We start from the raw sequence: 128391 nt of genomic DNA on the forward strand, positions 1-128391 counted from the left end.
TCTTCTTTTTCTTTTTCTTTTTTTTTTATTAAACCAATGTAATCTTGTGTGTAAATCCTGCCTCTGCAAGCCTTGTCGACAGAATTAATAAGTGTAAAAATCATAAGTCGCTCTGCAGCTGTGCGCGCATGTGTGATACAGAGTGTGTGAGTGTGCATTTGTTTACATGTGTGTGCGCGTGCTTAGCATGTGTAATAGGTGTGAAATCAATAAGTCCTGTCGCGGCGTGGAAAACGTTCTCCAAATTGCAACACATTTATTTAAAAACCTGCTCCGTCCTCGCTGCATGGAACGTTATTAATATCGCTCGTGGCGTTTTTGTCATCCTGAATGTGTTTGGGAGATGAAACCGATCCCAGACAGATGCATTTATGCCGCTCCTTGACACGGAAGCATATCTCAGCCGCTCACTGGAGATCGCAATTACAGATTAAGGAATCAAGAGATGCTTCCCCCTCCAGTAGAAATTAGCACCATTACTTCTATTTACACATATAGAGATGTTTGTATTCTAGTCTCCTTTTATTCCTTCACATTTCCTTTATATTGAAATTTTGGCTCAATAAACTTCCTTAATGGCCCCTAATGATGACTAGGCCCATGTCACCTGTAATGGTTTTTAATTTCCCTCCCCTGTTTTTGTTTTTCCCGCTGAAATCCCCTGTGCTTCCTCTTATTACACCCTTCCTTCCCTTTAGGGACCCAGTATGGTGTTATTACTGTGCAAAGGTGTGTGTGTGTGTGTGTGGTATACTGTGGGCGGAAGGTATCTATCGATTGTGGCCATCTTCCAGGATACTAAACTAGGCGTGGTGATGTCAGCGGTGATGTCATCCTGTCAGGGTAATCAGAGCGTGCCATTGGCTCAGAGGTCTGACAGATGAGATGGCATTGACCTCTGCGAGCCAGGACGGGACAAAGCCACGTCTCTCAGCTCCCCTCTGTCCCCCCCCCCCCCTTCTGAGGAGCTACCTGTCATTCTCACATCCGTTTGTTCTTACGTTTTCACCCTCGTTTCTTAAAAATTTCGCCTTGCGAACGAAGACTCCATCCTCTTTCTCCTCTGTTTACCGCATTTCTGCCTCCATCTCCCACTCACGCACACCGGTTTTCAATAACGTCAGATGTCAGTGAATAGGTCTTGCCGCTCCAGTGCACAGACTGAGAGTGATCCAGTGAAAACCTCTCCCCCTCCTCTTCTCTCCTCTTGTCTCCTCTTCTCTCCCCTCCGCTCCTTTCTCTCCTCTTCCCTCCTCTCCTCGAAGGGGAAATTGGATTCTGTCCATGTCCATAATGAGGAGATGTAGGAGAATAAATAGATAGCTCAATAAACACTTTGCCTCTTATTGCTTCTCCTCCCCTTTACTCCCCATCCCCTCCCTTCTTCTCACTGTGTTGCACTCCTCCTCCTCCTCCTCCTCCTCCCCCCGTCTCGTCGTTCTCCCTCTCTCCAATTCTCTCTCAGACACTCATGCAGTTTGCCCATGTCTGCGCAGCTCAGCGAAAATGTTGTAGGTGCACGTGTGTGTTCAGAATGTGTGTGTTATATTTGCATAGGTGTGTGTGTGTGTGTGTGTGTGTGTGTGTGTGTGTGTGTGTGTGTGTGTGTGTGTGTGTGTGTGTGTGTGTGTGTGTGTGTGTGTGTGTGTGTGGACCATCTCATGAATATTCGGTTTCATCTGCTGGTGCTGTGACGATGACAGAGTTAATGACAGTGACAGATGTAGAGATCATTCTCTACCGCTCCCCCTCCTGTGTGTGTGTGTGTGCGCGCGTGTGTGTGTGTGTGTGTGTGTGTGCGTGTGTGTGTGTACGATTAAGCACGAACACCAGTATACATCAAATAAACAACACCGCTAATATCATAAATATCGCCACTTTCCTAAGAGCGGTTTCGCCGTGACCAGAAATAAATCTGTGGAGCGTGCGGCGTGTTTGGGAACGCTGCGTCAGCCACTCTGTGATGTATCAATCTCAATCCAAACAATCCGTGTCCGTGCAGGTGAGGACATGCTGACCTTTGACCTCCACAGTCTGGCGACGCTGGCGGCCGCCCGTGCCCTGGAGATGGGGGGAGAGGTTGCGGGTGTGGACCAGCAGTGTCCAATCAGGAAGAGACTCAACCTGCGCAGGAAGTGCAGCTGGACGCCTCGCCACGAGCCGGTGAGGCTTTGCTGAAGGCATATTTTGTGTTTCTGCATGCAAACATAAATTATTCATGATGAATATGTTGAGCAGTGGACACAAAACTCATTTGTGTGTTTTTTTTTTTGCAACAAGCTTAACAAAGCAGTTAAAAAGCCAAATATGATACTGGGAGGTTGTCACTTTTATTAGAAGCAAATGAACAAGTGCCCAACGCTGTTCATCCTTAGTAATGCAAATACAGACATCAAAATCCCAAACTGCAAACACCGTCGTGTAGTGTATGCTCCTGTGTGTCAGACAAATATCATTACCTCAGTGATAATAAAATGAATAACTAAAAAATGTGATTTTAACGAGCCAGAAATATTGTGATTCCAAGTGAAATTGATGTGAGACGAGGAACACCTGCTGTTGGGTACAACAACATTTTTAATTTATTTAAACAGCACCAGAAATAAAGCTGGCAACCGAAATATATAACATATGTTGACTTAAAAAAAACAACATTTTCTGTAGAAATTATTCTACAATTCATTACATAGCTATTCCTAATAATCGTATTCCTTCTGTTAATGCTTGTTATCTATCATCATGTGTGCAAATATCACATGCAGTGCCAGGTCCATCTCTCAGAAATCCTCTCTTTTAAGGATAAATCGTCGTCATACACAAACTGCTGTCGTGACCAAACTTCTGCTTCGAGGGAAAATCCATTCAATCATCAAGCTGCCCAAACATAATCTGGCTACTTCACATATCCAATGACTGCTGAATTCAGTTTGTTCAGCATTGACATTCCCTTGCTCTCTGTGTGTGTGTGTGTGTGTGTCAGGTGTGCCCAGTGAAGGGCTCCATGGAGACGATGGGAGGGGAGGAGCTGGCCATGCGTGTCCAGCTGGCTGAGCTACAGCGCCGCTACAAAGAAAAACAGAGAGAACTGGCCAAGCTACAGAGGAAACACGACCACCAGTGAGCAGAGACAACACACACACACACACACACACACACACACACACACACACACACACACACACACTCACACACACACACACACACACACACACACACACACACACACACACACACACACACGCACACGTTTTGTCTCGATTGAGTCGTGCATTCCAACATTCACAATTCTGCTGTCATGTTGCACCCTCCTGATTTATCAGGACTTGCTGTCTGCTCATACCTAATGCAGTTTGACCTGTAGCCAATACAAGTTTCCTCCTGATTTCTTCTGCTGTCTGGACTGCATCTTTGATCTCTCCCTCTCTCTCTCCTCCTCCTCCTCCTCCTCCTCGTCTTCCTCCCCGCAGGAAAGAGGAGACGTCTCGTAGCCCTGCCCGCCGGGGACCCGGCCGCCCCCGCAAGCGCAAGTCCACCCCCGGCCCAGCTGCCGCCGAGGGCTCCAAAAGACTCAGGTCAGTCCGCTGATATTGCGTCAGTATAATCAGTGTGATTGGCAAGCCCCGCTCATTCAGTCTGATTTCTGTTTGTGTTCTTAGTGAAAGGCACGGTTGATTTTCAAGAAGTTCTTCTTCAGCTGAATTGATTCAAATGCTCTATAGCTGATGATTTGCTTGATTGGGCGCTGGAAGGAGCTGCACACACACACACACACACACACACACACACACACACACACACACACACACACACACACACACACACACACACACACACACACACACACACAGGGTTATGTGACGGGAGCTGGAAGCTGGGTGTGATTTTAAATGAGAGAAGGTAATGGAGATGAGACCTTCATTAATCATCATTAATCACTTTTAATCATTTTTATCACTTGCATTGATTATGTCCTGATTCCCTGTGAACCTCAAGCATATATTAATACAGCCGGACAAAGTCCTGATGTGCAGTTATTACAGTGATAAACGACTCAACGCCCCCCCCTCACCCACCGCAACACACAGCCAACACATTATTTAACACCTTGCACACTCTTTTGCGCGGACACACACACACACGTCGCTGGAGTCGCACACTCGCCCGCACGCCAGCGCTCAAGACTCATAATGATAAATGTGTTTTCCCATGCTGCCCCACCTCTGGTAGCGTGCGCACCCCTCGCCTTGATAAAATGATTTGAGAAACCCGGGGTTTGTCACAGGTGCCGTGATTAGAAAGCGCTAATGAAAGTGACGACGGAAGGCTTTAGTCATACATGCTGCTGCAAAACACACACGCGGAACCTGTTTAATTAGTTGCGCTGGTCGCGACGTGCCTGAGCAGCATTTCTGTTGTTATTAACGAGCGATGTATCATTTGTTTACGCTTTCATCTCAGAGAGAGAGAGTTGTGTGGTGAAATGAAGCGGTGAGATAAAGTACACACACGTCCAAAAGTGCACGAAAACCTCAGCATCTTTGATTGTTGAACATGTCATTCCCAAACATGGTTGTTCTTATTATTATTATTATACTGCCATAACAGCCTCCATTCCTTTTGTGTAGGCTTTTCATCAATAAGCTGGCTGCAGGGGTTTGCTCCCATTCAGCCACAGAAGCATCAGTGAGATCAGCCACTCCTGTCAGACAGGAGAGGCTCGAAACAAAGGAGTTTGCATGATGTCTCGTCCAATAACATCTTTAGGCAAAAGTGTTTATAGCCGTTCTGAAAAAGCACTCTCGGAGGGGCGAAAGGCCTGCCATCATAGAAAAGGGCCAAGACAGGATAATTGTTCAAACAGGGATAACAACGCACACTCAGAGTCATTAAAGGCGAGGCTGTAAACATGAAAAGTAACGGCAATAGTTGTGGGAAAAAGGAAAAAAATTCAGCCTGAGAGCTTACGTTCTCTGCAGTATTAAGATTTCTCTTAATTGTAACTCAAGGGCACGGATCTGAAACATGAAAAAAACATCCATACCTTTTGGCCGTATATTCTAGTATAGAGTCTGTGCATTCACACTAATCGTACCGTTCTTGAGGACTTGATGAACTTTGTTGTAAGGACTACCTTGAAGATTCTTTAGATAGATATTTTCCTTTGATTTCCTTCTCTCTCCTCTTGTCTCATCTCCTCTTCTTGTTTCTCCTTTCCTTTCCTCTCCTCTCCTTGTTTCTCCTTTACTTTACTTTACTTTACTCCTCTCCTTGTTGCTCCTCTCCTTTCCTCTCCTCCTCTCCTTTCCTCTCCTCTCCTCTCTTCTCCCCTCCCTCTCCTCTTCTTTCCTTTCCTCTCCTCTCTTCTCCCCTCCCCTTCTCTCCTCTGCTCTTCTTTCTTTTCCTTTCCTCTCCTCTCCTCTCCTCTTCTTTCCTTTCCTCTCCTCTCTTCTCCCCTCCCCATCCTCTCCTCTCCTCTTCTTTTCTTTCCTTTCCTCTCCTCTCCCCTCCCCTCCTCTCCCGTGAGTGGAGATGCTGAGAGCCAAACCTTCCCTCTGTGGGAATATAGGATTCACCTGCTTCAGACACCAGCTGCTAACAGAGTGTGTGAGCTGTGTGTGTGTGTGTGAGAGAGAGAGTGTGCTGGCTGCCTGTGGTGTGAGAGAGCATGCATACAATGAAGGAATGACAGAGAGAGAGAGAGAGAGAGAGAGAGAGAGAGAGAGAGAGAGAGAGAGAGGAAGGGAGGAGTAGTGTTCAATAGAGGTTAGTGTTTATCGATCGAGCCCTGAAGCTCCGGTCAACGGACAGACTCCCCCGAGACTGCTTCATCTCTCTCTCTGTCTCTTTCCCTTCCCCCTCAACTATTCTCCTCCTCCCCCGTCTCTCTCTCTCTCTCTCTCTCTCTCTCTCTCTCTCTCTCTCTCTCTCTCTCCACACCAGATAAGTCTTATCCTTTCATGTGGTGATTCAGCAGAGTTTCACATTCACACGGTCGCTGAATATTTCTGTGTTTGCCGTCAAACGGCAGAGTCCGTCTCTTACCCCGTCAAAAGTTATGAGACAGAGAAGGAGTCGGGCGAGGGCGAGACAATGAATGAACCTGGCAGAGAGGGAGGCGTAACGAGGAAGAGGAGAGCAGAGAGGCAGAGAAAATCCCCTTGAATGGGGAGAAATGTGTGATCAGATTGATTCCATGATCTGTTTGATATATAATAAATTCTCATTAAGTGCGCCTGTGCTGTCTTGCAGAGCCGGGTTGAATTTACTGGAGGAAAAAGCCAGGAAGAAAATGTCCAATCACAGCTTCAACAGCCTCAGCGCTGCACAGGTCGGTCTCTCGCCGAGGTCTCTCATGGCTCATCCACACACTCTGACAACCACTTCCTGCTGTTAATGTTTTTTTCCCTCTTTCCCGGATATTTCAATTAGCGGAAAGAAATTAGTCAATAACGAGCTGTTCCGCTCCTCGTCTACAGATGAAAGCTCGCTGTAAGCACAGAGGTCGGCCCAGCACCCTGAGCTCCCGGTTGGCCAGGCGGGTGACCCAGCTGAAGCACAAGGCTGCAGCCCAGCGAGGGGCACCGTCGGCAGGCATGCTACACTGCAGAGGGAGCCCTGGTGTGGAAGGTGCCTCCAAGAGTCACTGCAGACAAGGAAGAAAAGGTGGGTGCAGAGGGATCACATACTGTGTAACGAGAGACTTGTTTCCCGTTGGAAGCACACTAAAACTAAACCTCCCCCCCCTCCTGCTGTTGATCCATCAGACCTGCAGCTGGACTGGGCAGCTGGTGAGACTGGAAAGAGGAAGAGGGGTCGAAAGCCCAAAGTGGTGATGGCCGTCAACGCAAGCAGAGCTCACCACAAGGACGACCGGACCTCTGAGAAACAGGACGTTAGGGGAGAGAGGAGCGACAGCGAGAGCTCGGAACGCGGTGAGTTTGCAGTTCACAGGCGATTACACACGCGAGTCGAGCAGCGCTGATTTGGCTCAAAGAACATCAACCGGTCAATGTGAGACATCGCCGTGAGAGTGTGTGTGTGTGTGTCCATGAAGCGTCTGAGAGGTGGGACGTCTGCCTTCATCAGGGGGCCCTCCTCTCACTCCCAGCTCGTCTGTCACACCGTTAAAACCGTTAACGACTTGCCACAGGCATGCAACACAGCCACCCTTACCCCGAACGCCACACGGTAATGTGAGCCCACTCCGGTCCTGTTCAGAATCTCACACCCCCGGTCATCCACTCTCTCTTCTTTTCACCTCCCCGACCTCGTGAAAACACATTCCTCCTGGCTTTTAAATGCCAGGAGGAGCGAGGAACAAAAACTTGAGGGAAAACGCTGGAATCAGATTGACCTCGTGGCCTCGATGGCACAAAAAGTAGTCGTTGAATATCTGTGTGTGTGCGTCTGCGCTTAAGTATTTGTGTGTGACTGAGGCAAAGTGTTGACGAGAGCGCCGTGTAAGTGACAAGTGTGTCAGAGATGTGTCGACACCCGACACAACCCCCCGCAGTCGGCGAGGCACAGCTGCCAATAACAATCCGTGTGTGTGTCTGAGTCGCTGCCCGTGTGCATGCGTGTCAACATTTGCTTCCCGTCACCGCAGTTAAGGAACAAATCGTGCATTATTGTGCAGCTTGGAGTTATAAAATGTGATAAAATGTCCCACTTAAAAACCCCTCGGGGGGAAAAGACTTGACGGCGGTGTTTCTCTATTCGCTCGTCTGACTTTTGTGTTGACGATTATGCGCGTTTAGCCCGACTGTAGATGCCAGAGGAATATTGAAAGCTTGCTGTCAATACGTCTCATCAAGTGAGTCCGCGGCTTTAGTTAAGAGTGTGTCCATGTAGATCCCTTGAAGCTTTCTGACTGATCATATTGACGTTGCGATCCCACAGAGGAGGAGGAGGACGGCAGCTATGACAGCGAAGATGGAGCTGGTGACATCAAGATTCGCTCATCCTCTAAAGAAGCTCCTGCAAACCCTGCCGGGATTGTGCCTTTTTCATCGCAGTCCTCCAAGCTCCAAGCAAACCAGAAAGCCAGGAGTAAGACACAAGGGCATCCCGGTGAGACCTTCATCCATGCTGCTGTGCATGATAACATGATTTTATTGGAGTTTAGAGAAATCTACATTTGTTTTAGTTTTGAAAAGTTTCAGAAGGGATAAAGGATAAACTTGGAAATGTATGGCTGTTCAGGTCACCCAACATGTAACAGTATTAGCTTTAAATTTTATGAAATATTATGGATGGTTTGTGGTCAAATATTAAGTGTCTTTAATCGAAACTAAGATGTTGACATTCCTTACCTCCATAGTAAAGAAATTATCAGACTAAATCAAATCTTCTATCAGATATTGACGTTTCTGCGATTTGTCCACCAACTCTTAACTTCGAAGATGTCTCCTCCACCTTCAGGCTTAGGGAACGTGCTGAGCGACGATCAAAGGAGAAGGCCGAGTGTCGCCAACACAGAAAGGGGACATCATGACCACCAGGGGACTAGAAGAGCGTCCCTGTCCAGCTGGGGTGTATCGTCGGTGGGCTGCAGCTTCGGGAACGGTCAGGGGAACCATGGAGCTCTGACAGAAGCACACAGGGCCAGCAGGGAAGCCATGAGGAGGAGCTCACACGGCATTCTGGGAAAGGTGAGGACCAATGTGGCGTGGTGAACCTCACAGTGTCACAGCCGTATTTAACTTTTGCCAGTGACTATTCAACAAGTAGATTACTCCCTGTCAGCAGTGATTGTGACACATTTACACCCTTAAAATTGGCATTTGCATCTTGGGACGTCCCTCCTCAGCTGCTTCATCTGTGGATTCTGTGTAAAGATCAGGGGAACCAGCGCTTGCTAACAATGTTTCCGCCTCCCTTGAGCCATTTCTGAACTTGTACAACTTGCTCTGCATGATACCTTTTGTTTTTTTATACAGATTATAAAAAAAAACATGCACAAAGTTAAACTTTGACTACAAAAAAATGACAATATTCGGGCAGGAAGCTGTACAACTAAATGCTCTTCTCAGGTTCAACATTTAAGGGGACAGAATCTGTGTGCTTTGCTGGTATTTAGTTTTCCCCTGATCATCGAGAAGTGCATGGAACTGTCTATTATAGCGTGGACAGGTTATATAAAGAGTATAACAATAAATCACTGCAGTCACAAAGTTGCAAGGAATATAATTATTATTATTATTATTATTATTATTATTATGAATGAAGTTAATGAGCAAAAAGGGACATCCTGTTTTTCTCTGGTGGTCAGGACGGGTTAGGTTAGGTTCAGACAGGATATAAGAAGAAAGGTGACTCAGAGGAGGTCACGCCCCTTTTCCTTCTGATGCATGCAAATGAAGGCTGTGAAAGAGGAGAGGAGAGGAGGAACTCTCCGAAAAGCCCTCGCTTCAAGTTCACTCTCTTTCTTGTTGAAGTGAGCCGCATCCTTCCAGGCAATAAGAAAATCCTCGAGATTAAAACTGACAGAACCGACCAATGACTCCATAACTTTATATCTGTAAATCAGTCAACTTGCCGTCAGTTTGCATGCCTGCTCTAACACACCGCTGGCCCGTTGGCGAGACACCCACACTCATTTTAATGAGAGATAGCCCGAGGTTGCCTCAGTCTTTGACTCATTGGGAGGGAATGTCCAAAAACTCCAAACAAAACAGCAAAGTATAAAGCTAATCATTGGCCATAACCCTACACACACCCATGCATGCCTACACACACACACACACACACACACACACACACACACACACACACACACACCACTAGCACTAAAGAGAAATAATCACCCATGCCCTCTGGTGACGAAACCTCTGTCACTAAAATATATGGTCTCCTGATGTGGAAAACATCACAAGTGCACGCACACACACACACACACACACACACACACACACACACACACACACACACACACACACACACACACACACACAAAATCTCTCTTGCATTGTATATTATGGTCTTTTCTTTGGAAAGCCTAAATACAAGCAGTAACCTGTTGGGCAAGCTGACTTTCCATCATCACTCATCAGTCATCTTTGGATAGACTAGCCTAAACCGGTCTGGAGATGGATAGTATCTGGTGTGTGTGTGTGTGTGTGTGTGTGTGTTTGTGTGTGTGTGTGAGAATCTAAAGTTTCTAGATTAGTATGCGTCCACCTTGCTGAAGTGTCTCTGAGCAATACACTGAAGTCCTACAAGTTCAAAACTTGCAGTTATTGCTGACTGTGACCTCTGACCTTTGAGCGAACGGTGGCAAGTGAGAAAAAGAAAATCCTGCGCAGGCTTAATTAAAGTATCGCATTACAAGAAGCACCGGAGCCTGCGGCTGCTTTTCACTGACGAAACCATCACATCAGCCTGGAAAAAGACTTGGTTCAGTCACCTGCAGATCCTGTTTACTGTAGATTAATCTGAGCATATAGTGAAGTGATGCCATTTCCTGTTTCCTGTCCAGGCCAAGGGCCACGCAGTGAGCCGGCTCCTGCAGAGCTTCGCAGCCGACGATGGCTTTCGGTTGGACGAGGAAAGCAGCTTCTCTGAAGGCCAGGAGGAAGAGGAGGAGGAGGAGGAGGAGGAGGAGGAGGAGATAACGTTGATCCACCTCCCTCCCAACATGCCTTGCAGGATACCTGGTAGGCATCGCCAGTGACACATCAGATATAATTACACACACAGGTTTTAAAAGCATGTTGGATCCTTTTCACACACGCATACACACCTCTTTCTGCCTTTTTTTGTCCCTCCTTTTCACTTCGCATAGCAATTATTCAACACGCTTACAAATTATGTATATCGCACCCTTTATCTTTGACACCCATCCATCTTCCTACCACGCCCTCCCTCCGCAGCCCTGCCAAACTGTGTGCTGAGTAAAGAGATGTTGGTGGACGGCCTGAAGATACTGATCTCCAAGGAGGATGAGCTGCTGTACGCCGCCTGTGTCCAAACTCTGGACCTGCCTGACATGTAAGGCCCGTCTTCCTTGCTCTACACCCCCTCAGCTGGAAAAATGCATACTCCTTCACAAGATAAAACATCCAGCAACTGCCAAATATGACCATTTATTCAAATTCTATTGATACAAATATGAGAAGCATCAATATCTGAGTGGATAAGCAGCATGGCGTAAGATTTTCTTGGGAAAAATCCTGAACTAAGTACTAAGAAGACGTATTGCAACAAGACTCTGATTTACAAAACAGTTGAAAACGTTGCTTAGCTCCGATAGAAATGTCTGACAGCTGTGTGAATCTTGACAAACAAGAAGTCTAGCCATCTACAAAGCCAAGACACACAGTAGTGGCAACTAACACAGCTTCCAGTGAGGAGACAAAAAACATTGAGAAATCTTACAGTGGAAATTGTGCTTAAATTATAAGTTACAACGTTCCCTTTCCTGTTTTTTTCTCTCCTAGATTCAGTGTTGTCATCGAAGGGGAACGAGGGAATCGCCCTCGGATCTACTCGCTGGAACAACTACTGCAAGAAGCTGTGAGTTTCAGTCTTTTGTCGTTTTGTGGGTTAGTTGTAGAAACTCCACGTGCGTTATGCAGATGATGTTGTGTTATATTTCCAGGTGTTAGACGTGCGGCCCCAGAGCGAGGCTATCCTGACCGCCGGGACGAGAGTGTGTGCCTACTGGAGCGAACGCTCTCGCTGTCTTTACCCCGGATACGTCCATCGAGGTGAGTGAGACACGGGCATCCTCACCCTGCACACATACGCCAGAACAGCCCCGGGAACTCATGTCCTCCGTCCTCTGTGTTGTGGCTCAGGAGGTCCCGGTGAGGAGGAGAAGGAGGGCAGTGTGATGGTGGAGTTTGACGACGGCGACAGGGGAAGGATCTCCCTCGCAAACATCAGGCTTCTGCCTCCAGGATATCAAATCTGCTGTGAGTGTGTCTTTAAAAAGAGGGGTGGATGGAAGGAAATGCATGGTGAATGAACAAATGAAAAGCAAAGACTCCACCATTTGACGACTCTTCTCCGTCAGGTGCGGAACCCCCTCCAGCACTTCTGATCTCACCTGGTCACCGCGGGAGACGAAGCTCCACCCAGGAGAGGAAAGACACGCCCACAGAGAAAGCAGCCAATGAGGAGACAGCAGCGAGGCCCCAAGAGAAAAGACCAGGTGAGGGAGAAGGGAACACAGATATCCTCTATTCTTGTAATGAACCCCACCAACAACCACATAAAGGTTTTGGAAATAATGTAATAACTATACTATACTATAACTAAAACATGTCTTTAGTTTGATATGTGGGGGAAAGACTGGCTATCTATTTCATAAGACAGTCGGAGGAATGTACTCAGACACCCTGAGGCTTTAATATGTGTTGTCTGAGAAGTACTGGTCTAACTAGTGAATGCATTCACAGTTAGCCCTTCAGGCCATACTAAAATCCCCCAAACAAGGCCTCATTTGCAGTTCCAACTGTCACCAATTATGAGATGCCTCCGAGTCAGAGGAGTGCAGGTATATAGATCGGAACCTCGTAAATAAAAGAATTCTCGTTTGCCGCCTATCAATTAACCTCTATATGACCACATTAATCATGGTTTTTACGAGGCGTCATCCTTGTGTTTTGTGTAGATACCGGTATGTGTATGTAACTCATCACAAACTCGGGGCGATAACAAAGCTGGAGGGAGCGACAGGTTTACCAGGTTTGCTGTGGCATGCGTAATAGATATGTTGCAACCGACCTGACAACGTGGAGATCAAGGAGATAAAGATATTACGTTTCTCCAAAGCTCTTGGTTTCCACCATTATCTCAGTCTGCTCTGAAGCCCTGTCAGTTCATATTGATTGTAACTCCTCGCTGTTGCCGGCTCCTTTTTCAGTTGGCAGACCGAAGAAAGTCCACTCAGTGCCTAAGAATGCCAGCGCACCCACATCAGTAACGGACACTGTAACCAAAGGCAACACTTCCCTGCTGAACTGGTCCGCGCCCAGGAAAAGACCGCCAGTCGACTTCTTCCTCTTCAACGGGACGTCTCGGAAGACCCAGAGGAGGATACGAGAGCGAGACTTGGGGCTGTTTCATCGGCCCGCCTCCCATCTCCTCGCACCCCCGATGCCCATCAAAGGTATCTTTGGCTCCCCTTTTGAAGGTGACTCGTTCAGTAGCATCGCCAACAGCTACTCTACCTTCAGAAGCGGCGGAGGCTCTGGAGTGGGACGACCAGCTGCCACAGTAGCTTCCATGGGGCTCCGGGACTCCTCGTCCTCTGCTTGCCCCTCAGCTGTCACCATGGCGATGGCAGCTGGGGGCAGGAAGCCAGTGAGTGAACGCGACAGGAAACAGTTCCTGGTGAAGCTCGACCATGAAGGAGTAACCTCTCCTAAAACAAAGAACAGCAAAGCCCTGCTTCGACTCGGGGGGAGTGGAGGAAAGGGAGGCAAGGGTCCCTCGTCTGCAGGGGCGTCGCCGCGTTACATCCACCCTGCCGTGCTGGTGAAGGAGGGCAAGAAGGGAGGAGGGGAACGAGACGGTGCTGGGACCCGTCCTGAGCCTCTGGTAAAAGGTTCCCCGCCCCTGAGAAAGGATCTGCTGTCAGCAGGTCTTGGGGTCAAAGGTGGGGATTACAGCCTGGACTACCAGAGTGACGGCCCCAGCTCTTACTCTGAGCTGGATGAGGATGATGAGGATGATGGTCAGGATGCTGAAACACCTAGAAGCAATGCAGCAGAAACGAGCCACCGCGGCGGCCGTTTCCTCTCCCGCCTCTCCGCCTGCTTCTCCTCCTCTTCCTCCTCCTCTTCCTCGTCCGCCTCCGTCTCTTCCTCGTCCGTCTCCTCGTCGGACAACGACTCCTCCTACTCCTCTGATGAAGAGTCCTCCTCCGTGCTGCTGCGCCGCGCGCTGCTCCAGCAGGACAAACACAAGCACAGGCAGAACATGACCTCCGACCTCCTGAGCCCTGACCCCACCGCCTCCAGCTCGTCTCCCTCCGCCTCGGCCCCGGCGCACGGCTACGTGGCAAACGCCAGCACGAATGTCTCCGGGTCTAAGATGAGGAGCGACAGAACGGAAGACAGGAAGGAGTTTGTGACAAAAGGAAGTGTGTCGGGGAACAGTAGCACGGGGAAGAACCAGCTGAAGAGGAAAGAAGGGGTTTCTAGCAGCCACCATCCGAGGCAAAGCAGTCCCGTGAGCCAGCAGCCGAAACCTGCCTCCAAGGACCCGGCATCAGCGAAGAGGCAGAGGATGTCTTCACCCGAGTCACTGCCTAACATGACCCCCCGTCTGCCTGGACGCCAGCTCTGGAAATGGTCTGGCGACCCCACACAGGTAGGACAGTTTGATTTTTATATTCATATCTGTCAATTTGTGTAACTTTTTCACATTTTGTAGATAAAAATGTCATTTCTAAATCCATTTTCGGGGGTTTTATGGTTTTATGGTTTAAAAACTCTCTTTCGTTGTCCACATCGGCAACGCTATAAGACTTCCTCCATGAATTTATCATCCTGATTATTAAGTCCCGATCCCGAGATAACGTTTGAGCCACCGCTGCAGCTCTCAGCCTCCACCCCGCTGCGTTTGTTTGCTTCGTAAACACGTCTGCATCTGTCGCCTGAGACGTGCAGCTTAAAAAGACGCTGAAGGTGTGTAAATGTTCCAACAAATGACAAGACGGAGCTGAATTATAAGCGCGTTACCCATGTTATGGTTACTGTGATAGCAGTTTCAATAGCGCTGCTTTTATCAGGTTGACAGTGAGTTGTTGGTGTGCCAGCAAACATACTCCTGTAACTCAATAGGATCAGTGTGTTATGATTGGAGTTGGGTATTAGCGACTTCTTGGCTTGGAAAGCCATATTAAATCTTAGCACACTTTGGTAGACTGGGTTTTAGCAAAACAAATGAAATAAATTGATTTCTGAAATGAAGGCTGGTGGTGAAATAAACCCTCCACGCTGAATAAATTGACCGAGTGTGTTATTTTTACTCCCTTTCGCCGACAGAGGAGAGGTCTGAAGGGTAAAGCCCGCAAGCGTTTCTACAAGGCCATCGTGAGGGGCAAGGAGACGGTGCGTGTCGGGGACTGTGCTGTGTTCCTGTCACCTGGCCGGCCCCAGCTGCCCTACGTGGGCAGAGTGGAGAGCCTCTGGGAGTCGTGGAGCTCCAGCATGGTGGTCAGGGTCAAGTGGTTCTACCACCCGGAGGAGACGCGCCTGGGGAAGCGACACCGCGACGGCAAGGTAAAGGCCAGGGAGTGCAAGTAGAATTTCTAAAATGGAAATGGTCAAAGTAACAGTCCGTGACATTTCCATATACATTTATTACCTCTTTGCCTTTTATTCCCTGTTCCCATCTGGTATGAATGGTTGAACATCCACTTATTTCATGAGACCGTTAAATGCTCACTGTAAGCTGGGTCTTTCCCAGGAAAAAAAAAAACCCCAGCAACTGTACAGGAAGTCGTGTATTTTGCATTTCTGGCAACTGCAATGGTGGTTTGTTTGGAATAAATAGAAAAAGAGCTGGGTAGTTAGCATGATCAGCAACATTCACCACGGCTGAGCAAACATAAAAGATCACTGCTTGCAGAAACTCAGACTTTATCCTGAGAAAACCACGCTGACAAAGAAGGCATGTGTGGGAAGCGCAGAATGAAAGTGGCACCGAAGATATTGCCAAACAAAAACAACATTCTTGCCGCTGTTTTTTGTGAATACAACATTTTGATGGTTGAATACATTATCTTTTCTGATTTCTCAACCCTTCTTCCCGCCTCTCCCTCCCAGAATGCCTTGTACCAGTCGAGTCATGAGGATGAGAATGACGTGCAGACCATCTCCCACCGCTGCCAGGTGGTCAGCAGGGCCGAGTACGATCACCTGATGCGTGATCGTAAGCCCGGCAGCGTGGTAAACGACCTCTTCTACCAGGCTGGAAGCTACGAACCGACCACGGGCCAGCTGGTCAGCGCGGACGGCATGGCCATCGTGTCCTAGCACCGCCGGCTAGAGAGGAATCCAAATATTGAACCTGAACTCTGGAGACGACTGCTTCCAGGATGGTCCGTCAGAACGGAGCTGGGGACAGAAGGGAAACCAAGACAAAGAGTTCTGACTCTGCGTATCGATCCGTCCCTTGTAAGAGAAGGAGCTAGCCCCGCGCGATAAAGCCCGACAGTACTGGCACTTAAAGGAGCCTGGTTTGTTCTGGGGGAAAAGTCTGATCCGTGTCAGATTCGACCTCTTTATCAGATGTGGACTGAGGCTCCTTGTCGCAGCGAGAGTCTACAGCCTTCCCCGTGGCTGAAATAACAGAGGATCTCGTCACTGCGACAAGATTACGGCAACAAAAGACCAGGAACCAAGGACATGAGCACTTTGGAGTACGGCCCCTTGGATGTGCGATGGAGGGAGGGTGTCAGACTTGGCTTTCTGAATCAAAGATTGACTCAGAGAGCGGGAGAAACGGCATGGTAAGGAGAGACTTACTGTAAACCACACTGGTTTTGGAGGGTTTTAATGGTCTTATACTGGTAGTTTGACGATGACAACATGATTGGGAGAGGACAATCCAATCCACAGGACCAAAAAAACACTGTAGTTCGGACTTTGTGTATAAATGCATGTGTGTGAGTGTGTGTGTGTGTGTGTTTGCAGAGTGGCTGCGATGACCCTGTTGGCATTTAATGAGCTCTAAGTAAATAGTGCTTAACCGTGCGTGTGTGTTTGTACTGTGTGTGTGGTCATGCACGTGTTCGCCCCGCGCTCTCCAAGCGGGGAGGACCACATGACGCGCAGCCGGTTGGTCTCTAACACAATATGAATCTGTTCAGTACTTAACGCGCAGTTTTCAGCGGCGACTGAAACACGAAGCGATCTTTTTTTATTTGATTTTTTTTTTTCTCCTGTCAAGCCATACACGTCAATACCTCTCTCTCGCATCCTCCTATTCGGGTGCGGAGACACATGTACAGGTAGTTGGATTGTTTATTGGAAATGTGTGTGTGTGTTGGTGTGCTTGTGTACATGGGTGTGTGTGTGTGCGTGCGCTTTGTACAGCATCATGTATAATATATCATGTTGTAAATAGTATACATATATATTTGTTCTCGTTTTTTTTGTTGTTTTCTTTTGCAGAGAAGATTATTTTATTTAGTTTTTTTTAGGGTGTGTGTGGCCGGGGTTGGGGGAGGGTCTGACAGAGGGAGGAGGTCGGGTTAGCATCCTCCTCTCTTAATGCACTGAACAGGATTGGAGGTCGGGATTTGGGGTCAAACTGTACAACTGATGTGAAGACTTTGTGGTTGTAAGCCCTGCTTTAGGCAAAGGGTGAATATGTAGAAAGGGTGGTTGGGAAATGTTTTTATAAGAAAATCAGAAAAATGTGTCCAAATCCCTTTTTTTCCTCTTTATTTTTACTCTGTTGGGTTTAAAATGCGTATTTCCTGTTGGGACCTTTTTTTTTTTTTAACAAATACTGGAAAAGAAACCAAGTTTCTGCTGTTCTCTGATCCTAAAAGAATCTAGTTCTTCTTTATCTATTTTAGCCTGTATTCCTATATAAAATGTAGATATTTATCTGGCATCAAAAAGAAACATACCAAAGCACCTGTGAGTTTACGCTTCACCACATTAGAAGAAAAGTAATTTTTATGAAAAAGACATAAAAACCATTCAATCAAATCTGAATCCGGGACCCCTGCAATCGCCGAGGTATTTTAGGTAGAGTTCTTCTCGTTGTCTGCTCGTGTTCACCCAGCGTTGCTATGACAGCCTCCGAGAAACGTCGCAGCAACATTGTCTGCGCGCTGCCCAGCTGATGCACTTGAGGTAACTATGGCAACCAGAATGGCATCACGTGACTGTGAAGGACAATCAGAGCCAATCAATGGGACAATGTTGAGAGACAAAAAAAGAAAAGAAAAAAACAAGATAAGGATCAAATCACAAATTATGCTTCTTGTCACTTTTATTCCTGCTTTGCCAAAAATGTCTCCGTGTGTTTTATGTTCGCTTGTTTTCCTCGTTTACCATTGTCTTACTGTTTATGCAAGCCTGTGATGACTGTTTGTTGTCAGTGTATAGGATGTACAGGGGGAAGAACATGATTGCCTTTTTCTTTTCTTTTCTTTTTAGGACATTGACTGACTTTTAACAACAATGTTGCTGTTACACTGCAAAGCAAAAGCTTTAAAAGGAATCTAATGTGAAACTCAATTTTAAAATATTACTTTATGGGTCTTTAATTGATTTTTTTTTAAAGCTGTTTTTTTCTTTAAGAAACACTGGATTCAGTTCTAACCATCATGTTTTGACAGAAGCGACATCATTTTTTTAATTTTATTTTTTTTAAATGTTTTTTAGACCCACTGGAAAACTGCTTTGTATGGTTGAGATAGCCTACTAAAATATATTATCTAATTTCAGTCATTCTTTGGAAATATGACTTAAATATTTCCTCATGTACAAAAGGAAAAATTATTTATCTTAATTTTATTGCCTTTTTGTGTTTCATTAAAAAGAAGATTCTTACAAAAACAAAAAAAAGACACATCTTGATTGTTTTTTCTCTCCACCTTTTGCTTGTGCTCTGAATACCGCCTTGTGTTCATCAATGCCGATCATTTGTCTGCTGAAGGAAAATGGACCAGAGAAGAAAGCGTGGAAGAATGAGAAGGGGGGGAGGGAAAAAAAGGCAAAAATCCGAGAGGAGGAAGCCATGTGAAACTGTAGCTGTAGCCAATAGACGGGGAAGAATGGGCAGAGAAAGGGAAACTGTATCTACCGGTGTTTGGTGAGAGGCGGGCAGGATAACGTCTCCCCTGGCTGTACAGGTGGGTCAGGTATTCAGAATAATCAAAACGGAACAGGACCATTAAGAGAACAAAGCGAGGATATCGGCTTTCAGCCTGCCAAGATTTCAAATCCTCACTTTTGTGTGTGTGTGTGTGTGTGTGTGTGTGTGTGTGTGTGTGTGTGAATACAAAAATGCTGCCTGCATGTGCTCATCAAACAGAGCGTGTTAGTCTTGTGTACACACCAATATAAATCCACGCAGTCTGCATGCACTCCGGTACTTCCATGTGTTTTTGGCTTGCTTGCATGTGTGTGTGTGTGTGTGTGTGTGTGTGTAATGCAAGAGCTGGGGAGAACAGTAGAGATTATCCCCGTGCAGGGTGTGGAGTTTCTGGGACAAAGTGTGCGAATTACCGCGTTTTATTTGAGACTTCCTGTGAAATATTCACACCTTTTTATCGCACTGCAACTGGAGCCCTTTGTGACGCGGCTTATTGCAACAGTACAGTCTGCATGGAACATAGGCCTACATACCTTTGACCTCGGATTACGGTGCGGTTGCCTCATGGCGGCCGGCGACTTTTAGCACAGCGTTTCCTTGAACGTCACATATAAACTTTGTTTTACTGAGCTGTGTCTTTAACGTCTGCCCCTCCTTGGCCCTTTTTTCTTTTCAGACACCGTATCTCCCTCTGCTTTACTTGTCAATACAGGAAAGGTTGACTCATATTTTCTTTTCCTGAATAACTTTGCTAATGGTCCTTGGCCGTAGTTTGAAATCACACACGCATTCAGGCTCTTTGTCCAGCGTGTGTGTCTTTGCTTTCCTTTTGTGTTCTGCGTTTAGCTGTTTCTGCAGTTTAACTTGTTATTATAAAGATATGAAATGGTACGCTTGCCAGTGTCACCGCGCGCGCACACACACACACACACACACACACACACACACACACACACACACACACACACACACACACACACACACACAGATATTCTGCACACTGTTGGTCTTTTACATCCTCCTCATTGGCTCCTCAATCGCCCAACGCCTTCAAAACACACAGACATTAAGTGCAGCCTTTGACTGCTTATCAGCAGGTTTGCATTGGGCTTATCTGGTTGACATTGTTAAACTACTTTACCCAGAATGCTGCGGGAGATAGGGGCACAATGGGAGGCTGGGGGTGCCCTCTGAGTTAATGAGAGAGGGCTTTCACGTCGTAAGAGCAAACATGCCGCAAGTGGTGTGTGTGTGTGTGTGTATGTGTGTGTGCAAAGGGTCAAGGTGTCAGAGCAAGGTGTGGCCATTTAAACAAAAATAGTATGTCTTTAGTTTTTCACATGAGGGCAGGTAGCAAAGACACCACATCTGGAGCACAAGTCTAGATACATCTTGACGCTAGACACTGTCAGCTGCTCAATATGCATGTGTGTGTGTGTGTTCACCCTGGGTTAGTGTTCCAATCTGGAGAAAGCCTTTCATTTCGATATAGCCGGATCACTGAAGTGAATGAATGACCGTCAGCTGCGGTGGGATGCAATGTGTGTGTGTGTGTGTGTGTGTGTGTGTGTGTGTTGGGGTATATTCAGGTCACTTAGAGTGGGAGTAAGGAGATCAGCAGCACCTCATCCATTGTTCATATGAGCCCCTATGCGCTCGCCACCAGTATCCATCTTACTATCTCTGTGTGTGTGTGTGTGTGTGTGTGTGTGTGTGTGTGTGTGTGTGTGTGACATTGTAGATGTCTGACTCATTGGTAGTTGTGCAACTTCTTTTGTGGCAACAGATGGTAGGCTTACATAAATCATGGATTCTTGGCGGTGTGGAAGTCATGTCCATGTTCTCTGACATTACAACACCAACAAACCTCCACTGTCCTTTGTGTTTCCCCCAGTTTTATGACTTGTTTCACTTCCCTGGCCCGTTTCACAGAATAAAGAGAAAAAACATATGTTTGTGGTCTGCTATATTTCCCACAGATAAGTGGTCATATGTTAATGCAATATTTTCTGCTCCAAAAATGGAGCGGTCTCCAAAAATAAAGTAAATATGGAGCCTCGGTGTCCTCAAAGAGCTATTTGAACTCACTGTTTTACATCAGTGTCTATTGTGGAGTAAGAGTTATTGATATTAGATCTTACATGCGTAAAATAATCAGGAACAATTTTGTTATCCTAATATTTAATCTGAGACACCAACAGTTAATTTTGGCTGCAGGAGACACATTTTAAATCAGATGTTGTCTCTATAACAATTTTTACACTATCTGTATCTGGTGTATTGAGTACAACATTTGGAGAAAATTCAGAATTTTGGGAATCAATTTAGTTATTATTTTAAATTGATAATTGTTTTTTTGTCAACCACATTTCACAGGTTTTGTTTGGACACTATGATGTGTTTTTCTAATTGTACGGTATTTGTGTCTTTAATTTAATTAATTTACATTTAAAAAAAATAATATTCCGAATTTTTGTTGTGTATTTTCACTAAATATAAATGCTTTCTAGATAGTTACTTAAAAGAAAAATCCCTCTGTAAACTACCAAATTATTTAAATTGTCTTGTGACTGAAACAGGGAAATTGTGTTTTAAACCAATAATATACATTTAAATTACAATGTATATTAGCAAATATAAGAACATGTCAAAATAAAAGTCTTTGTAGTTCCAAACGCGATTTGGAAACAGATTATTCCCCCATTTTACTTTAAGTTATGAAGAGAGGAGCCAGAGCACAATGATAGGAAGAAGAGAATACAGGGACAAAGAGGAGGAGGAAGAGCCAACTCTGGGTCATCTAGGGTCAAACTCTCTCTGTGACCTCCGAATCCAAGACTTTAACGCAAAACCACCGTGATGATTTCCTCTGCTTAATGCAGACACACACACACACACACACACACACACACACACACACACACACACTGGTGGTTATCACCAATGCCGGTATTTGATATTTAGAATAGTAGAGGAGTCTTGGCCGGCTCGCGGCTGCCTGCCCCGACGGTCAGGATAGGTCAAACATCCTGTAAAGCCTTCGTGGACACAGCAACCCGAGACACGGAGACCAGATCGCTGCTGTGTGGGAATGTGTGTGTGTGATATTTACGATACGATCTGGATGCAGTGTGGAATTTATATGCGTGTGTGTGTGTGTGTGTGTGTGTGTGTGTGCGTGTGATGCTTGATTGCCAAGCTTGCTGACTCCACCCCAGCGACAGCAGGAGAGAAGATATACACACACACACACACACACACACACACACACACACACACGCCTCAAACAGCCCTGTATGTTCTTTCCTCCAGATGAGTTGTCAGCTACACTGCGGGGGTCATCAAAATACCTGTAACTGTACACCTGTCTGGATGTAAGACGTACAGTAAATTAACACGAAACCCGACCAGCGAGCCAGCGTTTGATGATTTATCTCCTCGCATGCTTCCGTCACCGCTTTAAACGGGAGCTGACGCAACGTTTGTGAACGGGGCCGACAGTCAGGTTGCATTTCTTTACATTTCATCAGATTTTCTCCAACATATTCCACGTTAAGTGAATACCGCGCCACAGAGCCACGGTAACCTTTCTACCCTGACTGGCTGATGAATAAGGCTGTTATCATGCTATCCTTTAAAGACGGAAATGATCCGCAGAGAATGTCTATTTGCTTTTTTTGTTGTTGCAGAGAGACGAGAGGATGGATACCACTCTCATATCTGTCCAGTAAATCATATACATATGTATCACATATACCTAATGTGTTAATTAGTGATCTTTACAGGTGCTAGTAGGTGGATCTTGTTACCTGTGGCCAGGCTGTTTCCCCTGGGCGTTATCTCCATGGACCACTTCAAAAAGTGTCACATGACTGATGTAGCTTAGTTAGCTCTCCCATTAGCAAACTAATCCGCTAGCATGCTCACCGCCACCTGACCATTTGCTGTGCAAACTTTTACAATTTTACTTAAAAGACCACACAAGCTGTCGCTTTGACAATGTTGTTTAAAGATTTTTCCTTTTCTTCTTCAAATGTTATATTTGCGACTGTTGCGCGACTTTTCAATAAAAGGTTGGAATAGATCCGGGCAGTCGGAGGACCAACTCCCAGGGTCCTGTTGACCCAGAGCAGCATCTGGCGGTCCCTCTGAAGTGAATTGTTAGCTATTTTATTTAGTTTCCTTTTAGGGAAATGCTCTGAGTGAATGTACCTCTGGTCAACACTTACACAATGTATATGTCCAGGGCTTTTATTGTGAAAGGCAAGAAGGAGTGGATCTGGTATGTTGCTTTTGTTGAAGTTGAAAGAAGTAACCATAATTTGTCCTTTTGGTTTGGACAATGGTGGGAAGACAAGAAGACTCTGGTGTGTAAAATGTTGAACTATTTCTGTAAACACTTCATTGTACATTTTGGGTGATCAAACATTTTTTTTTTACTAGTTTTTTCTTCCCATATATACACGAAAACCAAGTGTAGCCCTTCCCTCACTGCTCTATATTCACAAATAAACTTTGTCTGATTTGGGAGTTTACTGCCCATTATTTGGTGTTTTTGTGTTTCCTGCACAAAAACACAGACGTGGGGGGTAAATTCCTAATATTACTGATTTACAGTTGGCTTCTCTAAACGGCTCCCCGTGGTGAGAAGCTGGATGAGCTCCCTGCATTTTCACCCTAAATTCAATCTAAGCTCTCAATCACGTTTTCTGCTGCAGTCTGCGTTACTCAGCCCAAACAAGAAACAAGAAAAAAAACTAGAAGAGAAAATTCACCAAATCCTTTTTTTCTTCTAAAAATTCTAATTACTGAGACCAAATATTACCTGATGACCTATGTGTTCGGCGGAAGGTAATTTGCAATGTTTTTTTTTTTTTTTACTTTACACTTCACGCACACGGCAGATTCACAGCAATTAAGAAAACAGACGACCTCTGCAGTTATTTCAAATCACACGAGGAGCCCAGGCAATACTAGTCCCAGTTGAAAAGGGGCTAATGTCAAGACATAGTTACCATGGTAATAAATGGCAGAAAATTAATTAACAATTCAGAGAATAATTGGTAAACATAGCAATTTCTGCACTGAAAGTAGCCCCGGTAGAGCCGTTGCTCATCTTGAAAGCTCAGACTGATAATATGAGACCATGTAAGACACACAAAGAGTAAGTGGCAATATGCTGCAAAGACAACTGCCTTCATACAATGCCTATTTTACGTTTCCTGTCTAAACTTCACTGCCTATAGTCCCTAAAGCTGAAAGCCGCTCCGCTCGGTCTGTATGACTGACGATTCATCAACTGACAGCGATCCTAAGAGATTAAGACGCCACGCTGAGTGAGCAGAGCTGAACCAACACACCAGGAATGTACAGTTCAAAATCAATGGAACAGTTAAGCTTCCTATATATCACACAACAGAAATCAGGACAGGCGGGGGAAATCCTGGTTATATTTTGGTCTTTTGTTATCCACATTGACTCAGCAAAGTGTGTGTGTGTGTGTCTCTGTTTGTGTGTGTGTCTGTCTGTGTGTGTTTGCATGAGAAACGGAGACTGAGGACGAGGTGGAGGATTAGGTGTGGATTATGCGTGTGAGGATGCTGTGTGGAGAATTTGTGGCTATGTTCTTGTGGTCGTGGAAGCGCAGGATAGGTGTGTCAGCAAGGCTGTAGGTTTAAGATCAGAGTGTGTGTGTGTGTGTGCGTGTGTGTGTGTGTGTGTGTGATCCTTGCAGCTGTTTTCCCTGCCCAGAGAGGTCTGCAGTGTTCCTGTACTGTAACTGTACCCGCAAGTTGGCACAGTCTGGCACAGTAAGGACAGGTGCCAGGGTTCTGTGTGTGTGTGTGTGTGTGTGTGTGTGTGTCTTAGAGACAGCATGTATACAGTATAGTACTACAGCCTCGTCTGTGCTATTCATGTCACGTTTCTGTTGGCTCAAAGAAATCGTTTCATCTATAATCATCCCTTCATCTTCCACGGAGGTGTGTGTGTGTGCGCGTGTGTGTGTGTGTGTTTGCATAATGTGGCTTTTGGTTCTATAAGTTGATGTGTGTGTTCAAGAGCGCCTGCATGTGTGTTGCCTGCACACGCACATCAGAGGCCTTAGTCATGGGCTTCGTCTCAGTGTGTGTGTGTGTGTGTGTGTGTGTGTGTGTGTGTGTGAGTTGGCGTTTGCGTGCTGATGGCTCTTCACTCTTTCATCTCATCAAGCGTTCATCACTCTGTCCTTCATCAATCACACCATCCAGCAGATCAGTCATCAACAGAAGGTCCTGCTTTTAAATGATAAGATCTCTCGGTCCACAGACTCTCTCTGTCTGTAAAACACACACACACACACACACACACACACACACACACACACACACACACACACACACACACACGTGGAATGTGATCACAGTGAGTTTTGAAGGTATTCTTGCTAACACAGTTGGAGACCTACCGCGTAGCACCTACACATTATTCCCCCTCCCCATAACACACACACACACACACTCCAGCTCACTGTTGGTCGCCAGTGCACACACACACACACATACAGTTTCCATGGTGACGGATAGGCAGCCATGCAGAATGAGTGCATAGTCCCTTGGGACATCTCCTTTGTCCATCTTTCCATCGCTCGCCTTTAGTGATGACAAGATGTCTCCTCTCTGTCTCTCTTTCCCCTCGGCCTCTGTTCATTATGCATAATGCATGCGTTTCAATTCATAAACTAAATTTCAACTGGCCCATCCAGTGTGTTGCAGCACAGGCAGTCTTTGTTCCCGAACTCCTTCCTCCAGATTTGCCCACTGTATTGCTCTAAAGTCTGTTTCAACAAATGCAACTGAGACTTTAATCCCAGCTGAGCCGGCTCGTCCTGTAACCTCGACGGTGTTGCAATAAGTGCAGCTTGAAGCGGTTTGAGTGGCAGCTTCTCATTATGACAGAGTAATTGTGGTATGGGTGGAAGGGGGGGAGGGAGCAAGTTATTCTGCCAGAGATTGTGAAAAGAGGGCCTCGTCACACTACGGGTGAGATTAATGCTGAAGATGATCCCTTCATTTCCTGTGAGTCACCACCAGACGGCATGTTGGGGCTTCGCCAGGCTGACGGACAGCAACCCCAACCTGGACAACAGCTACCATCCTCTGTCTCTGCTTTTGTAAGAAACGCATGGATGTGGTATCCACACACCATTTTGGAGCCACATATCATGTGACCTCAACAGACCGGCTCTGAATTTTCTTCTTCTGTCAACTCTTTAATAAATGCATACAAATTAAAAGGCTTCTAGTTATTGATTTTGGGCCCAGAAGTTAAATCCTCCAGGCTCAAGTTCCTCCCAGTATACGTCGTCAGAAACGGATACCACAATCAAAAATGGCGCCCATTCAAATGAGTTAAAGGTGCAGTGTGTATTCTAGTGAGGTTGCAGATAGCTACCAACTGAATACCCCTTTGCTCACCCCTCCCTTTCCAAGCACGTCGGAGAACTATGGTGGCCTTCAGGTCACGTAAAAATGCTATAGACCCTCGCTAGCCAGTGTTTGGTTTGTCTGGGCTACCGTAGAAACATGGAAGAGGCCCTACGTAGATACGACGGGCTCTTTCTATGGTAATGAAAACCTGCTTATGAATACTATATTCCATTTCTGCTAAGAGATCCCCTGAAATGGTTTTTCCCTTCCTGTTTTGCCGCTGTAGCACACGTGCAGCATCCGTTATTCTGGCCTTACCTGCTCATCTCGTAGACCTCACATTGAGATAATGTCCCACCTAGAAAATAACTCCCTTTGGCTGTTGGAAAGTTTCAGAGATATTAACACACAATGATTTTAAGAATCAAAAATACAAAGAGTAAGATTTTGGTGTTTGAGGCATTCTCAAAACAATTTTACAGACATAGAGATAGGATAGAAGATATCTTTTATGGTGGCGGTTTATATGGAAAACACTAAACTCCTAATCTCCCCTTCACTGTTACTAAATGTAAATGTTGGTTACTGCTCAGGACAGGTAAATGAATGTGCATGTACTGTAGATCTGGAGGTTAATATCATAACATCTTTTATGTCCTCTGTTGATTTCATGACTGTCTTGACTGTCACTTATTGTTTCGCCTGTTTTCATGCAGGGATAAATTGGAGGTTGGAAGCTACACACTTAGTAAAACAAATTGCTGTGGGTTTTGCCATCTTCGTGGTCTGCATATTTATTTTTTATAGACCAAAAGAAGCAACATCGTTATACGTGCAAATTAATTAGTGTTGCTGTAGAGAGAGATTAGTCTCTGCTTCTTTTATTCTTAGACATTTGGCACCACATGCTTCTTATTTGAGTTAGCTGAGCCTGACTCACACCAGGGTGATTTTATAACTCTGGGACATTTCATATCTGTAGGACATATCTTTCATATATTTTAGACTTTTATTTTCAACAGAAAATTGCACCATTGTGTCCTGTATCAACTGGATACAAATCTAGATCATAGAGAAAAAAAAATAGCCAGTATGAAACTTTAATCATGACAAACACATGCAATGAGCAATATTTTTATCATCATGTGTCAAGGCCAATGGGGGATGGAATACAATCATTTAACCACTAAAATCATTTAAAAAATGTTTATGTAATCCTGGGGATTCAGGTTGTGATGTTGTCACATTAATTAATTAAGTGCTTAATGGGTAGGAGGAATGACGTAAAGGGCATTAAAATGACGTATGATGTATATGTAAAGTATGTATATAATGTATATTCAGGTATTTGCTTTATAGACGGTTGATTTCCCCTGTGTCAGTATTATCTTTTTTTTTTTTTTTCACCTATCACCGCGCACCCAACTTTTTCTATGAAGGTGCGCTGATGACGTGAGGCGGGCCGAAAAGTGCGTAAGAGAGCTGCGTGGGTGAGTGGCGCCACCATTTGAAAGCTGCGGCTGCTGTTTTGTTTAAAACATTCCTTGGATGGCGGAAATATTCGGCTTCTGGAGGAATTAGCAAATAAAGTCGTTACACCGGCACTGCATGGACTCTTTTAGGTGCGTCATCAAGGAGCGACGTGTCAATCCAAAACAGGGATACTCATCGGGATTATACCTCCGATACCAGTGAGACCAAACCATTTTATTGCTTTTTGGTGGGTGTACCCGGCCGGGTGCATCCGATCATTTTGTTTTTGTGGGATGTGGGATTATTCTGAGGCAGATGCCTCCTCCTTCGTTTCCGGATTATAGACTTGTTGCTTGATCCTGATGCCCTGTTTAGTTGGACTATTGGGTTAATTTGGTGGACTAAAGAGCTGGTGAAATTAATGTTTTTTTTTTTTTTCGTTTCTTAATCAGCCTTCAAAATAAATCAACGCTTTAGTTTATTTATTTCTATTGTTACTTTAATTGAAAAGAACCCCTTGTGAGTTTAATGTCAACACATGCCAAAGTTTAGGAGTGTTACAAGGTTGTCTCAAAATCTGAACGGGACAAGGATGTTGTATCAAGCTCACCAAGCAGACACGTCGAGGCCACCATGGCAGAAGACGTGAAGACGTTGGAAAGGCCTCCCTCCAAACCCTCTGGTCCTTTAACCGCTGTGAAGGGCCGTTTAAAACTCCTCACCCAGGTTTCTTGATTCCTTTTGCTTTTCAACACTGCATAGCAAGTCTCAAGCGGAAAACTACAGGGGTCTTCCCAAGTCTAGTCTCCTCCTATAAACTTGCATTAACGTGACCTAAGACCCCGTATCTGACAGTCCTCGCAGCTCAACTCCCTTAATGGTAACTCCTATTGTCGGATATTGCCCGATAAATACTTCAGTGGCCCTCGACTCATCTGGTGGATTAGTAATCCCTGCCCCTCGGATCGCAGCAGCCGGGTCGCCGTCGCTCCCTCCCAGGTTGTGCTGGGGACCATGGGGCAGCTGCGACTGGCTAAAGAAGTGGTTTGATTTCCTCTCATCCATTCCTATGTGAGTCCTGGCATTGCTAGATGGATGACATAACACTCTGATTCTTTGTCTGCCGTCTCTTGTCTTCCCATTCCTGTTCCCGTTGTCTCTCTCGTCTTCTCTCCTTATTCCACCTCCTCCACTTGCTTCCTGTCTTCGCGTCATCCTTCTTAAGTGGCTCCGCTCTACCTGCAAAGGCCCTCCTGCGTGAGAACCTCCCCTCCAGTCATGCCGTTGGGTTTCACAGCCAGCTAGGTTAACTGTCACGCAGTGCAGGTGCAGGAAATTAGAGATTATTACTTAATCTCTAAAATGTGTTTTCTTACAAATATATACTAAATCATGCCACATCAAATAATTACATGTACTAAAACCATGCAATAAAATACCAAAAAAATATGAAAATCCCACTCAAACTCAACCTGAAGCAAAAACAGTATTTTTCCCCTTGTGACATAAACTTCAGATAACCGTAAGCACAAGCAGCTCCCTGTGTGGGTGAGAATGGTGCTTCTCATGGGCGCATATCATTTTAAAACAAGACAATGAATATCTAGTCTCTCAGTCAAGGTTGAGAACGCTGGATTTATTCAAGATGGAAAGCAACGGATTGACACAGATTATGGATTACCTACTAGTAAAAATAGTATTTTGTGTTTAAAAATATATAAAGTTTAGCCTGAGCCAGTTTGAATAGGCTTGTTCCAGCTGATAAAATTAACAACAGTATTGTTAGACCTTCTTATAATTTACTGGGGTTGCATGCCATTTCCTTAAGATGCTATTTTGTTTACATTGAACAGCCCGAGCTAATTGTGTAATATAGTAAGGACTTGAATAATAACCCTCATCAACTCCTCTCCTCTTCAGGCCATGTTCCAGCATCCTTCAAGATTGCTAGAGTCAAGCCTCTACTTAACAAACCTACCCTTGACACCAGAACTACAGACCGGTATCTCTTCTCTCATTCCTTTCTTAAACCCTGGAACATGCCATCTCTAACCAACTGTCCTATCTTCCACAAAACAACCTGCTTGACTCCTGAATCAGTCAGGTTTCAAGACTGCACACTCCACTGACATGGCTGTCCTTGACATCTGAGTGAGTCCCTTCATGCCCCCAGAGCCTGGTCCCTCATTCTCCTCGACCCGTCTGCAGCGTTCGACACTGTGAACCACCAGATCACATCCTACCAGTCGAACCACACATACCAGGTCACATGGAATGGATCCTTGTCCGAACCTTGCTCCCTTGACACCGGCATCCCCCAAGGCTTGATATTAGGACATCTTTTGTTCTTTCTGTTCACTAGATCTTATGGTTCTTTAATTACTTCTCATGGTTTCTCCTATCACTGCTACACAGACGACACTCAACTCTTCCCATCTTTCCCCTCCTCTGATTGCAACATGCATCTCAGAATGTCTGGCAGACATCAGCGCTTGGATACTGGACGACCAACTGCGCTGCACAGCCAACACCACTGTGGTGACCCGATCCTACAGATTTGCCCTCTACAACATCTGCCGGATCCAGCCTTTTCTCACAGGGAAGCAGCACAGCTAGCACTTGTCATCTCCCTCCTTCACTGCTGCAACTCGCTCCTGGCTGGACTCCCGGCCTCCGCGATCAAACCTCTGCAGCGCATCCAGAACGCGGCAGCACGACTTGTGTTGTCCTATGTAACCCCTCTATTTTGCAAACTGAACTGGCTCCCTGCAGCAGCTCTCATCAGATTCAAGATGATGGTACTGACCTACAAGGCTGTCAACAGAACCGCCCTGACCTACCTCCAAGTGCCAGTCAGACCCCAAGCCCCAGCTAGACCACTCTGCTCAACCTCCTCGGCTGCCTATATATATTGATTGTACATTGATGAATTGATATTACACATTGATATTAATTATACATTGATTGTTTGTATGTACTGGCACTTACTTTATTATTTTGCACTTTGCATCTTAGCATTTATCTCTGTTGTATACCAGCTACCCCATCCACTGGACCTTTCCAGGGGCTCAGCTATTTCTCCTGTAATAACTTGAGTTGTCAAGCCGCAGTTTTAGTATTTGCACAGACCTTAACCTTTTTCTGCTCATTCAGACAAACGAAGAGTCCCGTATGTATGAAACCATCCACCAGCAACGCGACTGGCTGTTTCCATGGAGCCTTTGGTTCTGTTGCTCGATCACCCAACAAAATGCAACAAACACAGAATGTTGAAACATGCCAGGCTTGCTCGTTGAAGACTGTCATGTCGAGATTGGAATAGGAAGGAGAGGTCGGGTGTAGTGAAACGGAAAGTTTGTGCAATGTTGGCTGTAACGCGGCAGAATGACGTCACCTCTGCCGTGGTTCACTGGACTGAGCTGGATGTTTGTGGAATGAGGAGATGAATGTAATATGAATGGTGAAAGGCACGCAGAGCCAAGTTGAGAACGGGCATTTCCAGGACTTGAGGGCGTTCGGGGCTACATATGTTAAAAAATGAAGTGTGTACCATTAAAAACTCTGGTTTAGTCATGAGGTTGATTATCAGATCATGAAAGCAGTCATGTGAATTGTAGTGGTACATTTTCTCAATTACTGCATTTAAGTACAATGTTGAAGTAATTGTAAATATTGTACTTTATACTGTGGTACATTTATCAGACAGCTTTAGTTACTTTACAGATTCATATCATTAAAACAAAATATCGTCACCTAATAAATGATGATGGATTAATACAGCTTCAACTGAGATCTACCAGCTTCAACATTGAAGTGATGAATACATTATTGCATCAATAATTAGAATATAGTACATTATATATTATTCTGTAAAAGTTTACACTCAAACACTCGAGGCTTAAGCCCTTGAAAAATGACCTGGCGACGCCGCTGGGTCAGAAGCTGACAACCTGCTCCAAAGAAATTGTGCACATTTTATATTTGGACATAAATGGTATAAAAGAAGTGTGTGAAACTCCCTCATTTTGGAATTTCACCATTTAGTTCAAGTGCTTGTCTGCCATTATTTAAACAAGGACATTTCTCTTTCACTCTTTTTGCCGTGCCATTAGTCGCGGACAACTTAGAATACAGCCTGAACTCGCTCTTGATCTCATTAGCTGCACACAGAACTTTCACAAGAGCCAGTTGAGGCTATGTGTTCACAAGCAGGAGGGTTTTAACAGGCCGCCTCTACAGGGAAATACTGAAAATCTGATTACAGATGGGAGTTGTTGGAGGTAATCAGGGGAAATGTTAAGAAAACATCATCTGGTTTTAGCCCGCGCTGCCCTACCTCCCAGTGACTGTTCCCCCACACCACAGGATCCCTAATAAATAAGACTACAACTCTGCACTTCACTTTTATTGTGTGTGTGTGTGTGTGTGTGTGGGTGGGTGTCTGTGTGTGTGTGTGTGCATGTGTGACCTCCTCCCATCCTTTGGCACGTGGAACATTTTGTTCTGCTGTTTTTACAAGCTGGGCATTAAGCTGTCCGTCAAATGCCAGGAAAATACCCCGGATCCTTTTCCCACCATCATACGCACACATATCCACACACACACACACACACACACACACACACACACACACACACACACACACACACACACACACACACACACACACACACACACACACACACACACACACACACATCGATTCTCCAGAAACCACAGTCGCAGTAGTGGTAGCCGCTCCTCTGCCAAAGCTCTTAAACATGCTGAAACCAACCTCGCCGCTCTTTAAGGCCTCTCTTGTGCACGAGCCTTCTCTTTTTACATCCCTCCCTCTCTCATCCGTCCTCCCTTCCACCCATCATTCATCTCTGTCTAGTCTCTCTCTAAATATCCTTTCTGCTTAGATACAGGGCCATGTTATAAGGCCAGCAACTGCTGACTGGACGGACCGTGATGCAGCCAACCTCATCCGGCCTCACCCCCTAAGATTGGCCTGTTGGGTGATACATTTAAGATACAGTTGGACATGGTGTGGCTTTTGCAGTCAGAGGAGAGGGTGCAAAGGTTGTGTGTGTGTTTTATTACAGGAAAACCAATGTATCAAGCTGAAATTATCTTTGTTTAATATTGAATATTGCACAGTATGAAGGCAAGAAAGCCCAGAGTAACAAGACCATTACAGTCATGCTGTTGTCAAGAAGTTTTATCTTTGAGAGTCTGTGTCCCATGATGACCTGCAGTAAATCATGTTTCAGGAAAAAGAATGAATCTTGGGAAAAGCAGATGATACTACCAAAGATTGTGTCATGCATTTAGCCTTTAAAGGAAAGTGTATGATTTAGAGGAAGATGATGTGCAACAGTACTTGGACCAGTTTAAGGATTCAGCATCTATTCTGTAGGCGAGAGTGTCTCGTCCTTGTAGAAGTTGCCATTCATCTCTGACACTGTAGGGGGCGCAGTGGGCAAATCTAGAGCAACACGCAGGAAAACCGTTGTAGAAGAGGAACGTGATGGTTCTTTGTTGAAAATGATGCGCCATTGTACAATATTGTTGTTTTCGACTTGTTTTTATGTATTCCTCTAGCCTTTTATAAATATGTTGTTGATCTGGGTGCGTTTTGGAAGGAAGCAGAAAAGGAAGGGATCGGATCAACAAGCCAACCAAGTGAGGAGCATACGTCATGTTTGTGGAGCCTCACTCCAATCGCGATATTGCGATATTGTGCACTAGAATAGATGTATGTTCAGCGAATGGGTCGTGCCTGTTGTAGCATTTTAACAACGATAACACGGACTGTCTTAAATGCATTTAACAGGATTACTTGTATCGACAGGTTGAATAATAAGTCCTACAAATGAATTCAAACCCAAGTAGCCTAATCTTAAACCTAAACTTCATTGTCGAGTTTAGATTATTTTATTAATTTGTGGTCCTTCTTTTGACTTGCCAACATTTCTAAAAGCCAGTTGCATTTTATCAAGTCATCAAATGGCCTTAAAGGCTTTCTTGCTATACTGCTTATAGCATGTTTTTCTCCAACGCTAGCACGTCATATCTTTCATGGGGGGTGACATTTCTATAGTTCATTCGCTCAGCAGGGAAATTGTCACATTTTTATACATTCTGTACATTGACATATTTATTGTCCATCAACCATTTCAGAATAAAAACGGGTATTGGTCTTGGCCTTCAAAAACTCTGCCAAACCCCCGGTATATCTATGCATCTGTGTGCAGGAGGCAAAATATACCTGGGGAGAAAACACTGCAGAAAACCTTTGACAAATAAAAGGTGGGAGGCAAAGGGGGAGAACTAAAAGGAGGAAAAAGCATCACAGAGGCCATGATGGAGAGAAAAATATCAATACGGTGTGCATTTAGAGGAAGTGAGTGAGAAAGAGAGAGAAAAGACGGAGCCATGGGGGAGAGGCAGAGGCAGAGCGAGAGGAAGGCTTGAGAACCAAGAGGGGAAATCTAAATGAGATTATCTGAAAGAAGTCGAAGACAATGAGAGAAGCATTCAGAGAAACGGACAAAGGGAAGATCGGAAGGCTTTCAGCGGGAGGAAAAAAAAAAAAAACCTCCAGCATCATCAGTGCTGTGAATTTGGCTCAAGCAGATCTTCAGTTTTGCTTTCAGCATGGATAAAGACATCTAGTCTCCATTAATGTGTGAACATACAGTTATTAACATCATCATCATGAACATAAGGTATCCACGGTGATGGGCTGGGAGACCATACATTGAGATGGACTAGAAAAGAAGGAAACAGGAAAAATAGAGCCCTGCAATAGACATAAATCAAAGTGGAGTAACAGTAAAATCATACAGCTACTCCTGAATTCAGTGTTAAAGGACAAGCTCATGTTGCTCCATATTCATATAATGTATTTATTGTAATATGTTATGGTGGAGATGCATCAAATCCATTGACGTACATGTGAAATCGACCGATCCCATTCCTTTCGCTGCCGGTAGCAGGAGATCCGGCCGCGCATTGCATGATGGATATGGCTCGGCAACCATTCGCCATATCTGAATTTTGCATTAACATGAATGGACCTCACCTTGATGCAAATTAGGTCTGTCTGTCGCGAAACTCCAATCAAACTGTCAAACTAGGCGATTCTCATCAAATATGAATCAATATTGTGTTACTGCATTGCCGATTGTCGGCTGAATTTAGATTTTGTGTATTTCCACCATTAGTCTGTCTCCCAATATTTCAAGTTCCTTAATCATGCTTTGTGTAATTCTTGGACAGCAATGGAGGTCTGTTGGCACAGATGAAGACATTGTATCTGTGTTTGGATACACTGATAACATTTGTTAGTAGGATCAATTCTTTGTTGGTTTGGTCTTTTCAAGAGATTTCTTGACAATTACAAAACTATTGAATCATCATCAGCGCTGTCTTGTAAAAAGCTGAATGTATTCTGTTGAAACACTGGTTGACCAAGGACCTTACTAATACTGGGTCAACTCTGATCTCTACTTATGTTCTGATTTTATGAGCGCAGATCATTTCGATTTTTACTCTGATTTTTAGGACTCATATTGAGGATAGATCTTTGTGGGCTTTGGTTCCACACTTTGATTTGAGTTTGTGTATATATTTTACACTTAAAAGGTGCTTATATAATAGTGCAAATAACTCTGCTGGTTTAAATGTTTATGAGGGCGAATCTAAAAAAACATGTGACATGATGGGAATTTCCTCATGTCCCCATAATGTTCGTAAGGATGGGTCCGAGATGCCGTGTATGTGCACGTTGTCCCATCAAATTTGTTTTATAAATCACAAATTTTATAAATTAGACCTATGCTTAAATCCTACACCAGCATTCTTGCCATGGGTCCATCTGAACCAGCAGAACCAAACAGTCATTTCAGAAGTCTCCCTTTTGTTTCATGTCTCGTTGGTTCTGTGTTTTGTTTAAATGGTTTGTCCCACTCAGGTTGGGTTTGGCTGCAGCCTTTTGAATGATCTCTATGACTTGGAGTTATACTTGTTATATATAATATACTACTACAAATGTACACACAGAAGGGTTGTCATGGGTAACCATAGGTTACAGAGACTCACAGAGGAGCTAATGAGCAACCCAAACTCCTGGTCACGCTAAGGCATGGGATGTTGTGAAAATTTCATGTCACAATTATCCTGGCGAAAAATAATTGAGATTCACGATATTAGCTCGATATTCATCAATATGTGCTTAAAACTCTTAAAATGGCATAAAAATATACTTGAATCACTTGACATTTAGTTAAAAAACAAATATTTTTCATGCATCATTCTTTTTTGTGAAAAACAATACAATTTTAAATGAGACGATCATGAATCATATCATACTGTATCTTTGCACAAATAAGGAATAAATACATGTTTAAAAAAGTATTTTTGTATCTTGTATTATTTTTTTTTTAAATTCCCCCTGCATAATTGGTGGATCCAACAGAGGCTTCAAAAAGAAGCACCGGAACCGATATGCAAACCCGAAATTGAAACACATGAAACATAATAGTACTCCACAGTTTTAACATTGAAATTCTATAGATTATTTAAAGCCCAGGACCCCTAAACAGACTTTATGTAAAAATCACCAGAGTCCCCTTTAAATCACTAGATTAATATGTCAAATGTGCTTGAACTAAAATCCTAAGAAGAAGGAAGACATATATCACCCAAAAAATAATAATTATTGTCATGTGCTAGCCATCAGTTCAGCGAGCATCCACATTTTTAACCGCCTAAAATTGGGTCTCTGAAGGGTCGCCTTCCTGTCTGTGTGTGTGTGTTTGCGTATAGAGGGTTTTGGTGGGGCCACGTCAACAGACAGTCAGTGATATAATTGCACCTCATTAGTCGTACAGATTGGCGCCTTCCACTCCCTCTCTATTTTCCTCGCTCCGGACGACCCCATAGGACGGCTGCCACTCAGAACAGAGTCATTAACCAATCACAGCGTGCCGTTTGTCACTAAGGTAAAAATAATGATAATCGTAATCCTTAGGATCTCCCAGATAACTCATTTATTTCATTTAAAAGCCAAATTACAGTCCTCAGATGCAGCGGAGGCCACAGTGGCACTCAAAGCCGAGCGTCAGAGAGGGATGAGCGACGTGTCGTGTCTTCATTAACTGTGCGAGTGGGAACCAAAGACCGCACGCAATTAATGCAACATCACAGCGCTAACGTTCATCACTCGCCCCCATATACACACAAACACACACACACACACACACACACACACACACACACACACACACACACACACACACACACACACACACATCGTGATTGACATAGACACAACAGCACACTGCTCATTACTCTTGTGCAGTTCTGGTCTCCATGGTCTGGGTGATGTGATGGGGGCTGTGGGAGCAGCCTCCTGGTTGTCTGACACACGCACACACACACACACACACACACACACACACACACACACACACACACACACACACACACACACACCTAGCTTCACCTGCTATAGGGGATCAGGATGAGGGAAACCTCTGATTCATTGCCTTTTATCTCAGGCACACACAGACGCACACACACACTCTCTCTCTCTCTCTCTCTCTCTCTCTCTCTCTCTCTCTCTCTCTCTCTCTCTCTCTCTCTCTCTCTCTCTCTCTCTTTCTGTTTGTCTGTCTCTCTCTCTCTCACACACACACATGCGGTGGAGTCATATCTTGATTAGGCGGCTTAGGTGGTCCCAGGAAAATACACTCATCCCTGTCTGTCTCCCTGCCTCCCCCTCTCTGGCATGTTGTTATCTCCAGGGTCCAAATGTTTGGAGATATCTTCACACACACCTGATGGCAAATAGCCTCAGTTGTCTCCTCGGCCTGTCCTTCTTCTAACGGGCCCCTGCAGCCTTGACCGGACCCACAGCCTGTCTACAAAGGTCCAGCCCCAACACAGCTATTTAGCCCTGATAGTCAAAAGGCAGAAACAGAAAGGTAAAAAAAAAAAAAAGTGGCAGGCTTTTACACCTTTTTATACCAAAATTCTTCTCTGGAAAATTGGATTCCTGACCAACAGCCTAACTTAATTTGCATTTTGTCAAATAATTACATGTATTTTACTGACTCGTGGCCTACTGTTTGCCATGATATTACAGAATATGAAATAGCATTTCCTTTTTCCTAACAGAAGCCTGTTTTTATTAATTGAAAGTTTGATAATTGGTGAGACCGTAGACTTAGTCTCTTTGAGGTCTGTGTGACGCAGCAAAGTAGAGTCAGCAGCTAACGACCTGCGGCACCCACTAAAAGCTGCCACGCCTTTATTTGACATAACCAAACTGTATAGACCAACACATAAACGTGTAGATAACACCTAAACCCAAGGCCATTTTCTCATGGTAGAAGGCCTATTGTTTCATTTCTCGAGTTGTTCTTCTCCCAACGCAGGACAGAGTCTTAAAGTGTTTGAACCCACCACCTCTGGCGCTCTTGTCAAGAGGTGTATCATTGAGAAAGCAGTGAAGTTGTTGTGACTGAACATTGGCTACATATGTGCAATTTCATAGCACCTAGGAGTCAATAATAGTTATTATAGGCCAAGTCAATAAAATCAATCAATGAAAACCAAAATTCGAATTTCAATAAAATGTTCTCACATACTTAATTATAAGCTTGGACTGGGACACTGTAGTTGTAGTTGAATATTTTAATTATGACAATATAACCCCCTTGCTTACTGTTGATATGCCTGTCAAGCTTTCGCACATGGCATGTCAAAAAGTCATTTTCAATGATATCAGTGAGAGATATTCCAAGGGAAATAACTTAATTTACTAATTCACAATATAATTTGTCGGTGGAGTATTGTAAATAAAGAGCAAATTTAAATCGAGGGAAGGATGCAATGCAAAAGTCAGGCACCCCACGTCTTCACAAATCATGTTAAGGACAAACAAATACAGGAACACCAATGTTCTTGCACAGCACGGAAAGTAGATATATGGTTTGTTTTAAGCTAACGTTTAGTTATGACTCCCTGTAGCTTTCATTCTCCAATACACTGTATGTTTTTAGCCCTTTGCTAGCAAAACCAAATTAGCCCGCTAATTCCATTTGTTAAAAGCGCGCCTTATAAAGTTACTTATAATTAATATTAAACCATCTTTGCTTGGTATCGCGTTAGCTAGCTATCTGTCGCACTTGCAGGGTCCGTATACACGCGTATGGGCGTTGTTCCTCCCTGAAAGCGTGACAGGCCTCCCGTAGCTAGTTACGGTTGCTAACGTAGGATTGGATAGCGGCCGTTCTCGAGAGGGGCTAAGCGACGGGTCAATTTCATTGTTATTTAATACATTTGGCCGGTGCATTAGTAAATTAACAGGTTTAAACATTGTTGTCTATTAAAGCCTTTTTTAATGAATGTGGTTGATGATGGTGATAAAATAACCGGTGCACCTCACAAATTACTGCAAAAGCTTTCAGAGCTGTTGGGCCAACAATCTACATAGACACAGCTTCATAAAACTGTCAGAGCAGTGTGATCCTCCTCTCTTCTTTCCCCTCCTTTATGCTAACCAGAGACAGCAATTCAAACGTGGGCGCTCACATTGGTGAGCATGATGATCCTGGAAAGAAAAGAAACACAGCTAGACACAAAAAGAGTTTCTCGTCAGTTAGTAAAATTAGTTGAAACCTGCGCTGCGAGCAGAGCACCTGACGTTTGTTTTTATGGGTGTTTGTGAAGGGAGACGTCTCTTCATAATTAGCCGTATGTCAACTGTCCTCTAACTTTGACTTTTAAAGATCAGTCAATAGAAGTGTCGGCATGGCTTGTGATGTCTTCCTCCCCTCCGGCGACAGGTCATCCACAGGTACATTCAGATGAGTTTAACTTCAGCACATATGAGACCACACTTCTCCATGATGATGGTCAGTTATGCATAGACAAAAATAAAGGAAATGTGTGTAATATTATGAGCACTTAATATAAACGTTTTTTTATGTGAATTTTCCTCTCCTTTTCGTTCGTCATAAAGGCGTCATATAGAGTTTCAAACCGTAAATATTTCTGTATTTGATAATTATGATAAAACAAGTTCAAGTTTGAAAAGAAATTCCTCATGTATATCTAGACTTTAACAGTGAAAACCCTCAGGTTTGATTACCAGTGACGTCATCTTCATTTCCCTGTGCATCACATGCAGAAATGACTGCACTGCATTGTGAGCTTTTTCACTGCTACTACGCTACACATCACCATAAGAAATTACAGAACACAATAAACAGGAATATCTAAGGCTGTAGTGCATCGTGCATATCCAACTTTACACAGTTGCACACTTTTGTGTGACAGTAAGTAAACTGCTATGAGGAAATTCTTGCTGTTGACACGCAGCAACGAGACTGAAGGATGATGGACATGAGTACACACAAAACACACACAAACAAGATTTGCACACATTGTCTCTTTCTCTCTCTCTCTCACACACACACACTTCAATGATCTGGTTGAATGGTCTCTGTTCGGCACGCGATGACTGCGCTATGTGCTTTTTATTTTCCTTAGTCCCGTATAGTTGACTCATGCTCTGCTGCCTTGTGTGTGTGTGTGTGTGTGTGTGTGTGTGTGTGTGTGTGTGTGTGTGTGTGTGTGTGTGTGTGTGTGTGTGTGGAAACGCTAACAGAGTTCACTCCTCTCATATTCCCAAGAACTGATGATGTGATGTGATCGGTGACTGTAGCCAAAACTATTGCAGACAGGTTTCAAAATGAGTTAGAGGAGGAGCCGTTCAATTTTTCAACTGACTGGCTGTTGAAAGCCTGAGCTGCTTGTATAAATACAGTAGTGTGCGCTGACATACTCGCATGCGTGTTGCAGGCTCAAATATAGAGATGCACAAACACCCACAGTCTTGTAGCGAAGTGGAGGCATCATGAAAATAATTCATGCCTCATCTTCAATCTCTTGTTTTGCTGGCGAATCACACTAAATGGCGCACACAGGTAGGCCGTATCATGCATTCTGGGCCTCCAGTGCCGAGGCGCTCCAGTAATTGAAAACGGGGCTGAATAATCTGAGAGAATGACAGCGCTGAAAGATTATGTGAACTCAAACATTAACACAATTATGTGAGTGAGCACTGAAGTATGTCGCAGCATTAGACGCTGTCTTAATGGTCCCCCAGCAAAAAGACAGAGGATGCATGCATGACAACCCATATCACCATGGTGCCACGAGGAAAGACCAGAAGCAAAAAAGCTGTGGAAAGCACCAAATGTTGCAAAACAAAGAAATCTGCTGCCAATTTTTATTCATTTTTATATTTTCTGTAATCACTTTGATTACAAGACCAGAAATTTGACTAGCCTTCTCCAGAACCACGTGAAGGGGGAAAACCACAGTGAGAACAAATGGTGTTATTTTTTTTATAGCAGTGATCCGGTTGTTAAAGACAGACGCTTTATCAGACAGTGAGCAAATGATTCAATTGTCTCCCGGTGATTCCACGCCTTAGCAACAGCCGCTGGGTCGGCGTGGCGACGGCCCAGTTCTGATTTATCTCGCGGGCTACACTCAGGTGCTGTTTTGTTAACAGGATTGCAGCCATTTATAACTGTGTTTCATTACTGTACTAAGAGCCGATAAGATGATCACTCACGCACACATACACAAACATTCGCACACACAGAGGCGCTAATTCAATCCGCTGACAGGGAAACACGGCAAACAACATCCATTATGGCCTTAGAGCTAATTGGTAATGGGGAAGGGAGGGGAGGGGGAGGGGGAGGGGGAGGTGCTGGAAGGGATGCCGAGGTGGAGGTGGAGGGCTGGGTAAAGGGAGCAGGAGGAAGCCTGGGTTTGCTGGAGGATTTCTATGAGGTGAACCTTCGGGGGAATATTTCCTCTCTTCTTCACCACCTATTGTTTGCAATTATTCATCACATCTATCGCTGCACACCTCGAGACACGACGAGGCTCCTTCAGACACGAGACAAATCTCCTCTTCCCTGTTGAAGAGAAAGCTGTTGCCAGGAGGTAAAGTAAAAAATGAAAATACCTGCCAATAAGCCCAACACATCCACGTGACCAGCAGTAACATAAGCCCAAAACAAATATGGCATCTTGGCCCCAGGTGGTATCAAACTACTGGTGACATTTAATAATTCCCTCTCTTCCACTAACCCCCCCTCAATCACCTGACTCACTATTACAATTAAAGATACATCTCTTCCTATAGGCTACGCAGAAGGAACAGGGTGAGAGACAAGGTAGTGATGAATTACCGTCATTCATGCAAAGACAAGATCTTTTTAGGATTCCTGGCTAAGGCTCTGTTTATTTACTCCCTCCATCACACCACATCAGCAACAGACTGATGGTGGATGAATGGCTGAAAAGGCAGGCAGACATTCAGACGGATGGACTTGCGGGGACAAAATACATAATGTCAGTGGAGGTGTTTGAGAATAGTGGCGAAAAAATGTAAATACAGAGAGAGGAGAAGGAGAAGGAGAGAAAGGCTCACCGGGGGAAGGATTTGAATGCCCGGGGAAAGGCAGATAAACAGATAGAGGCGAGTAGAGACAGAAGAGGCAGGGAGCGATGGAGGAGCAGATTTAGAGGGCAGGAGATAAGAGGAGAGATAAAAGCGTGGAGGAACAGAAAGAGGGAGGGCTGCTGCGGCGTACAATGTTTACATGCACCAATACGCCGTTGAACATGTCTGCTTACTTATGTCATTAGCTGGAGCTACTGAGTACACACACACAGAGAGACACCACGGATGTTAGCAGGTACCAACACACACACACACACACGGAAACCGAGCGTACAGTGGTGACATGTTGGTAAAACAAAAGCACGCGTTTTAACAACTGGATACGCCCTTTTCATGTTGGCAGATCCTATCCTGTGCAAAGGTTTGTGTTTAAACAGGACTGCGATCATAAAACAACACACACAAAAAGACGTGTTGAGATAATTATGTTATGAATATGATACTTTCACAAGCCAACTTTCGTTGCAGTGAGGACATAATCCGACCCAAGTGCAGCAAATGACCCAAAATTCAGGGCGTTTGTTGCGATGGATGAAGGTGAATGACGGGCTGATATGAGTGGAAGAAGACTGACTTGAACGTCTGCAGAACAAACATCTTGTTTGAACTCTGGGCCGAAGGGGACGTAAGCAAATATGCTAATTACTGTCCACGTAAATAGTGACATTTAAAAAGTAAGAAGAAGTCCATGCACATATAGATCGGTGTCGAATTTGGTTAATTTGTTTTGATTTGAATTTGCTTTAATTTGTGTTCTGTGAAACCGAACCAGACTAAATAGAAAACCAAAAGTCTAATTTGGACTGTCAATGCATTTCTATTCAGGTTTCATTTTTTTCCCCTTCTATTTTCATGCAACGCACTCTCGCAAAACTTGTGTTTAGCAGAGTAAAACAGGCTTTAGTCATTTTTTAATCACGCTCGCAGCATGCCTCGAGGGTTGATTGGTCAGTCCACCACTTTGGTCCAGACTTAAATATCTCAACTATCGCATAAATTGCTGTGAACCTTTGTACAGACATGTCCCCCTCAGGATAAATCATTTTGGTGATACCTTTTTATTCTAGCACCTTCATCAAGGCTAATTTGTCTATTAGTGCAATACTGGGTTTTACCCAAATACATGCATAACTGACGACGTTCTCATCAGCCTCAGCTGAGTTTGTGTTTTGTACTAATTATTATGAATGAATTGTTTAGGGAAGCAAAATCTCTCAAATCTCTGCTTTTTGCCCCGCTTACTCCTTGTGTGACTGACAAGCGTGTACAAACAAACAAGCGCTTTCATGAATGAAGGAAGTAGCTGGCTGGAAATGTTTTAATGTCCGACAGCCGCCACTTATGAAACCCCTGTAGCATGGTTGTATATACAGTATATGTTTAAGGACCAAATCTATAGGATGCACTAGTGGAAACTGGAAATAATATGGAATATAAAACCTTTGTACATGGGATATAATATACAAAGCTTGTGGTGGGCTGCTGTCATCTCAGGGAGTTTCCAGGCTGGTGTATGTTCTCATAAACAGGGTCAACAGCCGAACAGCGTCTCATTGTGTCGAGCGTGTCATAGTCGGCACACTGGGATGTGATATCCAGAGTCATGTAGGCGTCACTGTTGGGGTCGGGAGGCTCAGTGAATGAACCAGCACATCTTCTCTTCTTCTTCTTCTTCTTCTTTACTTTGAGGACTAGAATAGCAACAATTATTGCAGTTGCCCATCCAACGCAAACACCAACTATGATCATTATCGAGAACGTAATGATGCTTTTGCTTGTGTGTGTCTGGTAATTGATGAAGATTTGGTCTGTGGAGTTTTGAGCATCGGGTGTCTGAGTCGGTAAACTGTCCTTCTTTGGTCCATCGTTGGTGATGATAGACACCACATCGTTGATGGGTCTTCTCTGGACGTTGAGATTGACAGCAGATGAGGGGAGGTCTTTGTAGCCAATCAGGGCGCAGACATAACTGCTCGTATCCTGCTCACTGATCGGGTCCAAAGACAGGACAGATGAGTTTGCTCTGTTCCCGTTTATTTGCAGTCCGTCCTTGTACCAGATGTAGTCTGGGTTGGAGTTCAGACTTGCAGGGCAGGTCAGAACACAAGTCAGCATTATCCTCTGACCCTCCATTATTGAATGGAGTCCACAAGGCACAGCCAGTCCACTAACAAGCCTCTTCATCAGGATTTTTACAGGAGACTCAAATATGTAGAGCCTTACACCAGGGAGACCTTCACACTCCACGTTATCACCGTTAACATTTCTAAAATGATACACAAAATAGTAACTGGATCCGTCAGTAAGTTTTAAGCCTGTCAGTTTCATCGTGCAGTCATCGCTTCCACGTTCAAGGTAGTTCATTCGAAAAGAATACTCTGGCATCTCTCTCAAGGGTTCGGGTTTCAAGTGGGATCCCAATTTTTTGGACCATCCTGATATCGAGTTGATCTGACTGTTATTGGGGTAGGAGCAGGGAAACTCTACGGATGAGCCCTTTATGCCACAGGCATCTCTGTGTTTGTAGGTCACACACCCGGGTGATGAGAGTTGAACTGTAATCAAAAAAACAAACAAGCACAACGTGTACAAATACAAAATGTTAAGTTGCTTGATTGACACTCTTGGTTGCCAAAAGCTTTGTAACAAAAACAACGATAATGTGATGGAGACCTGTACCTGCCACAGGAAACAACAGCAGAAGGACGTCCCAAAATACACTTCCTGCCACTTTCGACCCCATTGGTGCTCTGAACCACAATCAGCAAAGAAAAGGCACATGAAGGGAAAGATTTAAGTGTTTTAGGGTAAATGTCATGCAAAGAAATGATACAATTGTCATCCGCAAATTAGAAATACTACATATTCATGGATATTTATAATTTTCCCTCCGTGATACAAAGAAAACAGGGTTCACTTCAGATTCAAAGTTGTTTCCTTTAGCAATTTATCAAACTTTTTAAGGGTGAGCTGGATTGTGAAATGCTCTTCAAGTTTATGTCTTCAATGAGAGAAGGCTATAATGTTACAAGTGACCCCGTTGATAATAAACACAATAAACAACAAATCGTCACACTCACAGGTCGACAGTCGTGCAGTCCGGTCAGTGACCATTGATCCACTGTGGGTTTGAGGTTTGTAATGCTGTGAATTGGAAACTCCCCCCCCTCCCCATGAATTCAGAGTCCCCACCCCCAGCCTCAATCAGCATTACTCACTAGATTATTAAAAACGGCATCATCATCATTCTTTATTCGTGGTATATCTCTACCCAGCACCTGCTCAGAGGTGTGTCATCCCTCACAAGTTTCCGAGGTAGCGAGAATCGCCCAAAACTGACTTTGAATGCCTGTTCATTTATATTTTTTAGAATGTAAAAAAAAATGCACTTTTTACGTGGACCGTATTTTGGCGCTGGGAGACTGAATATGACCCTGTTGGGGCACAGCTTCTCTTCCAGTTAGTGGAAGTTAGACTAGCTTTGATGCAGAATCATCAAGTGTATCCAGTCTATCCTGTCGCTCTATTCACCCCCTGCTGATTAAGTCATTTTGGATCAAATCTCTTCTTGTAAATTTCATGTATAAATACCTAAAAGTAAAAATGTTAAAAAAAACAACAATAATTTTTTGATTATCATTTGAACACTTGAAGCTTGCTGCACTTACTAGCTGTGTACTAGTTACACTCATGTGGCTGTCATGCCTCTTTACCCACAACACACATGCCCAGACAAAACATCTAGAATGAGCCAGAATCTCTTGGCTGCTGCAGGACCAGTGAGATGTGAGTACGAGCTGCAACAGTATATTTTAATGACTCTGCCAGTTTGATTGTGCATTATTGCATGCATTATACATTTCTAATGGAAGAACTACACCTATGCAAAAGATAGATATAACAAAACCCCCAGCTATGAATAGTGACGCCAACATCCCAACACTTCCTGTGTTCTAGTTATTTTTACTTTACACTAAACGTCTTCCTGTTGATTAAATGCTATACCTTGGAACTCACACATGAACTAAAGTAGGGAAATGCTTTTGATTGAAGGATGTAATGAGAGACAAGAAATCTTATCCAATATAGTTTTGTTTCAAAAGATTTTGCACGACAGCGGCTCTGCTTCTTACTGGTCTACGTCGTTCCCAGTCCTGCTTCTTTGAGAGACGAGCGAGATGCACTTGCACTGAACCGATGGAAGGTGTTCAAATTCGTCCTGGACTTCTCACTGTGCATCATCATGTTGGAGGTGATGCCCTAAAATGGCCTCATATTCCTCGGCTGTTACGAAGCCATACAAAGGAAGCATTGGACCCGGCAGCCTCCCATGACACCTGTGAGAGAAGTATGAAGGCGGCAGCTCATTAGATCATCTCACTCCTGTCCAGGGCTCCGGGTTTTCTGGTCCTTACACACCAACTGCATCTTTGTGCGTTGGCCTTGGTAATGGGCTGTTTGTGAATGGCAACCCTGAATTGCCGCTTTGTGACGTTCACACTGTACGGCGTTAGTTGACACCGTGTCACAGGAGGTTTGAGAGGTTGATTAAAATCGGTGGTCAATTTTGACACTATTTCAGCAAATGTTAGCGGCTTTCCCATTACACTAAATGTTTGTCTATCTCTGTGGCTGAGCTTTGACTTGAAACCACTTTAACTGCTCGCCCTTTCGTCCGTTGAATATTTTTTTCTTCTGCTTTTGTGTGTTTTGGCAGATGTTGCTCAATGAACCACATACTGTTAAATTACTTTTATTCCCAAAATATCAACTTTTCAGACAATTTTGAAATTTGATTTTTAAGACTGAAAAACAGGTTGAAGGCTTATTTACGAAGGGTAGAAATCCATCCAGCCCTTTAATGAAAGCAGAAAAACACTTTGGGGGGGACACTACAACAGCAATACAGCTGTGATTTTCAGTTTTCATCGTGTTCAAGGACACTAACCCAGGTCACTCTCCAGTCCAAGCAAAGCAGTCACAAGAACTGACGTCTTCGTTTTGTTCAGAATCTCAGATGTTTCTATGATTTGTTCACTTTATTTTCCTTGTTAAGTGAATGCGTTGTCATTCTGCATCATAACTTTGTCCTTAATTCCGTAGTCTGTGGCTGATTCAACCTGTTCCATTCAGTTCAGAACGTTTACAGTGCTTTAGTACCTGTGAGCCAGCCTGGTCTCACCAAATGACGTATCAATAACACGCTAGTTACTTAGGATATTTTGCGTGCTATCACAACAGTGTTGTTGTTTTGTATTCAAAAAAGCGCGGGAATACATTTGGCGAGCGGGAAGGGAGGCAGATTGGGTCAAACATACACAGGATGTTCACCCAGGAGATTGGTGTTCATGTACTTTGTGAAAGCATGTTGTTGACCTATTTGTGACTTTGTAATGTGTTTTCCGTACTTATTGCGTATTTATCTTAAGCCAAACTATAACAAACTGCATAAAGCAGCTGATGGCATGTCATATAAAAAAGTGGCACGCTATTCATACTCTTCTCGTGAGATCACGTTGGCCACTTCCGCTGTGTGAGCGTGATGACGTAAAGGCGTAAAGGCCGGCTCCTGATGATGATGGCTTCCTGCCTTTTACAAGGCCTCCACCAAAATGATTTCAATTAATTATTGCATTACTGTCACACATTCGCCCACTGGCCAGAAAACAAATGTTCCTCTGCAAACAAAGGAAATCAAAAAAATAAACCAATGAATTAATTTGCTCTTGAGGCGATGGCGGAGTCAAGTCCATGAAAACGGAACCAAACACCAACCATTATTCAGAGCAGAAGCAATGCCATCTGGTTTGAGTTTATATCTCTATGTGCATGTAATTTGTGCTGTAGTTGATCCGAGCACTGTGTAAACACATTTTAATACACTGGAGGGTAAAGAGAGAGAAGAACATCAGGACGGAGACGAGCGACGGGCTCTCTCTGTATCACATGTCTTTCCCTCACTCCCTTTCGCCTCTCTCACACTTTTTGTTGGGTATGTTGACGGATACAGCACACTCAGCAATATTTCAAGGTATGATAGAGTTGCAAAAAAAAATAAAAAAAATATTTCATGGCAAAACAAACAGGCCTCCGAGCTGCTTAGGCTTGTGTTGACAAATGGGGAGGGAACATGAAGTACAGTCAGAAATGGCAATGTGAATCCCCTGAAGAATAGAAAGGAAAAGAAATCTTGACTGCTTGGTAAGACCATAACCATAAGGCTGGATAAATCTTACACACACACACACACACACACACACACACACACACACACACACACACAGAAACAGAGTCCCTTGATGAGCATTTTGCCTAGAGGGAATAATGGTTAGCAACCTGAAAAATGCCCTCATCACAAAAGGCCTCCGACGGTAATAAATGAAATAGTTGAGCCGAACACATTAATCCATTCTCTGTGTGTAACTCTGCGTGTGTGTTTTTGTCTTTTTGTCCCCATTTTGCTGCCGGTACCTGTGAGTGCTTTGTGTGTGTGTGTGTGTGTGTGTGTGTGTGTGTGTGTGTGTGTGTGTGTGTGCGTGTGTGTGTGTGTGTGTGTGTGAGACCCAGAGAGAGAAAGGGAGACAGCTGAAAAAACTCTGCGAGCGCTTTAGCGTTAAGAAATTGAGAGGTAGTAACACACTGTCAAAGCAAATAGTCCCGCCGTCACTCTCTCTCTCTCTCTGGCTGTGAGGCTTACGTGGAGAACACTGGTTACGTGTGAAAAACAATGCACGTCCAAACTAGCATTTGCAGCTAGTGGACACTTGAGTTGAATCGTCGGATTATTGTGAATTTGTCAGGTAATGTCAACACAAAACAGATTAATGACAACACCTGTATCAAGGCAAGTTCTCACAAGGAAGACGAAGGCATGGACTGTTCAAATACCTGAATGCATCTCATGTGTGTGTTCCTACCAGCAGTTACTGAGAACCATGACCATGATCTTTCCGTAACATTCAATATAAGGCTGCAGCTAGCAGCCGGTTAGCTTAGCATGACAGAATGCAGGGGGAAACCAATTTGCACTTGGTTTGGTGACGTTATTGGGTTGCATTATGGGCTTTTGAGGATCCGACATTTGTGGAGCTCTGCCCATACAAGTGACTAAACGCCAGACTCTCTCGCAGCCTCTGCTGCTTCCATTGTGACCGTTGTTTCTTTCATCTCTCATGTTGCAGGCTCCCTAACGTTATGGAAACCCTGACGTACACCCCTTATATTTGAAAACGGTTCCCAGTTTTCACATGTCAGCACAGAGAAAAATGAAATAAAGCCCAATCAGTGATGACATACTCTCTCCCACAACTCCTCTCGCACAACTTTGCATGTTTGGCCTCCCATTTCTTCTTCATTGCTACTACATTTTAAAACCGTGCACAGTTTCTCTCCCTCTCTCTCTTTGTGTCTAAACTGTGTATTTTTAGTTCCCCTCTCTCTCTCTCTCTCTCTCTCTCTCTCTCTCTCTCTCCAAACTGTGTATATTTGGGTCTGTCTATGGGGAGTCAGGGGTCATTATTAATCTTGCTAGCTCTCCTACCTTCAGGCATAACAGCAGGGCAGCGTGTGTGTGTGTGTGTGTGTGTGTGTATAAGTGAGTGGGAAAGGAGTGGTTGCGAATGAGTCAGTTACGCTGTTCGAGTAAAGGTGTGGGAGAACATGTTTTTGTGAGTGCACAGTCTGTATGCCGTTTAGGTGTGTGTGCGTGTGTGTGTGTGTGTGCGTGTGCGTGTGCGTGTGCGTGAAGGAGAGGGAAAGTGCATTTTGCCATGATGGATCATGAGAGACCCACATTCTTAATGCACACTCGCACAAGACAGGCACCCATGAGAAATGAAGGGGGGGTGGGGGGGCAGGGAGCAAGAGAGGGAGAGGTGATGAGGAAACGGAGAAAGGAAAGAGAGAGCAGGGAGAGTCCCTGTTCCTCCTGAACTCATTAACCGTTGTCCTCTCCGCCCTCCCTCCCGTACTCCCACAATGCCAAGCAGCGGCGTGCATCAATAATGCTGGTGACAGCATGAGGGGGACGGGTCAGACAAGCAACTGCCATCTCCCTGGCAACCACCACTACGGCCACCATCGCCACGACAACAATTGCCCGAGCGCACACGGGGGGTATCCCCCTTCCCCGCTGGCCCAGCTCCCCTCCTGCAGCCGCGACACAGCGAGGGCCGCCGCGCCTGCTGCTGCCGGATCAGAGGCAAGCTAAATCCGCAGCACGGCTCCGGCATAGGATGAGGCGAGAAAAAGCCGACTGATCTTGATTCTGGTGAACTGAATGGACAGGAGATTCAATCTGAGCCGAGTTTAGCCGCATTATTCGACAATTGAAGAGGAGGAGGAAGGGTGAAGTGTGTTCTGGAGGCAGAAATCCCAAAAAGAGTCACTGTCGCCGGTGTGAGGCTCACAAAGTAGTGCCAGCTGCAGGAAAGACACACATTCAGTCGCCTTTCATTCTAAAAAAAAAAGCAAATATGCGTTCAGGATGTAGTAAGAAAAGTTTTAACGTGCAGTAATAATAAGTGATTTATCTGCCTCTCAATTTTTCTTGATCATTAAACCAGCATTAGTTCTTTTTTTACATTAACAATGTATGAGATGGCTATTTAATGTGAAATGGGTCACTCATAACGCTAACATCATGAAGAAGTAATTCCCAACGCTGCAACTCTTTTTAGCCGCTCTTAGCTCATTTGTTTTTTTTTGGGGGGGGGGGGGGGGGGGGTTGCTGACCTCGTCAAAGAAGCTCTGATCAACCTGTGCACCACCTGTCAATCACCAAGCAGCAGGCAATGTTAGAGAGCTCTCAAATAAATAACAAATAATCATTTGGAAAGCTAAAGAGCGAAATGTTACTAAAGAGCTAAAGGCAGAGTGAATGTAGGTGTTTTTTTGGTTTCATTTTATCTCTGAATGGAAAGCCCCTAAAGTCCTGCCTCGCAGCGAGCATAGAATTTGAACATAAAATATTACAATACTCAAAGTATCAATTATTTAGTTTGCATTCAGCAGCTCCGAGCACAGCTCCCATTAGGTTGCACCAATGTCAACGCTTTTACCGCTGGGAGACAACACACCGTACGTTTCTGGTACCGACATTTAGATTTACTAATTCAACTAGTTTAAAGATTTTTATGAGCATCTTCTATGACCTGGGTGGTTTACTTTTTATACACTGACTATTTTTAAATTTTATTTTATTTTAAGAAACGTCCCAAACTGAACATGTGTTGAGGGGGGGGGAGTAAACACGCTTAGCCTACTAACAATTTACATTTTAATAAGTCCTTTAATAGATAGATATATATATATATAGTGTGTGTATGTGTGTGTGTGTGTGTGTGTGTGTGTGTGTGTGTGTGTGTGTGTTTGAGTGTGTGTGTGTGTGTGTGTGTGTTTGAGTGTGTGTGTGTGTGTGTGTGTGTTTGAGTGTGTGTGTGTGTTTGTTTGAGTGTGTGCGTGTGTGTGTGTGGAGGCAGAGCGGAGCGGCTGCTGCTTTATGAAGAGAAAATGAAGGAACAGAGACAGACATCTCGGAGAAATTGGAGTTAAAACGTAATAACGGGGAAATCCTCGCCACGCGGAGTTAAATATCATATCTAGTCATCTGTTTTCCCCGTATTTTCGGCCCGTTAAGAGGATCGGTGCGAAATGTCAGATCCGAGTTCGCGCGCCTCCTGATAGATGTGAAGCGACGGCGGCGGCGGAGGCGGCGGCGGCGGCGCGGCTACCCGCGCGAGCTCATGGCGCTCGCGAGAGGGATATTTCCTTTCCTCTCGGACGAAAAAACAAGGGGAGGAGGGGCGAAGGGGAGGTGAGGGAGGGGGAGGAGTTAATTACGGCGGCCTGGCCAATAGCGCAGTGAGATCCTCTATGGGCGGCTCTTGAACGTGGAGTCTCCGCCAATGGGAGCTCAATTGAGGGTCCGCGCCCCCACGTGGGTCCTGAGTCCCAAACAACAACGAGCAGGCTTTGGGCCAATCACGGCCACGCGAGGTGTTAATCTTGACGCGGATTGGCTCGCTGCGTTTCACAGAGTCCCCTCACTCATCACGTTCAGCCCGCTGTTATTAACTCTTTCCTCCCACACAGGAAGGCGCTGCTCTCCCCATAAAACACAAACCCGCACTGTAATAGCCAAATGTGAATTAATGAATGATTCAGAGGCGGTTTGTTTTTAGAAACGCGATACATCAGTTAATCCGGACTGTTTCAAAGCCTCATTTCAGACACATTTAAAGAAAAGCGAGGGTAATATAGTGAACCGTGGCGGAGCACATGGGGCGACCAGAGCCGCGCTGCAGCCTTTTCAAGCGTGCGCGTTGCCCCGATCATAATCAAATCAGCATGCAAGAAAACCCAATGGGATTAAAAGCACATGAGGAACGCATGCTTAGCAGTGAGGTATAACCCACATTCACAGATTCAGCCTCTAAAACTGTGGGTCAAGCCTGCCCCTGTTTTACCATGTAACGCCTGCATTACATGGCAGAGAAACAGACTGGTGACTGGAAATGATTGAAACATGGAGAAACAGCCCTCCTCCTCCTCCTCCTCCCCCCCGTCTCGTTTTAATTGCACTGATGTTTTACAGTTGATAACGCTGCACGTGTTGTCGAAGCCTTTCGGTTTCTGCAAAGTCCTTCCCCAAAAAAGGAGACATTAAAGCAGCCATTTTAAACAGCACTAAAGTCATTCCCTCCTACGCTACGCAGTCACACAGGCACCAACACTGACAAACTAAGCATCAATCTTCTCTCTCTTTTTTTCAACCTCCAAAAAATATATATAGGCAAGGTTCTCATAAAAGAGGCAACGTAGAAGGCTGACACCGCCTCTCAGCGGCGGCTTCGGGGATTACAACTGTCAGCATGCCAGTTCACCGTGTGTATACGAGGATGCAACCGTTTCAGCATAAATAAAAGGTTGAAAACAGCGGTTAAAACGCTTGCTTGTTCTTCAAATGGCACAAATGTCGACTGGAGGAAGAGGTGGAAGGGACAAGTCGACAGACAAAGGACAGGTTTCATTTGTAAAGACTTCTCCTGCGTTCACGTTGGGAACAGGTTGCATGCTTTTGGTGATTTGCATTGAAATATGTCTTGTATTTCAGTCAGATAGTGATTGCAGTTATTCACTGAAGCTCTTGTGGGTGGCAGCATCCTCAGACTTATTTTCACCTTATTTATGTATTAAAAAAAAAACACACAAAAAAAACCAGTTGTGTCTTGTTGTATATGAAAGAAGTAAGAGCCATTTAAGTATAGTCTTAAGCGTAGGATTAAAGTGTATATGTAAACATTTCTTTTACGCTTTTGACTCTGTTTCATCCTATTTTAGGTGCCTTAAATATGACAAAGCGGTTTAAAAGGACTCATAATATGCAGCAACTTTGTGTTTTCCCTTTTTCTTTCACGTTTCCCTTATGATCACCATTGTTGTACAAACTATGTCTAGCATAACCCAGACTTTAGATACAAATAGTACAAATTTAGGTCCTGATATGAGTTTTTACTGAAAAATATTCTTCTGTCAGGAAAGCGAGGAAGGAACGTGATGCAAAGAACCCTCACGGCTTTTTTCGGCATGCTTTTTGCAAAAAACAAGGACAACCAGTGGACTCAAAGATTGATCCAGGTGATCTCTCTTTCATTCAGTTCACAACCTCTGGAATTGAACTGAAGACGAGGGAGAGGAGGCAGGAGAGTGACTGAAAGTGGGAAGAGGATGACTGGAGGAAGAGTGTGGAAGGGAGTGTGTGTTTGTGGATGTGTGTGTGTGTGTCTAGGGAGGGGGCGTCTGTAAGAGTAAGGGGGCACGGTGGGGTATGAGGCAGCCCCCTGCAGTCCCAAGTAATGGCAGAATAGAACTTAATAGGGTAGAAAAAGGCTGGAGGCTGTTAACTCAGAACGGTCATTTTGAATTCCCCATTCTCTCCCTCAGTCACTCCCTTCCTCTCTCATCCCTTCTTCCATGCACCTTCTATATCTTTAACGTGGTTTCCCATCCCTGTCTGCCTGTGTAATTTGCAGATTCTCCCTCCGTCTCCCTACACCCTTAACCCGTCTCCCGCTGGTCACCTTTCGGCTATTCCCCCTCTCTTTCCCCTCTTCCAAATCCCTTCTCCTCGCTCTTCATCTTTTCTCCCACCGCCTCTTTCCCTCTCCTCCCAGCCTTCACCCATCCGTCCTTCCCTCTTCCTTTCCTTGCCTCACATCTCTCCCTTCTCACCTCCCTCCCTCCCTCCATCCTCCTCCTCCCTCAGTGTCTCCTTGGAGGAGGTGTAATGATAGCTATTTGAGTGTCATCAGAGGACCGTTGTAATGGCTTCTAAAGCACCATTCCGCGGTTGCCACGGTGAACCTTGCACAGCCGCCGTCCCAGAATAAGGAGTGGGGAGAAAAAAAAAAAAAACATCTGGTTGGCTATCGACAGGCGTCACTGTGCCAACGGCAGCAGGAGTGCCGGCACAACAGCAGACGATGACGCAGCCCCCGGGGGCCACGGAGAGCGAGCTAATGATGCGTAGGATAGGACACATATGAGGAGGAAGTACAGTAATAGTGATAATAGTGATAGTAATGAAAATAATAGTACTGACAACAATAACAGTATATGACTTTTTTATTTGTGTCTGCTCCTCCTGCCTCCCCTTTTTGTTCAACAATCTGCAGTGAGTTTTATATGATTGTGTGTGTGTGTGTGTGTGGGTGGGTGTGTGTGTGTGTGTGTGTGTGTGTGTGTGAGATCTTGCAACCATGTTTGTGTGTATATAGGATTTCAGGCATGGGGAGCGTGAGGATCTGATTTCCAATTTATTTGTGTCATTTTAAAGATAAGGAGTGTTGTTACACACACATGCATCACACACATCTCTCTCGCTCTCTCTGTGTGTGTGTGTGTGTGTGTGTGTAGCACCTTCCCAATAGGAGATCAGATGGCTTGTCCAAGTAGAGAAGCCGAGTGAGCGTTTGTAGTGATGTGATTTATCCACGTGTTTTTCATGTCCCGATGGCCGACCTTATTGTATCCTGCTGCCATTGATTGTGCCTTTAATGTCTTAGCTGGAATGGCACCGTGTCAAGTCAAATGAATTGTGCATCTTCAAATCTTGAAGATGAGTTTGCAGGTTTCAGACCTTACTGCTTGCAGAGCAGCGATGCCCTCTGAAGGTTACACGATAGAGTCAGGTTTGTGTTGTAAAGAACCTGTTTACTTGTGTCAGTCAGTCAATAAAAATAACATCCTCATCTTATACTTTTCAGTATTGCAATTTTAGTATTTTTAGGTGTTGTGTACAAGACGTTTAATAGCCATATCGTTACAGATGTAAGACTGAATAAAGCCTCATTGAATATTCTTGCTCTGCTCGATGTTAACAGTTGATATAAACAAGGAGGTGAAGAATCAGCATTTTAATGAACACGTTTCATTATCATATGGCCATTATTGCAAAGATATGACCCACATATGCGTGACAGTGTCAGCTTGAATCATCTCAGGCCTTCAAAATTCTCCAGAAAATAAAGCATTTTGTAATGAAAAACATCACTTCCAAATTGTTAGAGGCAAGTAACAAGTAGAAACCAAATTACCCAGTAAAATAGATAAAATTACTTTTGTATTAAAGAGTAACAAGAATAACTTCCTGTCTGGTTCCAGTGTTGGTTCTAGGACATTTTGAAGCAAGGTTCCTATTTAAATATTATGTGGGGTAAAATATATAATTTTCCTGATATTAAAACATTTTGATAGAAGACATCTTCATATCATTGTACTAAAAAAAACTAAAAAAGGTAAAGTTTCAGACTTTCAACAGGGAAGCTGATCTCAAGTCAGCTCAGAAATGTGGTATGCCGTCCGTTTGGTGTTCACACACTCAATTACAGCCCTCGAGTCCTTCAGTGTCCGTGTTTGTGTGTGACATGCATTGTTTATCGCGTTTTGCGTAAAGCACAGCAGTTCAAGTCTGGGTCAGCAGGAGTAAATCTTTGGGTGGGTGGTTGTTTCAATGAACCCTGGGACCCTTCTCTGACCTTTGTGTGTGTGTGTTTGTGTGTGTTGTGTGTGTGTGTGTGTGTGTGTGTGTGTGTGTGTGTGTGTGTGTGTGTGTGTGTGTGTGTGTGTGCGTGTGTGTGTGGTGATTCCACGCATGTTGCTGTGGGTCATTGAGTCTATGTGTATGTTTATAGCCATTGACAAGCAGAAGGGGGGGGGGGGGGTGTGTGTGTGTGTTTGTGCATGTGTTTGTGGGTGTGTGTGTGTGTATGTGCGTGTGTGTGTGTGTTTGTGTGTGTGTTTGTGTGTGTGTGTGTGTGTTCGTGTGTGTGTTTGTACGTGTGTGCTTGTGCGTGTGTGTGTGTGTGCATGTGTGTGTGTGTGTGTGTGTATGCAGTGGGGAGGGGTCGTGCCGGTAGATTAGCCAGGTTGGGATGATTGGGTTGAGGATTAGATGGATTCTGGGACAGACACGTCTGTTTACTCTGCAAAGAAGACTTATAATAGGCTGATTGGCAAGGTTGATTACTCACACACACACACACACACACACACACACACACACACACACACACACACACACACACACACACACACACACATGCACACACAGTCATTCAAAACCCCATATGTTGATTAGCTTATTACTGTTTCCTTTGCAGCACCCGCCATCTCCTTTCCCTTTGCTTGTCTCCCAAATTCGGATGTAAAGTGCGACTCCCTCAGCCTCTCAGACATGTTTCCCATTAGAACTGATCCAGAGAGCTTGCAATCAGAGAAGTGTGTAACGTAACCCCCAGCATAGGCAAGTAAGGGGAGCTGCACTCAGGCAACTACCCCAAAGGCACAGGGGGTGCTCTGGTTACCCGGCACTGTGTATGCATGTGTGTGTGTGTGTGTGCATTGTTTCTACTTACCTGTCTTTATGTGTCACAGAAAGAGGTGAAGTGCAGAGCTCAGAATAAAGCGCAGAGAAAGGCAGGATTATACACATGGCAGGTTAGAGAAAGGCAGAGAGAGAGAAGGAGAGGATGGGAGGAAAAAGCGACAGAGAGAGGCTTAAGACCACAGAAGCGAGCACCCTTTGTTGCTGAGTTCAGCTGTGATGGACGGCTTATGTTTAGGGGTAGAGTGAAGGAGTCCTTCAATGTACTACCATAAAATTTGCAGGACCGCTGAGGATGTTCTTCTCCACTGATCAAACTTTTGTGTGATAAACGAGGAACTGGGACTTCAAGGAAGGTGAAGAAGTAGGTCAGTGCATTTCGATGTGATCCAAAGATAGTCGGCAAAGGAGGGGCAAAAACAAAACCCCAGGGAAGGCTAGTCAGGGGGGACCAGGTGATTGAGCCTTCAGGGTGAATAGCAAGTCAAGCAAGAACAGGAGTGAGGCTGGGCGAGGGGATACTGTTCAACAAGAGAGAGAGGGGGGGGAGAGGATCGGCTGCAGTGGAGATACGCAGGCGAGAACAAAATGAGTCTACAGAGAAAGAGAGGTTGATGCCGAACTAAAGAGAGATCACGGTTGACTCAAGTCTTTGCTGCCTGATTAGGGTGAGAAGAGCCGGTGGCGGAGGGGAGCCGGGAGACCCGATCAACCGAACGTGAGAGCCAGCGAGCGAAGCAGAGGAGAGAAAGAGAATTACAAGAGGACGCTTGGTGAAAGAAGCCTCTTAAATCTGGGAGCTGGAATTAGAGCCGCAGAAACTGCAGAGGGGAAGCCACAAAACCACAGTAAGTAAATTAGGAGGCTGTAGCTGGAAAAATGTATAATGAAGCTATGAGCAGGGGAAGGAATTTGTGGTCTTGGGAGTGCTTTATATACTGTACCTTAATGAATTGATTTCCTGTCTTTAAGGCGTTCTCATTTCATCATTCTCCATGACTTCATCCCCTTCCTTATTCCTCACCTCGTTCAACAAGCCTTTCTACCCCACGTTTTATGCACACCCCCTCACTCCTGCACCCAGCCCTATTTGCCTTCTCTGTTTCTCTTCTCCCACTCATCTCTAACTGGTCTCACGTCTGTTCTTCCTTTCTCTCACATCCCCGGATCAACAGGTGAAGATGCCTGCTAATGGGAACCGTCCCCTGAAGTTGCAGTTTGGTCTAATCAACCACGAAGGGCGCTACCTCACTGCTGAGGCCTTTGGCTTCAAGGTACGAGCATCTAATCTAATGTGAGAGAAGAATTGTACCGTATTGCTGAGATTTTTGGTGTCCAGAGCTGTCGTCGTGAAGGCATGAACTTGTTGTACATAGAACATACGGCTGAGGATGAAAAGGCCTCATGCTCTGTGTGGGAACACATCCTTGTCTCTTAGGTTAATGCGTCAGCACCCAGCCTGATGAAGAAGCAGATATGGACTCTAGAGCAGGACTCTCAGGACACCCAGGTGATCTACTTGCGCAGCCACCTGGGACGCTACCTGGCCTCCGACAAGGACGGCAAAGTCACCTGCGAGGCCGATGGGCAAAATTCCAACTGCCGCTTCTTCATTGTGGCGCAGTCAGACGGTCGCTGGGCCCTGCAGTCTGAGCAGCACCTCCGCTTCTTCGGCGGCTCCCGGGACTACCTCTCCTGCTTTGCCCAGGTAATCACAGATGCCGAGCTGTGGGCAGTGCACCTGGCTCTACATCCGCAGGCCAACCTGCTGTCTGTGGCCCGCAAGCGTTATGCCCACCTCTCTGTGGAGGATGGGGAAATCGCTGTGGATATGAACTTCCCCTGGGGTGTGGGAGCGCTCCTGACCCTAGTCTACCTGAGTGGGAAGTACTGCCTTAAGACCTGCGACGGCCGCTTCCTCAGCAATGATGGGAAGCTCTTGACGCAGAGCGGGAGGGCCACAGCGTACACGCTGGAGCTGAAGTGTGGGAAGCTGGCCTTCAAAGACTGTGAGGGGAAGTATTTGTCTCCCATGGGGCCGACGGGCACCCTGAGGTCTGGACGGTGCTCCAAGCCGGGCAAAGATGAACTGTTTGATCTTGAGGAGAGCCACCCACAGGTGGTTCTGATGGCCGCCAATGGGCGATATGTCTCCATAAGACAAGGTAAGGAAAACATCGGCAGGAGATTTTGCCTTGAGGCCTGGCATGCATTTAAAATCTGCAACTCATTACACAGAATCCTGATTAAATGGCTAAAGGCTGACCTTATGTGACCCTGAGTGTGACATGAGCTGGCACATACTGACCTACTCACATACATAACGAAGCAGAGCAGCAAGCAAATACTACAACTACTACAGTTACCACTACTAGCCTACACAGTACATAGTGTGCACCGATACGCCCCCGGGAAACTGAGCTTACAAGGAAGTAACCCGTGGGTATGCTTGGCGTAAATGGCCACTCTCTAATGATTGACAACTGATGAGGGATGCATGGTAATTATGGGTAATGTAGTCTGCACATCAACATGCATCGGCGTCACATTGGATAGTTGCATTGTTCCAGGAAAACAAGATGGATGAGGCTGATATGGAAGACTACATGGGAGACATGAGACAAAGACAGATTTATTGTAGGGAATAAGGGCACAAATAGAGTTTTTCACAAATGAGTTTCAACGTTAAAAATGTTACAAATGAATGGTGTCAGAGAAGGACTATAATAAGGCAAATATAATAAGTCACCATGAATGGTAATCTTTTTGAAAATCCCCTTTCATTCCCTCTCACATGTACCTCCTGGCTTTGTTGTGTAATGGTGTTAACACTCTACACTTTTGCCCCTGGGCTTTCTGAAACAGCTGCATGTAACCTATACGCTGCAATGCTGCTCTGTTCATACTATATTATGTATTTACTCTACAGTCTTGTCATGCAGGCACGATACCGCACTACTATACTGATGGATTACACCTGCTCCACATCGGCTTCAAAGTCGTTTCTCCCCCCCAAAACAAGGTCTAATTTCTTTGATCGGTGTGAAACATAGAATAATTGTAATTGTGACGATCGCGTTTCATCTAACCAGAACTGCACCAGGTGAAAATGGTTTGCCGGTCTGATTTGAAACTAGATTTGGGGTGGATTAGCATACACCAACCGTGCTTGTCAGCATACTTGGCCATGACACCCATCCACAGGCTGCAGATTCTTGTCTGCAGGGTCGAGTTACTTCAGCCCCCGGTGCTGTAACTGAATCTCTCCCCGCTCATTGTTCCTGGGTAGCAGCGGGAGCTTCAGGCACAAACCAAACGACTGGGAGCACTGTAAACTGATTGGATGAAGCGAAGGGAAAGGCGCGTTGCAGTGCATACAGCGTACAGAGCAGCTACATGTATGAACATATGCACAGACAGAAAATCACATTTTTCTATTCCTTTCTGTCTCTCTCCCTCTTGTTCTGCACGAACAAAAGCTTTATCCTCCTCCGACACACTCGCCCCCCCACACACAACCATACCATCCTGCTGCGGCGAGTGGTGAGTTGAGGTGTGTTGAATTATTGATGATGTTGGCCCCTGTTCCTGGAAGGCGAGGGGGGGGGAGTCTGCTTTCAGAAACCCAAGCTGCCTCTCACCTGGGGCCAAAGCTTCTGCCCCTCCGAGTCCCACTCTAACCCGCTAATCTAACCCGGTTGCTCCCAGGACATCAGTCACTGCTGATGTGCTGCTGGAAATCAAACAAACTGTTAAAAGACAAAAATCTATAGTGGGTGAAAGGTTAAATTGTTGTGTTGGACTAAAATATTAACAAAAGTACAAAATGGAATATCTTCCATGCTAGTGTTTTAAAATCCTTTGTACTCGGGTAAATATACCTCGTTAGCCTTCCTTCTTTGGTTTCGACATGATGATTAAAGGAGATTAAGAGGAAAATGGAAAGCAGAGAAGGGGAGGATGCAACTCTCAAAGGACTCGAGGACAATGGGAGTATGTGTGGACACAGGTGGGCTCTTCATCCTCCCTTGTGTCTTTACACATATATTACTACATTTGTTTCTGCTCCATTTAGCACAGAGGAGTCACATTGGCTATCTATTTGAAAGTGAGTACGAAGGCAGTAAATGGGTTAGTAATAAAAGGGGTCACCTGATACGTGGTGGAGCATGAATTTATATAGGAAAGTGTTCAACAAACGGCAAAGGAATTCAGAACTTTCTGTCTGACCTGAGTAGAGAGAGTAGTGTGTGTGTGTGTGTGTGTGTATCATGTCATGTAGATCTGTCATCATCTCCATGTGGTCTGCTCTGCCCTGATGGTGAAAAAGACACAAACTTACATACATATACATGGACTACAATACAAAAAACACAACAGAAAATGCATTGGTGGAGAATGGATTGGGAGAATGACCAAAAAGATAGGGGACAGGGGGATAGTGGCATCAGCTTACCATTAATAATAGATGTCAGAGCCAGCCATCGCTGATGGATTAGTTAGGCCTGCTCCACTTGCAGCCTGCAGGTAGGACAACGGCAGAAAGTGGAGCTGGATCCGGGATCTGATCCAAACTGTGGCACTGCTGATGTGTGTTTTTGTGTTGGTGTAGATGCACCAGGGAGTGTCCTGATTAGGAGCGCTCCGTGCATAGTTTATCAGTGACCGCGGCTATGATGACAACACCTTATTTCATATGCTTGACCAACTGCTGTGTCAAAGATGGTCATCGACGCAGCTATTGATATCCTCGGATTGCTGGCTTGGATTTCAGCGTATCTAATCTCTCTCTCCCCTGTTCTCTGTGTCTCACTCTTCCTCCATCCTTCTCTCCTTCCTCTGTCCCCTCTCCTCTCATCTATCAGACAGCGGCTGCGAGGTCCCAGCTGAGCCCTGTCGGCGGATCATTTCTGGGTTGAATTAGTGTGAAATGGACACATGGAATAGGTAGACAAAGCATGACATTGAGTCGGGATGAGAGAGAATGAGAGTGATGGGCCCCCAGGCATAGGTGTGGAGTAGAGGGGCAGAAATGTATGCTTCAAATGCACTTAAGATCAATGATAATTTCGCCAGTTGTAAGACCTCATGATACCTAGTTTATTGGGTGTGAATAAGATGTGATTAAAGCGTCCCGGTAGCTCAGTAACCATGACATCTTTGTCGCACGTCAACCCCTTTCTCCCTCCTCCGGGCAGGCAGATATCAAATTTAAAGCAAAAATGCCCCCCAAAAAATCATCTTAAACCAGATGGGATTCACACTGAACCACACGGTGAGGGTTAAACCGTTTTAAGAAGAAATTGTTTTTTCAATCAAAAATCCAGGCAGGTAACCAGGCTCTTCAAACTGGCACGTGCATGTGCATCGATGTTGGATTATGCAGATGTAATTTATATGCATGCATCCCTCAGTAGCCTTAAACCACTCGATGCGGCGCAGCATAGTGAGCTCTGGTTTATTACTTGTGCGGCCCTCAGAGCACATCACCATAAAATATAGGAGGATGCTGCGTCGGCCTCGGCGATGGTGACGGTTGATCCGCCACTGTGGTTTCAGACTGAAATATCTCAACAACTAGTATTCTGGTGATCATGGCTTTCTGTAAAGACACTCAAAAGTCTAGCGCCATCAACAGGTGAAATGTTGAATTTGTTCAATACCTACATATCTAATGACATTACCATCTGTACTTTGTGTTTAGTGCACGGTGGTGCAGCACCTGGAGTGGCCATGCCTAGAGAAAGGGAAGGAGGTGTCATGACTTCCCAAAGCCAGTGGATGCTCCAAAAGTCTGAAACAGACGCGCTTCAGCTGAGCAACTCTTCTCAGTGATAATGTTGATTCACTACAGTCAGTTTAGTGGGGAATGGTTGCGTATAAATATGTCTTTGCCCATCTACTGAACCCTTTGAGGAAGTACGTTAGCATCAAAGCTGTGCTATGCCTAAATACAGCCTCACTGGACCTTTGTCTCTGTAAGGGCGTTTTTATAGAGTGCTGCGGTCATTTTAATCCTAAAATCCCTAAATGAGAGGATATTTTGTACGGTTCCCATTGTCCCAAAGTCAATAGGGTTTTATTCTCCTTTGGGTGCCTGAAATAAGGTCTGTGGTTAACTCAATTTAAGATTGTGGCGTCATGATATAAATAATGTCAGTAAATATCACTCTTACGTGTCTGTAAACAAGTGGCTAAATGACAAAAGTCTTCACGTCGACTAGTCCGCCTTTAGAGCCTCGTTGTGAAAACTCATGCAACTGTGATGTAGTTCGTTTAAAGCGTGATAACATTTCATTTTTCCTCCTATCACTTCAAAAATCATGAAAGTGGTGTTCATTTGTGAAGATGATCTGAACCAAATCAAAAATCACAATTAAAAAAAAAAAAAAATCAAGGGAACCAGTGTGACGCTTACTTTCAAAACCAAACAACTGGACTTTGTGATCAAGTGTACAGGGATCCAGGTCCCTAATGTGAAAGCTTAGACTATTTTCCCACACCGGCAGTTACCAATAACTTCTTATTTCTCAGGTTTCAGCCTTTAACTTTTAGGCACTGGCGTCAAATAGAGTTGATCTCTTGATTTGGAGATTTGAGTCCTTTAAGATGTGTGAAACAATATAATGCCGTTGTCTTTAATGCATGTTATCCATATGCTTGACCACTTCATTGCTCCGTTAGCTGGAGTGTTGAGAGGGATGAGTAATTATCTGTACATCCCGCTAAGTGTGGGCCATAAAATCCTCTGGTCTTTTCCTGTTTTTTCTTTATTCTTTTATTGAGGGGATTGAGGGATTGGACGGGTAGCACTTGAAAGCTGATTATATCAGCGCCCCGCTGTGAAGAGGGCAGATAGGCAGGGCCGGAGGTGGGGTGATGGTGGGAGGCGTAAGGAGGGAGAGATGGGGGAAGGGAGAAAGGTCGAGGAGGGTAACCAGAAAGGGGAGCAGGGAGAGATATCATGGGGGTGATGAGCACAGATTAGTGTTGTTAAAGGATTAAGAAAAATGTATTGGGATGCATCTAATTTGGGATTTAGTTCTCTGCAATCTGTCTCTTGGTGATGAACAATTGTTTTCTTTTCTGACAACATTTTTGATCATGCTGACAGTTGAAAATATTACAGTGGCCTGTTTAATAGAAAATAGGTTCATAGTAAAGCTGCCTTCTGAAATTGGAAACCAACTTTCTATTTGTTTTTTAAGCAGTCGATGTAATTGTGATCTCTGTTATCTCGGTGTAGCACATATTACTGTAAGAAGCATTCATTAGTGTGTGATCGCTTGTCTCTGGAAGGTTTCCCTGCATGGGCACAGTTAGTGCATTTACTTTATTTACATATATATTCTGTCCATAAATGCATCCAGAACCACAATCAGTGAAAATGGTTTTACCCCCAGGAAAGTGCATCCTTGGCAAGACGGATCAAGGGTGCAGTTTGAGACGGACTCGCTTAAAAATAACACAACAGGATCAAACGTGATTACCGGCTCTTTCATACTGGGCCAAACCAAACACAACAATACAACCTGATGAGCAAGCTGCTATGTAGCTGATTCCCAAATAACAAACGGTTGGTTCCGAAAACAGGAAAAAAAGAGATCTGTAGAGGAATGTGTTTATTTCATGCACAAATGACACATATTCAGGACAAGCAGATGTATTTTTGTGAGCACATGTATCGATACTTCAGCAGTAATCGCACATTTACAATAGACAACAATGCAATACAACTGAGAAATTACAAAGTTTTAATGACATCATGTGTTTGCTGTGCCTCTCCCAGGATTAACCCTCGCAGCCAATCAGGAAGACGAGACAGACATGGAGACGTTCCAGATGGAGATCGACAAGGAAACCAGGAAGTGCACGTTCCGCACCAGCCAAGGGAACTACTGGGATCTGGTGGCCCACGGAGGCATCCAGACCAACGCCACTGAAGTGTGGGTGAAGTCTCTTGTGTCACTTTACACTTCACATTAATACGCCATCAAATATGTTGTATTAGTTCCACATTTTACAGATATGGGCCTACAAAAGGAAGGTAAATGTTCCCATGTTCCCCCATGCAGCCTTACACACCTCCTCGTGACCTCTTAGCATGAAAATCATCATGAATCCTTTATAAGAAACACAAAGAAGTGTCATGAAATTTGAATCTGGATTTGAAAGACTGAGAATAACAGGGACAGTTCCTTGCGTGCATATAGTGATGAATCACTTGTTTGAGTGTTTGATGTCAACCCCCTAAATTAGAAAATGTGATTGTATAAAATCTTCAGTCCCTCTTAGTTGACCTGCTTTATCTTTTGAAGATCACAATACATCCAAGAGTATTTAAAAGCAAGCCAAGTCTAATTTTCTTCCCTGTAATGCCAAATTGCAGGACAGCCAACTCCATGTTTTCAGTGGAGTGGCTTGGCCACAAGGTGGCACTAAAGGCTAACAATGGAAAATACATCTGCACTAAGAAGAATGGCCAGCTCCTGGCTGTCAGTGATTCCATAGGTAAGACATGAGGTTGTGGTTCTCCTCCTCCCTCTGACTCCCCTTGTGTTCCCTCTGATGGTTCTTCATGGTTTCACCTTCTGTCAGGCATGGACGAACAGCTCACCTTGAAGCTGATCAACCGACCCATGCTGATCCTGAGAGGGGAGAACGGATTCATCTGCCACCACAAGAACTCCAACTTACTGGACGGCAGCAGATCGGTCTACGACATATTCACCCTGCAGTTCATTAATGGGGCGTACCACATTAAAGGTCAGGGTGTCCAACAGTCACACATGTTTTTGGCATCCCTACTCCGTAGTACACTACACTCTGAATCACTGACACACTGCTGCTGCTGCTGCTCTTGCAGGCGTGGACGGCCGGTTCTGGTACGTGAACAGCGCCGGGCTTGTGTGCTCAGACGGCGAGGTCCCTGAGGATTTCACTCTGGAGCTCCTGGAGCACGGTCGCCTCGCCATCCGTGGCAAGAACGGCAAATACCTACGCGGGGACCAGGGAGGCACACTGAAGGGAGACGGACTCAGCCTGAGCAGCTCGGCCCTCTGGGAGTATTGACCACCTCTGGCCCTTCTCCCCTCTCTATTCACCAATCAACGCTTCGTAAAAAGTTAAACTCTCGCATTTTGGTGTGAAAGACATCATTCTTTTGTTTCTTCTTCTCGAAACAAAATGCAACAGAGAACTCACAACAGATCGTTGCCTCACATCGCAGTAGAAGAAGAACTGACCGTATCCAGCCAAGAAAGGGTTTGAGTGACCAAGGTTTTGAGTCGGTGCTTGATCTCAAAACAACAAAACATTTATGATCATTAGAGTTTTGGTGTTGTTCTTTTAGAGTTCTTTTTGATGCGCATTCACTGTTAATTTTATTGTCTGAAGCTTCATTCCAGATTTGAAAAAAAAAAATCCTACTTTCAATAATGACAGCTAGATATGACAGATGTAGATTTCACAATGAACCACTGCAGATGAAAACTCGTATCTTTTCAGAACATCCTCTTTCTCCTCGTCTTCATCTTCCAAGCCTTCAACTCCTTACAGGTATGACATTATCCACAGCAAGGCACAAAGTGGTAATACGTGGGCGTGTAATGATGGCACCCGTCCAGCCGGAGAAGCACACGACGCATCGGGTGCCACTTGAGACAGACATAGTCAGCGTTACAAGTGAGGTCACCTTTTAGAAGTCGTTAGCAAAGGTGCTGCAGTCTGAGGATGTTTGTTAGCATCACTGGTTAGGTTTCTAGAAGTCTAGACTGTAATCAAGACTCGTGTTCATGGCAGCTGTACGAACAGGAAACGGGGATGTTGCATGTGTATCTGTTTTTGTTTTTTCTACATTCTTCTTTCTATAAACATAACGGGAAAATGCACTTGTATGGCTTGGTTATGTTTTGTCTTAGTAATGTCACATTTCTACAAGGATTATAGGAATTGGGTCCGGTTTGTGTGACACCACAGACAGTCCATAAAATATAATAATAATTAATTTTAATGTCATCCTGCACCGTCATCGCTACATGGACCCACACCAACCAGATCAGAACTAAAAGACAGCAATCTCTGCCCTGAACTGAACTACAGGACCCTAGACATCAATAATACTGAAGCATTTAAAAGCTTTACTGCAGGTAAATCACATACAACCAAACTCCTCATACCAGCATCACTACGATCAAAAGGATAAGAAAGAAGAAAGAAAATCTGAATTTTCTCAATTTGTTGCTTTCTTTTGAAACCTTTCGGTGCCCAGAAAAACCATTCAAACAGCAGCCTGAGAAGGAAAAGTGACTAATTGGTTGAACTGCTCACCATTGAGATCCATGTGACTCCAATCTGACACTCTCCAGGACTTCTCTCACCCACCACAAGCTTTTACTCTGCTCTGCAATCAGGGGTTTTAGAGAGGTTATCCATCATCAGAACGCTGCAGGTTCAAACCCTGAAATAGTATATGGTCTCTATCAAAAACACAAAAGGGCTGCAGGTTGCCCGTTTCCTGTTCAGGTACCTCACTCTCGTTTTAATCCCCAAGTCATTTGAAGGCTGCTAACAACACAAGGCATACAGAGCCCTCCTGAAGAGCTTTGTTCATTTCTGTTTATGGAAGCCTGAAGAACCTCAAAACTTAGTTCAAATAAATTGACTTTTTTAATTCTTCATCAGCAATGCATCATAAAGCCCCTGCAATGTACCAATCTTGTGTATGATAGCAAAAATAATGATGGAAAATGTCATAAATTCTTCTTTGTGTAAACTATAAAATGCTATCAGTCTTTTACCGTGATGCAAAACCACATTCACAACCACTATGGAAATTATGTCACATACGCTGCAAAGAGAGCTTACATAACGCCGGACAGAGCCACGGGCAGCTGCGTAGGATCAGCAGAGAAACACTGCTAAAGTATAAGGAGAGGGTTTTCTCTGAGTTGTCGGTAAACGCTGAGACGTGACCGTGTCATCTGCCCTGTGGACACGCCCACGTCAAAGGCGCCTGAGATTCGACTTTGCTGGATGTGCTGCAACAGGTGCTAATTAAAAAAAAAAAAGATAGAACATTTATGTAAATTAGAGTCAAACACAACCGCAGACAATGCAAACAGTAAATAGTCTTACCTCGGCCCGCTGCAGTGCCTGCCTTAAACCCAAACTCTGGACACTCTTTGTGGAAGCAGGCCGATGTGGAGCGGTCTGCAACAGAGTCTGTGTGGAGGAACCGAGCAGATAATGAACATGAAGGATTCCCGTCACTCTGATAGTCTTATATGATCCAAACCGCCACAACGAGCATGTTTGATTGTGTCATTTAGTCTTTCCATAATCCTGCAGTGTCTTCTGTAAAGACTGACATCGCAGCAGTTTTCTAACCAGTTACATCCTCCTCAAAACCCCACTATGTCCGTACGAAACATATATAAAAAAAAGTCAGATAAACGTCAGACAAAATGCACCTGACCCTAAGTTTCTCTGAAAGATAGAATGGCAGTGGGTGTGTACGTACCAGTATCCGGCTCAGCACAGCGTGATGCAGTCCACACACTGCTGCTATAGACGAGCTTTCCACATGAACCTCCACCGTGATCAGGGACTCCTCCTTCCCCGTGCTCCCCTCTCCAACAGTCACCTGCAGAACGAAGGAACAACACTCGTCTGGTTTGATTTCTCTCCGAATAATACAAGATAAAATACACTTTCATCAATACGTCTTTACCTCTTTGGCAGTCAGTTTGACTGTGTGTCCGTTTGGACCGCGAGCGTGGACCACTGAGCTGCTGAGTGCAATCTTGTTTCCTTGATGACCACTTATTACTCCTCCAGAAGCTCCGCAAAACAGCCATTCCAGCAGAGAATAGCCCATGTGAGGTGCCAACTTTGGCCCCACAGCATCCGAAGCTGTGCTATTTAATAACAGTGTCTCCCTCAATAACTCTGTGGACACTCGAACACTTGCTGAATACAGCTCTCGCTCTGGCTTTGAAGCACTTTCTCCCTCCCCTCTTCCACCGCAGCTAATCCGATGTGACCTTAAAAAAGCCTGGATGGTATCTGTTGCGGCGTTTGGTTGAGATGTGGCCTTTTTATGGGGAGCGACTGGACCGTGCACCTGCAGGGCGTGCAACCAATCCACCGTCAGCGTGTTCAAGGGTAAACTCACGCAACCGCTCTGCGTACCGAGGAGGTTTGCAGCCTCGTCTCTCAGGAGACTTGAGAGCGAGAAGATGAGCGAGCAGCTCACCGTCATGGGGACGGACGCTTCGTCCGCAGCCACAAGGGGGAGCGACACTTCCAGCGTCTCCCCTGGGTGGACATTGTGCAATGGGAATGAAAAATGTGTGGCGGAGCTTTCCCCTCCGGCACCGGGAGGATGGGACAGAGGAAACACGGCGATGCTCAGCGTCCAGCCTCGTTCCAAAACGTACGGACTTGAATTATCCAGGACACACGTCAGGGTCAGGGAGTCTTTTTGAAGTAATCTGCTCCAGCTGGTCATGGCACGGCACCTGATTGGCTTCTCCTGGGTGGGAAGATGCTCTTCAGTATTGGTACTGGCCATCAGCAGGAAGCTGATGTTAAGCACCTGATTCAGGTGCCTCAGAATCTGGTTTTTGGATTTGATGGCAGTTTTCAACGCCGATGCTCTGAAGGGAAAACAAGGAAAATAATATTTATATCAAAAGAAAACTAATTAAACTACAATAAACGTCTACTGGGTTGGGTATACCGTTCACAAACGTCCCCGATAGCGGACAAGAGGTCCCTGACGCTGCGGCCTACTTGTGTGGAAGGAACCTTGGACAGTCCTGCATTGTCTTTTCCCACAGGTAAAGTAATCCTCAGGAGCTGCCCTCTGGCAGAGAGTCCAAGCAGCTCAACTTCACCTTCATTAAGAAAAAAAATGTTTCGTCGATACAGAGTCACAAGCTGAATGGAAAGGAGGATCACTGCCTGCTGCAGACTCGATAAACATCTTGACTTGACCTTGGTGGGAAATTTAACAGCATAAAGATATCCGTCCAGACTTGAGATAGCAAATCAATCAATGTGAATAAATCACTCTTATTTCCACATTTATTTGGGTCACACAAAGGGGAAAGTGAATGTTGCTATTTTAAGCTGTGGAAAGGGGAGAGAGGGACTGACATGCAGCAAAGGGCCGTGGGTCAGACATGAACCTGGACTCAGCCTTGGTAATGTCTGGGAGTTAATATTTACACAGTAGTTGTGTGAACTAAAAGCCGTGGCTGCCAGAGGGAAACTGTTCGATGGTTGGCATTTACAAAGTCAACACTTCTATTCTAGGCATGCTTACCTGCAGCGTTGCACGTAGGCTCAACCAAGGTGACGACTCTACACACGTTTAAACTCATGGGGCTTTGGAGGGCAGCATCCGTCTTACCGGATGCCTCCTCACCCCTTTGTTTGCCTTCGCTCCCCGATGAGCCCTCTGATAGATCCAGCACCAGCAGGTCTGACCCTGTGCTGTAGTAAAGACGGTTTTTATCCACACAGCCACACATCACGGGCCCCGGTACGCACCCCTCAATAAAACCAGTTCTGTTGTCCACTCCCCCCTTCTCCGTCTTGATCAGCACCACTCTCCCCAGTTCACCCACTGCCACCAAACACTGTGCATGCCTCGGGCCCGTTCCCGTGACAGCAGATGCTCCGACAAACACGACTGGCTGCTCGAGGCTGTGCAGGACTCGGAGCCGCGATCCCGGAGCACGCAGAGGGAGAAAACACAGTCTCCCGTCTGGCAGGCCACAAAGGACGACGGGTGACTTGGCGAGGGCAGCGTCAATCCCAAACAGGAGTTTGAAGAGGACCGGCTCGAGACGCAACTGGCCGTCACTTGAAGTTGGCCCTGGTGAAGAAGCGGAGGGGGAAGATGGCGGCGTTGCATCACTCGAAAGGACACAAATCAGCAGAGGCCTCCTTCTCATTCTCGTCCTTCCCTCTGCGTCATTGTGTGCAACCCCCGAGATCAGTGGGAGACTGAATGACCTGAGCCTCTCGTAGTTTGAGGATTCGTACAGAGTCAACATCCAGGACACGTCTCTCTGGGAAAGAGTCAGGAGCACGGAGCCGACGAGGAGCAGCGACAACACTCCTTCTTCTGCAACAGCAAGAAACTCGGGGGACATTTTCAGCTCAGTCGGGCTGGACGACGCATCAGATGGGGAGCTTTGAGGTCTGCAGAGGTGAAAGGTCACATGAGGCATTGGCAGATTTTATAAAACACATTGGCAATCATTTGTGGACTTGGACTATATACGCACTAGAGGAACTAACCTACTACAGGAAGGCTCATACCTGGACAGCAGAAACTGTAAGCTGACTGCATAGACTCCGCTCGTACAGGCCACATAGAGGAGCTGCTTGTCGTGGCTTTCAACCAGGTCCGTTACAGCACCAGGACACTGGAGGACAGCCTGCACAACACAGACACAGTGATGTAGCTCCGTGGTGTCATTGGGATGCCTGGTTAGTGTACAATGCGAGTTATTTACCGTGAGTTTTCTCTCCTGGGTACTGAAGACGTAGACCTCGTCGCTGCCATTGCAGACGAACACATCCTTCCCAAAACCAACCCTGACCCTCGGTGAGCATGGTGTCGCTGAAAACCCGAGCTCTCCCCAAGTCTCAACGGTACATCGTCCTTCCATGGCCGCGACACCGGAGAAGAAGCCGACTAGTCTGCATTCGTAACGTCAGTGTTAGCACTGTTAGCCGAAATGTTCATGTGTGTGCCGAAATGTTCATCTAAGCCGGTTGTTGGCGGGGGGCGGGACGTTCTCTCAAAGTTCCGCGCGCGTCTCTTTGGTCGTTTCCGGACCAATAACAGCCGAGAACTACATTACCCGTGACGAATAACCCGATGTCGGATGCCAGTGGGTTTGGTGTATAAACAGCATATATATCAGTTCTCCCAAATACAATTTACTTCAAACATATTTGTAGAGTTGCCATTTCTTAAAGTTTCAGCTGCAGGAAATGTCTACGGTAAAAGTTCTGTGCCGCCGAAAACACTAGGTGGCGTAACAGTGGATTCTACATGACAGCGTCGCTCGGGAGATTCGACGAAGAAGAAAAAAGATACACACGTGATCTTCATTCACCAATCAGAACGGTCCAAGCGAACGTTCGCCCAAATTTGAAAATATCCTTTAGCTCGGTGGCTTTGACAAACTGGTTTTAGCTAAAGTAATTTACGCTACATACAATGGACCCCTTAAACGAAGATGATATCAAAATGTACTTTTACGAGAACAGACTGAAAACCTTCGGGGGATGGCCATTCGACGAAGACTGTTCGTGTACCCCGGAGAACGTGAGTGAACGTTTAAAAACAGCTCGACGTTTGCCACAAGGCGATCGCGAGCTAACAACAGTTAGCTTCGCTAAAGTGCTAAAAAAGAATGTGTCGTCTTCAAATAGCTCGTTTTGTTTAACAGTTCTTAAAACAAGGATACTCTATTTGCGACCGTATAGACCTAAAAGCAAACCCTCAAAGCTGAAATGAACTGGTATTTTAGAGCCTGCACAAAGTATTGTTTTCGTAACATTCATTTTGTAGCTCCTCCTTTTAATCATTTGGTCTATAAAATGTTAGAAAATAGGGAAATTATCACATTTACTCAAAGTTCAAGAATCTTCAAAGATGATTTTGCCTGACAGATGGTACAAAACATATTCATCACATTTGAAAAACTGTAACTAGACTTTGTTTCTTGAAAAACAAATTACTTGATTAATAGATTATCAAAATAGCTGACAATTAATTATCCATAGAGTTTCTGATGACTTATTCTTTAAGTTGGACATTTTTGCTTAGTAATAAAATATTTATTGCTTGTTGATTATTTTCCTGAACATTAACTCATGTTTTCAACCTATACAGCTACAAAGGATGTTGTCATGTGGTCTGTCTGTTCATTCGTATCCCCAGATGGCCCAAGCTGGCTTCATTCACACCCCTTCAGAGAACAGCCCAGATGTTGCCATTTGTTTCTTCTGCCTGAAAGAGCTGGAGGGCTGGGAGCCTGAGGATGACCCAATGTAAGATAATCACATCACAAGGCTCATGATTAACCAATGATAAGTAAAAGGACAGGAGATGTACGACGTTTAAATTCTTTCTCTAATCTTATTCTCTGGAGAAATATGTTGATTTGGTAACGAATGTAATATGACTCAGTGGAGTAAAAAGACGAAGCTCACAACAAGCAACGGCACAGTTATGAAAACTAATGGTGAAGTCAGTAAAATATCCAGAGATGTAATATTGCACTTCCATAAAGTTAGGGTGCTTATAAGAGAAATATATAACAAAAAATGGTCCAAGGCAAATACTTATATTTTTATTATTATTGGTCCAGAAAAATGCATCCCATAGTCATACTCAATCATCACAAAGGTCTTTTTTCCCCCTCAGACTTCAGAAATATTAAGAAGACATATATAACTGTTTTTCAGGCTGGGTTGTACACCGCACGATGAATACATGACCTTTTATGTAGATTAATGTGTGGAATGATATGTAAAGCATATGTCCCTTTTTAAGTGTCTTCCATTTGGCGTTTGTGTGAGTTTACTGTATTTCTCTGCTCTGCTTCCAGTCAAATATTTCACTGTATAATTCATAAGACTTCCCTCCCTGGTGTGTAACAATTTTTCAGTGTTTGTGAATGATTCACCAGCACTTCAGGCATCTGCAGCCTTTGTAACTGTTCATATTTACTTTATATTCATGGTCATAGAAATGGAAACATTACTGTGAAATTGCTGCTGTTGAACTTAACAATATTTGGTGTGTATTATTCATTGGTAGTGCTTACCGGCTGTTTTCACCACAGCAAGCGGACTTGTATCGGACACCAGACTGTTTATTTCTAAGCAGAAATCTTAAGGATGTGGTCGTTGAAATTAAATATTTGTGTCTTTATCATCATTATCTTGTTTTGTTGCCAGAAAGGAGCACACATCCCATTCACCATCCTGCCACTTCATCGCCCTGAAGAAGAAAGTAGAAGAGCTGAGTGTGGAGGAATTCTTCAAACTGCAGAAGGAGAGGCACAAGTTCATCATCGTACGTTCTTCAGAGAACTTAAAATCCCTACTTTGTAGCCACATTGTCGATTACTGTTTGTGAATGGAGAGAGGGGCCAGGGTTCATGAGAACAAAGCTGTGAATCCACACCTCCTCACAAAGCTGTGGGAAGGTGCCAGATTTTGAATGAATGCAGCTCAAGGCACTCTTCATCCTGCTGTGGCCTGTCTGCTCTCTCTGTCAGGCCTGTGATCCTCGGTACGCTGAGGGGGCCTGACAAAGCGGTGGGGTTTTACCTGGGAATTAGAACGGGGCTTCACACCCTGCTTATTGGCTGGAGGTTACACTCCCATGTGGGGTCCAAATGCGATTTGCTGACTCCCAGTTGAGTCCTGAATCCAGCAAAATCATAAGAAAAGAGAAAATACAGGCTGGATGGCTGGGCAAGATCTCTGCAGATCCTGACAACTCCACACTCTTCTAGTGGGTCATAATGATGGTTTAGAAGGATTATTTTGTTTTTAGGAAATTGCACATTATACCTTTTAAATCAATTGACAGTTTAATGTTGATTTAATGTTGCAGCCAACATCCTTTTCCAATCTATTCTTTCATCTTTTTGTTTTTTCCGTACACGTCTTAAACGTCAGCTAATTACACAGCTACGGTCAGTAAAATGGTAGAAATGTCTTGTGAAAACATTACGTCTGATCCCCGTTTCCATTTCCTCCACTCAGAACAAATCGTGTAACGAGGCCATCACCAAGTTTGAAGAGGCCGCCAAACTGAGAAGAGCGGGTATCATCAAGACAGCCATGGGCGAAGAGTGACACCATGACGGCTGCAGAAAGTGTGTGTGTGTGTGTGTGTGTGTGTGTGTGTGTGTGTGTGTGTGTGTGTGTGTGTGTGTGTGTGTGTGTGTGTGTGTGTGTGTGTGTGTGTGTGTGTGTGTGTGTGTGTGTGTGTGTGTGTGTGTGTGTGTGTGTGTGTGTGTGTGTGTGTGTCAGAGATAAACTAGCTGGTTTACTGCACTCTCTGTACTTTCCCCCCCCATTTTTCCTTTATTTCTTCAACTTTGAATGTTTTTTTTCTGTTGTGGTGTCATCTGTTTTTATTCATTAAACTCTAAACTTTCTACTTAACCTGTTCATTATTTGGGTGGGATGCACATGGGAAATATACTTATTGGGGTTGAGTCTGGAAATATGGGACTAGCGACAGGAAAGCTACTTTGGTGATGGTAATTTTGGCTTAATCTGTCCAGTGGTGCTCGTTTACCAACCCAGTGCAATTGTATTTTGTCTCTTATATGCTTTATTGCTTTCTCCCTCCATGTCTTGCGTCAACGTGTGCGTAAATCCAAGTCCCTCCCAGACGGAAGCTGCCGCTCAGCGAGGTTCCACTGGTGCAGCTGTGAGGCATGAGTCAACTGACCATCTCCATCCTGTAGATTAGAATTACAAAGCAGCGACTGTTAGACACTAGAATACTAGAATATTGTCGGGTTTTATTGCGCATCTCGTAATGATCGAGTCAACAGTTGAGAGAACGGGTCGACACTAGAAGATCCGCGTTACGCACGAGTTGGAGCCGTTCCGCGTTTAAACGCGCAGGATGAGGGTTACCTTCGGCTCTCTGGTGATCAAAGCCGGCGTCTGCGGGCTTCTGAGCTTCGCCTGTCTGGCCATTTCCCTGGGGACCGATTACTGGTTCATCATAGAGATGAATCCCATGAATATGAGCGACTTCGAGGACATGAGCTCCCACTCCGGACTGTGGCGCATCAATGAAGGTAAGCGACCTTTCCATAGGACGCTCTCTTAACGGTGGAGATATCAGGGCTGTGTTCCAAAGGAGTGCATGTGTGTATAACTCGGGCTTTTCATTGTGACATCCAGGTGGGAAGATGAACTCTATTGACTCTTTCACAGCTGACAACTCCAGGTACTCTGAGATGGAGCTGCACATGCTGAGTGAGTCTCATCATCGCTCTTCAACCCTGCTAATGAAGTTTAATATGCTAGACAGTCTAACTACAAGGTGTCCCATAATCCATCTGTGTTTTGTACAGACATGCACAGTGCAATCGTGGTGGTGCTTCCCCTCAGCATGGTCCTGTTGCTGTTGGGTGGTATCTGTGGACTGGTCAGCTCTCTGGCCCGGAGTCCTGTCCTCCTCACTGGCTCGGCCTCCTATTTCTTCATCTGCAGTAAGTTGATGTTCATTTCCTTCACTGAGGTCATAGTGGCTTCAAACATCCTCAAAAATCTACACTGTATGGATGCTCTCACAGCATGTGTTTCTATCCAGGCAACAATGCTGCTTTTGCCACATTTAAGATTCAACTGTGGTTGAAACATTATTGCCACAAAGTTGTAAGAAAGTCGTTAACAATGACATTTAAAAAATATATAAGAGTAATAGAGGGGTTTGCATTCAGGCAGTCCTGCTTTGGATCATTTACCTCAGTGTTAAATGAAAGCAGAGCCATCAGCGAGGGGCTTAGTGGAGCCAACTGTCGCAACACGTTATTGAAGATCATTTAATTAAAATGTGCACTGAGGAACAGGATACATCAGAAGTGATCTGACCCCTTATCAACACAGTGGTCTCTTTCACTATTCTTACCAGCATCTTATAGTCCATATTTTACTTCAAAATATGATTTGAACCCATTCATAAAAGAGAAGCCAACATTTCTCTTCGGAAGTAGAAACACACCTACTCTGAAGCTTTGTAAATATAATTTCTCCTAAAATGATGATGTGAGGGATGAAGACATAAGGAAAAAGACAACGAATCGTAATCTGAATATGCTAGACTGCATGTAAACGGGAAGATTCATGTATTATGTATTAATGTAAACGGCTTAGTAGGAATATTAAATAAACAGAAGATCACTGATCACAAATCAGATAAAGCAGGTACTCTTTTGGTTTGGATTATAAAATGGTCACAATCAATGTGGTGCTGATTTACGGGCGCACTCTCCAACCATACATAACATTTAATAACATTTAATGCCCTGATGGTAATATAGAAGAAAGTGGGACACTCTTAAAAGCTGGGGAGGGTTCGGTGAAATATATATGGCTGCATGTGGCAGTAAAGCAAGGCCATGTGGCCACCTGAGGCTGATCGGCTGTTTGATTTGGCCATATTCTAGTCTGAATGGGCAGGTGTGTGTGTTTTAGTGCGTGTCTGGACCAACTCTTGCTGTCGTTAAATCAGAAAGGCTTAATCCTGTACTCCATCTGATGGGATATGAGCTTTTATTGGTCATGCGGAGGCACCACAGTGAGCTAAATTTGCTTCTGAAATAATTGTAGCCCAAATTTGCATCTCTAACATTCTGTATTTCATCTTTCGTCTTCAATAACACAGAATAGGGGATATACTCAGTACCAATAAACAGACAAGAGATATGCCGATTATGTCTTTTAGAGGTTTTCTGTGAACGACGTTGTTAAAATCATAATCACTTTTTCATGCACCTTTAACTTCTAAATTATGTTCTAAATTATTTTCGACTTTCGTGCATCGTGCATGTCAAAAAATGGTGTAAAACAAAACATTTAAAAAAATTGATTTTATGTTGTAATTTGTTTGTAATTACTTAAATAAATATATAAACTTTTACTCCATTAAAACTTAATGATAATACTGAAGTTGCCTTAACCTAATAATATTCTTTATATGAATTAAATACCGTACCAAAATGAAGGGCATATGAAAAAAAAAAAATATATATATATTGCAGCAAGCTCAAAAACAGAAGTTTGGATTAGGAATATCAATGATTAGTTCAAATGGATAAATTCCTGACTCGGCACCACGATGACCTGCTTCCTGTGAAACCAGCATTCATGAAGACGTCTACAATTTGAAAGAGCTGACAGGAAATGCTGCTAACTGAAATAAAACAACCCCTAACAAGATTAAGACAACACTCCAAATATCGCCACAAAACGCCTTAACCCAGTTATCTGATCTTAGTGAAGAATATCGGAATAGGACGAATTAAATCAACATAACAGGATTACTCCTCGGTCTTTCAAATCAAACTTAATTCTTAGATTCACACCAGAGTTATTGTGGTGTGTTTTTTAGTCTGTGATCAAAGAATAAACATAGTTGGAAGTTAGATACAAAAGAAACTTGTTTTTGACCTATTTGTTCCTTTTAAGCTGCTGCCTGACGCTTGACGTGATCCTTATTTTACTTTCAAACCTATTGAGGGAGATAGATAGATTACTGTTAACCGTGTTACACTATTATGTTAATCTGGATATTTACAGTAATCAATTTATAGGTCTGCACTTAAACGTGGTGGCTGAGCATCTGGTAGAGCTGCTCTCCTGCCAGCTGACCTCTATAAAGACCATGTGATGGATAAACACTTATTCAAAAAGACCCCTTATGTCCTCCCTCTAACAAGCAGCACATGGCAATGTGTGGAATAGAAAAACAGCTTGAATTAGATTGTCAGCTATCTTGTGAACTTGTTGACTGTCCGACTTTTAAACCACCCTTTCATCCCCGGCCTATAAGCAAGGCATGTCTTTGTTCTGTTGTCTTTCTTCCGTTCTTAAAATGACGTAATTAAAATGCAATCTGTGGCGAGTATTCTGTGCATCCTCATCTGTGTTAATTAACCCCCACATACTAACAGGAAATGCAGGTTAACACCAAAAGTGAGGGTGAGAGTGAGATCATGCCTTATTACAAAGTTTGTGTGTATATATATACAGTATAAACATACACACCCATATGTATATATTAGTATAGAATATAGTATTTAGTATTAGTATTCTCTGTTAATTGCTTTGTTCTGTCTTGGTTTTAATGTCGCCACTTCTTTCCCCACCAACCATTAAAAAGCCTAATGGGGATTTGTCTGGCTTCCCTGCAGGGCCGTTCCATGCTTCCCTTGTATTTCATTTTTAGGGTAATTGCCATTCTGTCGAATGTTTCCTCTGAAATGAGGACATTTACAAAGTGCCTCCATGTTAACAAATAATCCACACTTATAATAAAAGCAGAAGTACACGGTGAGGCGTCATTAATATTGTGTCGCTGACCCACAAACATTAATGTTATTGCAATATAAAAGTACTGAAGAGCTGTAAAGCACAGTAACGGGACCAGGCGAACAAGCATGCTAACGTTTGCTAATTATAGCTCTATACAGTACATGGGACTGCCATTAGTTTTGCAGGTATTGATCATAAACACAGGTATTGGACCAATTGACATTTTGACCTGAATGCTTGTTTAATATTTCATGGCAATCCATCCGTAAATTGTGGATATTTTGTCTGGACCAAAGTAGTGGACAAGCCGACAGATACACCAAGCCACCCGAGATATAAATGCCCACCATCATGCCAGTTTGCTTAACTAAAAACAGCCCAAACCCCAATGATATACATTTTTCCATCACACATGATAACTAAGACTAAAATCTTCACATTTCAGAAGCCAGGAGCAGTAAATTTTATTTAATTTATGCTCAATTTAAACAATTTATTATCATAATTGTTGCTGAATACGTCCTGTCAGTCCACCCATCAATGTTCCAGCAGTAGTAGCACTAGTAGTGGTAAAAGTAGTCCTTTCTATATGCACAACAACACAACTAAACATGCAGTTTCCGGCCCCTCTGTTTGTGTTCCTCTGCATAAAAATGAGACCTCAGATGCTGCCTCCCGCCTTCTCTGAGCCTGTAGCACCTCTGGGTGTAATCGTGATAAAATGATTATTAGTTCCCGCCCTGGGCACTCAGCTTGCATCCCCTTAAAACCAGTAGCAAGCCATCAACATTTAAAAGGTTGCCAATAGCAACCCTATAAAACTTGCGAGGGTGGCGCGGGCTTGTGCGTGTCTCAGTGGTCTCCGAGGACTCCGACGTTGTGTAAGCAGAAGAGACATCAGTACATTTCCTGTCTCACAATATTTTGGGGAGCTAATGGCATGGTGTTATCGCCGGGGTGGTTGATGAGCTCTCAGCGTGGAACTCTGAGTGGTTCGCTCGTAATTGCTGGGGCGCAGCGCCATGAGTGTTTGAGCCTAAAAACATCAATATATCTAAAACGTTTTCCAATGAACAGATGGATGAGATAATGAGCAATGCACTGATTTCCGTCTGTTTTTCCTGAGTATTGTGTGTGCAATGCGTTTGTCTCCAGGTCTGCCGACCCTGTGCGGCGTGAGCCTCTACATGGTCTACTCGTACCAGGCCCTGGCTGAGACGGAGAGGCAGGTGGGGCCGGAGGACATGGCTCATTTCCGCACCTCCTTCGGCTGGTCTCTGGGTCTGGCCTGGCTCTCCTACGGCCTGGAGCTCCTCACCGGGGTCCTGCTGCTGGTGGCTGCACGGCTGGTCAAGCTGCAGCACAGCAGCCCCACCATGGCCTGACACCAGCCTCCACAGTGGATCCGATGCGTGTGTCTGCATGTGTTGCAGGAATGTGGTTCTGCCTTTAGAACAAGGTAACAAACAATAGCTGGATGCTATTAAGAGGCTTTCACCAAATACACGTGTTGAACTAAAGATGCTTTGGACCATTTTAAAAGAGTGTTTTAGACATTCAATGTGCTTAAATCTGCTTCAGGTTGCAGGGAGTAACGTGAAGTGGTGGACTTCTTGTGAGTTAAATTTGACCAAGTGTGCACTCTTGTGGTCAGAAATGAAGTGGCTGCTTGTATGCACCGCCGGTGCAGCTGACCATGCTTATTGTCATACAGTAGAAATGTAATCTGAGGAGCTCACAGTGAAAAATCATTTAATATTGTGCAAATTTCTAATCATGCCGATGAACTTGATATAAGCTGATGTTTGGTTCTTTGTTGCTTTTGAATGTTCAGTGTTACGGCACCATACGTTAAACCTTAACATTGTTGTATATAACATGTTTTTCGATTTAAAATGTGTAATAAATATTTGTTCCAAGTGACTGCAGCGTTAAAAAATGTTGATCCCATTGATCTTCCCGTTTAAATCTCCGAGTACAAACTGTTCCCATGTGCCTTTAGTACCAGAGCCAGTGTCCCTGTAGCCCTGTAAACGGCAACATTTAAACACAAAAATAACCTAAAAATAGACTATTTTAGCTAAAAATATGTTCAGGGCTTACAATAGCAGCTTTTATGACAGCGAGATTTTGTTTCTATTCTTGACTTGGCAGCAGTAGCTGGCAGAGTGGGTCCTGCTGCTGTCACCCATTCACTGCATCTCTTCAGAAAAACATATCACCAAATACGTTTTCTTTTTTTAGACGTTCCTATAGCAACCTAAACATCCTGTGTGTCCACGAGGGAGTGGGTGTGAAATTCTGTTCTGCTTCACTGCACAAGCAGCTACAGAAACATATATTTTCACCATCAGATGAACTTCATGTATCTCCAAAATGTAAGATTTGAACTAAATCAGGGAAATTGGGTGTTCACAACAGCAGCTATACTGTATGTCGGCATTCTAATACACTAAAAAAAAGCTCCTCTTCTTAGCGTTCCAGCTTGCATCTGGTCTTTACTCGCCGTACACTGTTCCAGATTGTAAATAATTACAGCAACATGGTCCTCTGAAAGAAAATGTTCAAACTAATTGAGACGATCAGTGTTCCAATGAGTCGCTTTTAATTGGATGAGATCTTCCATGCTCTTTCAGGAACATCACAGTGCTTCTAGAAAACGCCGCAGACTGGCTGTCTGTTTATTTACAGAAATGAAGTCTCAGATATATAAAAACCAACTATACTCATTTCTTGATACAGTGTTTAAACAACAGGAAACGCTCGAAAAAGGTGAAGAATACATTCACTATCACTAAAAGTAACAACGCTGTAACGTCGGCCAGGACGGGTTTGACCCGCTCACGGCTGGTCCGTCATGTTGAAGGTTGAACAACATCCTAGAGACCAGCTCGTATTCCTGCATCTTTACTTCACTCATTGTGGACAGATGCCTGATTGCCCATTTTACATTCCACTTCTAACATTTTCATGCTGAATCATTTCAAAACACCACTAAACCAACTGTGTAATTTGAATTTTTACAGATTTTTAAGGCAAAGTGAGCCACATCTAAATGGCAGGGAAACACCGGTCTATTAGGCCTTTTAAGAAGAACTGCCTTTACAAAAGGACACATGAAATAAATAAATAAAATGTTCCTGGGAAGTGGAACTTCATTGTGTACGTGACGGATTGTTTCCACGTGGTCGGGAAGGAGCCTCCTTCACAGTGGAGGTGACTGGGTCATATTTGGTGCTTTGGCCGGTCGCTGGAATGAGAAGGGTCATCTGTTTTCTTGTCCTTAAATCTGAAGATGACGTTTAATAACGCAGGGCTTCCTTGAAAGTCTGTACGTTTTAACCCATTTCCATCGTGTTTTTCTGTTCACCACTTCACAGCCGTCATTCAGGACGGAGCACGACGGAGGAGATATCAGAGCTCTCTGCTCGGCGTCGGAACAAACCGATGTGTGATTTCACCTCCGATGATAATTCGACACACGCAGGTGCTTCTCAGTTTTGTTCTACGTCCACAATTTTTTCCCCAATGCTGCCACAGAAAATGTGCTTCCAGTGGTGTTTCTCCAAAGATTCAAAAAATAAAAGCAGAAGAAGAAAGAAGAGGGAGACGTCAGCCAGGCAGGCACACCTTCCCAGCAAACAGCAGTCCCACAATGGTGAAGAATATGGACAGGACGAAGAGCACGTAGGAGGAGCCCACCACTGTGTTGTTGGGGAGTTTATACGGCTGCCCTCCAACCTCGTTGATGTAGAAGCCGATGGGGAATATGAGAGCAGCCATGCAGAACAGGACCACTGTGACAGAGAAGAAGAGAGAATGACGATTAAAGAGGGACCGCAGACGTTTTCATGAAAAAAACACCACTCAGCCTAAAATAATCACTTTTTCATGTCACCCCAAAACACTTCTTTACCACCTTTTTAAAGGCAGCTTTCAGAGATTAAAATGTGTGACTGATGGTCTACTCGTGAGAACCCGCTTCACATTATTCCATTTTTAGAGCCATGTGAAGTGCAGCTCCTTCCCGAGGCCTCTCTAATAGACCAGCTCTGTCTCTTCCCTGTAAAAATAGAAACCAGCCCATCAATTAGAGCTGATCCACAGTCACTTTGTCCACATTTTCATAATTACCAGACTAAAAGCTTTGCTGGAATTCTGATGTCGAGGTAAGCCCCATTTATTTCACAAGAGATTCACAAGTAGACATTTCAGAAACTACAGTGGGCAGTTAGGTTCTGACCCTGATCGGTACTTCAGCGCATGTTTTAGTGTATTAAAGCAAAATATGTGAATAAATCCTGTTACATAACAGCCGCAAACTGGACATAGAACTATTATGTTTATAGTTGCTGAGGCTGCCTGTGTTTTGCTCTCAACTTTAAGTTTGTCACTTCCTGTTGGCTTGTCCTTGGTCCTTAAATAAAGAGAGGAAAATCAATTCTGTCTATAGGTATATGATGGCAATGCATTAATATAATAACGTGTACACTGTTGATTCAAAGAGAGCTGGGTATGATGTAGGAGGATGACGGCGGACACCTACTCCCTGTGAAGGCGATCCAGCGGGCGTACCGGGCGGCCTCGCGGCGCCAGCGTGACATCACCAGCAGGCCGCAGGTGACGGTGAGGGAAATGATGCCCAGGATGATGAAGAAGAGGGTGGTGATCCACTCTGGGGGCAGCTGCGGGGGGATGCAGGTCCGGTCTCTGCCGTGGATGGTCTGGCACTGGCGGACCAGACCCACGGTCAGAGAGCCTGGATGGAGACAGAGAAACAGGACACAGCAGAAGGTAAACACGTGTGTTAGTCCGGTCAACCGTATACGTTAAAGGACCATGAACACAAATGGCAAAATTAGAACAGTTGTGCTCGTTTCACTGATGAGATTTCTCTCTTGTGTTTTTGCCTGTGTGGGTGGGGCTCGCTTGGAAAAACATCATGTCTGGATTTAGCAACATGTGAATGAAAATCAGATGAAAGTGGTGAGGTGGTTTGTTTCTGTTACCAGGCCAACATCAATCACGTGTGATCAAAGCACATCCTGATTTTTATTTTTTATTTTTACTGCTCCTAATGAAACAAAGGCCTCGGGATGTTTTTTTCTGAACTCTAAAGCTTCATTGTTGCTTATTTAGTCATTGGTCTTCAAAACTGCGCAACAGATTTCTTTGGCCACCAGGGGGCAGTGGAAACAAGTCGTGAATACAACATGGGAATGATGCAGGACCGGGTTTCTAACCATACAAAGCTTAATGAAAATGGGTGACGTATTGCTTCAAGCTTTTGACCAATCATATCTGTAATTGATTACATATTTCTTTCTCAGTAATTGTAAAATTTTTTCACTAGTTTGTTCATATGTTGACTGTAACTGTAAGACTGTGATGATGACCTCCCAGGAGTCCCTCTGATTCCCCACAGTGACCAGGGCTGAGGAACCTGCTGGTATGGAAACAGTCTGATGGGCATGGTGCCATCGTGCTCAGGTTCTGGCATGAACCCCCAAAGCATCAGCGAGAGAGAAAGCGTACGATGTAAGAAATGAAGAGATCAATGACCCAACATCAGATGGCAAGTCATCTGACGGCCTTCGGTCCCACAGAGCCCGGTGGGCGCTGTGATGTCAGGTAGGAGCAAATAAACACACACCAACAGAGACCGCATCTGCTCAACCCGGCATCCAGTCTGACTACATACAGCACATAAATGCAGAATTAAATCCTCCCACACCTTCATCTATTCTTTTGTCTCCCTCCTTTTTTCTTTCTTATTATCCTCAGTGAGCAGTTAACGGCTGCAGAGCAGACAGAAGAAAAAGGAGCTTTAAACTTTTTATGGATTTATTGAGGGCGATTTAAACCCATCGACTGTAGAATTAACAGAATTGTACAAGTAACCAATATCACAAAGAGTGCAGGAAAAACACAGGGAAGCACTGCTTCTGAATAAACACCTGGTACTCCATCAAGATCTCTCAATTTACTGTTCACTATTTTTAATATATATAATATGCAAAATGTGTACCATTCAAATTATGGACCTGAGAAAAATACACAACAAAAGGGACAACAGATTTTATGAACGCTCATAATGCCACTCCCATATCCATCAGCCCTTTAAATATTTATTATGAAATGGCTTGAGTTCCTGATCAGGGATAAAGTGCTGGGTGATGATACCAGGGCCAGGCTTTAGGGAACGTCAGACCTGAACCACATCCTCCTGCAGGCTGACCTATCCCCCAATACACAGGAGGATATCCTGTTCCCTTTCAACACATCCTTTCATACCGCAGGGTGGAGGACAACATACATAGTGCCTTCATTTCCCTGCATACTGGACTGTGGAAAGTGGCTTTTGTTTTTAAAGAAAATAGAGCCAGCATAGGAAAGCAGTATATTAATCATTTTACTGTACTTATACCACAACAACTGTATTTGTCTGGGTGCTTCAGGTATAAGGAAATGGCCTTTTATATTATGGAACATTGTATGGAACGCAATAAGCCAGAATAGAAATTTGCGATAGCTGACAACACCAATCTTTAGCTCAAAGATTAGTAATTTTTTACATGAAATGTCCATGATGGTCTTACAAAACCAAGTGTGAGCGTGTGCCTTATACAAGTGGCCAACCGAAGCCTGTACTTAACCAACGCTGCGTAAACTCTAACACTCTCCTTCAAATCTCTCAACACCAAACTTACACAAACGCACAAGGGCACACGCTGGCATGCGACCTTGTGGGAGGCGGAAAAGCACGAGGAATGTTGGCATGTTGGTGTCATCACAGCAGCTATAATGAGTGTAAGTGTTGCCATAACCCACGGCGTGATTCCAAATGACCGAGATGAATATGGAAGTGCACGTTCAGAGCGAGCGTGGTCTTTTTATATCATCGCTATTATGTTATTACAACAATTGTATTCAATATTTTGCTTGGTGTTAACTTAATGTAACGCAGCTGAGAGCAAAAAGACTTTCATTCTTACTACGTCTCCACTGAGCATTCAAAGTAAAACACGTCACGACTGAGCTCGAGGAACGCTATTCCTCCAGGTGGTACGCTCCCAGTAGGCCTAATTAAAAAGTCCCACTTCGTCATTTCCAGACAACACTTCCTGCCTTCAGGTAATTGCTATTCGGCTAATTTAACAAGAACAGAAAAGCTTTTTTGTACAGTAAGTACAGTCATTTCACACCATTGTTAACTAACGGGAGGTGAAACCTGGGAGTTGATTGGAACTACAGTCAATGTTGTGCTGTGATGAATTAGAGACAAAGATTTGGGGCATGGTTACTCATTTAATTATGCAACAAAAAACACTGCTTGTTATGTAGTCAACCTGCAGCAGCAGTCGGTATTTTTACAACAAATTAAATCCTGTAACAATCTGTTGGCATGGCGATTGCACGCTTATCTCTGCTCCACTGATGGAAGCTGAGGAAAACCTCGGCAGCTGTGCATATTATGTAGTGATGCTGTTTGTTGCATCAGTTTGAGTCAATGTTTAGCTTTTGGACTTTAGATCTGAATATTACTGTGTTGTAATAACCAGGGAGGCGGTGGGATTTGGTAAATGCCTGTATGCAGTGCATTAGTTCTAGGGACGACTGTACAATCATGACATTTGCCTTCCTTAAAATGATCATTATTGGCTTTAAAAGGATCATATAGGTGATAACAACAGTTGTTTTGTTATGCTTTAATAGAACAGCAATCGTGATCAAATCATCAGTAGACTTAAATGTAGGATTGCCCTTCAGACACACACTTTTGCCCCTGGCGGTGGATTATACATGTATTTAAACATAATCCTTTATAAGTCCCATTTCAAATCTCATCAAAGTATTAAATTTGATTTGTGCAAAGTTAAAGGGAACTCCGTCAATGTTACTCATCAAAGTCAATTTACAGGAGTTATGGGAGTTCTATTGTAAATGTGGAAAGAGAAAAACAAAGTTGTTTTGTGGCTCCAGAGGAAATCTGATAAATTGCCCATTGATATGTAATTATTATGGAGGTGTGGAGTTGGACAGAAGTGAGGATACCAGACCTCTGTAGCCTGCTCCTCATCTCTGTTTGAGGCTCGAAGCTACATTAGCAGCTATTTGCATAATAGGTAGGTTGCATCGTGGGTGATGTAGGCACAAGGAATAAAAGAGACATCTTTGCATAGATTTTGAACCCTTCAACTATACATTTTCATTCAAATATGGCAAAAATCTCGATTGGTCCCCACGACAACCATGTTGGAGCCTTCCTTCAGACCAGATACAAACACAGACCATCCCCGTGTCAAAATAACACAAACCAGTAAAGCAAGAAGCTGATAGAGAAAATTAGTTTTAGGATCTATAATGACTCAGCATATATCTACAGTATGTGTTGATAGACTGTATGTAAGACATCGTCATCGTGGCATCACCATCGGTTTCTGGACTACGGTTTTGAAGCCTTGAGATCGGCAATTTGGCTGTCGCCATCTTGGATCTTTGCAACCAGTGAACAGAAGTGACCATATTTGGGTTACGGAGGAGCGACGGGTGGATCTGACTTAAAGGCTTCAAAGCATTGGGTGATGTCACGTGATGACAACGTCCACTTCTGATATACAGTCTAGGGGATCAACCTGCACTAGATGGGACACAGGAGGGCAGTGTGCAGGACTCTGGTGGGACTACAGGATGTCTAGGACTCTAGTTTACATCAATGATGTGTGATGCACAAACATACTCGGGGATGATGAACAATGTTAACTGCTGTTTCAAATTTAAAGAAAATGCATGACAGGAATGCACTTCTGCTTTTGTTTAGTTTGTCATGTTTTCTTGTGTAGCAAATGAACATCCAACATGAGCATTTGAACAGAGAGGTGACACAGCTGGCACTTTTCTATTAAAACCTCCAGACTTCTGGTTCTTTTTTTACGTTTCTGTCCAATTCTCTCAAACTGGGATTCATAACCCGGGCTGGGGAATCTCCAACGGGTCCCAAAATGAATCTGGGTGACCACCAACTAAAACAAAAACCTGTGATCTAACATTCAGAGTCCACAAGACAACTGTTGCTTTTAAGTGTCTTATGAAAACTTTACTGACTTTACAGATTTGATGTTGTTTTACATTCAGGGTTTCCTCAGTGATATCCAACAAACTGGTCGCCCATTAGGGCGCAGCAGCGGGACAAAGTGCAACAACAACAACAACAACCACCTACCAGCTGATTCCCCGGTGCTGATCCAGTCCGGGTTGACGATGCTGGCGATGGCGAAGATGTCTGCAGCGAGGAAGAGGCATCCTGAAATCACGGTGAGTTTATCCATGTCGGTGGACCCGGGTGGAGGTCAGAGTGGTTTTGTGTCCCCTTAAAGGGAGGCGGGACATTCGGAAGTCACTATCCTAAAGCCAGCATTGGGGAACTTGATCGTGAAGAGGGGGTCTTGATCCACCAGTCGTCCGAACATCGTGTTAAGAGACCAAGGCGGTAAAACGAGCAGGACGTTCCCATCAAAAACACCCCCTTTCATTTAGTCCTCCAACAGGCGACGCCTGACCCGACCTGCTGGCCCTTCTCCAGCCCCGGAGGAGAGGGTCGCTGCCCGGGCTCATGGATCACTTAGCTCCGGATGCTCCACCACATCCCGGCGACAGCGTTGCAGAAAGCGAGTAAAACGTTAAATCTCCAGCGGTGCAAACGGATTCATGCATGCGGTCGACTTGTTTCCTGAGTGTGCGGAGTCCCGGAGCTCTCTCCCCCCATATGGAAGCTTTTTCTTCCCCCTGGACGCCCGCAGACGGAAATAGCCGCCCATGCTCACAGTCGGAGCGCGTTTATCTCGGCGCTGACGCTCATGTGCTAAATATAATCAGTTAACCCGTTAAAAAAAACACCCAATGAAACGCACAGCAAGGGTGTTTTCTGCAAGACGGCGCTGTCCTCTCAGCGATGAACAGGAACGTTCAGCCTGCTCGCATCTCCATGTCTGTAGTGAAGAATTCTCGCGAGAAAATGTGTAAAACGCTGACGCTCCTGGTACTTTTTTTTTTTTCCAACATCAACATAAATTATGCATCGGTGAAGATTTACATTATTTTCTAAAACATGTCATCTCGTGTTAAATCTAAAATGATAAAAAAAAAAAAATCTCAACTCGTGTCCACTTGTCTGCTGTCTGAGCTTTTGACTGTATTACATGGTCTTCATTCATAGTTTCCATATAACTGCAGACTGATTGGAGCGCTTCACTGGACTGATGAACTTTATTCAGTCTAGAACTCCAGAACAAGCAACAGATTCATGCATTCTTGGCATTACGAATACGAACACGTATTTCAGCAAAAAAGACTGAACTCATAACACCCAAAACACCAACACTTAAACTCTGTAGATAGAATTTATTCATTATTTTACATCAGCTATACAGATAATGTGGACAGATGAGTGAAGACGTTGTGATGCACCAGAGCAGCATCACCTGGAAATATACTGCTGCAGCACCTGGAAACACCCAGCCGTGTTACGACATTATGCCCCTCAGAACAGCATTGATGAACAAAAACAGGTTTAGGAAACTAGTGACACGGTAGGGGTTTAGATTTCATCCACAAAGGGAGTTTTTATGAGGTTGCCGCTGGATGCCATAGTCTTCTTGCCGGTCACAAATGTCTTGGCGGCCTGCAAACGAACAGCAAGAACGTTAGGGCATTAACTCCAAAACACAAATCTTATATTGTTATCTAACTGACATCACAACAACCAAGAACTAAACGTCTTACGTTGGCGACATCAGTCAGGGACACGTTGTCAATGTTTCGGGAGACTTCCTCGGCGGAGCAGTAGGATCCCTCGGCCAGAGCCTGAGTGCCCATGGCCTCCAGCAAACCCTCCGAAGTCTCCAGGGACATCAGGAACTGGCCCTTCAGCTGGGCCCTGCACAGAAAACAAAGTTCATCATCAGGTACAATAAAGGACAACTTTTTACTCTGTATTTTCTTGAGAATGCAATGCATGAGGATGAAATGAGACTTTTGTCCAGTCCTTTTTTCTTTTATGTGAATTTATCACATTTAACTGGAGGGAAACAGATATCACGGCTCTGTCCAAAGCAACAAACAATGTTAGGTTTACCTTTTATCCTGTTTTAGTTGTATGTCTATTTCTGTGTGTGTATATCCAGAGTGACATAAAGCCTTGTGTGTGTTTACACTTATAATAAAACCGATTCTGAAAATCTGACCAGCATCACTGAAGGTCTCTAAATATCACTATGAGTGCAGCCTGATTGGAGCAGGCCGACTGCCTGGCCCTCAGTGTCATGGCTGCTTGCACCCACAAAGTGTGATTTCCACTGGATGAACCATGATGCTGCAGCGCCACCAAATGGCAGCAAATGTGTCACGGCAAGATATGCTGAGAAAGACCCCGTTTCTTTAACCTATCTGAAAAACAATGTGTGATAGAAACAATTTGATTTTTTTAATGTGCCGTATTAATTCTTGTGCTCTTTGGACAGATCCTGGCTAGCTGCTTCCCGTCTTTACGCTGAGCTGCTCCAGCCACACATTTACCCTACAGGTAAGAGAGTGCTATTGGATCTCCTCATCTAACTCCAGGCAAGAAAGTGAATAAGCGAATTTGCCAAAATGTTGAACTATTCCTTTTACTGCTCACTGAAATTGACTTAAAGCATGTCAGATAGTGCAGAGGTAGAGACCCTAATTAAGTCCACTATTAAGTCAATTTTGTTGGTTTTAATTGTAAACTAGAAATAAACAACTTGATTTCCCAATTAAATCATAATTTAGAAAATATGCCTGACAGCGGCATCATATTATATTTGGTCTCTTCCAAAAGAGAGTCTTACATACTGTGGCACATTCTTCCAACAAATGTACATATTGTAAGTCTCTTTAGATAAAAGCGTCTGCTAAATGCTAAAAGGAGTGTCTGTATGTCGTACTTGGCCCGAGTGAGGTCAGCAGCTGTGACTCCACCATCAGCAACCGCCTTCACCTCAGCCAGAGCGGCCTTGATCACCTGAGGAGGACAGATATTACATCAAGAAACCGTCCTTTTTCCAGTTCCATTTATTAAAAACAAGGACTGCGGCTACTCTAGGCTGTGGGATACTCACATCACCAGCAGCTGCAGCCTGGGAAATGGTGTAGACTCCAAACAGACCAGAGTCAGAGTAGCCGGAGTTGAAAGCACTGACCTGTACAGAAAAAGAAAAAAATCAGGGGAAAAATGTTGATTCACGCCAATCAAGGCCCCGGTGTATGAACAGTTTTCAAAGTTTATATTAAAAACTGAAAATCACTCACATCAAAGGGGTCAGCTGTCACCTTGGCAACACCCTGGGTCAGTTTGCTGGAGACGCAGGAGCCTCTCTTGACATGCAGACCAGCTCCCAGTAAATGCTGCAGCACACTGAAGGCCAGAGACTCGCTGGAACCCGCTGCCGCCGCCTGGCTCACCACCGCCGAGTGGACCACGCTGCTGATGCCGGGCAGACGAATTTCACCTACAGAGAGGAGTTCAGCGAGTTACAATTTCTCAAAATAGTTGCGCTGTGCGGTTGCAGATTCTTTTCCAACATCTGTACAGTTCACCTCCACGATAGTGAGCCGTGGCCCCCGTCGTGCCTGCCCCGCTGCGGATGTTGAGGAATTGCTCCCCAACTTGCTTCAGCACCGTGTGGTCCACACCTGAAGGAAAGACCAACATCTTACACTTACTGATCTTCTGGTAATTTAGAAATTATTTGGTGACCACGATAACTTGATGCCATCAACACTCATCAAGTTAAAGCCTTACCGAGTCCAACAAGAGCCATTCTTGCGCTTGTGAAGTTGTTCTGGACAAACTGGTGCAGCTGGAGAAAAATACAATAATAGAAAGGTTTAAATGGGTGTATTAACACTACTAGAAACTACCACTAGAGAAATACTTACATGCCCAGACTGGATGTTGCCAACCATGTGGTTAGGACAGTACAGGGAGTTACAGAGAGCATTCTTGTAGGCAGCTTCATGCAGACTTTCAATCACGCCTGAAAAAAGAAAGCGGCATAATCAGGATGCAACACTAATGATGAAACCAATGTCTGTGATGTTCTTAATTGATAAATCAGCTGCCTGTTTGGGGAGACTCCCAGTAAACAGTGATAGGATTTGGTCTGCCTGTCTGATGTAATCTGCTTTTGTCACAGATTTTTTTGTTGCGAGGTGAAATTAACTTTATTTATCCCCTGGTACCTGCGGTCCAAACACAAATCATCAAAGGGTCCTTGTCCCAGGATTAAGTTCCTGCTGTCGAAAAGCGTCAATAATCAGTGTGTGCATTGCAAGGGAACCAAAAAGCCCACCTATTTGAGCGCTCTGTGCAGCTTGGGCCCTGTCCCTCTTCACTCTGGGTGTGAGGTCTGAAACCTCCCATGCCCGGAACTCTGGGGCTGTTGTCACATTGATCAAATACTCCATCACTGTGTCACTGCAGACAAATAATGAATAAGGGAGAAAAAACGGTTTAGCGATATCCTTCCCCTGTAACCTCGTCTGCCTCTTCCTGTGTACCAAACAGTCACTGTAGGAATATGCTATAAGAACTTTATGCTATCGTCGTCATAATTCAAGCTCAAAGTACGAGTGTTTATCCTCAAAACATGTCTACAAACATGGAAAATATCACAACATTGACATTATTCAAAGACTTACATGTCATCTCTCAAGCAGTCAACGGTGTAGAACATGTTCTCTCTGGATGAAGTCACGCTGCAGATAAACATGTCCAGATAAGAAAACTGATATAGGAAGAAACTTTCATGAATGAGTCTGGAATGACCTTTCTTGGCAGTTACTGACCTCAAGCTGCCTCCCACTGCCTCGACACCCCGGCATATCTTGAAAGCCGACGCTCCTTTGGTCGTCTGCAAAAGCAGGAAATGTGCGTCAACACCAAGCTGAGACGGAAGGCAAGTATGCTCGACAATAATATACGTTGGGTATGAATTATACATGAAAACCAATGAGGGAAGAACAACTGAATTCATTCTAAATGATCAACAGTTGTTTGAAACGGTGCGGTATCATACCAGGCTGGAGGCCAGTCGGAGGAGGTGGGTGACCCCCTGGTTGTCAGGGGTCTCATAACGACAACCGGCCTTGACAAACACTCCGATCTTGGAGGCTGGGGAATAGTTCTCTAGGGAGGCGATCACCAGTCCGCTGGGGAGTCTGGTTACCTGGACACAACGGCACATATGGAGATATTCTGTTGGTTAACCATTTCCATTAAATATAGAAAAGATAGACATTTCAACAAATAGGCCTGAATTCACACTTTTAAAATGCTTAAACAGCTTAAGCATTAAATATAAGTAATATGTATTTTCCTCTCTCTTCATTCTAAGACTTGAAACCACACCATGTGGACCCGGGCCATCCCATCCTCATCCCCAACATACGTGGATGTCCTGAAAGGAGTGGCCAGCCCCCGGAGAGAGCTTGAGGCCAGCCAGGGGCCGGACAAGTGACTGGCCTGTTCCGGCGCCCACATGGAACCGTCTCTGTTGGAGAAGAAACACAAGTCAACAACCACTGACCTGCACATCCTGCGGCTGAAACTTTACGTGCTCGGCAGCCCCAGTGAACTCCACCTTACGGGCAGCCTGGGCCGCGTAAAGCCTCTTCTGGGGAAAACAAGAACACGGGAAGGTGGGACATTAAATGTGTTGCTGACCCATGCAAGGGCAGTTTGAGGAGGAAGGAAATCACACCAAAATGATGTGACAAAATGATGCTTGAGCATTCGGATGATCTTCTTCAGCACATATTGTTTTTGTGATTAGGCCAACATGAATGAGAAGTGCTCAGAAACATCTAGAATTCCATGACAACTGGGTAACTCCAAAACAAACTTCATTGCAGACTTTTCACAAAAAATGGAAAATCAGCCACAAATCGTTTTAGATCTATTGGTTCTGTGCTCTAATGTCAATACACAGACAGACGTACACGTTCACTTGTTTTTATGTATTCATATATAAATTAATGTAGTGCAGGTTGTTGAGCTGGTTTATCACCACATAGGGTTAGTTTGGTTACAACAACCCAAGTCGCAGGTGTTAATTAAGTTTAATATATGTAGAATAGCGATGTACGATAGCCGCACGAGCCTGAGCTGACGTCAACATAGGTTGAGGAGCGGAAGATGAATCGAGTCCTCGAGAAGCCAGCGGTCACTTCTGAGACTCCGAGTTGAGTGACTTTGGGTTCAACAGTACGTTTAATGTCTCATGACCCGTTTATTGTGTATGTTAGGTTATAAGCACATAGTCACGACGAGCTGCTTCCTCGTCTCCTCTTCATCACACCTCGTCCGGACACGACCCTGACTGTTTTTATACACAACCGACAATCACACAAAGAACGTAACGGACTAGTGCAGCTTCTCCGACACACAAATATACAGGATACGTTAACGGAATCCTCACCGAGAGCTGACTAATTCCCCGAATCCCCTTCATCGCCCCGACTCTCCTTCAGTCAGGACGTTAGAGCAATATGGCTGGCCTGAAAGTGCCCTACCCACAATCCCCAGCGCGTTCTTTGCTCGCAAAAGTACCGCCGAGCCAATGTGCGTGCGCCCTCTGTTGCCACGGAGGCGAATAGCACACAACCCCAAACTGTACAATAACTAAATACATGAATACATTATGTTGTTTCTCTACAACCTGTTGCCACTTTTGCTTTGGCATTGTACTAAAAGTTTATGGTAAGATAATTCCAGGCTTACAAGCAGTAATCTTCAATCATCAACAAAGCTCTAAATACTGCAAATTATTAATTACTTTAATCAATTGCAATATGTTTTTATTTATTCATATAATTTTTTGTCATTCATTATGGTCGTTCTTGCTATTTCTCCTGCACTGCGCTGTTTACTCCCCCTGGGATTGTTTTAACATCCATGTCTCATGACACACAAAAGTACATATAAAAAAAAAAATACTGGGCATAAAAAAATACAGGAAACGAAATAAAATACTTAATGTACAAATATTTTTTAGTAAGTACAGTAAATATTGAGACATGTTCACATAGGCCTCGATAAAATACAGAAGTATGTATGTATGTATATATGTTTGTTTTAATTTACTTGAAATATAAAATAAGCTACTTCTAATAATCATTATATTTTATAGAATCTGATGTTTTTGTTATAATTCTTACTTCTATCATTATCGTGCTGTGTTGATATAACTGATTAGGTTTGCTGATACTGTGGAAGTCTTTACAGGGCACCTTAAGACCCATTTATTTAAGCTGACTTTTGGGTAGACCTCTGTCTCTGTCTTTAATTTCATGTTTTGTGTGTATATCTGTGTATATGTGTCATACTTCTGTATGTTTTGCTTTGTTTTTATTATAATATTGATAATGTTTGGTTTTACCTGCACTTTGTTTATTGTGACGCACTTATTAAGCGCTATATGAATCGGATTTATTCACTTTTTTGCTATTTGCTGTTCTTATAATATTGGTATAATCAATATTTATGTATTGGGTACAGCTTAAAATGTTTTCACATCATCGATTATTTTAACACCCATCCATTGGCTATACCTATAATATAAAACGTAAACAGGGGACAAGCACTTCCTGTCGTTTTGAGCTGATGCCTTCATTGCGCATGCGCGTTCTTCCACACGTGCGGTGAACGTTTAGGACTGGCTGCATGCAACAGAGCTCAGAGAGTTTATAGCGCCACAGATCTGTAACTATTAGAAAACACATCTTGTGTCATTGTTGGCCTTTCTAACACAGGTTGAAAGAACAATCCTCCGTGAAGCATTTCGCCGAGAGGGCCGAAATACGAGAAACGACTGTTTACGATGGTGAGTGTTGCTGTTCTGAGTTAGGCTAACAGGCTAGCTAACTATTAGCTAACGTTAGCTGAAGTGACTAGCCTGCCCAGAGAGCTGTGTTTCACTCGCAACATACTCGTGTTCGTTTACTTTATACGCAGCGTTCCCGTTTTGAGTGTGTTTTTATTTTGTTTTTGTAATTTGACCAGACTGAACCCCAAGTGAACCCGAAGGCCTACCCGCTGGCCGACGCCACGCTGTCCAAAACCATCCTGGACCTGGTGCAGCAAGCCTCAAACTACAAGCAGCTGAGAAAGGGGGCTAACGAAGGTGAGGAAGCCTTCATCTTTGGACTAAATCTAACTATAATCATTGGTTTCACGTACAAGCAGGTCGTTTATTTATCCACCACTTGTAGATTAATGTGACGTCAGAACAGTGTGTGAAACGTGGTCTCTGGTAAACAAGCACACATACAAATACGAGGATTGTCTGTCGATTGCCAAGTAATTTAGTGATGTTGCTTTGTTTTCTTGGAAGTTGCAATCAAATATTTAGTTATAAAAAACAGACTATCAGTTAACGTCTGCCAAAATGTGAGTACAATTAATAATACTGTTGACGCATACACTGTACCAACTCTGATCTTTTTTTTCTGCAGCCACTAAAACCCTGAACAGAGGCATCTCTGAGTTTATTGTGATGGCTGCTGATGCCGAACCACTGGAGATCATCCTCCACCTGCCGCTGCTCTGCGAGGACAAGAACGTCCCGTACGTGTTTGTCCGCTCCAAGCAGGCCCTTGGCCGGGCCTGCGGGGTGTCTCGCCCCGTCATTGCTACCTCGGTCACCATAAAGGAGGGTTCTCAGCTGAAGCCGCAGATTCAGTCTGTTCAGCTGTCTATCGAGAGACTGCTCGTCTGATTTCTCTTGCACTGTTGTGACAAAGTCTCCTTGGAAAATAGGGGGAACCAAAATTCCAGATTGGGAATATTCTTCAGTTTGATTTAAAAAAAAGTCATGCATGACAAGAATTGTTTTTCTTTTTATACTTCTTAGGACAGTGTATGAACTTAAGTGTGTGTCAGTTTGCCAAGGCATCACCTGATTCATAATAAAATCCTTTTTTATTTAAACCTGATGTGGTGTTTTTTTCACTTCAATGATTCATCTTTTCCTTAACTTTTAACAATATCTTTAACATCCGGAGTCATTTATAATATAAGAATCTATGTATTGGGGAATTAATATGAATTTCAGCCACAAGTGGTGCTGCAGAGGTCATTTGTATGTACATGCTTAAGTAGCATTTTCAGGTGTCTGTACTTCACTTATTTTCTGACAACTTTTTACTTTTACTCCCTATATCTTAAAACAAAAAGCTACTGTACACCTTACATTAAAAACAGGCTCAATACCTTTTCTTATTTATGTGTATGTGAAAACAGTCAGTAGAAAGTGATCATTTTTACTTTGAGTACTTTTGATTACCCTGTTCTCTAGGGTAGAAGTCGTCCTTCAGTAGTGCTGTATATTATATTATTATATATTATATTTATATTATATTATATTTAGAGGGAAGTTCTACCCCGAACTTGGCCTCAGCGCCACTTGGTCACGCAGTGGTCTACTGCGCATGTGTGGAACGCTTACTCCAACAAACCCGCTGCCAGTTGTGTGACCGGCCGCAGCTCAGTTTGCATTTGGATAGACTATCTAGAGACGCCATGGCCGGGCCTCCTGCTGTCATATGGAAGAGTGAGGTGGAGCGGCTGTTGCTTTACCGGGAGCTGCTCCCCCGTCTGGAGGAAGCTTTGGGGAAGTTCTCCAGGCGAGAAAGCGCAGAGGTGATCCAGCCAGTGCGCACCACGCTGCCCCTGCAGAAACACCACGGGTAGGCTCCGCTCTGTACTTCCAGTTTAGTGATGCACATTAAACATTAACACACTGTCGCCCGTACAGCTTCATGGGATTAATGCCTACATACATGGAGAACGACGGAGTCCTGTGCACGAAGTGCGTGTGTTTCTACAAGCGGGAGGACGGTTCCACTTTGCCCGCCACGCAAGCCACGGTGTTGCTGCTGGACCCGGAGTATGGGAATGTGATGGCTGTGGGTAAAACTAACGCATGACTCTTTATGAAGAAGCTGTAATCAATGAACCAGCATGAAAACGCTCTAAACTAACGAATATGTTTCCAACCTGCAGGTCATGGATGGAGAGGTCATCACAGCCATGAGGACAGCGGCGGCTTCGGCCATCTCTGCCAAGGTACTTAGATTTTCCCAACATTAATTAATGCCTATGTATAATGTTGCAGCGTTGTTCTAACTTTGACACCGTCCTGCTGTATTTGTGTCCCACAGCTGCTGATGCGCCCTGACGCGGAGGTGTTGGCCATCCTGGGGACTGGCAAACAGGCCTTGAGTCATTACAACGTCTTCACAGAAACGTTTGCATTCAAAGAGGTAAGCATAACGACTGGTGAGTGGAAGAACAACACATCTAAACAGAAGTCTGTTTATCCAAGAGGGCAATGTAAGCACAAGTGGGATACTGGTCTCATGTTGGTACTAATCTCATATTAGGGACCTAAAGGAGGCCAAAACCACCAACACTGCATGGTGATATAAAGTGCATCACCTTTTAAAAGCCCATGACTTTAGTTTATTAACAACTAATGGAATGATGTCATGGTTGTTGTAATAAACTCTCACACGTCCCTGATGGCCTCCTCACCACAGTTGCGTGTGTGGAGCCACACAAGACAGGGAGCAGAGAGGTTTTGCCGCTCCGTCAGCGGTGCGGTGACGCCGTACGTGTCCGTAGAGGAGGCGGTGAGAGGAGCAGACGTCGTAGTGACGGTAACCAGAAATACAGAGCCAGTGCTGTTTGGTCAGTGGGTCAAACCAGGAGCCCACGTGGCAGGTGAGAAGAAACAACCCACACACACAACACGATATTAAAGAGGAAATCGTTTTTCCCCCCTGCTGTGATTTCCATCCTGTTGCTGAGCAGCGGTGGGAGCTTGCAGGCCGGACTGGCGGGAGCTGGACGACGTGTTGATGAAGGAGGCGGTGGTGTACACCGACAGCAGGGAGGGAGCAAAGTGCGAGTCTGGTGACGTCATCCTCTCCGGGGTCAGTTAGTCATTCTGCTTTCTAATCGCCTCAATGAGTTCAATGAAATGTCTCTTATTGGCCGACTTTGCAGAGTGTGTGTAGAAGCAAATGTGATTGTAGATCCCTCGTTTCAGGCCGAGGTGTTTGCAGAGCTGGGAGATGTTATTAATGGGACAAAACCTGCCCACAGAGAGAAGACAACCGTGTTCAAATCCCTTGGTAAGCCTTGGCGGTATGCATGCCAAGTCCATATTTAGGGAATGTAGTTAATGTCTTCCAATTCAGTACATTTAGACTTGTTTTGTTTGTTGTCCAACAGGAATGGGAGTTGAAGATGCAGTGTCTGCTAAGCTGGTATTTGACAAATGGAAAGCCAAATCCAGCCAAGTCTGAAGTGGCCATGTATTTCAATCCTGACCTCTTTGTTTGACCTTCATGGCACACAAGGTGATCGAGATCAAGACAACAGAAGACATGAAAGGAAATAATATATTTTAATACCAATGAAGCTGCTTGATACACAAATAATAGTTGTTATTGTAAGCTAACACGATTAATCAATATTGAGTTAATGAACTGTGTTACATGTGCTTGCTGATGCTAGAAGAAGAAATGTTTAGATTTTTTCAAATGATATGGAAGCCTATGGGGGACTTTATTAATGTAAACTTGAAAATGAAAATGTCATTCCACAATATCATCATTTTACATGTATGTTATATAATGTAATATGTAATCCAATCTGCATCAATATTTTCACATACTTGTATGGCTATATTAAAGTGGGAAAGGCACTCTGACATTTCATTTTTAGTTTCCATTTTGTGAGCATTCTTTAAGCCACAATTTCAAATGCACTCAGTGAATCAGAGCACTGAGTATATTGCATTTACATTTTTGTGACAAAATCAATGACAAAAGAAAAAATATTTAAATGTTTGGTTTCAGCTAAAGAAACAAGCTGCGAAACACAGGGAGGTGAATCAGAAGTAGCTCAACTGCCTCCGCAACAATGTTGATGCTCGATGAAACACCGTTTATGATTAGGAAACACCAATAAGACAAAAGACCACCAAAGACAAAATATAATATACTGTGAATATAAAATTTCACAGACATATTGTTGCATTTCTTTCTGGATTGTGTAGACAAAAAGTAATTAGTTGTAGTATAGTATTTTGACAAAAAGTAATTAAAAAGTAATTAAAAAATCAGTATAGAATATCGACAAAAAGTAATTAAAAAATCATAGTATAGTATTTTGACAAAAAGTCATTAAAAAATCAGTATAGAATTTTGACAAAAAGTAATTAAAAAATCATAGTATAGTATTTTGACAAAAAGTCATTAAAAAGTCATAGTATAGTATTTTGACAAAAAGTAATTAAAAAGTCATAGTATAGTATTTTGACAAAAAGTAATTAAAAAATCAGTATAGAATTTTGACAAAAAGTAATTAAAAAATCATAGTATAGTATTTTGACAAAAAGTAATTAAAAAGTCATAGTATAATATTTTGACAAAAAAGTAATTGAAAAGTCATAGTATAGTATTTTGACAAAAATTAAAAAGTCATAGTATAGTATTTTGACAAAAAGTAATTGAAAAGTCATAGTATAATATTTTGACAAAAAAGTAATTGAAAAATCATAGTATAGTATTTTGACAAAAAGTCATTAAAAAGTCATAGTATAGTATTTTGACAAAAAGTAATTAAAAAATCAGTATAGAATTTTGACGAAAAGTAATTAAAAAATCATAGTATAGTATTTTGACAAAAAGTAATTAAAAAGTCATAGTATAATATTTTGACAAAAAAGTAATTGAAGTCATAGTATAGTATTTTGACAAATTAAAAAGTCATAGTATAGTATTTTGACAAAAATTAAAAAGTCATAGTATAGTATTTTGACAAAAAGTAATTGAAAAGTCATAGTATAATATTTTGACAAAAAAGTAATTGAAAAGTCATAGTATAGTATTTTGACAAAAAGTAATTAAAAAGTCATAGTATAGTATTTTGACAAAAAGTAATTAAAAAGTCATAGTATAGTATGTCGACAAAAAGCTGGCAATGGTATGTCTATATTAATATTTTGTCATAATCCAATGTTGGACAAAGCTAAATGCTGACCTGCTGGTGGCGCTATAGGATGTGGTGAACTGACCCACATTGCCATCCAGCTACCATGGCTAAAAATGCAAAAGCCTTTCCTGGTTCCAGTGTCTCAAAAGTAAAGATTTGCTTGTTTGGACAATTTTATGTCAAATTCCGTAACATTTTTAGACTATGAGGACATCTCGTTGGTATCTGGGAAATATGTGATGTTACAGACAGTGGGAAGGAAATAACCCTACTTGCTGTTTTACTTATTACCCCGAACTAGTATGTTTGGACAAAAATGATAAATTCAACAGAGCATTTTTGATTAATTTATTTGCTTTAAAAAAAAATCCCTATGACTATGTGAAAACAAACCACATTCAGCAAGAAAGTAAATCCAAGTGTGCACTTCCACTGCAGCATTAAAACACTGATAAAATGAGTCCAGATTTACAGTGGTTCTCAGAGCACCCATGCAAATTGATCATTGCTCATTTTAAAACGAAATGCATTTTCTGAACAGTTGATGCTCGCGATGTACAACAAAGACCTTCAAATCAAGTGTGTGAACACACTCGCTCGTAGACTTCATATAGCACGGGGACAGATGGGGTCGAAACGAACTTAGCGACAGCTTGAAATGACGTAACCTTTACAGATAGACGGAGAACGAAGCAGCACAGCAACCCTGGCTGCACTGCACCTTCACGTGAAATACTGTGTGTTGACTGAACATGTAGCATGAAGAGAACAATGGATTCACCTAGAAAGCTTTAAGGAACAAAACAAGACAATCAATGTTAGATATCTATTAGAGACTGCGTTTTAAATGCTCGTTAATTGTAGAGACTAGTAATTATTACTTATTTTAACAGCTGCTACAAAAAAAAAAAGGGTTAAACTGTTTCCATATGACTGCATTGTGGTATCTGGTACAGTTTAAGACAAAATTAAAATACATGTTAGTGTCCATGGAGTGACTACAGAGTGATTGCCATTGACTGAGTTTTGGCAACCTCAGTCTAGTCTGATGACACATGTAAACAAAACCATCAATCACAGCTGACATGAGACTAATAATAAAAAAAGGAGAAATTAGAGCTTCAAACAACATTCTTCCTTAAAGTAAAATTTCATCAAGGCAGCAGGAATCTCTTAGTGTGTAGGGGAGAGAGTGCAGTGCAGGACCTCCTTCTCAAATAGAGTTAAATCTACGGTTATTTCATGATAAAAATCACATTCAAGTAGTGTTTCTTCACGTCTGAGAAAAAAGACACAAATGCTTTTTGTGAAATCCTCCCTCTTCCTTCATTAATTAACCCCAGATCCCTGATCAAATCCCCCACCCTCACGTTCCCCAAGGCCTTAGCAAAGTCACTTCATTCCAGTTCATCTGAAAGGACGAAACAGATGTGAGCAAACTGAAACCAGATCCGACAAGGAAACATTCAGCACTGCTTAAATCTGTGAAGTTCTTTCAGACGGAAGTCTGATCTACCAGAGCTTCTATGTAAGCAAGGACACGGGGTGAATAGATATTTGGGGCACCCGGCCATCATCTTCGTCCGTCTGAGTGTAGGCGAGTGTTTGTCTTCTCCCTGTGGTTCTCCATTACAATAACCTGCACTTCCTCTTCCGCTTCTTGACGGGTGGAGGGCACAGGACCGCCCTGATGGCTTCGTCAAACACTGTCTTAAGGCCACGCTGTGTCAAAGCAGAGCACTCCAGATATTTCACTGAACCTGGTGGGCAGAAAAAGCAGAGGAATGAGTCATCAAACCAGTTTGACTTCATCCCATGCCGCCATCATCATACATAAACTTTAACATATCATCCATCAAACAAACATCTTTCAGTGTCAGAGAGCAGTGTGTAACCATATGTCAAATGCAACAACTGTAATATATTGTACTACATTAACAATGTAATGTAATACAATATAAGGAAATAAAATGCAGGATTAATGGTCCCTTCCACAGGTAATTCATTCTCCAAGTACATACTGCAGAGTGGACTAGATAGATGGTTACAGAAAGATGAAGAACATTGGAACATAATAACTTTGAAGAGATATATTTCCACTGATAAACTCTAAAACTAAATGCTTCTCATGACCTCCAGGGCACTAATGGTGCTGAGTGACAAGCCCTCAGTTTACGACACAGCCTGGATGAACTCACAGCGGAGGGAAACAACAATACTGAGTCCCCGTCTGGACCATTTCAGCTAGTTTATTTCATAATAACTCTTTTCCAGGTCAGAGGCCTAATATCTGGTCTCTTTTAACAGACTCAGAGGAAAACGCCTTGAACTGATGAGAAACAGAATGAAACATATTTTGCCGATGAAATGTAAATTCATTTATATCTATGATGATGATGGCCGTGCCTGGAAAAACCTTGAATGGGAGGCGTCTTTTACTTCCAATAATAAATTAAATTATGTTGTGACGAGTCCACGAGTGCTGCTCTTGGTTTACGCCTCATGCGGACGGTGCACACGCGTCTCCTCATCCCCATGTGTGTGCCTGCACGAGAGTGCAGACGTACCTCAAAGTCACGTTTGCAGGCCCTCGATAACGACACAGTTGTGTTTTGAGGTTGCATTACTTACTGCCTTTCCAGCAGCACATAACGCAGCCTGCCAAGGCCTCTGCCCAGGACCGGCAGCCCCACCCCATCATGGGTTGTGCTCCGACATAAGCGAGGGCAGCTCCATGACTCAGAAGGACTCGGCCTCATATTTCTCTGTACTCAGCTGAGATGACTGCATAAAGCTGCAATGTGTCTTTCGGTTGAATTAAAGGTATTTGTTTTTAAGTATTGTGTTGTTCTACAGTATTATTTTATTGTGTTAATGAACGAGCAGCAGTCGCATGATGTTATAGTAAAGCATATTTCAGTTATGCTGTCTGAACTTACTTATTTCTTTGGCCATGGCCAAGCCCTGAGGGTAGATGATCGGGGTGAGTTTCTTCTCCTTGAGTTTTTCTATAGTGTCCTTGTCGTCTCTCAGGTCCAGCTTGGTGCCCACCAGGATGATGGGTGTGTTGGGGCAGTGGTGTCTCACCTCAGGGTACCACTGAGGGGGGAGAGAAGGGGACAGGGTCATGAATGCAGGATGCGGATGGACAGTATGGGAGTGCATTGACAATTGCAATACAATGAGAATTTAATGCAAATGAGAATTGTGTAAACAAAGGGCCAAGTTAAAGTATATGAATGGACAGAAAAATGTATATTCAATTTAGCATTTTATAACACAATATATTTATACATCGTTTTTCAGATAAATCGTTTTCATTTCAACTTTCTGTCTCCGTTAGGTTCAGATTGGTACGTGTCTAATGGCGGACCTGATGTTCCCTCTATTGGCAGATGTGACACACTGCAGAAATAAAGAGCAGGTTGTCCTCACCTTGGCACGGACGTTTTCAAACGAGGCTGGACTGACGAGTGAAAAGCAAATCAGGAACACATCCTGAGGAGGGAAAACCGATAAAAGCATAAACACACACGACACCTTAACTTACACTGTGGACAAGAATCTTAACATTAGAATAAATCAACACCATGACGCTGAGAATAAACAGATAGCACACAATATTGACTTAATAAGACGCCAAATGTTCAGACACGAAGGTTCACCAAACTAGACAAATCTGGACTCTGTTGGTTTAATACACACTGACTCCGACCAGCAGCTCCCTGTGAGTCGTTGGCACAGAGGCCAGTTTGTTGTCAGGACAAAGTGCAAACAAGAGCTCCCTTTCATTTCCTCCACACAGTGTATAGGTACTATGGATACATGGCTCTACTCTGCTGAGTGCAAAGACTCTTGTCTTATCAATCAATGCTGGCAAAGTGAAAAAGAGTGTTCATGCTGACATTGTCTGGCTGAGTTACTAGTGTGCGTGAATGCATAGACATACCGTCTGTGGGTAGGACAGAGGCCTGAGCCTGTCGTAGTCCTCCTGTCCTGCCGTATCCCACAAGCCCAGGTTGACTGGTTTCCCATCAACCATCACATTGGCGGAGTAGTTGTCAAAGCTGTAGGAAGGGAGGGGGAGATTATTCTCCAGATAAGGCATAGTGTGTTTCAACCATTTCCCACTCAATAGATAAAGTTCTATATTATCTTAATGTCCAATACAGTGAAGAGATAAAGTTGTGCACAGATGTTAATCCATTTCTCAACAACTGTCTCGCCTCCATATCACAGGTGTTGATGAGGGGTGTGTTTGTGTGTGTTACTTACACTGTGGGGATGTACTCTCCCGGGAAAGCATTGGTAGTGTAGCTGATGAGCAGGCATGTTTTACCCACAGCCCTGGGATCAGAACGGAGATGAGAAAAGATAAACAGAGAAAAGAAAATGATGATAGTCATTCATATTTTTTTTGTGAATTTTTGCAGTCTGCATTGACTTTAAGAAGCATCAAATACATACTTCTCAAAAAATACAGTTCCCTCACAGTCTGATTAAACAATAGAAAGTTAAAGAGGAAGTAAAGTAATCTTGATTGCAGGGTCATTCGTTTTATACTGCAAACTTGTGATTGTGTTATCATGTCCGATATCTTTCAAGTGTGACGTTGCTAGTTTTAAGGTCTGCTTTAAGAAGACAGTGTTGTAGAGTAGCAGTGACCGTGTCCATGAGCTAAAGAATGGTTTATACCTCCTTAAATCTAATCAGGTATGAATCCCAAAAAGTGCTGAATCTGTCCGCATAAAACATAGCATTAATACTGCCCACGTCAGAATACTACCTGAGAATGAATAGCATTAAAGAATCTGGAAAAATTGTATTGTCCTATTTGAATTATTTTATTTAATTACGTTTAAAGTTGGATTCTTAGGTCAAATAATTCCAGACATTTTCTCCTTTTCTCCCCACAGAAAAAAATATTTTACAACAGCTGCTTTTGCACATTTCATGCCTTAAGGAGGAATGAGGCATTCTGTGAGGTCAGTTAAGTTTTTAGAAGTTTTAAGAAGTGTATCACGTAAAAAATAGCAAACATTTACTGGCTATAAATGCATGAATTGGTTCTCTTTTATATAATTTCATATTGATTGGGCACTTTGGATTATGGAGTAAACCTTCTGGTCAACAATCAGTTAAAAAACGGCTTCCTATTCATTTGAATTGGGATTTCTTTGTAATTTTGACATTCCTTAAAATAATAATGTATGGAATAAGTTATTCCAAGGCTTCAAAATGCTGTCTGGTTAAAGACAAACATGCACAATAGTTTTGAGATAAATAGCGAACAATCCAAGAACTTCCATATAGGACGAGATATCCAGCAGCTAACGGGCAACGAGGCGGCCTGCGTCGTGTCTAATACTTGACACGCTTTGACCCGTTCAGTCCCATCTAACCGGAGCACGGAGATAAATCTGTCTGACCCAGCTGGACCGGAGAGCAGGCACAACAACAGCTGTCAAGTTGGCACGTTATCCGAGGCTTGCTAGCCGCCAGACAACTGTTGGTAACGGGGTCAACGAAAACAGCCAGTTTAACATCACACGAGACAAACTGGGAACATGTAGGACGTCAAAGGAAGGATAAAGAGATGATTTCACGTACCCGTCCCCCACCACCACACACTTAATGGCCTGCATCGGACGCCTCTCTCGCTAGCCACCCAGCCAACGTCACGGCAGTTCGAGCTCAGTTAGCTTAGCTAGCTAACGGCGGCTACAATAAAACCTGCCCGGCGGCGATGGGAAGCGACGACGTAAATAAACCGAGAGGGGCCTCGAATGCGGTCGGAAAAGTTATTAAAATGTTGTCGCTCCCTCTCTGCACACCAACCGGCGAAACTCCCAAGTTGTAATCCAGGCAGGCAACACCCAGGAAAAAAAAACTCTGGAGGAAAGATTGAAGGAAAAAAACGCCCACAGTTTGGAGGCTGCAGCTCCAAGATCCCAGCAAGTCACATCCGGTCAGAGCGGGACGGTCAAACACCGCCATCTACCGGCGGAACAGGGATAAGACAGTTCAATGACGAGAACCAAAGTCCCGAATCCAGTTTGTAAATGCGTGGAAGGAAGGAATATTTTCCATTTTCCCAAGTAAAAATTGCAACACAATAAAATAATAAAACACAATATAATAAAACACAACTTTTGTACAATGCAGCAGAATAGACCACATTATAGTTAGTTATATAATTATACCTGGATATTATCACTGGATAACTATTCACAACTAGAAAATGCATTTCCTGCGGAAATACGTGGAAATGCTTTAATGCTGAAGCAACATTGAAAAAAAAGCAGAATATTTGAAGAAAATATTAAAAAAGCTGAATATTTGAAGAAAATATTAAAAAAGCTGAATATTTGAAGAGAATATAAAAAAAGCTGAATATGTGCAAAAGTATGAAAAAGCTGAATAGTTGAGGAGAATATTAAAAAAGCTGAATATGTGCAAAAGTATGAAAAAGCTGAATATTTGAAGAGAATATTAAAAAAAGCTGAATATTTGAAAAGTTTGAAAAAGCTGAATAGCTGAGGGGAATATTCAAAAAGTTGAATATGCAAAAAGTTTTAAAAAGCTGAATAGCTGTAGAGAATATTCAAAAAGCTGAATATGTGAAAAGTATGAAAAAGCTGAATAGCTGAAGAGAATATTCAAAAAGCTGAATATGTGAAAAGTATGAAAAAGCTGAATGTCTGTCCCTCTCTCTCTCTCTCTCTCTTTCTCTCTAATGTCTCACTCTCTGTCTGTCTCTCTCTCTCTGTGTGTCTCTCTCTGTCTCACTCACTCTCTGTCTGTCTGTCACTCTGTCTGTCAGTCCCCCCCTCTCTCTATCTGTCCATCACGCTGACGATGTCATATGTCATGATGTCATATGTCATCTATCTGTCCATCACGCTCTCTGTCTGTCCCTCTGTCTCTGTGTCTGTCCCTATCTCTTTCTGTGTCTGTCCCTCTCTCTCTCTGTCTCTCTGTCTGTCCCTCTGTCTCTGTGTCTGTCCCTCTGTCTCTGTCTGTCCCTATCTCTTTCTGTGTCTGTCCCGCTTTCTCTCTCTCTCTGTCTGTCTGTCTTTCTATCTGTTTGTGTGTGTGTGTGTCTGTGTGTGTCTGTTAGCCAATACATGTCACTGAACTCAGCTGTCACTCAAGTACTGCCGAGCACTACCGAGTACTACCGAGTACTACCGAGTACTACTGAGACTCAAGTACTGAGAACTACTAGGTACAGGTCACTGAACTCAGCTGTCACTCAAGTACTACCGAGTACTCCATTTTAAAGTTTAAATGGAGTTTCTAGGTGAAAGTATGGCTGAGCTGAAGAGGTTTGACTAAAAAAACTACATATCCCACTACTAATGTAGTTTTAGTACATTCCTGTCCTCCAATCAGAGCACACCTGCTGTCAGTTATGAAGATCAGTGCCACACAGTGCTGTCACCATGGCAACGGCCCTTGCTGCGTGTGTATGACTGCTTTGGAGCGTCTCTCTGCTTCTCTCTATCGCTCAATTCCCCCTCTGCGCATGGGTCCGAACAAAAGCATGCCACGCTCACACCGAAACTCCTATCGCCAAAATTTTCGGACCGTTAGCGCCACAAGACTCGGCTGAAGACACTGATGACTGTTATTTTTTCCTAGTGTCAGAAATGTGGACGCTAGGGCGAGTTAGAAAATGCTGTTCATATCAGGTTTCTTTGAAAATCTGCTTCTCAATTAACATTAGAGCGGATGAGGAAAAAAAGAGACTTGGCCGCGCTTAGAGGTTGCTAGTTCAAATTCTGTAAAACTCACAGAGATTTTGAGCACATTGTGAGAGACAGGACAAGTTTGTCTACAAAATTGGAAAATATCACGTCTGTAGAGTGAAGATCGTGGCCGGGAGGAGTTTGGAAAGGAAAAAACTCTGAGAAGCCCTCACACTCTAACTGATGATGTCACGCACTCTAGCCCAGAAGGTTCCGCGCAATACACACCCATTGAAAACTCAAAAAAAGTCTGAAAACAGCATCATATTTAAACACTGATAATTTAAAAACTGTAATAGATATCACAATGAAAAGTAATAGCTGAATAGCTGAAGGTTTTGTGAATGTTTTAAAATTTGAATGACGTCTGTAGGTGGAAGTATGCAGACTGCCATGCTTTTCAAAGAGGAGCATGTTAAAGAGGTTTTTAGGCTGATCTCCATAGGAATGCATTGAAAAAAAAATATGGAAAAGGCTGAATATATTAAAAAGTATGAAAGGCTGAAAAAATGTTGAAGATGTCCCGGAAAAAGCTGAAAAAGCTGAACATTTTGATAGCTGAATGGTTTTTGTAGCTGAAAGTATGCAGAAGCTAGAGGCGACCAAAAAACGTACGGAAGAAGAAAAAGAAAAATAAAGATTAGGATAACATAGGTTGGAAATGCTTGAAAGCATTTCCACCAATTAATAGAATGACGAATTTTAATATTGCAGATGATTAATTATCTTTAGAAACTAGTATCCGTAGCTGTCAGATAAACGCGATTATTTGCAAGCAAATACGTTTTCTGCTCATGTTAGATATTTATTTTATTCTCAAGTTCAAGGATTTTCTCTCTTAATTATTGGTGTAGATAAGACGGGGATCTCAAATACTCGATGTTTTGAATAAATGAAAAATGCAAAAATCATTATCGTCATACTTCTACTCAACTACATTTCAGAAAAAATATAAAAAAATATAAAAATACATTCTGTGTAACGAGTAATATAACTTTTTATTCTGCTGCTCATAATACCTTTGTTCTTTTACATGAGTAGATGTTTGAACGACTTGATGTTTGACTTTTATCTGTAATGGAGTATGGACCATTGATTGAAAAAAAAAACCCTCTGCAGTTTGGCATGTGAACACGAGAGGGCAGCATTTTTCAATTTTACAGTTTTACTGTCAAACCACATTCTCCTGTCCAAGACTCAATGCTGAAACATATAAAATAAAACACACACACACACACACACACACACACACACACACACACACACACACACACACACACACACACACACACACACACACACACACACACACACACACCAATACATTAGTAAATATGTTATAGTTATTGGGGGATTTTCCAGCAAACAACACATTAACAGGATAAACGTAATCCTGTCTTTACGTGTGTGTGTGTGTGTGTGTGTGTGTGTGTGTGTGTGTGTGTGTGTGTGTGTGTGTGTGTGTGTGTGTGTGTGTGTGTGTTATGGTGGAGGGGTGGGGGGTGGTTGGTTGGGGGCAAACGCAGAGAAGAGAGCTTAATGAAGGATAACCAGGCAGTCACCGGCACATCGGGGAGGCTGTAAAACACAGTGGAGTCTCACTGTGGGGCCTCATGATGTCAAGCTGAGAAAAGACATTAAATTCATGCTCTGAGAAAGAATTCATACATCTCCAAAAAAAAAAAAACACATATTTTAGAATTTAAAATGTCTTCAATGAGTTTTACAAACCCTGGGCTTTTTAAAAAGGTCGCCTTCATTAGACCGCGTGTAATGTTGCATCCAAATTAGCAGCAAATCCATCTTTTTATTTGCTTTTGATTTGCCTTCATTGGAGCTTTGTTACAATAATTGTGCTCCACTGATTGTGCTTGGAAACTCATATAAAGATCCTCTAGGCCACTTTTATGGGTAAAAACACAACATAATCTAAATAAGCATTGTGGGGTCATTAAGTTACTTCAATTCAACATTTCAAGACATTTTTGTTTCTTCAGGGAGTCAGATGGGAAGATGCCTCTCTTAAATATGGAGTGTGTGGCTCGGTTAGTTTATAGTTAAACAGCTAGCCTGGTTTCAGAAGAAGGCTTGGAACTTCACATCAGAGTTTGCAACAAGCCAGACTATTGCTGTGAAGGATCGGTGATGGTGAGGCGTTTATTGTGCACTGTCACGCTCAGCCCTGCACCTGCTTCCTCTGCCACCCCTCGGTCCTTGTGCACCTCCCTTCACACTGCAGTTTGGAGAGTCATTTTACCGGATCATTACGTCCAACCATTAGCTCTCTTAATAATCACCCAGGTTTAATGATCCCTGTCACGGTGCTCTCATTTGCATATGGACTCAGATTGACTGTCTGCAGGCTTTAAATGCCAGAATGTGCTCTGAAACAGCAGCACTCACGGCAGAGATCACGGGAAGTCCGCCATCATACCACGCGGAGAAAGTCAACACTACTAATGGAGTGAAAGCTAAAGAATGAGAGTATCCTCGAGTCACTCTCTGGATTTCATCATCATAAAGCAGATGGCTGAACCAGAGGCTTTGGCATTTGTGCTGCTGCTATCTCTAGTTCCCACATGATAAACTCAAGGCTCGGCCTATACGCTGCAGTCAAAAGATCCTTTCGATAACTGCAGCTCAAACCGCAACATTTGATGGATTTTCAGAGAATTTATCTGCGGTGGCGAGTCTGATTCGGACAACGCAGATCTGATAGGGTGCTTTTTTTTTTTTAAATGTCACACAGTTGCATCAGAGAATAACATTTTACCACCAGTGAAGGCCTTTCTATCCAGCTCACCCACTCGCTACACCTATATGCTCATAAATGCACAGAAACGCTGCTCCAATACAACAAACTGCACCTGAAAATGTCTCAGCAAAAGAAACTTCCCGTTTTATTCTGTGAAAGCCGTGAACTGCCTGTAGATGCTCCCTGCATGCCTCCAACATCCGACTGCATGTTGAGCAGATTGGTTTCAGGTGGCTCTATGTGCAGCTTGTTTATTAGCCAGCGGAAGCAGATGTTAAAGCTCCTTGAAAATGAACTTTTGGAGGAGTCCTCTCCTTGCACGAGCAGTGGCACGCAGCATACGCAGAGCTTGAGTCATCAGTGGGACTTCTTCTGTGTCATGACATTCAACCATGAGTCACGTCAACAATCACATTCAATCAGATCTGTTTCAGGTGTGAGATGAGTCAATGGAATGAACGTGAAGGGAAGTTTCCAGCAAAATGGCAACATTTTACTTCCAGTAGGAACGATGACCCTCGTTTCTTTTGTTCTCCGTGTCATTTTCTGTGTGTGTGTGTGTGTGTGTGTGTGTGTGTGTGTGTGTGTCTCCTTCTCTACTACTCTCTCCACCATTGTGAGAAAGGAAGTATGTCACATGACTCGTGTGTTTGCATTAGCAGGGAATGTGCGTGGGACTGCTGCAGATGGTTTTTCACCAGATTCAGGAATTTGTCAAAAACCCGACACTCAAATAAACCTTCCAGACCTAGATTGGATTTATCCGAATTGTTCTAGTCCGGATAAATGCAGCGTGTTATGTCTCTACGTATTTCAGTACCTGACAAACAGACACATTGGAGGGCTCACTTCAAATAAATCAGACTCTATTACAGACGGCTGAAATTCTCTCAGCATCTACCTCAATATAACAGGACGGGTCATGAAGCAGGCTCCTTGCTTACAGTGTCGCTGCCAAACAACTGCAGCCAAGAGTTGCCCTGGATGGATCTGCTTCCACACAGGACAGGGTCACTTCCTCCATGAGTGCAGCGAAAGTTCAGGACGGGGGGGAAAGGCCTCAAGCTGAAATGAAAAAAAAAAAATGCCTGCAAAATATCTTGTCTTTTATAGCAGCAAACAAATGTTCTGCATGAATTAATTTCACCTGGATAACTGGGACACATAATGTAATCATTGCACTGGTTTAAAAGTGATTACTGATGCATTTAAATAGGAATAAACAGAGACAAACAACGAATAATATGATATCCATCCTTCAAACAATCTGCAACTTTTAGTGATAAGGGTGTGTGGAGTCACAGTCCTCTGTAGCTTATGATAAAGTCTTCACATGCTTATAAAGTACATGCGACTGCATTGCATTCTGGTCTATCGAAATCTCACCATGATCAAATCTTTCCTTGTAGATTTGTCGACTTGCATTAGTTTCTGTGCAGAATGTCTGTTTAATAAATCGCAGAATCCTGTCTTCACCCGATTATCCGCCTGACTTTTCTTAACACAGTCACACAGCCCGACCCTGTACATCTCACAAGCATGCATGCATAAATGTGCCCAGCTGTAATCAGACTGCTGTAATGCACGTGGACGTCCATCGACTCTCACAGAGGCTTGAGGTCAGTCCATCCCCTCCCTGAGATGTTCTAACATGTGCTGCCTTGTAGCAACCTGCTTCCAGTTAAACATCCATCCAACATTTGTTTCCTGCATGGCTTTTAAATGGGGGGAAAGTAAATATAACTACATTTGTGTGCAGGCAAATATGATGTTGGACCGAGGCCAAGTTTATGGGTCAAAAATGAGTCAGAGAGGCGGGATCTTGCTCCTTCTATTCCATTACGTTAGCTTGGATATGTCTTGGTTCATTTGGGAGAAAAAATGTTTAATTTCCAAATGTTCTTAATCCCAGAAGACAGCAGGCAAATATACTCAGCGTTTTATTGATTAGAGGGAGCTAATTGAATTGTGTGTGGAGAGAGCTTGTGCTTGACGCCTCCCTTTTTTGGTTCCACTTAAACTGGAAAGGTCCGGACATCTGCACGCCTTTACCTTTTTATTTATGAGCAATTCAGAGAGCTGCACGGCAGAATATTAGTCAAAAAGAGAGATGTAAATGAAGATGTCATGATTCAAGTTTGGTTCTTGGCCGCAGGCGAGCCTTTAAGAGGGCGTGAGAAGGAATTTACAGGACGAAGCCACAAATGAATGGTAACGAATGCTGTGGAGTCAGTATTTGTGAGCGATGAAGGGGGGGGGGGGGGGGGGGACATGTGAGACCATTCATTTGCTGTATTGGAACAGAACATAAAAGCATATGTTTTTGAGGAAATTCAAGTCATCTTTAGGTCCCTAAGGAGAGAGCGGCTTCTGTATGTGCAGCATGTGACCGGGTCATAAGACTTAGCCCCTTTATGAGACTGAACTAATCAATACGGGAGGGTTATTAAACCATGGCGACTCTTTGACCTTTGGCCATTTCATAATGTTACCATTACAGGCTGATTCATTAATCCTATATCTCTATAGTATGCTGTACATACCAGTGCATCAAATGTGTCGCCGTGGAAACAAGTGAAGATCAAAGAAAACACTTTACCATTTCTCTCTTGTTTTAGCTTTAATAACAATACTTTAGTTCAGAGTTAGGTGTGTTATATCATGAACAAAAAACACTAAATCCAGCCTCTACGTCACTCGTTCCAGTAACGCTGAGGGGATTCCTGCTGTATGAAACAATGCATCCATCGGTTATGTCAGCATGGCTGGGCTGCCAGCAGGTGGACTTGGATCACAGAAGGGAAAGTAAAGAAGGAGGCATTTACAAGTTTCCATAGTTGTTGCATAACAGTCGAAACTTTGCACGAACAAAAGGAAAAATCCAGCAAATTCAAACCCAGACCTGCGTGCTTAAGTTCTAGCATATACAACCGTCCAGAGAACGGGACCAGACAGGTCAGATACTGGCGTTATTGACTAATGTTCCCTAATGTCAAAATCAAGTTTAAACACTTAGTTATTTGAGTATATAAGCTCCCATAGTGTGTATTTGTAAATTAAGTATAAGGTAGGTAGGTAGGTAGGTAGGTAAGGTTTCCCTCTGAAGTGCATCAAGCAGCATTATAATGGTAATACTCAAAATTGTACTTGTGACAGAGGTCACATGAGATTTCCTATCACAGTGAGGATGAGGGAGGGCAGGCCGATGACGTCACTTCCATTCCTGTAACTTTCTTCCATTGTCTGCCTGCAGTTCTGCACAATGAGTCCTCGGCACAACTCCCTTCCTGAACGCTGGGGCCACACGCGGGCTCCTGCCTTCATATTCGGCCCTGCGGTGCATCACTGCTGGTTTCTGCCTCAGTGAGGCATGAGCTCACATGGGCAGGGACAGGAAGTATCTGAGCTGTTTTATTCTCTGGACAACAGCCTGTCCTGTCCTCACGCCTCCATCACCAAGAAGAAAAGGGCGGAATGAGATCAGAATCCGAGAACCACCGCTGACAGAATTTTTTAGGAAAGTTTCAGGAGGTGAACAGATAAATGTGCTCTGTAATGAAAACCAAAGGCACCCCTGATATGTTGTCTGCTTATCAGTTTACCTTCACCTCATTGATTAAGGAGTTTAACCCCTGACTGAACCGGAGGAGCCTGTTAGAGTTACTGAACGCAGGCTGGAAGTCTCAGTGCTCTGTAGAGGCTGTAAATGAAGCTGTGTGTCTGCTGAATGTTCAACCCGGAGAGCCTTGTGTGTGGTCAGAAGTTCAGTTGCTGTTGCCTCACTGGTTTGATATGCAGATTTGAAGTGGCGTCAAAATAAAACTTGAGTTCATGCTAAATTGAGACTGAAAGTTCCCTTTGGAAACAATAGTTTCCATCATATCATCTCCCTCAGCCCAGCTGTCACTAACTTGTATTGATGTTCTACAGGTTTTTCCTTTTAGCAGAGGAAGTGTGTGTGATATGCAGAAAGCTCCAGCACACATGGACCCGGGGGGCACTGTTTTGTTACTTATATTGGATAAAACATTAATAAATCCAAGATCTCAAATGAAATAGTGGAATTAAGTGCATTTTTTTAAAGATTACCTTTTGATTTATGACATTATCTAGCTTGTAAAAGTGACATCTTGTTGTTTTTAGGAGCTCTTTGCACTGTTCACATTACTACAACAGAGTCAGTTCTGGCCAGCCAAGCAGGAAATAAAACTCCATTTTGACAAAGTGTTCTGAATCAAATAAGGGTGAGGAGTGCAACCATGCAGGTGCTCCGTCAGATCTACTTACAATGCACAGGGTAATGATTCATTAACACGCTGCTCCAGCCTATATTTAACTTCCAAATAGGTTGATAAGATACTACATTTGTGGTGGGGATCTATTTCCAACATGTTTACTTAATAGATGCCCTATTGCAGAGATCTTCAACAGGGGGTCCGTGACCCCAAAGGGGTCCGCAGGGTTACTGCAGCGGGTCTCCGAAATTATTTGATCCCAAACTTTTTTTTAATTTAAAAGTATGTCCAAAAATACACATTTAAATTAATACAACCTATAATAAGCAAATATAAATCGTCTTAATTATTAAATGTTATGTTGTGAAATTGCGATGTAGAAATGCCAATTTTTAATTAAAAATGTTATATAAATATATGAATCCGTCAACATTACATTGTATATATACATCATTAGGACTGGCATTGCTAAAAGGCTGCACTACATGTTATTATTGGGTCCTGAAAAACGTTGAAGCCCTATTGGACTCTGATGTAACTCCAGCAAATGTTTACATTTCCTTTGATTTCTTTAATATTCGTCAGTTGCCTTCAGTATATTAATTCAAGAGAAGTAGCACAAGTACAATTCTGATACTCGTGATGCTTTATTTCAACATTTCCATTTGAATACATTGCACTTTTACTCTTTATGAGTAAACTAATGTTTGCTGTTGGCGGGGGGCGGGGCTTGACGACGTCACCGTGGATGCAGCGTAGCCAATGTGAATGCGGACAGCTGAGGATGGAGCCGAGCAGAGAGGGAGAAGCGCCGCCGCTGTGTCACATCGCGGCCCCGCTCCACTGAAATACCTCTGATACGATCAAGAACCTCTGTTCCATTTATATCTGTATATCGTCATACATGTATATATACCATTCTAGCTGCTGACGTCTTCGCAGCGGTCCGCTCCACTCCACCGGCTCCTTCGACTGTCTCTCAGCGGGGGAAAGCGAAGAAGAAGAAGAAGAAATTCCGTAGAAATCCAGTGAAAATACATGTTTTTCTGCTGAGGTTTCAGCCGGACACACCTTCCCGTCACACTGCTACAATCGGTATGGATGACGACAATCACGGTAAGGCTGTGTTTTTTCTCTGTGTGTCCGGTCCACACATTGGTTTCCTCTCCTCAGCCCGTGTGCAGGAATGGATGGATGGATGGATGGATGGATGGATGCATGCATGGATGGATGTGAGTCATGAGGAGACACGGATGTGCGGAGATCGAGGTATTTCAGAATCAGGATGTTTATCCTGCAGACCTGCCCAGAGAGCAACATCAACAGTCGGCTGTCATGATTTAAGACGTGACGTTAAAGGAGCATTTCTCACAAATACAGTGCTTGGCTGGCAGGTGGGATAGAGTCTCCTCCACAGAAACATGTCTACAAAAGGCTGAAGTCATGGCAAAGAAGGGAAAAAAAGACATTTTTATCAGACGTGCACCTTTTCCATCTGTTTGATGTCTCGCTGCAAGGCTTTGAAGTTGCACACACTATCTGGTTTGCAGCCTGTAAACTGGTGGGAATTGATAAGACATCTGATTGGCTGGCCTCCCATGCAGAGCACGGACCGAGCAAGATCTACATCCTTTCACAAAAACATGGAAATAAAGAGTCTTTTTTGTGATTTTTGAGTCATCTAATGATAATTAACCCACTGCGGATTATTATCAGGTCACTAAAACGCTGCAAAATATTTACAAATGATGTGGAATATAATAGATATTGCACTAAATTGGTGAAGAAAGCATGTGTATGAAGAGAAGAAGTGCCTTTAAGGACAATAAGGGACTACAATTATTGAGGTGTATACAATTAATATCAGTTAATGGACTGATACCTAAAAGTGGTTAAAAAACAGAAGGTCAAAATCAAGTCTTCAATCTGAGCGTTGAGGTGCAGCAGACCCGACTGTGTGGCGTTATGATAAAGCTGCCGGTTGAACCAGGAAGGCAGCTCGCGTGGCGGCTGGAGTTCAGTAATCAGTTATTATATGGTGTGTGTGTGTGTGTGTGTGTGTGTGTGTGTGTGTGTGTGTGTGTGTGTGTGTGTGTGTGTGTGTGAAACACGCATGCAGGATGCTTGTGAGCAGATAATCCAAACCGCCTTGTGGGCTGAAGGCCTTGGAGGCAGTGTAGTGTAAACAAATGCCTATAGTCTGATAACGGTTTGTCAGTTAAACTGCAGAGATTAGACCGAGCCTGGAGAGACCCTCATCTGGACTTGCACTTTTTTTTTTTTCACACATTGTCCTGAACAGAACCTAAATCAAGAAGCTTTGCCCTGAATCTGAATGGGAATTAGAACACCCAGTTAGTTTATTTCCTTCTATCACGTCCTTGTATTATTAAATAGGCTACATTTGAACTATATTATGAGGGATTTCCATAACATGTGCTGCTTACATTAATGACCTCCGTAGTATCCAAGATTTTCTGGTGACAAATTGTACACAATATCAAAATATAATGGGCAAATTACAAATTTAGCACATTCATTATCCTGTGATGAAGAACCAACCCTTCATTTTGGACACTAAAAAAAGTCAAGAAGTCAACTTTGCACGAACAATGTCTAGTTTCTTTATTTGTGTGTTTCAAGGCACCTTGGTCTAGATGGTCGTTTCAGAGGCTTGTCGTGAGTAATATTACTCTGTAGGCTTTGACCTGCATCCTCTTTGTGATTTAACCCAGGCCACAGCCACAAAAGTCCCATAAGAGAAGGAATTAATCACATGTTCCACCCGCCGCAGACGAGGCCGGTCAACCAGAGATACACCGGTCGCTGAATCATGTGACAGGATGTCAGAGAGCACAGAGGCTCGCTGTCTGCGATCAAACTGGAAACATACGACGCAAGCCCGCAGAGATTATATGCAGCATGTGAGAGCTATTAAAATAGCTTACCATAAATGTTAAAGCAATAAGAGTTCTCGTTCGCTCGCTCACACCCTCCCCCTCGCTTGCACGCGTCACTTAACATTGTTCACATGCACACCTTGATACGCCGGAGTCACAGCGCGACCACTTAGTGTCTCCACCGGTCACTTAACGCAGCCTTCATCCAGAGCCAACTCATTCAAATAAACCATACAGAAACAAATGCCAACTAGATTTGAGTCAGGATCTGCCGTGTTCGGACCAAGATGTGTCAGATTTAGTCGTCTACAGACGCTGATTCAATGTGTCTGATGCATATTTAATCTGCATTTGGGTTCATTTAAAATTCAGACATCCGTACAAAAATCACGACGTCCCAGCCATTTCTAAAAGGCCGTTAAGCTCAGTGGCTGTGAATCCATCCAAGGCTGTGTGGCCCTGCCAACACAAGCACTTTACCCTCATGTGTGCATGCATGCAACTGCACAACATATGTTGGAAGTTGGGGGCTGTGAACAAAGGGTGAACAGATGCCACGGTACCCTTTAGGATTAATAACTGCTGTATGAACAGCTAAGGCGCCCACTAGCCACCTCTTACGAGGACGAGCCAGAGTGTGTTTGGGTGGACAACCTTACTCAATACCCAAACTGAGGAATGGTGGAAGTTTCTGAACCGAAGCCTTCTGCAGACCGATGGGAAGTCGGAGGACCCATGATCCTCAGCCAAACTTATCTACACATGGACTCAAACTATAAACCGTGCCACTGTGCATTTTTGGCGGGACTCAGCTGGGGCACGGTATTCATTAGCACGTGTTTACAGCACTCGCTAAACAGAGTTGGCGCTCCTCTGCTCCGTTTACATGCCACAGAGCAGACGGGGCCCCGGCCTCAAAATGGATGAAAATCAGCAACAGGCTCGAAAATCCTAAGTGTTTTCATTACTCACGTGTCTATTTTTAGCGTCATCGTATAGCTTGGATGGAGAAGTGGAAAGAACACAGAAGCAGAAATTGGCTGGAAAAGCTGTCCACTGAACGGCTGGATGGAGGCCATGAATTTTAACACTTGGCTTCCTTGTATTTTCTCGTCTTTAGAGCAGCTTTGTTACGCTGCAGTCGGTGGATTAATATGGGATGAGTAAACTGTTTGGGGTATTAAAATACTGAAATGAACAGAATTCACTTTTTAAAAAATTTGCCTTGCGCTCGAATACAGGCTCCTGAGCAAAACCACATTTTGTGAGCCACTAAATGTGCTGAAATGTTTGTTAACGGGACTTCCTTGACTGTATTTCCTGTGTGAGCGTCGCGATAACCCCACGGTGTCAATCAACACTCTTCTTTCTATCTGACCGTGGGAAAAGCTGAATGGGAAAGGCCTTTTCCTTCGATTCTTCTATTCTCTTTGGACTGAATGTGCGAGTGTGCGCTGAAATAACAAATCCTATCTGACTGCGGCACTGTTTTGTCTGTAGGGGCCTTTTTAATGGTGCACACATGGCAGAGCCTCGGCGTTCTGATTGAAAATATCTCTCCTTCAGAAGGAAAATCAGTGCCTTTCTTCTCTGCATTCTCTCGTAATTATGTCCTCAAACGCACTAGACATCGGACTGTTTGCAATTATTTCATATCACATTCGCCCAGCAGGCATGAAACCCAAGCTGAGGCTTTTTTGGAAAACCCGAGTCAACATACAGTATATGATTTCTTGGTGCTTAGTGCCATAGTTCTGAGGGGGATTATTCAGTGAGAAGGGGAAGTTGGTGTGATTAGGGTCGAGGCTTTGTTGTGGCTGTAGGGCGAGTGTGTGGGAGGACATCAGACAGTCACCCGGGGCGAGCTGCGGCCGCTCTCTCGCTGTACCGTCGCCCAGGGAGGTTATCGTAAGTGGCTGGTGTTGAATGGCAAGACGGCAGCTGAGCTCAGACGTCTGTGTCTCTCTGGAGAGGCGCTGCAGCGCTGCATGAGGAATCTGCTTATAGGTAAAATGCTTTAGAGCTGAAACAATTAGTCAGTTGGTTGGCGGAAAATTAATCTGAAAATATTTTGGCAAAACTGGCAAAGAGCTGGTCGCTCTCAACAGGACCGTTGATCAGACAAAACAAGAAGACTTCACCTTGTGGCCTGAAGGGTTTTTCACCTGAAGATTAATCAAGAAAAAAGCTCAAAATCAAAATGTGTAATAAATGTACATATATGGATGCAGTGGTGCATTTTGCATTCCCAATATCAAGTATTTCCCTCCAATATTAGCTTTGTACAAAAAGCTAGGGAAAAGGAAAACTTTAGGGGAACAGACTATGACATATTTAGCTAGTTATGCCCCCAAATCTGTTCCACAGTTGGCCCGATCTGAGTAGTCAAAAAAAGAAAACACATTTTGTAGGAAATATGTGCATTTGCTTTCTTGCTAACAGGACGAGGAGATCACTTTCATGCTCATATGCGGAAAACGAAGCTAAAGCCGAGTGACGATAGCTTAGCTTTGCATAAAGACAGGAAATGGTTTGTGTCTTGTTTCATTCATGCAAAAACCTGGTGTGAATACGTGTTGGACATGTTCACAGGGGGTTGAGTCACACATTAATAGGCAGATACCTTTCTTACCTGTATTTGTGCTAACTTTTTTAAGCTAACTTTACCAGCAGCTGTAGTTTCATTACCGTTTAGGCATGACAGTGGTATCAACCGAACTTTTGCAAGAAAGAAAGTGTATTTCCCAAAATATCAAATTGACCAGCACACAACACTAACCTTGCATGAAATTATAAATCCTTCTAAAAATCCTTCGCTTTAATGTGAATGTCTTCCACACTTCACATCTGTTTTATACGACGGTGGTTTACGGCCACTGTAGGAAATTTGCCACTTTTTTATAAAACAAAGAATACTGCCCCCCTCGCTCGCCTCTTATCCTTTTAGCATATATTCATGCTACATAAAGCCGATATAAACAAGTTGCTTGGATCCGCTAACACTGGATGTTTGCCATTGCTATGACAATAAGTGAAAGCTACTGCTAGCATTTACCCCAACTGCCGATCAACAAACACCCATAAGATGACAATTTGGCCCATATAAAATCAACCAACAATAACCATCAACAGCCATCACCCTTAGGACCTTAGCAAAGCGTTTTCACACGTTGTGATGGATTAATTAGGAAAATAAATGTGACATTCATGGGATTTTAGCTAGCATAAATGCTGGTTGTTAGCATTGTAATAAAGTATCAAATTTGCAACTTTTTCTCTCAGAATATTACCCCAGCTTTCGGCTCCATTTTTTTTTCCTACAGTGGCCCTCATTAGCCGTCATATAGTTTTATCCACCTGGCTGCAGAAATAATTCTCCCTTGGGTCTAAAAACATGGAGCCATATTGAATTTGCCACTTCCAAATTTCCTCAGTACCCTGAAATGAATGTCTGTGAAGTCTTAGGGAAAAACATCTCTTGTTATAGTGTGTCGACAAAAAGAATGTGCTAAAATATGCATTTTGCAGTCTCTTTCACTGACCCAGCAGGCTGGCTGTGTTGTTTCAAGGCTTAAGGGGAGATTTGGAAAGAACAGAAATTAATTTTGACTGCCAAGATTATGGGGTTTTGTGGTGCAACATTGGAAGATTAAACATACAGTACGGTGTACCACATGCAAGCAGACCCATACACAAATACACAAACACAGACAGCGCTGCTGGCGCGGGATGTGCAGGGATTGAGCCGGAGCTTGTAACAAACTGCACTACTTAAGTGTTGAGAGAGAAGACTACATATGGACCTGATTAAGAGAGAGACTGGGGAGGCTTCTCGACATGTTCCCATCACCATGGTAGTGTGTGTGTGTGTGTGTGTGTGGGTGGGATGCCAGACATTATAAAGCAACATTTCGGCTGTTGTGAACAGAACTCCTTGCCTGGAGTTATTGCTCGGAGCTGTCGAGAGGGGAAGCTCTTTAAGCGCGAGACAGAGAGCAGATGGGAGACAAAGGGAACGGCAAACGTAATGAGCGGGAGTCGAGGAGGAACGCAGACAGACGTTAATGGCAGCAGATACACTGTGTTCGAGTAATCCACACCTAATGTCAGTGGAAGGAGGGTTAAGAGAAAACAGGCTCCAGCTGACCATACAGACAGGATGAGGCGTTCAGAGAGTGAGAGAGAGAGAGGCTGGAGGGTCGATGTGTGTTTCTTGGCTTCTGGCTCAATAGAAATGGAGAAGCACACCGACGCCCAGCTTGTTCTCACTTTAATAAAAACACGTGATGGCACTTTTTCATTTCATTTCCTGCATTTTTGACTTGATCAAGTGTATATTTTCCTTGCTGTTCTGTTTCAAATAGACTCGGGGAGGACAGGGCTGCCTCTGATCCAGCATGTAGCCACAGGACAGGTTGATGTTTAACACCATCCAGTTATGACGAACTGGAGTGAACCAATACCAAGACAGACCGATTTTTTCGATCGAAGTCAGGCGAACAACCATCACAGAGACATCCTGACCCTCGACACAGAGCTACGTGTCCGGGTCACCTCCCCTGCCGTCGTCGGAGATATCAAAATGCATTCCCTCTCGTCCATTGTGTTCAGAATGAAAAGCACCCGTGCAGGTTTCAAAATTGCCTCCCGAGGTAGATATCCGTCACCATAAAGGAGGCGAGCGTGCTCATATCAGATAAAGCGCTGCTTCATTCAGCTTCCTGTCAGTCACCTGTCAGCCACAGGAGGCAACGGCGTTGTCTGTCAGGCCATGATCCAGCGTATACAGTATGTTTCAAAAATGATTACCATCTCTTCCATCCTCTGTTTGTGGAGATTAGGATTATCTCCCAGTTAGGTTTATGAAGCAAATAAAAGCAAGGGAACGCTACGCTGTGAGGTCGTACTAGCTGGCTAAATGCTAGCAGGCAATGCTAACAATGCTAACTGAGCTAATGGTATGTTTACCACCTTAGGTCAGGGTGTGAAACAGTTGTGATTGGAGGTAAGGGTCACTAGATGTAGATAGTATAGAGGATTTAGGGTTAGGATTCTATCACCAGGGTTCAGCCAATTTTTGTTAGATTTTAGATATTCTAGCACTGTGAGAGAATCAAGTAAAGTAAGGAAAATATGTTAAAAGAGATTTTATGGACTGAGCGTCCCTCTAAATTCTGCCTAAAACCTGGCGGATCATCTGTTGCAGTGAGTGAACAGGGAGCAACTTGGACTGCAATCAGCCTGTGAAAGCCCCTCGTCCTGCCCGGACGCCAGAAGAAACAGCATCCATCTAATCCATTCTCAGGGCGATCAAATCATCAGATTATGGTTACTTTGGCCGTCAGCATATGGCAATGGAAGCCCCTCAGGTTCCTGCCGCTCATCGAATCAAATATTGACACAGTGCTGATGCCGAGCAGATGTGTGATATAAGGAGGACATGGTGCGCGGACCACCTCCCATGCAACCTCACAAATGCACTCACAGCAGGAGGTCCCTCCCCGAAACTGCAGATTAACCAGAGCAATCAGCGTGAGGGCTCTTCAGCTCCCAGAGCCCCAGATTCTCCTCATGACCCCAGATGTAGTGAAAAACTATATCTGCTCCCCAAATCTCTCTTCTCACGCAACGGCCACGACTGTTGTTACTGAATTATGACTGAAAGGGCTGCCAGCGTACTGTACTAAGGCGAGATTTCAACACAAATAACCTTCTCATACAATTTGAAGTCAGCTGCGTATTAAGACAAAATGTGCTGGAATAAGAAAGGAATCTCTGAAAGAATCTTAGAGGTGTTTTCAGTTTTACTATTCATATTCAACGACTCGGTGTACACAAAAGCTTTTATGTTATTTGTTTTAATTAATTTCTGAAGGCCAGGTCCGTCCTTTCTTTTGTTTGTTAACTGATTTATTTTTATTGTTTGGTCGACATACACCTCCGTTTTTTTCAAGCAAACACATTCTCTAGATACCGCTTCTCAGTTGTGGGGATTTGCTGCACTTCTATATCATATTTAATAGAAATTTCAATGTATTAGGCTTTGGATTGGATTATTTTTTCTGGCATTCTGTGGTTTGCTTAATTGAGAAAAATAATCTGCTGATTACTCAAATCGTTCAAATAATGTGCATTTTTAGCAGTGAAAAAAGTAGTAGTAAAAATACACAAAGAAGAACTTTAGTGAGTATTTATCATTAGGAGCTAACATTATTATGAAAGAGCTACATACATGAAGTAAAGAGTCTTGCAGATGAACCCTTTATAGACTAAAATATGAGTTTATATCACAGTCCTCGCAAAGTTAAAGAGCAATTTGCTGAAATTTAACTACATTTTCCATGAAAATGTGGCAGGGTGGCTTCTTCTATACCCATGAAATTCACCAACTCTCTCTATTTTTATAATATATAGGCCTACTCTATATATTATTGTTATTCTCCAACATTTTAACAGTTAAAATGTCGACAAAGTTCTTCTCTTTCCTGTTTATTGAAGATAATTAAACATACATATTAAATAAACTGCAATGTATAATTTATTAATAATTATTTCCTTATCTCAACCTATGGAGGCCTTGTTGAAATTATAGTAATTTACGAATTACAATTTTATGAATAAAGTTTTCTTGTGTTTTTGTAACACTGAAGTCTCCGTTTCCCTTCATCACCATTGCTAAATGGCAGCCTGCGGTTTGCACATCGACTCACGTGTGCGTGACCTTTCACCGTCTGTATCGTGACCTCCTTCACCTCCTCACGTTGGCGTCCCGGCATTCCTGCTTTGTGGCTCAGAGCCAAAGTGCCTCTGCAGACAGCTGTGCCAGACTATCTGCCGCTGCACATACTGTCACATCATTTCATCGCTGAGCCAAAGTAGGTTAAAGGCAGGGCCAGGCCACATCTGTGTATAGGCTGTTATACTGTACATCACACTTCCGCTCTGACACACTCGCATTGGGCTCACAGAGCGGCGGGGAGGGTGAACGTGGGATTAGTGCCAGCTGGCCTTAGTGTGTAAGTGCTCACGTGTAGCCCTATGCACATGTCTGTCTGTCTGTCTGTCTGTCTGTCTGTCTGTCTGTCTGTCTGTCTGTCTGTCGGTATGACCCAGGCTTTAATACAGAGCATGTCTTCTCCTACAGTTGGAGGGATTTGGGGCGGCGGGTTTCAGATTAGAGTCCGAATCCGAGAGCAAGTTCCCCTCGCCTCCCTTCTCCCTCGCATGTGTCCCATTGTGCTGCAGGGCCAGCCAGGGTAACAGGGTTATCGTTTTCAAAGCTCATCCACTTTAAAAAGACATTACAGCCGTTAAAGTCGCTAGTCTAAAGCCAGTAGATCTGGACAAATCCTTTCTCGCTCACACGAGTCAGTGAAAACCGGGACCCCAGCCAGTGTTAAGTGAGCGTGGGATTTTCACTCTGAGCTCCATGTGCTCTGAGTACCTCGCAACTGGTATGAATACTGGCCATCACCTCTTAAGGCCTTTCAATTTGACTCCTTTTTCACTCTCTGTCGGTCCACTGGAACAAATGGCTCAAGCATATTGATAAGTCACCAGAATAAACACAAGTTCTGAGACTGAAGGCTGATGCGGACCGGTGTGGGTTTATGCGTGCCAGAGTATCCCGGCATTAGTTTAAATGCCATCAAAGCCTCTGGTTTCAGTGGGCGGCCAGGGACAGTTGTTAGTTTTGGGTGTGAAGAACAGCAGGGGATTTACTCCTAAAAGTAGATTTTGAGGGATTTTGTTTTTAGGGGGGAAATTACCCGAGCCTCTTGTTCTGCAGTGCACATGTTGGAGTTTAAACCCTTTGGACCCTCTCAACCCGACGCTCCATACGGTGGATTTCTGAGCTTCCATACAGCAGATTTATTTTAAAAGTCACTAGTTTTCTCCTGCACAAATTGAAATCAGGGCCTCACCAACTACAGCTATACAGCCACTATTGGACGCTCCGACGCTCCCAAGGTCTATTGTTTACGACGAAGCAGTGACTCGGACCATTAAAGATTTTAGTAGATTACCATTCAAGCGCGGCTGTGTTTGGTTTGAGCCAATGTGGAGGTAACGATCAGCCACGCGATGCCCTTGCTGGAGACACTAAACTAATTTCCTGAATGAGTCATAGAGGGTCCCAGGGGGAGGTGTCTTAATAATGTAATTGGTGGACCACCTCTGTAGAAAAGCACCCTCACCCCACTAAACAAGATTATCTACTAGAACAGAAACCTTAGAGCAGGTTTTATAGTCCTCTCTATGATCAAATCTGTGGTTTGAAAGACATATATTACAGGACATAATACGGTAAGAGAGACCTGGGTTGGAGGATAATGGCAATGCTTCGGCATTAATGGTGACAGCATCTTATTAAAGGTGCATCCTCTGGGTTTTCGTTCGATTTGTAATGGATCAAGATTGTTATCTTGCATATTGTTGCAGCTTGGACATCTCCATTAGCTAATGCACGGCCTCAGGCGAGTGGAAAACATGGAGCTGTCATCTTCCTCTGAGTGGCATACTGAAAAGACAAAAAAGAATCCCAATATTATGGCTGCTAATGTTTTAACATGTTGCTTTTTCCATTAATAGCTAACTAATAACTAGTTTAGTCTATATGTAAATATAAAATGCCCTTCATAAAAGTTAAACGAGCTATCATCAAGACAAAAAACACTCTCCATCAACCCCAAATTAAATACAACTACAACTGTTAATTCTAATACTACGCAAAGCTCATGACCAACAGGGCCAGAATATCAGTAGACAATCTAGTGCTTTGCCTTCTGGCTCAGCACCAAAACGCTCCATCTCACACTCCATTTTACCCTCACTCATGAACAACACCCCAAGTTACAGGAACTCCCGACCTGGAGGTTGTAATTCATGGTTCTCTGGCAGAGAACTATGACCTCAGCCTTGGAGGCACTGACACTAATCCCGACCGCTTGACACTCGGCTACAAACCTGCATGCTGAAGGTCACGTTCTCCAGGAGCTCAAAGCACTGAGGTCCACAAACCGGACACGACATAAAAGAAGAAAACTAATACAAACATATCAATTAAGCTCAGCTAACCACCTGCTGGATCTAGCCTTGTATTAACTGGACAGATATAATATCAACAATGCACCTTTCACCCAGGTTAACCTTTGAGATAGTACCCTGTCGGTCAGGTGAACAGATGCAGAACACATTCCTCAAGTAGGACATACACCAGACACCAAAGCGCTCACAGTCGTATTGCATAAGCGCTGTGAGGTAGCCGGGGGTCAGCAACACTAATTAACAGCTTTATTTTCATAGTATCAGTCATTGTGCGTTTATATCCCCCTCTCTCTTAAAACATGGTCGCACAAAGGGAATCCCTCAGCTGTTGCTCCTGCCGTTTACCTGACCCTCATCAGTGAACGCTGTGTAACAGTCCTCAGCTCCACTGAAGCCAACTCTTTGACAAGCTGTTGAATT

General features: G+C 43.8%; 11 protein-coding genes across 13 annotated transcripts in view; 7 read left to right on the forward strand and 4 right to left on the reverse strand.

Moving 5' to 3' along the window:
* The window catches only part of bahcc1b (BAH domain and coiled-coil containing 1b), a 52574-nt gene extending 34035 nt beyond the window's left edge, over positions 1-18539 (forward strand). The window contains 17 exon segments of the mRNA XM_084040527.1: positions 2003-2163; positions 2981-3117; positions 3468-3572; positions 6250-6328; positions 6477-6663; positions 6765-6932; positions 7900-8070; positions 8422-8651; positions 10478-10655; positions 10872-10989; positions 11439-11514; positions 11600-11708; positions 11799-11915; positions 12017-12154; positions 12869-14319; positions 14997-15233; positions 15780-18539. Of these exon segments, the coding sequence (XP_083896653.1) occupies positions 2003-2163; positions 2981-3117; positions 3468-3572; positions 6250-6328; positions 6477-6663; positions 6765-6932; positions 7900-8070; positions 8422-8651; positions 10478-10655; positions 10872-10989; positions 11439-11514; positions 11600-11708; positions 11799-11915; positions 12017-12154; positions 12869-14319; positions 14997-15233; positions 15780-15989 (3872 nt within the window). The 3' untranslated portion in view covers positions 15990-18539.
* Positions 18540-57161: 38622 nt separating this feature from the next.
* fscn2b (fascin actin-bundling protein 2b, retinal) lies at positions 57162-67080 on the forward strand. Its single transcript, XM_084040535.1, has 7 exons — positions 57162-57942; positions 58270-58368; positions 58533-59259; positions 64884-65040; positions 65484-65605; positions 65693-65860; positions 65961-67080. Exons 2-7 carry the CDS (start codon positions 58276-58278, stop codon positions 66164-66166), a joined length of 1473 nt encoding a protein of 490 aa, XP_083896661.1. The 5' UTR covers positions 57162-57942; positions 58270-58275; the 3' UTR covers positions 66167-67080.
* A 181-nt stretch (positions 67081-67261) lies between these two features.
* Positions 67262-71879, reverse strand: faap100 (FA core complex associated protein 100). The gene is made up of 8 exons (XM_084040529.1): positions 71626-71879; positions 71429-71547; positions 70425-71308; positions 69837-69993; positions 68826-69753; positions 68616-68738; positions 68231-68317; positions 67262-68145 (listed from the first exon to the last, which is right to left on the reverse strand). Exons 1-8 carry the CDS (start codon positions 71779-71781, stop codon positions 68014-68016), a joined length of 2586 nt encoding a protein of 861 aa, XP_083896655.1. The 5' UTR covers positions 71782-71879; the 3' UTR covers positions 67262-68013.
* A 384-nt stretch (positions 71880-72263) lies between these two features.
* Positions 72264-75275, forward strand: birc5a (baculoviral IAP repeat containing 5a). The gene is made up of 4 exons (XM_084040259.1): positions 72264-72446; positions 73065-73174; positions 74087-74204; positions 74903-75275. Exons 1-4 carry the CDS (start codon positions 72339-72341, stop codon positions 74993-74995), a joined length of 429 nt encoding a protein of 142 aa, XP_083896385.1. The 5' UTR covers positions 72264-72338; the 3' UTR covers positions 74996-75275.
* Positions 75276-75582: 307 nt separating this feature from the next.
* Positions 75583-81071, forward strand: tmem235b (transmembrane protein 235b). The gene is made up of 4 exons (XM_084040141.1): positions 75583-75957; positions 76064-76138; positions 76237-76374; positions 80354-81071. The coding sequence occupies exons 1-4, from the start codon at positions 75780-75782 to the stop codon at positions 80581-80583; spliced, it is 621 nt and encodes a 206-aa protein (XP_083896267.1). The 5' UTR covers positions 75583-75779; the 3' UTR covers positions 80584-81071.
* Positions 81072-81791: 720 nt separating this feature from the next.
* Positions 81792-89130, reverse strand: LOC311008518 (modulator of smoothened protein-like). Its single transcript, XM_084002210.1, has 3 exons — positions 88422-89130; positions 83745-83957; positions 81792-82995 (listed from the first exon to the last, which is right to left on the reverse strand). The coding sequence occupies exons 1-3, from the start codon at positions 88525-88527 to the stop codon at positions 82811-82813; spliced, it is 504 nt and encodes a 167-aa protein (XP_083858336.1). The 5' UTR covers positions 88528-89130; the 3' UTR covers positions 81792-82810.
* Positions 89131-89585: 455 nt separating this feature from the next.
* uqcrc2b (ubiquinol-cytochrome c reductase core protein 2b) lies at positions 89586-94822 on the reverse strand. 2 transcript variants are annotated; one of them, XM_084039724.1, is made up of 14 exons: positions 94699-94822; positions 93808-93894; positions 93298-93447; positions 93068-93132; positions 92921-92977; positions 92572-92696; positions 92159-92256; positions 92022-92079; positions 91817-91912; positions 91529-91728; positions 91339-91419; positions 91165-91241; positions 89981-90134; positions 89586-89879 (listed from the first exon to the last, which is right to left on the reverse strand). In XM_084039724.1, exons 1-14 carry the CDS (start codon positions 94729-94731, stop codon positions 89796-89798), a joined length of 1365 nt encoding a protein of 454 aa, XP_083895850.1. In that variant the 5' UTR covers positions 94732-94822; the 3' UTR covers positions 89586-89795. The 2 variants fall into 2 exon arrangements, with proteins under 2 accessions (XP_083895850.1, XP_083895849.1); XM_084039723.1 differs by lacking the exon at positions 93808-93894 and adding an exon at positions 93670-93771 and having other exon boundaries at positions 94699-94778.
* A 1086-nt stretch (positions 94823-95908) lies between these two features.
* On the forward strand, positions 95909-97213 carry LOC311032741 (NHP2-like protein 1). Its single transcript, XM_084039738.1, has 3 exons — positions 95909-96102; positions 96282-96402; positions 96734-97213. Exons 1-3 carry the CDS (start codon positions 96100-96102, stop codon positions 96994-96996), a joined length of 387 nt encoding a protein of 128 aa, XP_083895864.1. The 5' UTR covers positions 95909-96099; the 3' UTR covers positions 96997-97213.
* A 522-nt stretch (positions 97214-97735) lies between these two features.
* crym (crystallin, mu) lies at positions 97736-100102 on the forward strand. Its single transcript, XM_084039825.1, has 8 exons — positions 97736-97966; positions 98035-98185; positions 98283-98345; positions 98441-98542; positions 98819-99002; positions 99093-99214; positions 99331-99415; positions 99516-100102. Exons 1-8 carry the CDS (start codon positions 97800-97802, stop codon positions 99587-99589), a joined length of 948 nt encoding a protein of 315 aa, XP_083895951.1. The 5' UTR covers positions 97736-97799; the 3' UTR covers positions 99590-100102.
* A 1515-nt stretch (positions 100103-101617) lies between these two features.
* Positions 101618-107170, reverse strand: rac1a (Rac family small GTPase 1a). The gene is made up of 6 exons (XM_084040526.1): positions 106893-107170; positions 105558-105629; positions 105232-105349; positions 104718-104780; positions 104222-104381; positions 101618-103042 (listed from the first exon to the last, which is right to left on the reverse strand). The coding sequence occupies exons 1-6, from the start codon at positions 106925-106927 to the stop codon at positions 102912-102914; spliced, it is 579 nt and encodes a 192-aa protein (XP_083896652.1). The 5' UTR covers positions 106928-107170; the 3' UTR covers positions 101618-102911.
* A 9649-nt stretch (positions 107171-116819) lies between these two features.
* LOC311033135 (cytohesin-3-like) overlaps positions 116820-128391 on the forward strand; it is a 27407-nt gene continuing 15835 nt past the window's right edge. Inside the window, exon 1 of one of the 2 annotated variants that reach the window (XM_084040343.1) lies at positions 116820-117139. In XM_084040343.1, the coding sequence (XP_083896469.1) occupies positions 117121-117139 (19 nt within the window). In that variant the 5' untranslated portion in view covers positions 116820-117120. Of the gene's footprint in view, positions 117140-120752; positions 120931-128391 lie in introns of those variants that run through there. The other variant, XM_084040344.1, reaches the window with a different exon arrangement.

The sequence above is a fragment of the Eutrigla gurnardus genome (genome assembly GCF_963514095.1).
Source record: "Eutrigla gurnardus genome assembly, chromosome: 22".
Classification (NCBI taxonomy): domain Eukaryota; kingdom Metazoa; phylum Chordata; class Actinopteri; order Perciformes; family Triglidae; genus Eutrigla; species Eutrigla gurnardus.

Bases quoted from the DNA above. Each gene is read 5' to 3' on its own strand.
- fscn2b (XM_084040535.1), top strand. From the start codon at position 58,276: ATGCCTGCTAATGGGAACCGTCCCCTGAAGTTGCAGTTTGGTCTAATC. The intron at 58,369-58,532 runs GTACGAGCATCT...CTTGTCTCTTAG, and splicing joins CTGAGGCCTTTGGCTTCAAG to GTTAATGCGTCAGCACCCAG. The intron at 65,606-65,692 runs GTAAGACATGAG...ACCTTCTGTCAG, and splicing joins GGCTGTCAGTGATTCCATAG to GCATGGACGAACAGCTCACC.
- faap100 (XM_084040529.1), bottom strand. From the start codon at position 71,781: ATGGAAGGACGATGTACCGTTGAGACTTGGGGAGAGCTCGGGTTTTCA. The intron at 71,309-71,428 runs GTATGAGCCTTC...TCACCTCTGCAG, and splicing joins TTACAGTTTCTGCTGTCCAG to ACCTCAAAGCTCCCCATCTG. The intron at 68,318-68,615 runs GTACGTACACAC...TCCTCCACACAG, and splicing joins CTGTGCTGAGCCGGATACTG to ACTCTGTTGCAGACCGCTCC.
- birc5a (XM_084040259.1), top strand. From the start codon at position 72,339: ATGGACCCCTTAAACGAAGATGATATCAAAATGTACTTTTACGAGAAC. The intron at 73,175-74,086 runs GTAAGATAATCA...TTTTGTTGCCAG, and splicing joins GAGCCTGAGGATGACCCAAT to AAAGGAGCACACATCCCATT. The intron at 74,205-74,902 runs GTACGTTCTTCA...TCCTCCACTCAG, and splicing joins AGAGGCACAAGTTCATCATC to AACAAATCGTGTAACGAGGC.
- tmem235b (XM_084040141.1), top strand. From the start codon at position 75,780: ATGAGGGTTACCTTCGGCTCTCTGGTGATCAAAGCCGGCGTCTGCGGG. The intron at 75,958-76,063 runs GTAAGCGACCTT...TGTGACATCCAG, and splicing joins ACTGTGGCGCATCAATGAAG to GTGGGAAGATGAACTCTATT. The intron at 76,139-76,236 runs GTGAGTCTCATC...TGTTTTGTACAG, and splicing joins GATGGAGCTGCACATGCTGA to ACATGCACAGTGCAATCGTG.
- LOC311008518 (XM_084002210.1), bottom strand. From the start codon at position 88,527: ATGGATAAACTCACCGTGATTTCAGGATGCCTCTTCCTCGCTGCAGAC. The intron at 83,958-88,421 runs GTAGGTGGTTGT...GTCTCCATCCAG, and splicing joins CAGCACCGGGGAATCAGCTG to GCTCTCTGACCGTGGGTCTG. The intron at 82,996-83,744 runs GTAGGTGTCCGC...TCTCTGTCACAG, and splicing joins CTGGATCGCCTTCACAGGGA to TGGTCCTGTTCTGCATGGCT.
- uqcrc2b (XM_084039723.1), bottom strand. From the start codon at position 94,731: ATGAAGGGGATTCGGGGAATTAGTCAGCTCTCG. The intron at 93,133-93,297 runs GTATGATACCGC...CTGCTTTTGCAG, and splicing joins TCCGACTGGCCTCCAGCCTG to ACGACCAAAGGAGCGTCGGC. The intron at 92,697-92,920 runs GTAAGTCTTTGA...ATTTGTCTGCAG, and splicing joins GACTGCTTGAGAGATGACAT to TGACACAGTGATGGAGTATT.
- LOC311032741 (XM_084039738.1), top strand. The intron at 96,403-96,733 runs GTGAGGAAGCCT...TTTTTTCTGCAG, and splicing joins GAGAAAGGGGGCTAACGAAG to CCACTAAAACCCTGAACAGA.
- crym (XM_084039825.1), top strand. From the start codon at position 97,800: ATGGCCGGGCCTCCTGCTGTCATATGGAAGAGTGAGGTGGAGCGGCTG. The intron at 97,967-98,034 runs GTAGGCTCCGCT...TCGCCCGTACAG, and splicing joins CCCCTGCAGAAACACCACGG to CTTCATGGGATTAATGCCTA. The intron at 98,346-98,440 runs GTACTTAGATTT...TGTGTCCCACAG, and splicing joins CTTCGGCCATCTCTGCCAAG to CTGCTGATGCGCCCTGACGC.
- rac1a (XM_084040526.1), bottom strand. From the start codon at position 106,927: ATGCAGGCCATTAAGTGTGTGGTGGTGGGGGACGG. The intron at 105,630-106,892 runs GTACGTGAAATC...TTCTGATCCCAG, and splicing joins TGTGTGGTGGTGGGGGACGG to GGCTGTGGGTAAAACATGCC. The intron at 104,781-105,231 runs GTATGTCTATGC...TTCCCTCCTCAG, and splicing joins CTCTGTCCTACCCACAGACG to GATGTGTTCCTGATTTGCTT.